This window comes from Gossypium arboreum, chromosome 8 (genome assembly GCF_025698485.1).
Source record: "Gossypium arboreum isolate Shixiya-1 chromosome 8, ASM2569848v2, whole genome shotgun sequence".
NCBI classification, from domain to species: Eukaryota; Viridiplantae; Streptophyta; class Magnoliopsida; order Malvales; family Malvaceae; genus Gossypium; species Gossypium arboreum.
This window is the reverse complement of record NC_069077.1, coordinates 8,729,337-8,858,413: the sequence shown is the minus strand read 5'-3', so window position 1 is coordinate 8,858,413 and position 129,077 is coordinate 8,729,337. Positions and strand designations below refer to the sequence as shown.

Genomic DNA, 129,077 nt, shown 5'->3' with positions numbered 1-129,077 from the left:
ACTCTCAAGGGTGTGTACTGAGGAATCTGAACTTATTGAACTTTAAGAGGTGAGAGTCATACATGCATTATTGAATGAAATGATCCAACTTTAATGAAATTGTGTTCATAAGTTAGGTAGCTCCTCAAAAATGGGGTTTGTGGAAAAATCCTACAAAAAGTTGAACAAAATTTCACGTGAATTATGGGAAAGGAAGAGACATAGTTTCAATTTCCACAAACTATGGGAGTTTCTTGGTAAGGTATAGCAGTAAATGATTCGAAAATGATGAAGATAAGACATAAAAATCTAGATTTATGTACATTGAATATCATACAACGTCAGTTTATGTTTCATAACTCAAGAAACTGTCATTTTTCAATAAACGGAAAAAGCAGACCCCTCAACATTTTTTCCTCATTTCATAAGTTTAACAAAGTATGAAACAATTGATGTTGGTGTTGTAAAAACATAAGTTTTTCTTTTCTTGTTTTTTCAAGATGTAATGATAGCATTTTCGAATATTCCCTTGACGTCAATGGTCACCTCTTTCAATCAGACTATATACACATTTTTCACAACAAGATCACTATTATTCGCCTTTATTTCATTTTTCTAATAAATTATACGATAAAAGTAGCTCTCACCACCCAACATAGTTCTTTTGGATCGTATTACAACAACATTATTCAAAATTATTAATCATATTTGTAATAATTTTATTGACTTTAAAATAAAATTATAACTTATAGAGTTTGTGTGATTTGAATTTCGTCATTGGTTAAAGAAATCAATATTAGATTGGAGTTGCGATCAGGGGTGGTATAGATCATACCGCACAAGTTGAGTCTGTATAGATCTATATTTCTATTATTTGACTTTGATTAGAATAGAGTTTTTCAACCCTTAAATAGATGTAGTGGAAACTCTTCTTGTATCATTTGTTTTTCGACATTTGTGAATTTCTTCTCATTTGCCCTTGGTTTTTCCCTTAAAGGATTTCTACATAAAATCTGTGTATTCTTATTTTTCTTTTTTGATTACTCTGCAATCGTTCTATTGTCATTATCGACATTTATTATAGCAATAATTTTAATAAAATTCTAAACATTCTCATTACCAATAAATTAATAATTAAGGCTCAAATATTTTTAAATTCTGAATTATTTTTATTTTTTATAAGTAAACTTTTGTACTTTCATATTTACTATAATGTGAATAGAGGTTTAAGTATATAAATAAATATTGATTTTATTTTTATTTATCACTTAATTAATATTAGAATTATATATTAATTAAAATTAAAATTAAAATAAATAAATAACATGTAAAAAACATCGTATCTCGAAAAGAATGAGCAATAAAGTAACATTTTTGGAAGAGGAAATATCAAATAATGTTAGAATCGACAATAGCACAAGAGAAATATATAAGATCTATTTTGATCTTTGTATTATTTCATGATTTTTTTTCTTTTGATAATTTGGAACACAAATAGGTATAATTTTATTTATATTGTTATTTTTACTTATATTAATTTTTTTACTTTGTAAAATATACATTTTTTACTTGATATTTAATTATTAATTTAAATTATAATATCAATTTCTTTCTTTCATAAAATACTATTTACTTTGAATATTTTTAAATTAAATATGTTATATATTTTTATAAATAAAAAATATATGTGTATTCAAATAAAAATAAATATGCCAATTGATTTAAAGAGGTAATTAAGATAAAAGTTTTCTATGTATTGATGGTTTTATAATTATTTATAATATCATCATTGCACTTTCTGATTTGATCTCAGAAAGGAAAAACAAAGATTGTACAATGCAAAACATTTAGCAGCCCCCAAAATTATTTCCATTCCTATCATCTTTGTGAGATACATTATTGGTCAAATTTTGTTATTAGCCCCTGGAGTATGCGTAAAAGTATAAATTTAATTATTTTATTTTTAATTTTAGTAAATTTTGAGTTTATGTATTTTTTGTACTGATCAACTTTATATGTGTTAGAATTAAGTGACCCAAAATCTTATTTAAATAAAATACGATGGAAAATAAAATAAAAGTAAAATCCATATAGAACTAGACTTCTTTTATTTTGTTTTAGAATAAGGTTTTTAAACCTTATTAAACTCCATCTATTTTATATTGATTAGGATAAGGTGTTTCAATCCTACTAGAATATGGCTTTGCAAGCCTATAAATAGACATAGTCTATTCCTCTTGTATTTGATTAAAATTTTTCGACATAGTGAATTTTCTTCTCCTTTGCCTGTGGTTTTTTTCCCGAAAGGGTTTCCACGTAAAATTTGTGTGTTCTTTATTTTATTTTATTTTATTTTATTTTATTTTGTTTTATTTTTCACAAATTGGTATCCGAGCTTCCGGGTTATTCATCTCGATCATGGTAATGGCGTCTTTGAAGTATGAAATTCTGCTGTTGGATTGCAACACCAGATTTGCGTTGTGGCAAATTAAGATGCAAGCAGTTCTTACACAGATGGATCTGGAGGATGCCCTTCTAGGGATAGATAAAATGCCTTCGACATTAACAGATGAAGAGAATAAGCGTAAGGTTCGAAAGGCATTAACATAATTACATCTGCATTTGTCCAACGAAATTTTGCAGGATGTGATGAAAGAGAAAACTGCCGCTGTATTATGGAAGAGGCTAGAACAAATATGTATGTTGAAAACTCTAACAAGCAGCGTCTTTATGCTCATCGTTTGGAGGAAAGTGCGTCTATACACGAACACTTAACAGTGTTTAAAGAAATTCTCTCAACCTTGGAGGCCGTGGAGGTTCAGTATGATAAGGAAGATCTAAGGTTGATTCTACTTTGTTCGTTGCCCCCGTCTTATTCAACCTTTAGATACACGATTTTATATAGCCGCGAGTCTATCACAGTTGATGAGGTTTATGATTCTTTAACCTCGTATGATAAGATGAAGCATCTTGTGGTTAAACCCGACTCTCAGGGAGAGGGTCTCATTGTTCGTGGGAGACAAGATCGAAATGCTGATGATGATCGTGGTAGGACACAGGAACAGAATCCTCGTGTTAAATCTAAGGGTAGATCGAAGTCTTCAAACAGAAGTAATACTTGCAACTTCTTCAATAAGAAAGGGCACATTAAATCTGAGTGTTATAAGCTACAAAATAAGATTAAAAGGGAGGCTACGAATTAAAAGGGAAAACAACCAGAAAATTCCGGTGAAGCTGATGTTATAGAAGACTACAGCGATGGTGAACTTATAGTCGCTTCTGTTAATGATTCTAAAGTAAGCGAGGAGTGAATACTTGATTCAGGCTGCACCTTCCACATGAGTCCCAATCGGGATTGGTTTACAACTTACGAAATAGTATCTGAAAGTGTTGTTTTGATGGGAAATAATGCTTCATGTAAAATCGTAGGTGTTGGAACAATTAAAGTTAAGACGTGTGATGGAGTTGTCAGAACACTTAGTGACGTGCGGCATGTTCCAGAATTGAAAAGAAATTTAATTTCGTTGAGTACTCTTGATTCAAAAGGGTACAGATACACAGCTGAAAGTAGGGTTTTAAAGATTTCCAAAGGGTCCCTTGTTGTGATGAAAGGGCAGAGAAAGATTGCCAAGTTATATGTTTTCTGTGGTTCTATATTCATGGTGATGCAAATTGTCGTTTCCTCTTCCTTGTCGATGATGATATTACTAAACTTTGGCATATGTGCCTAGGGCATATAGTGAGAATGGCATGGTAGAATTAAGCAAAGAGGACTTCTTAATGGGCAAGGAATTTGCAAACTGAATTTCTGTGAGCATTGTGTTTTGGGAAGCAAAGAGAGTTCGATTCACTAGAGGAATCCATAACACGAAGGGAACGTTGGAGTATATTCATTCTGATCTGTGGGGGCCATCCAGAGTGCCTTCGAGAGGTGGAGCTAATTATATGCTAACCTTTATTAATAATTTTCCAGAAAAGTTTGGGCATTTTTCCTGAAGCAGAAAAACGATGTGTTTTCCGCATTTAAGTCTTGAAAAATTATGATTGAAAAACAGAAGGGAAAACAGATAAAATACCTCCGCACAGACAATGGCTTAGAGTTTTGTTCTGATGAGTTTAATAGATTGTGCAAGTCAGAAGGGATCATGAGACACTTGACAGTTCGCCATAGTCCACAGCAAAACGGCGTTGCAGAACGAATGAACAGAACGATCATGGAGAAGGTTCGATGTATGTTGTCAAATGCCAACTTATCGAAGGTATTTTGGGCAGAAGTGGACTCTACTGCATGTTTTTGATAAACCGATCTCCATCCGTTGCCATTGAGAAAAAGACTCCACAAGAGGTATGGTCTGGTAATCCTGCTAATTATTCTGATTTAAAGATTTTTGAGTGTCCTGTATGCTCATGTTCATAATGGAAAATTGGAACCGAGATCTATTAAATGCATTTTTCTTGGGTATAAAGCTGGTGTAAAAGGGTATAAGTTATGGTGTCCTGAAAATAGAAAAGTTGTGATTAGCAGAGATGTTGTTTTTGATAAAACTGCTATGCTACCTAACTTATCTCTTAAAGACTCTTCCAATAAAGAAAATCAAAAGCAGGTGGAGCATCAGATTAATACAGAGTCAACTCCTCAAGTCAGAACAAAAATTGAGAATGGAGTTACTTCTTCACCACAATACTCTATCGCCAAAAACAGAACTAGAAGAGAAATTAAACCTCCAAAAAAGTATGCAAAGGTTGATCTAGTTACTTATGCTTTAAATGTGGCTGAAGATATAGATGCGAATCAAGATCCATCTAATTATTCTGAGGCGGTTAGCTGTGAAGACTCAGAAAAGTGGATGTTTGTTATGCAAGAAGAGATGGAATCACTCCACAAAAACAGAACATGTGACCTTGTGAAACTTCCTAAAGGTAAAAAGGTTGTTCGTTGTAAATGGGTGTTTAAAAAGAAAGAAGGGACTTTAGGAGTTGAATAACCCAGATATAAAGCAAGGCTTGTTGCAAAGGGTTGCAGTCAAATTCCAGGAGTGGACTTCACAGATGTGTTCTCTCCAGTTGTTAAGCATAGTTCGATTCGAGCTTTGCTTGGTATTGTGGCCATGCATGATTTGGAGCTTGAGCAGTTAGATGTAAAAACTGTATTTCTGCATGGAGAACTTGATGAAGATTTTTACATGCAACAACCAGAGGGTTTTATAGTCTCAGAGAAAGAGGACTATGTTTGCTTGCTGAAAAAGTCCCTTTACGGTTTGAAACAGTCACCAAGACAGTGGTACAAGAGGTTTGATTCCTTTATGACTTCTCATGATTTCAAAAGAAGTAGTTTAGACAGTTGTGTTTACTTTAAGAAAAACAGTGATGGTTCTTTTGTGTATCTACTTCTTTATGTTGATGACATATTGATAGCAGCAAAAGATAAATGAGAGATAAGCCCAACTAAGTGAAGAATTTGAGATGAAAGATTTAGGACCAGCAAAGAAGATACTTGGTATGGAGATTCTCAGAGATAGAAAAGCAAGTAAATTGTACCTAAGTCAGAAGGGGTACATTGAGAAAGTTCTTTGCAGAGTTCAATATGCAGAGTGCTAAGCTTTGTTAGTACTCCTTTAGCGACCATTTCGGACTTTCATCGGCCTTGTCTCCTCAATCAGATGATGAGATTGAGTACATGTCACATGTTCCATACTCTAGTGCAGTGGGATCTCTCATGTATGCTATGGTTTGTTCACGTCCAGATTTATCATATGCAGTCAGTGTAGTTAGCAGATATATGGCAAATCCCGGTAAAGAATATTGGAAAGCAGTTCAGTGGATTTTAAGATACTTACGAGGCACTACTGATGTTTGCTTACAGTTTGGAAGAACTAAATATGGAGTTATAGGGTATGTTGATGCTGATTTTGCTGGAGACCTTGATAGAAGAAGATCTCTCAAAGGTTACGTCTTTACAATCGGAGGTTGTGCAATTAGTTGGAAAGCCACTTTGCAAACTACAGTCGCTTTGTCTACCACTAAAGCTGAGTACATGGCGATTACTAAGGCTTGTAAAGAAGCTATTTGATTGAAGGGACTATTTAGTGAACTCAATGAAGACCTTCAAATCAGCACAGTATTTTGTGACAGTCAGAGTGCCATCTTTCTTACAAAAGATCAAATATTTCATGAGAGAACAAAATACATTGATATTCGGTATCATTTTGTTCGTGATATTATTGCTCGTGGTGATATTGTTGTGAGCAAAATTAGTACTCATGAAAATCCTGCAGATATGATGACTAAGTCACTTCCTATAACCAAGTTTGAGCATTGCTTAGACTTGGTTGGTGTTTATTGTTGAAGTTAAACCTTTAAGGGGTTTTATGGAAGAGGTGGAAAACTTGTTTATTGAAAGTTCGCGATGAAGAACTTGTTCATTGAGAATTTGTGTCAAGGTGGAGATTGTTAGAATTAAGTGACCCAAAATCTTATTTAAATAAAATACGATGGAAAATAAAATAAAAGTAAAATCCATATAGAACTAGACTTCTTTTATTTTATTTTAGAATAAGGTTTTTAAACCTTATTAAACTCCATCTATTTTATATTGATTAGGATAAGGTGTTTCAATCCTACTAGAATATGGCTTTGCAAGCCTATAAATAGACATAGTCTATTCCTCTTGTATTTGATTAAAATTTTTCGACATAGTGAATTTTCTTCTCCTCTGCCCGTGGTTTTTTTCCCGAAAGGGTTTCCACGTAAAATTTGTGTGTTCTTTATTTTATTTATTTTATTTTATTTTATTTTTCACAATATGCATTAGACCATTTGTATCTATATGCATTAGAATCCCGATTCACGGATCTCTCAGTCCGAGAAACTAAAATAAGAGGGTCGAACCATTTCTTTTGACTCTTTTTCAAATTCAATAAATGTTGGTTAATCGTATATTTCATTATAGTTCTATGATTTAGAGTATCACTTCCAATTTGATCCCTTTGAATTCCATATTCGAAGTTGCGATCAGATCAATTCTTTTTAATGAATCGATTCAACACATTTCTTATGTACCCACAGATGCTATATTGGATTTGAATCAAATTTCGGATCAATCTATCTTGATTGGCTGCCTCCATTATGTTGCTGCTAGTAAATACTACTATTTTTGGTTTTGGATCTTCCAAATAATTCTCGTAGGAGATCCGGACCCATTTTTTCTGATCCTTTGATAAAAAAATTTATTTTCATCATAAAAATAGGAGGTAGAGCAGATAAAGATTTCATTTCCGATTCATCCCTAAAGTTGAATACCTCATTCAAGAATTATTTTTGATCCAATACGTAGGAATCAAAAGAAAAGGCAAAATCTTCAATTTCAATTTAAATGGTAGTAGTTAAATTAACTTGATAAAATTCTGTCTAGATTTTTCGGTTAGATCATTCTAAGTCTCAATATTTTCTAATTTAGAAATTGTAACTTTGATACAAACGATACTTGTTAAATCTATTAACCGCTTCTTTAGTAATATATAAAAATAATAAGTTGACATGGCCTTATAGATATGATAATATGCTTACTATATCTAAATTTAAAAACAAAAAAATTATAAATTTAATAACTATTGTTCAATTAAAACTAAAATCTTAAATTCCAATAAAAACATTAACTAAAAATATTAAGTTATAATACAGAAATTAAATCTACTATATATATATATATATATATATATTCATAATTTGGACAGTTGATTCAATTATTGCACGTACATATTTTACATGAGATGTGTCTCAATTCGTTTTGTTTGAGAATATTTCTTGTGAAACTTTATTTTGCATTAAAAATATTATCTCATGAATGAAGGTGCTTTTTGTTTCCATATTTATGAAACATATATATTATATAATATTGTTACTTTATGTTTACTATTTCCGTTCTACTAATATAGTAAAACTTAATCATTTGAACTTATATATTAACCCACAACTAGATTAATTGGCAAATTTTAAAATAAAACATTTGAGTTTCAAATGGTGATGATATTGTAGAAGTATGTAAGCTCGACTATGAAGATCAATTCATTCGAAGAAACTTAATTCGAAAATTGAATTAGATTGGATCAAGTAGTTGTATCCATTGAATTGTGGAAGTTGCATTGAAACAAGATTTGAAGACATATCTCCAATAACCCAATTTATATAGGTTATTATTATATTGTATCTTGCTAGTTTAGCTGCTATTAATAAGGGATTGGATTGTAGTTGATCTCTAGTTTGTTAGCAAATCTCGAAACTCTTCTATATTAGAGAGAATTATATAGGTTTTTGCATTGAATATTAAGAGCACTTATCTATTCATCGTAGAAAGTACTTTTTAGAGTGCATTTGAGAAAAGTAAACATGTTTTATTTACTTCCAAGGTTCTCGGGGAAAACTTAGAGGTAAATGAGGTTGCTATGCTAGGGTGTGATAGAACTTAAATCACTTGTTGTATTGAGATTAAATATAATGGATTTATTCAATGAGGTAGCCTCCACAAATATAGGGAAATCGAATTGTATAAACAATTCTGTGTGTCATGTTTTTGTTGTGTTCCTTGTAGTGCCATTTTCAGTGGCTACTGTAGCCATCACATTCGTTCAAGTACTCTATTTTATTTAGCAATTTACAACTAGGCGTTTCTAAAAATTTAAACAATTAATTTATTATTTTTATAAATTTTATTTTAGTAAATTAATATATACTAGATGAAAAATATATTTATAAAATTTTCATAAAATAATTTTTGTTGAAAGGACAAATTAAAACTTTTAAGATTAATGTTTTAGGTTCAAATCCTATCATGTGTGTTTTTTTATTTATAAAATTATTTTAAATTTAAATTATTTTTATGGATTTTATATAAGAAGACAAAAAGTACTCTTATTGTAGTATTTTCTTTTACTTTTTAAAAAAAATAATTTTAAATTTTTTCCCAATTAAATTGATTTTCAATTAATTTGTGGGAGCAACATAATTAAAGATTTAATAATACTATATGTTTTCCTTATTTTTACCAAAAAACAACATTAATTAAAACATAAGCTAAGCAATAAACTTATTCTATTTAAAAATTAAATTAAAACAAAAAAAGTAGCTATAATACAATGAATAAAAGGAGAGTTTCATTTACTCTAATGTAAATTCGTTAATATAATTATACTTGTTATTATAGTCTCTATATTTTGCATAAGTTGTAGATTTAATGTAACAGTCCAGTTTAGACCCTAGTCAGAATAGTGGTTTCGGGACCACAAATTTGAGTCAGAAAAATGTTTAAATATTATTTTCTATGTTTAAAATATGTGAATTGTCATGTGTGAAAGTTTCGTATGAAAATTTGATCAATTTTGTTCTTAATTTGTGAAAAGAACCTAATCGCATAAAATGTAAAAGTTGCCTGCTGATTGTTAAAGTGCCTATTTGATTTCTCTTATTAAAAGAGAGGTCCTTATGATGCAATTAGACTATTGAACATATGAATGGACATTAATGGTCTTGATATTAATGTTTTATATGGTTATAATGCAAGGGCAAAATTGGAAATTGATTAATTTGTTAATATTAATTAAATAAAACATGAAAATAGACCATTATATGTTTTTATATGCCGAAATTGAAGAAAAAAAGAAGAAGAAAAGAAATCTTAGAGTTTGGGCACTTTGATTGTTGATTGAGGTATGTGTTTTAATCTGTTTTTGAAAATTTCTATGTTTTTATGATCGTTGTTTAGTATACTATAAAGCTCATGCCTAAATTTCTGATTTTGATGATGATTTTGAGTTATGCCATTGTTGATTTTGTAAGCTTTGTGAAGTTAGTTTATGGAAAATAAAAGATATGTTTTGGGTTTGTATATTTTGTCTTTGAATTTTTGATGAATTTGAGTAAAATGGGCTAAATTGTGAAATTTGTAAATTAAATGACTAAAATGTGAAATAAATGAAATATGTGGGCTTGTATGAGTTATATGAAAATACATCTAAGCTTGTGTAAAAGGAAATTATGTGTATTTGGTGATTTTGTGAAATAGGGACTAAAGTGTAAAAACGTGAAAATGTGAGGGCTAGTTTCTGAAATGCTCTAAATGTGTGTTTGTGGATTGTTTTGAATGAATATGAGCTTCAATAAGTTAAATTTGAATGTATATAGATCAATAATTAAAGAAAACAAAATTAGATCGGGGAAAGTCGAAAGTCGTCGAATAGTTGATTCTGTCAATCTGAATCTGTACGATGTAAGTCGATATACAAATAAACGTGTTTGAATTTAATTATTATTATTCATATGATATTGAATTGTGATGAATGAATATTCGAGCTAAATATGTGTTATCCGAGAAAGTATCGACAAAGTTTCGACATTCGAAAAGCCCCGTATGTACCTTAAGAATAGTTAGGATACATATGTCATGACATATGATCTGATATGTGTTTTCGTGTAAGACCACGTCTGGGACGTTGGCATTGACTTATGATTTACGTGTAAGACCATGTCTGAGACATTGGCATCGTATTTGATTTCGTGTAAGACCCTGTTTAGGACAGTGGCGTCAATATTTGATTACATGTAAGACCATGTCTGGGACGTTGGCATTGTATGTGCTTTCCGAGCTATCCGCGTATCCTTATGATTCTGAATGGTTCAATGGGCATTTTGAGAAAACGAATGATCATATGAGATGTGTATCCAATTCAGGTACATTTGAACATATACTATGTTTGAGAATGAAAAGTAAGTATATATGTAAAGGATGATATATAATCTAAGCATGTGAATATATGCTATATGTGCAAATGATTTGAGAAAATGTGATATGTATATGAACAAGAGGTTTGTTTTAGTTTTTGGATACTAAGTATATGAAATTTGATGATGTTTATATGTTATAAATGATAAGTTTATTTGTATATGGCTTATTAAGCTTTTGAAAGCTTACTCTGTGTGTTTTTCAACTATTTTTAGATATCGAAGCTACTGGGAGCTCGGGGATCGTCGAATATCGTCACCACACTATCGAACTATATTTTGGTGCCTTTTGAAAATGTATATTTTAAAATATGACATGTATAGGCTGGGAGTATTTGGATATGTTTTGTAATGTCTATATCATGCCATGTGATATGGCTAGTTTGTGGTTGAACTTATGGTTTGATTTTAATACATGATATGTGATGCAAATTATACTTATGCGATGTGTTTGTGGACAGCCAAAAGAGTTGGTCAATTTGGTAAGTTTTGGAATTTGTCTAGTATGAAATTTGGTAAGGTTTAGGCATGAGATTTGATTGTATGTTTAACGATTATGAAACTATATGTTTGGTATGTTTTTGATTTATACAATGACATGAATTAGTGTGTGATATGAACATGAAATTGGTTGTTAATGTTATGACATGAATGATGTATGTTTTGGTTTTGAAATTGGTTGAAATTATAGTGCAAATATGCTTGGTATAATGCTTGTAGGTTTGACCCAAATTGGGTGGCAAATTGGCTTTTCAAATGGCCTATTTTTTTCCACACGAGTAGAGACACGGGCATATGTCTCAGCCGTGTGCGACACACGGTCATGTTGCACGGCCGTATGTCCCCTGGGGTACCCTACAATTGTAAGTCAGTCTTGAGCATGGCCAAGGCACACGGACGTATGGCTAGTCATGTGAATCAAGTCAGTTTCGACCACGGCTAAGGCACACGGCCTGTTCACACGGGCATGTGACCTGTAGAACCTTAAAATATGTTTAAGTTTTGAAAAAAATTTGTATGAGTTTGGTTTAGTCCTGACCCCTTTCTAAAGCATGATTAAGGTCTCGATGACTTATCTAAGAGACTCTATGATAATGTATGACTTGTGATGATATGATGATTGAGATATGAATGCTAAATGTTTTGATTTGTCCGGTAGCGCCTTTAACCCTAGTCCGGCGACGGATACAGCTTAGGGGTGTTACATTTAATCCCAATACTTTAATCTAGTCATTTTTAGTTTCTATATTTTTCAAAATCTGAAATTACTATCCTAGCTAAACGACAAAATTTAATTTCATTAAGTTCAACTATTTTCAAAACCTTATGAGGCAAACATATAGTCACATGTGAAAAGCTTGTTAATGAACTAAGAAACTAAGTAAAGAAACTAAAAATAATTAAATTGCATAATATGAAACTAAATCTACATTCGTTACCATTTGGATTAGGACTGAAAATTTAAAATTTGAAACGTATAAAGACTAAAATTTGCCAAGTTAAAATGTACAAGGACTAAAACTGACCAAATTATAAGGATTAAATTTACAATTTACACATAATGCAGTGAATAAATCCATAACTTATACATAGTAAATAAATTAATATAACATAATTTGACCTAAAATTCTAAATCAATTCGATATATCTAACATATTAGAAAAACTATAATTGTACTGTTTCTTTTATTTCAAACAAATAGACATTTTAATTTATTCAAAATTAGACATAAATAATATTTTAAATTAAAATGAAATATAATGATTAAATTTCTAAAAAGGGTTAATATATATTTTGTTCCTATACTTTATCACTTGAACTTATTTGGTACTTAAATTTTATTCTGAAATTAATTAATATCAAAATTTAGATTTTGTCATGTACTTTGATATCTTTTTTATAATGTCCTACAAATGTAACAATGTGACAAAGACATATGGCAGACATTAATAAAAAATATAAACATCTAAAATCTTTGTAAATATATAAATTTATTAAAAGATTATTAAAAAGATAAATGGATGTCCCAATTCAAATAGACTTAGACATCAATTTATCAATGTTATTTAGATATTATATATATATATATTATGTTTTTAAGATTCTTTAGATATATATATATTTGAAATTAGATTTTATATTTTTTATTTTAAAATAATCATATAATTAACATGATATTTTATAAAAAATTTAAAACATATAAAATTACTAAAGAAATACATTCCAAATGAATTTGGACAAAATGACATTTACATTCATCTAAATTTGGACTTTTGTTTGTCCAGGTTCATTTTGGACATGAAATAATTTTATAATTTTTTATAAATTTATAATTTATATTTTTTATTTATTAATACTTGCCACGTGTCATAATACAATACTACCACGTGTTGTCGTATTATTAGTTACAAATGTCACATCATCATATTCTAACAGTGATAAAAAAAAAGGTACCAAATAGTGTAACAAAATCTAAATTTAGGTACTAATTAGGTAAAAAAAAAGGGGTAAACTACATCTAATGTCACTGAACTATGGTCTTATTTATTCCCAACCTAATGTCATAGTGTCTTTCAACTATGGCCTTATTCATTTTCCGTCATGTTGCCATAGTGTCTTTCAACTATGGTCTTATTCATTTTCTGTCATGTTGTCATAATGTCTTTCAACTATGGTCTTATTCATTTTCAAAATAGTGCTACAGCGTATTTCAACTATGGTGTTACTCATTTGATTCGTGATGTCATAGTGTCTTTCAACTATGGTTTTATTCATTTAATTCGTGATGCCATAGCGTCTTTCAGTTATGGTCTTACTCGTTTTTCAACCAACAAACTCGATCATTATATATGTATAGGCATTAACTAGCAAAATGATATCTAATTAATTTAACTAAATTACGAACTTACCTAAACGAAAACAATTGTAGACATAAGGCAACAATTATTATGCTACTTTAGTTTTTGCATGGTCTTTGTCCGATGGATTTGTTTCTTGATCTAAACAATAAGTTTTTTATGCACAAAAACACTTTTTATTATTACTTTACAAAATTACCCTTTAAATTTATCCAAAACTTACAAATTAACCACATTTAATCAAAATCGATGCTAACTAAATTTCTTAAGGTCTCTATATAGCCTATAATTATCAAATTTTCACAATAATTCCATGTAATTCACTATTTTAACAATTTAATCCTTTAACACTAAAAACATTAAAAAATCACTTTACAAAATAGTCCTATTTGTCAACCAAGCTTAATAATCTACCACAATACTTCACAAACACTTCAAACTCAGCAATGACATAATCTAAAACATTTAACAGTTTCACGAATTAACCCTCGGGTTAGCTAGACTAAGCTAAAACGATCACAAAAATACAAAAATCATTAAAAATAGGCAAAAATTACTTACCATGTATGAGAAAGAAAGCTTGAACGAAATTTAGCTTAAGCTTCTATGGAGGTATCGATTTTCAAAGCAAAACGAAGAAGAAAGATGATGATAATTTTGTCATCTTTTGTTTTAATTTACTATATTATCTAATTACAAGATTAACCTTTAAAAATAATCAATATTTCACTAAAATAAACCACAACCGTCCACTATTTAATGATATGGTATATTTACCATTTAAGTCTATCAATTCACTTTCTTATAGTCATTTAACACCTTTAATTAATAGCAACTAACTTTTATAGCTTTTACGATTTACTCATTTTTATTAAATTAATTACCTAAATGGTAAAATTACCTAGCCAAATTTTAATACGACATTATAATAATTCTATAAATATTAAATAAATAATAAAATACTGACACCATTGATTCCAACACCACTATAAATGGGCTGGTACAAAAGAGGTCCCAACTGTGGAGTAGCACAAAGAGTTGAGCTACAGATTGGTCAATGGAAAGGCAAGGAAGATTTCGATGTAATTCATTTAGATGATTATAATTTTTTTCTTGGCTTGAATTTCCTTGACAAGATTAATGCTTTGTTGGTTCCTTTTTTTGATTGCATATGTATCTTGGATACTCATTAATGACAATGCGTTGCACTAGTGAGCCATGATGAGAAAGGTGGAACCAAGGTATTGTCAGCAATCCAACTAGCCCAGGATGTTCATTGTGGTAAGAATGTTGACTTGGCGAGGTACCACTTATGAGAGAGGTGGGTTATGTATAAAAAATTTGTAGGAAAAATGGTGATGCAAATTGGGTAGTTAAATTGAGTAAATGCACGAGCGAGGTATATTTCAAACACTTTCATAGTGTTTTTTATTATGACTTACCACTAGCTTGGTAAAAACATAAGGGCTCTTTCAGAGTTTTAAAACGAGTAAGTCGAAGGGTTACAAACCATAGTTAGAAACAATATGCAAGGTTAACCCAATGTTCAATGTGGATGTGCCAAAGTCTTTTAATGTGGATCAAGGGGATCCTGATCGAAGCAAGTCATAATGTGGGCAAGTATGAATGATTGCCTCTTATGATTGAGATGTAAAAATGAGAGAAGTAGTTCGAGTTAGACAACAATAAAGACATAAGTTGAGGTAAATGTTTCGAGGGGTGAAACTATGCAATAGAGAAAATGGTTGGGAATCGGCTAAGGCATCAAGGCATTTCTAAGACGAGTAGACCAGTTTCATTATAAGAACGCGATAAAGGCATTGTGAGAATATGTAGAGGAAAATGTTATAGGCCGCGAATCGAAACCTGTGATGAATGCACATAAAATGTCCCATGAAGTGCAACTGATTAAACGGGGCCCATTTTACCAACTTGAGTTGGCCCGATTTGTGGAACATATGGAGAAGTGGATCTACTTGAAATCTCGGTGGCCTAGTGGAACATGTAACACCCTAAAACTCGGCCTAGAAGTTTAGACCAAATCTCAGAGGTTACATTAAACACCGAAGTGATCGTCGAAAAATTTACAAAATAGCTTATCTCAAATTCCGTTTCATTCATACTTATCACTTTACGAACCATGAACATTTAATCTTCTAAGTCCCAATCCGAAAAATTACGGTTAAGTTTAATTTTATGAATAATGTAAGATTTGAGCGAAAAACAAAACAGAACTTGCACCACAGTTTTAGTAAAATATTACAGTTCAAAACAATATAACAAAATGGAAATCAAAAGTAGAACTATTATTTTATATGTAACCATGACTGTCCGAAACCTTCACATACCGCGTCCAGTGTCAGAGTTCAGAAATGTACCTGCAAGGGGAAACACTAAGAGGTGAGCTACATGAGCTTAGTGTGAGTTTAAAACGACTTAAAATAGAGTTACAGAACTTAAATCCAGAGCGCAACAGACTTACAGACACTCAAAGAGTCAGAAAGCATACTTGAAACCAACATGCCAACGGTACGTAACAACTCAAGCACACGAAGTCACACATAGTCAGACAGAATGCAGTCAGATAATCTTTCAAATAGATGTGTATGATATGCAGTCAAGTTATAGAACCCACCATCCAGTTAACACACCTCTCCGTCCCCCGATTACACCTCATAAGAGCTGATTAAGCTCGTCCAACCAAAACATACCACATAGGACCTTGAAATGTATGTGGACGAAGCCACTCAGATATTAATACGCAGCAGGGCTGGCATATATACAGTACAGTGCAATGTGGTAGTATTTTGTACAGTAATGTTGCAGTTTAAACTACCAGATCAAATAATGGTACGCAGCAAAGTTGACGTACGTGTGGTACAGTGCGGTAACCCTCTGTACGAATAAATTATAGTAGAACTGCCAAATCAGATCAGAATCAGTCTCTCTTCTCTTCGCAACCAACCCAAAGATTTAATTTATGCAAATGTACGTATGTATTCAATCTCATAGAAATGGTGAAAACCTCGGCAGACAATTAGACAGAAGCAGATATACACATACACCAATAACCCGGGTTCAGAATCAATCATCTCACACAATAGTCACAAAAAACACATAAGCCGAAGCCCTATTCAGAATTCTAATTATCCCCTTTGAAGATTAGCCAAGGATTGAGACATACAGAAACATTCTCAGAACCAATAATAAATAACTTAGGACCACACGGCTGTGTACTCTGACCGTGTGGACAACCTAGGTCGTGTGGGGGTCAAAACGCCCGTGTGGAAGGAGGCATACGACCGTGTGACAGAGATACACGCCCGTGTGGGCCTAGGACACAACCGTGTGAACAGGCCGTGTAACTTACTATCCAGTTGTGCTAAAATAGAGTTCAGGGCAAACACGCCCGTATGGGAGTCTCACACACTCGTGTGTCCAAAACATACACCCATGTGGGATCCCTAAGTCCCCAAATCAGTCACACGGCCGTGTGGCCAGACCGTGTGGCGCCAAAACACTAAATCCTTAATTCTCAAACACACACACCCGTGTGCCTAGGGGACATGACCGTGTAGAAATCGGCAAAAGTCCCTAAGTCGGCTACACGGTCATGTGACACCAAATTTTACAGAGAAACCCTAATTCCTAAATGTACACGGACGTGTAGACCGCCCGTGTGGTCACAAAACCACCATAAACAAATTTAACATCGAGTTTTTCGATCACTAAATCGACCCCCAATTGATGGAATTTATAAACACACCAACTTATACAAATTTGCATGCCATTGAACAATATTACCGAACATCAACAAATTTCCAAAAAGCACAAAGATTGTCGCATTCCACCAAAATCAAACTTACAATTCACAAATAAAAATAGATAAGTTTCAAAACCCACACCTGACTCGAGTTCATAAACGTTCAGAACCTGACTCGACAAATAGAAAATCAAAGCTCTTCGGAAGCACAATCCACCATTTCCAAAAAGAAAAGAAAGAAAATAATCCAAAGAAAAATAAAAGTGAATGTGGAAAAGAAAAAGAAAAAAAGAAAAAATAAAAAGAATATAAAATAAATAACAAATTATAACTATACTATTTAACAATATATAAAATATATGTCACTAAAAACGCACACACAAGGACTCGAACCCAGAACCCAGAGGCAAATTAACACACAACAAACCACCAGACCAATAGGCCCATTCTGTCACTTAAACACACAACTAAACACAATAGCACAACCTACTCGCTGATCATACCCACAAACCTTAGAACTTCTAGCCCAGAATTCAAGGTGTTACAAAACACTCCAGTAAAACTAGAGTTATCTATTAGATAAGCTTTGATCTCAACTGTCAATTTAATCTAAACTGTACTATTGGATTTGGGGGAGTTCAAGTATATATAGAGGCCTTCCTCATCATTTATAATCATCCCACTCAATTGTAATTCTTCAAAGTAATAAACACACTTTGAGAGCATTTACTCAAACAATTGGTGTGCTTAGTTTTCTTTTGGCTTTTCTGTTTGTTTTTTGCTTCTTCACTCGATAATTTGCTTCCGTTTTATTTTGGTGTCTTAAAGAATTTCTTTTTTGAATTCTCATCTTTTGAGAGTTAATCTGTCTTAGGTGAATTTTAAGCAAAGAAATCACTTAAGGCCGCGTTGTAATACCCCTTGCCCGACCCGGTCATTGGGTCCGAGCTACAGGATGTCACGTCCATTCTCAGAACAACTACCATAAAAAAACTGTAAATTAAACATTCAACTATTCCATACATGCAGCCCTTACAAGCTAAACAAACTTTTTTGAGACTTAATCAAGTTTACAAAAGCTCAATTGCTAATCCGAATATGAAATACGACCAAATTGCAAAGTTTTCAAAGTTTCAGAACATGTATCGAGACGCTTGCTAGATACTGATACCATTTTGAGCTTCGATATTTCAAAAAAATCTATTTAAAACCAAGGGTATCGATACCATTTTAAGGTTCAATGTTTGAAAATTTTGAGAAAACTATACTAAGTATCGATACCTTTACCCAATGTATCGATAGCATAGTTCCAAATATCTCAAAATCTTACATTTCGATACCTATTTCATGCACAAACCAACTCATACTCAAATGGTGCTTAAAAGCACATTAACAACCTGCATAAAAACTAATCTAAACCATATCTAAACATTTCATTTTAATTAATTCATAACATTCAAACCAATATGCCAATATTTGGCACGAAACATACTAGATTAACCTATTCAATTTCAGCCTATTATTCTATACTTTCAAACCATTCAATATCATCATATACCAACCAATTCAATGCTTATTCACACTACCAAATTCCACACACTATATCAACAAGTTACCAAACATACATCTTCAAATTTGAACATTAGATGTCATAAATCAACATATACTAAGTTAAACCAACTATCAATTCAAAGTTAACACATATATAAACTCCTATATACATGCTACATTACCAAGCTAAAATGATTAAAAGTCTACCGAGTCAATAACTGGATAGTATGAGCTTTGAGGCGATTAAATTGAAACGTTTCGCAAGCTGACAACTACAAGGAAAATAAACAACGGTATAAGTATATTGAATGCTTAATAAGTTCAAATGAAATTTACTTAACTTACCTTACCAATTCAAAAATTAAGTAATGATATATATGGGATGTAAGTTTGGCAAACCTTTGGCATCATATTACTTTCATAAACATATCAACAAATTCATTCAAAGGTTAATTCATTTACATGATATGAACTTATAACATAATCTTATACATGTTTAACAATTTAGTTTTTAACATATAATAACCAAACCATAGATCATTTGCAAACATGTATATATATCTATATTTTCATTCATGTACCACCATTTCATCCATTTCATTTTCCTTTTTACTTTCTATTTTCGTGGAGAACCCTAGTAAAATGAACTCGGATACGTGGGACTAATTTGCTCACACGAGCTTCAGACTAGGGTTGCTTACACAAGCTTAGTTCGATGCTGCTCACACGATCTTCAAAAAATCCACAACATATGATGGATCTCAAGCTATCATATTAATGCCTGACCAAACACTGGTTTTCTTTTAGGGACCCTAATAATATGTCATTCGTATCCTAATCGTTTACTAAGTTCACACGTGCACCGTTACTGTTTCCGTATCATTTCAAATATTGTAACATTATCATATACATATCATAAAATCTTATAACATTTCACATCCATTCGATTCCATATATATATTCGTATTTGTCATACATTTCATAATTTACGATTTAATCCTTTCGATACCAAAATCACCAATATTACATTAAATCTAAATTAATAAATATTATAACATAATTCAAACGTGACATGATACAACATAGTAAGTTACATATGAACTTATTTGGAAAAAGTAACAACAAACGAAATGTCGAGGACTAATTTGTAATTTTTGCTTTTTCCTCGATTGTCCTCTAATTAGTACAATTCCTGATCTAAGCGATGATTAATTTCAATTTATTAATTCCAAATACCTTATAACACCCTATTATATGCATATTAAAAGTTTAATTTCATTTTTAAAATTTTCCTAAAATTTCACATTTTATTCAATTTAGCCCTTAAAACCTAAATTACCATAAATTTCAAATTGGAACCTTGATTTCAAAACTGATCTCAAATGAACCCTTTTTAAATCTTTATTATTCATAATTACATAAATTTAATACCAATTTCAAAATTTATGCATTTTAGCTCCTATGTTCAAAACCTAGTAATTAAAATTTACAAACTAGTCATTTTTCACTTTTAAGCTTAAAATCTAAAAATTTAGTACCAAAAGCTTCAAGAAATCAATAATGACATTTGAAAACTTTAATAATTTCACAAATCGGTACATAGACTAGCTAAATCAAGCTCCTGGACCTTAAAAACATATAAATTACAATAAAAAAATTACCATAGAAATTTGAGACCGAATGTTCAAACCCTTGAAAGCTTTGCATCCATGGTGGTTTCGGTGTCAGCACTATTTCAAGTTTCACCAATTGTGGTTTTATCCAATATTTAGGGAAATATGTTGATTTTGGAGAGAGAAATAGAAAATGCGTCCTGCAAGAAGCGTTTTATGCTGAAAACGCGTCATACAGGGCGTGCTTTCTGACTTTTTGATACATCAACTTTTTTGGTCAGATGGTTAAATGTTAGTGGTTTTGTCTTCGAGTCTTGGGTTTGATACTCACATTTGTATTTTTATTTCATGTTGTTTCAAGCTTTACTTTTATTTTTAATTGCTACTATTAACACATTAGCTTTTTTGGTTAGATGGTTAAATAATAGTAATTTTATCCTTGAGTCCCAAGTTTGATTTCTCTTTTGACAACATATGTATTTTTAATTTCATATTCTTTTGAATATAATTTTTTATTTTTAATTCATCTTTTAATTAATAACTATTTTATTTATAAAATCAAATAATTATAACCAAATATCATTTTTTATTAAATATAATTTTTAAATGTGTAATATTTACTTTCAATCCATATCGTGAGTATAGTAACTTTTAGTATTATATATTTTTAAGTGTATTTGAAATATTTCACATATAAAAATATTTGAAATATCAAACCCACAATGTAGATGATATAACAATGATATTTGAAATAATTATTTGATTTTATAATATTAGAAATCACTATTCCCAAAATATAAGTGAAGAAAATAAATATTTGACATATAAATATTATATATAAAGTAAAATATATCAAAAAATAGTTGATGTTTTTAAAAATAATATTATTTAACATAATGATAAATATCAATTTTATCAAAAATATATTTTTATTATATAATTGACTATGATTATTTGATTTTATAAATAAAAGATTTATTAATTAAAAGATGAATTAAAAATAAAAAATTGAAAATAATATATTTATTAATTAAAAACATTAATTAAAAGTAAAAAAATATTGAAATAACATGAAACAAAAAATTACAAATGTGCTTAAAAATAATTGAACCTAAGACTCAAAGATAAAATCCTATTAATTGACCATCCAACTAGAGAAGCTAATATATTAAAAATTATAATTAAAAATAAAAGTAAAGCTTGAAACAACATGAAATAAAAATACAAATGTGAGTAGGAGAGAAATCAAATCCGAAATTGAAAGAGAAAACAACTAACATTTAACCATCTAACTGAGTTGAGGTGTCAAAAAAGTTAGAAAGTGCGCCATGTAGGACACATCCTATGAGGTGTGTTTTTAGCAAAAAAAGGCTTGGACACATTTTTTTTGTTTCTCTCTCCAAAATCGACTTATTTTCTTAAATATCGAAAAAAACGAAATATTTCGCTAAATATTTTTTAAAATAAACATTTTTTTTTCAAATTTAACCATATATATTCTATGTAAAAATAAAAGGGAAACAACACTAAAGGTCACTAAACTATTAGTAAGTTTACAATTTGGTTATTATACTTTAAAAAGTTACAAAATGGTCACAAAACTATTCTAAAGTTTTAATTTGGTCACTGAATTATTCGAAAATTATCATTTTAAGTCATTGGGTTATTAAGTAACTTTTTTTCTAAAAAGTCAAACGAGTAAGCTCTAAGTGACGATTCGATGATCGGAACGGTGGATCAATACCCATTGACGAGTAGAAGAACATACATTAAATACAAGTCGATTCGACAATCCGTTTTGGAGATTGAAGAATAAAGTTGTTTGAATTTTGGTCCACAGATTATTGATGTTCAAAACTATTTCATAAAAAAAATATTGAATTGTAAAAAAAGAAGGGGAATGTAAGCTTTTGATAGGTTTAGGTGATTCGAATAAAGAAGATCGTATAATAACAATTTTAACAGCCCAATAACTTAAATAAAAACTTTCAAATAGTTCATTGATTATTATTTTATAACTTTTTTAAAGTTAAGTGACCAAAACGTAAACTTACTAATAGTTTAATAACCTTGAGAGCAATTTACCCAAAATAAAATTATATCCATCAAAGTGAATGTGCCATTATTGTGGTTAATAATAGAAGTGGTGGTGGTAGATACAGATTCCCCCTATTTTATTACTATGGCGATGAATGTAAATATATATATATAATACCGACGATTCTAAAACAGTTATAATCCCCAACGCCCAGTCTTCGCCACCTAATCAGACCACAACACCCAGTCCCTTTATCTCTGATTCTTGAACAACGAATAACCAAAAAAATAAAATTCAGTTTTTTTTTTGCTTCTCATCGAACTGTCTGGTAGACCGACCAGTCAAAACCATGTTTTTTTTTTTCTTCTTCTTCTTACAACAACGTTTTAACAACTTAAAGAACCCTAGCTACTTTCTGCAAATTTTTGTCTTTGTTTCTTGTTTTTCTTTTTTCTTTTTTTTTTTATTATATATGATCATATATCATCAAATCTCTAAACTTAACGACCCTTCAATTTGCTCTTTCGTTTTTTATTACAAAAAAAAAAAAAAAGTGGGTCTCATTTCTTCTTAAAAAGTCATCTAATTTGTCTTTCTTCTTCTTTTTTCTCTGATATGTAGCTTCTTTTCTTCGGACTTTGCCTGTCAGACCCCTTTTTTTGTTGGTGGGGATTAAAGGGTTTTTTCTTTTTTTAATTTTCAGGTGGAGATCATAAAACCTTAGTATCTCCAAAGGGAAAGTTGTGAATTTTGTTTGTGGTTTTTTTTTTTAACGTAAAAATCCAAGCTTTAAATCTGAAAGTTAATGGCGGCGCCGCCGAGTAGTAGGCTACAAAAAATGTTACAGGCTGCGGTGCAATCGGTTCAATGGACGTATAGTCTTTTCTGGCAAATTTGTCCTCAACAAGGGTATAATCTTTTTTTCTTACATCATGTTCATTTACTGTTCTTTTCCATGAAAAATTGTGCTGTACTAATGGATCCAACTGTGTTTTTTTTCAAGTATCTTAATATGGTCCGATGGATACTACAATGGAGCAATCAAAACAAGAAAAACAGTGCAACCAATGGAAGTTAGTACAGAAGAAGCATCTTTACAAAGAAGCCAACAACTCCGAGAACTTTACGACTCGTTGTCTTCCGGCGACACCAACCAACCGGCTCGACGACCGTCTGCCGCGTTGTCCCCGGAAGATTTAACGGAATCCGAATGGTTCTATCTAATGTGTGTCTCCTTCTCTTTTCCCCCTGGTGTAGGGTAAATTTTCTTTTTCCCTTTCCCCCCATTGACTTTTGCTACATAAATTTACTTATTCCATTCAACATTACTGCTAAAATCTGCAACTAAAACTAGTAATAGAAAAAAACTTGAAAGTAGATAATCTCATTTTGTTCTTACACTATATGTTGCACTATTCCCTTCTGTTTTGTCTTAACAACTCTTTTCCAAGATAGTAGGACATTTATCACCCTTCACCATAAAAATTAATTTCTTTTTTTACCATTTCAAGACAGTTAAATTAGTTATTGTGGTAGTAAATATTAAATCGGGTGTACAATTCTATGCACCATAAGTGAATTATATTTGTATTAAGAATTAGATTTTGTTCTCTTTACTTAAAAAATATACAAATTAATCCTTTTAAGTTAGATTAAAGAACAATTCGATCTTTTCTTTTAGAAATTTCATCCATGTTTGTTATTAATTAAAAACTAGTGTAATTAACGTGCCACCTATATCTCATGTTGACTTATAGGGATCAGTTTTTAGTAATAGAAATAATTGAAAATTTTTAGCAGAAGGATCTATTTACAATGATTAATTTTCTCATTTTTTTAGTGGAGGGGCAAAATGTAATATGACTTTTAGTTCAAGGGCTTCCATGGAATTTAACTATGAAATAGTGTGTATGTAGTGTGGAATTTACGATTTAGGGCATTGATGCAAGGTTGTATTATAAGAAGGTTAGGTGAAAGGGTAATGGTATGGTTGTCTTGTTTATATTTTTGGGGTGGTTTTTGAGATTCCCGTGTGTTTTTTGCAGTTTAATACTGAAAGTTTTGAAATTTCTTCAAAAAAGTTTTGTCTTTTTTGACTAAATTTAAAAAATTAGTAGAGGGGTAATAGGGTTGATATTTGCTAAGGTAGTGGTTGGCTGTCACTGAATTTTTTCTACAATGAGAATACTAGTTGAGCAAAAGAAACCAAAACAAAATATTAGCCATTAAATTTTTTTTTAAAAAACTATGTTAATCATTGTTCTAAAAACTTTCCCATATAAGATTTTACTTTGATATAATCTCTAACATGTATGCATGCATGTATGTGTAATGATTAGATGGTGTTGCGTTCTTATATACATACATGGGTGTGTAGGTTACCTGGAAAGGCATATGCAAGGAGGCAACATGTATGGCTTACAGGTGCAAACGAAGTTGATAGCAAAACATTTTCAAGAGCTATTCTTGCTAAGGTATATGGATTTAATCTAATATACACAAATATATATGTATATATCTTGTTCTTGATTTGCATGTTTTTAACTGCAATATTTCAATGCACTAACTGTATTCATGTCTTCGTGTTTGTCAACATAAAATAATGCCGTACGGTTGCAACAGAGTGCTTGTATACAGGTATATATATACATATGTATGAATGTATGTATGTATGTATCTATCATTTTAACTCATGACGATGAAATTAAACCATTTTTTATTTTTTTTTCTTTTGGTTTTTTGTTGTTTGTAGACTGTGCTTTGCATTCCTATTCTTGATGGTGTTCTTGAACTTGGGTATACTGAAAAGGTAATTATACATATTATTAAGAGAGATAATTATGAATGTGTAAAAAATCGTAACATAGGGAATACCGATTTAATTATATTGTAGGTGCAAGAAGATTTAGGGTTAGTCCAGCACGTTAAAACTTTCTTCAACGATGGACAAGCACCAAACCCTCCGCCACCGAAACCGGCTCTCTCCGAACATTCAACGTCGAACCCGGCCGCTTCATCGGACTACACTCGATTTCATTCCCCTTCCGTTCCTCTCGTTTACGCAGCAGCGGACCCGCCGGTGAACGCAGACCAAGGAGAGTATAACAACGTTGATGAAGAGGAGGAAGAAGAAGAAGATGACGACGATGAAGAGGGAGACGAAGAACCCGAATCGTACTCGGCCGAAACGGGTCGAAACACTCAACAAGTCCCGACAGAAAACACTCTGGCAGTAGTGGCGGCGGAGGAGCCGAGCGAGTTAATGCAATTGGATATGTCGGAAGATATCAAGCTGGGTTCACCTGACGATGCATCGAATAACTTGGACTCGGATTTCAATATGTTGGCGGTGAGTCAAAGCGGGAACCCAACCGTCAATCAACGGCGAGCTGCGTTGTTTAGAGATGAGTCGAATCGGAGGTGGCAAATGCTACAAGAACCCTCGTGCAGTAGTCTTCAACCACTTTCAACAGGTAAAAACGATACTGGTAGTTGGAACTGTTGTTAAATTCTTTTTCAAGTTTTAAATTCCATCCCTCTATTTAACGAAAATTGCAAATTATTTCCTCAATTTTAATTTTTTTTCAAAATTCCATCGTCCCAAAACCAGACATGGTTTAATAATATTATTCAATTGGATTAATTTCCAATTCTCCTAAAAAATAATCAAACTCTTATAAATTAAAATCAAGAGAGTAATTTCTTCATCATTTTTTTTTTGTAAAACATAGGGATAAGACAATATTTAGCCCATGAGGATAAGGCAATATTTAATTCCTGAATTAGATCATTTTTATTAAGAGATAAGACAATATTTAATCCCTAAACTTAATAATTTTTCTCAACTTGATCCCTGAACTTTTTTTTTTGTCCACATTAGTCTTAAAACTTGACACACATTATCATCTAATTTTTTTATAAAAAATTATAACTTTTAAGTAATAATATGACACAATCTTAAAATATAAAATTACATTAACCACACTGGAAAAAAGTTGTCCATTTCCAAAGTCTTAGTTGTGCAATAGATAAAGGACCAAAGGTGATAATAAATGAGTTGTCCCAAAAATAGTAATCTACCTTTATAGGGGGTACTGAAATTAATGTTCATTAGGGTGGTCCCTTAAACCAGTGGGGGACATGGTAGATGATTAGTTGGCTTTTTTTCAGACACCTTCATCTTTCATAGTAGCTTTTCGTAAGAGAGTTGGAACCCTCTTCTTATCCCAGGAATCCAAATATCCAATAGTGTTTCTGTTTTGGAGGAGTTGACCAATTGGCTTACAGACTTACCGTACTGAGAAAAAAGGACAGGCATTTGGGGTCTACTTTAGATTGTCTTAATGGGTCTTACTTATTATCTTTTTGACAAAAGAGAACATGTTTTTTTAAGTTGTCTTCAACTACCCTTCAAAGGATTCAATTCTTCTTTTTAGTTTCAAAACTTCACTTTTAAACGTGTTTCTCACGGTGGATGAGTTGATTTGATTTGAATTAATTCAAGTTTAAATTATTTGAGTTTAGGGTTATTTAAAGTTTAGTTGAAATTTTTTGTGTTTGATTATTTGGGTTGGTAGGAGTAAAGGCAATAGGGGCAAGTATGGTTTTGACCCTCTAAAAATGATGAATTTGTCATTTAATCTCTTAAAATTTTATGAAATTATAATTAGTACGATGATAAAATTATATTTTTGTCCTTTAAAAATTTATGGTTAATCTTGAACTCCTCCTAAAACAATTTTTTTTGTTTCACCCTTGCGAGTTGGGATCAATTTGGATTTTTTTATTAGTTAAAACAATCTTTAGTTTTTCAACTTAACAAGTTTTTCAATTTGTCCCTATTATTTTTAGAATTTAGTTAAAACAAATTTTCTTAATTTTGGTCCATGTGATAGAATGACATTATGATACTGTGTCATATCACCTAAAAAATATATTTTTATTAAAAAAAATTTAAGTGATTAAGTGAGACAATCTTTTATGCCCAAGGACTAATATGGATTAAAATAAAGTTTAGAGTCTAAGTTAGGAAAATTTATCAAATTGAGGGACTAAAATGGTGTCTTTTTATATCTTTTCTATTCATTTGGGTTTTATATTTGAGTTAAGATCATTTTGAATTTTGATCATCGACATTTATAATTTAAGTTAGAAAAGTTCAAATGGCATAGTTTTAAGAACTAAATCAATAATCAAACCGACGAAGTTATCTATACTAGATTCTTAATCCGACTTCAATTAAATCAATTCTACTTTTTTTTTTTATCCTAATTCAATGGATTCAAGTTTATTCGTGGAACCGGTGTAACAAATGAGACCGGTTTGAACAACATTTGGATTTGAAGTGGAAGTCAAAACCGGTGGATTTGATGCATTTTACAGAACTGTTTCCTTCCTATTGGAATAGGTGAAAATACATATTTTTTTTTGAGAATTTTGTAGGGCCGCAGCCCATGGACGAAATGTCACAAGAAGACACGCACTATTCACAGACCGTCTCCACTATCCTCCAAGCTCAACCGGCCCGGTGGACCGAGTCACCGTCAACCGTCAACGCCGCCACCTACTCCACCCAATCAGCATTCGCCAAGTGGACAACCCATTCAGACCCCCACCTCCACTCCGCCGTCGTCGAAGGCACGTCACAATGGCTCCTCAAATACATCCTATTCACCGTACCATTCCTCCACAACAAATACCACGACGAGAACTCCCCCAAATCACGCGACGCCGCCGTCGCCGCCGCACGGTTCCGGAAAGGAACCCCCAACGAAGACCTCAGCGCCAACCACGTCCTGGCGGAGAGACGGAGGCGCGAAAAGCTCAACGAGCGGTTCATAATATTAAGATCCTTGGTCCCCTTCGTCACTAAAATGGACAAAGCTTCCATCCTCGGCGACACCATCGAGTACGTCAAACAGCTCCGTAAAAAGATTCAAGACCTTGAAACCCGAAACAAGCAAATGGAGGCCGATAACGACCGGCCGAGATCGGCCGATTCGATGCAGAGAAATAGCAGCTCTAAGGATCAAAGAAGTGGGTTAACGACACGATCATCGGGTCCTGATAAAAAGAAGATGAGGATAGTGGAAGCGACAAAGCAGAAGACGGTGGAACCTCCACCACAAACGGAGGAAACGTCGGTCGAAGTGTCGATAATCGAAAGCGACGCGTTGCTGGAGTTGCAGTGCGGGTACAGAGAAGGGTTGTTGCTTGATATAATGCAGATGTTAAGGGAAAAGCTACGGATCGAGATAACGGCGGTTCAGTCTTCATTGAACAATGGGTTCTTTACAGCTGAATTAAGAGCCAAGGTAAATAACTAATTAATTTAATTAATCAATTAATTAAAATAGAGAAATTTTTGGAATATCAGTTTCTCGAATACTCAACCAGACACCCAACCACGAAAGGTAATGTCCTCGTTATCTTTCGTGCTCTGCTAAGAGCTGAACGGCCGCTTGAAGGGCTTGATTCACAAAGCTAGAAGCACCTTGATTATACATGGGCACACAGCCACTCATTAAAAGGACGCGAGTGTCTCGCCCTTAGCAGGATTCAAACCCTGACCTATGATATATAGGTCACTTATTGGGGAAGACTTCTTTGAAAGGAAGTCAGCCTTTTTCAACAGCTAAAAATATTGTCTTTGTGTCTGGTTTTTGTCTCTTGTGCTTTGTTGAGACCCAACATGGTAAGTAACTATTTGCAAGGTCTAGTTTACAAAGTTGAGAGTGTTTGGATGGATATACTTAATCCAAAAAGTACCATTTTAGAACACTTCTCTAGAAAGTCATTCCGCTTAAAAGCTATTAGGGATTTAATTCATTTTACGTGTGTCGTTGAATTGCAGGTGAAGGATAATATGAACGGGAAGAAAGTAAGCATAATGGAGGTGAAGAGGGCGATAAATCAAATAATACCATAATTATAATATTTGACTATTAATTAATTGATAATTATTATATAAGAATAATTATATAAATGTTAGACTAGACCCACCTAATTGTGTTACTGACTGTAATTACTTGAACAGTGTAGAATTTTTTTACCTTTTTCATTATTGTTTTTTGTAGTATGGCTATTGTGTGGTTAAGCAATAAGCAGCCATTTCCTTAATTGTTATATAACAATAACAATTTCTTCACGTATAGTTTTGTATGATATTAATATGTTCTGAATTTATTGATGAATTAAAATATTGTTTTATATGTAGTTATATTTATATAAAAGGTAAATTATATTCAATTTAGTAAGTTTACGTTTTAGTTATTTAATTTCAATAAGTTATAAAATGGTTATTGGAATGTTCAAAAATTTTCATTTAAGTTATCGAACTGTTTAAAAAATTTTATTTAAGTCACTGGGTTGTTGAGCTTTCTTCTTCTTTTTGTAAAAAAAAGGTTCAGCTAACAAACTCCAAGCGATAATTTTATGATCGATATGGTGGATTAGTACCCATTGATGAATAGAAGAATATACCTTAGGTCCATATCAATTTGATGGTTAGTGTCATCGAAGAAAAAAGTTGTTTAGATTTTTATTCATAGATTCATGACATTTAAAGTTGTTTCATGAAAAAAAAATTGAACTGTAAATTGGTGCAAGCGATGGGAACATACAATAGCAATTTTAATAGTCCAATGACTTAAATGGAAAATGTCGAACAATTCGGTGACTATTTTTTATAATTTTTTATAATTTTTTAAAGTTAAGTGATCAAAATATAAATTCACTAATAATTTAATGATAGTGAGTGTGTAAATATATGACCATTGTTGGAATGAAAGGGTATTTAAAAAAGAAAGTTTTATCTCCCATCACATAAATTAATCTTTTGAATTTTATTTACAAGCCATAAGAACGAGAATGGAGCTCAATATCTTATTATAGCGCAAATTAATATATTTGCTTAAACTTATTTCTGGTCTTTGTTATCTTGGTCCTCATTTTTATATCAATTACATATAAAACACATATAAATTTTAAATTTATTAATTAAATTGTTGATTGAGTTTTAGCTCGATTAGTATAGATATTATTGTCAATGCAAGAGGACTTGGATTTGAGTGTGTTGAAACGCATTATTCTCTTATTTATGAGTTGAAAAAAGAGTTATGGATAGTTCTAAGTATTGTGTAAAAAAAAAAACAGATATGATCTGTTCCAATTTTCTAATCATAATACATAAGATTATGCAATGAATACATTTTTTTTAGTGACCATAAAAATACAGCTAAGTTTCAAGGCTCAATGCCATGAATTATTTCACTTTCTTTTTAACAAAAAAAAAAGAAGAAGATAAAATCCTTTTAAAATCATGTTCACAATCTAAACTTTACAAATTTAAGGATCGATCCTTCGTCTTGGAGATGAACTCAGTAAATCCATTCATCAGGAAGAAAGATGTTGGTCCCTGAAGGATCTCCATTACCATTTTTCCCATTTTTATTATTCAACAACTTTAACTCTCCACCTCTTCCTGTAGTATTACTATTATTCTTGAGATCTGCATGGAAAAAATAAACATTAATGAATAGTTTTGAATAGAGATAGCAAAAAAATTTAAATCCGTTATATTTTGACTCGATTTGATTTAATCGGATTAAATTTTTTTATTTTAAAATTGAGTGTTAAGGCAGGCTTATTTTTTCAATTAATCAAATCAAGTCGAGTTGAAAAAGAAAACACATGTTGAGCCCAGATAATTATTAAAATATCCTTTATACATATATGTATTTAGTTTAAAATATACGGTAATGAAATTTATATTAGTATTTGGTGTAGTATAATTATACTTAAAAAATAAATAATAGTATCAATATAAAAAATAAAATAAATAAATACTATTAATCTATATTGATAAAAAGATAAATAAATAAATAAATTAAAAAATAAACAATTGTGACATATTAGATCAGAAATAACTTTGATTTTTCGAGTTGAGTTCAAGGCATGTGAGTTAATATTTAATTTTGAGTCTGTCGGGTTATGTAAGGTGTATACTGCAGATTTTTTTTTAAAAGGTCTAATTCTGCATCCAGTACCTATACTCTTAAAAGACTTAAATTTAGTCCTTTGTTAATATCAAAAGATAAAATCCAAACATTATTAACTGACTCTGTTCAATTTGCATATACTTTATCTATTGGTATTCAATTTCGAAACTAAACTCTTACAATGTTAAGTTTTCACGTATTTCAAATTTAATGAAAAACTCGTAAATAGTATTATCAATCTGGACTAAAAATTTTCAAATAAGACAAATAGGAAGACTATTTTTTTTATATATATAGAAATAAAAGTAGAGAATCTAAAATTTCAATAGTTCGAAGAGTAAAAAACCGAAAAAAGGTTAAGAAAATGTGGTAAAAACCTCGACGAGGGGAAATTTGCAAGCCAATTTCATGAACATTGAGGTTGAGAGCTTGAACTACTCGAGAAGGGAGGAGAACGGGAGAGCAAGCTGCATGCATGACGGCGACAACAACGTTAATCACTTATCTATACTATATATAAAGATTTTAAGAAAGTATCATTCGTAACTGACTCCCATGTCTATTATTAAATGACTAAAAAGTCTTCGTTTTAATATAGTAATAAATATTAATTTATAAGTATTTTTGTTTTTTTATATAAAATTCAGGAAAAAAAAAAACAATCATGCCAATGACAGGATTTAAACCCAAAACAACAAACATGCATTCTTTCAACTTTACCATTTCAACTAAAGGAACATTTTATCTGTATTTTTTGTAATAAATATATTCCATAATTGTTTTCATCCCATCTTGGGTATGTCATAATTTTATTGATAATGTCATAGTTGAGTTAGTGTTGTAAGTCAACTCAATATCTATTCAAAAAAAATTATAATGTTATGGTAAACAATTAAAGTGCATTTAATATTCTTAATATGATGTATGTACTTATTTAAAATTTCTTTTACTAGCAATTTAAACTACTTTTTTTATTTTAATTTCATACATATTGCATATATGTTATTTATAAACCCACAAGTGTTTTAAATAGAGGTGAATTTAAGGGGGCAAGTAGGCCTTGGCTCCTTGCACCCCCCCCCCAAATGAAAAATTGACCTGTTAGTCCCTTCATAAATTATTATATGGTAAACTTTCACTTTAGTCCCAAAATAGAAAAAAAAATCATTTTAGTTCTTTCATAATAATGAAATTATAAAATAATAAATGATAAAATTATATTTTGACATCTTAAAATTTATAATTCAATTGTAAACCTCTAAAAGAATTCTTGAATTCACCCATAATTTTAAATATGTGGTTTTCACATGCATGCGTGTGTGATAAAATTTTTAGTATATATAAAATAATTATGCACGTTGTACTTTATGATAGGGATGAGTGTTCAATTGAATCGAGTGAAAATATTTTGAGTTAATCGAGTTGATGAGTTATATTTTATCATCCTAACTTGATTTAAATTTTTTCCAAATCGAGTCCATTGAAATTGTTAGAGTTAAATTTAAAAAAAAAGTAAACATGTTAAATTAAAATCTTATTCAGTATAATTAATTCTATGTTAGAGCACATAAATTTGAAACCATATATATTTGAAAACTTTGTCAAAGCAAAATAATAATAATAAATAAGATATTTTAGTATGATGAACTTGAATCATTAATTAACTTATTTAGGTCCCAAAATTATTATTTTAGAAAAATTTTAAAATTTTATCTTTCTTTATATATTTTTAGAATTTTAAAAAATTATAATTTAAAAATAATAAATTTTAGAATTCAGTATAAATATTTTTGTAATTTTTATTAAGAGAGTCCAATTTGGTCATTTTCAAATTTGACAGGACTAAAAGGATATTTACACCAATCTGTTATTAGAATCATTCGAATTGTAAATTCAACTCGACTTAAACTCGAAACTCGAATTACTTATTTGAGTTGACTCAAATAACTTGGATAACTCAAATAACTAGATTTGATTAACTCAAATAATAGCATGAAAACCTTCATACTAGGAGTCAAATTACATTTTGCCTCCTTTACTCAAAAAATGACAAATTAATCCCTTTACATTAAATCAAAGAGTAAATTGATTCTTCTATTAAAAATTTCATCTATTTATACCGTTAAAAATTGGTCAATATATATCAATATAAGGTACACATAACACGCTATATGTAATTGTTTGGTTATTTTGTCAACTATACTAGTTTTTAATAGTAGAAATGGATAAATTTTTTAACAGAAATGATCAGTTTGCTATTTGATCTAACGTACAAGAACTATTTTATCAATTTTTAAAGTAAAAGGAAGGCAAAATGCAATATGAATCCTAATACAGAGGTTTTCATAATAATTTTACCATATATACGTATAAGATACCTGGTCGTGTAGTTGAGTGAAAATAATTATTGTTGGGGCCAGGGCTTTGAGTTAGGGGAAGGAAAACGCCGGTGCCACTTGACTTTTTACCAGTATCTAGGAAAAATGCCTGCATTCCACCACCTCTTGTTGCCCAACATCTTGGTTTCTGATCATGCCCTCTCCACCTACTCTTTGACTGTTACATGTTTGTAAATCAAAATGATGAAAGTGTTAGAAGGAGAAATGCTAAATAATGTTTACAACTAGCTAGATTCTCGTAAAGATGAAGTAAGAAATTTTATTTAGGAATCGATATAAAATTTTAAAATTTTAAAGGATTAAAATTAAAAAATATATTTTAAAAATTAAATTATATACTTAATTTTAAGAAGGGTCAAATTTTAGATAATATAAAATTATATTACTATGATTAGCATCATAATTATATGAAAAATTATAAATACATATAATAGTGTATATTATCTAAATTTATTTTGTAAAATTTAGTCATAATAATTAAAAAATACAACCAATAGTATGATTAGCATTTCCTTATGTGGAGAATTTTATTTTCCAGGGAGGTTACCCTAAAAATGGGAAAATATAATTTTACTAAAATGATTAAATTGTACTTTAATTTCTTCAAAATAATAAAATTTTAATTTAATTATAAAAATAAAATTAATAAAATAATAAAATTACATTTAGTGTTCTTAAAATGGAAAATTTTCCATTCAAGCTCTTTAAATTTTTAAAATTTTAAATTAGTAAAAGTAAAATTATACTTTCACCCTTAAAAATGATTAAAATTTAATTTAATCTTTTAAAAATTATAAATATATAAGTTATTAAAACAATAAAATTCACCACTTTTATTATTGTAAAAATTATAATTTAATTTCAACTGCTTACAAAAATTTCTCCTGAGGTTGAATCAAACAATCAAACACAAATGGACCACAAAAAAAAAAAAAAAAATTGCAGCAAATGCTGATACGTTACCGGTGGGAAGGGCTCAGTAGGTAGCTTTGAACGATAACGATGATACTGATGGTACTTCATAACATCCTATAAATTAACACCAAATCAATAATATATATTTATATATAATATCAGAAGGACAATGAATAAAAAAAGGAGATTAAACAGAGGAGATAATGAAGAAGAGAGCAAAGAAGACCTTCTGATTATTGGTTTCCAATATGGCTTCATTGAGAACATGAGAAGGCAGCCACGACACTGCTTCTTCGAACACAACCTCAGTATCTTCCACGGCGGCGGCGGCCGTCATTGTATGAAACTGAGAGAAACAAAAGAAAAAAAGAGAAACCAGAGAGAGGGAAGGAGGCTTTTGAGCTCCAACTTTTAACCTGCAAGTTAACTAAAAAAAAAAAACCTGGTGTTATTACATTGGGAAAAATATTGAAAGAGATCATCGATATATAAATAGGAGCATTTTGGCGAGTGTTCCTTCACTACCTTGCTAAAGCGCGTGGAATTCTGTTTTTTTCTTCAGAGTTAGAGAGGCACTTACGACGCCGTTTCGAGCCTGTAAATAAACCACGGCTTGCGACTACAGTTACGGATAGAAAAGCCAACGTATTTACTTCTCAATCATTTGTACTTCTTTTGAGTCTTTGTGGTTCCAAATTTACTCTTTTAGCCTTTTCTTATCAAATAAAGATTTTAGATATTTTTAATAGTTAAATTTATTGAGATAGTCAGCATTGTAAATAAAACGTATTTACAAATGTTAAATAATAGGGTTAAAAAAATCTCAAATATAAAATACTTATCATAAATTTTTTTTTATTGAAGTGATAAAGAAAAGATTTTAAAATGATAGTAGCATGTGTTCAAATCTCACCTTTTATAAATTTTAATGAATTACAATAACAAAGCAAGGCCTGAACAATCAACGTGACTAGCGCGACTTGAACCCAAGCCACACTTAAGATAGTGAATACCCTTAACCATCAAGTCATCACATGAGGTTTTATCATTCATAAATTTTAAGTTAAAAAACTCATCAATTATATAAAATATTCTTTAATAAGCTTCGCAAATGTAATCAATATTACGCATATAACTATTCATAATTCAAAAAATTCAAAATAAATAATAAATAATAAATAATTTAAATTTAAAATTATCTTTTGTACAAATAAATAATAAAAATTTAAATTTAAATTTGAAATATCTTTAAAATTATTTATTTTACAAATAAATAATAAAATTTAATTTTGAAATATATTTTAAAATTAATTTTCGTGGTATTGGTCTATATGCCATATTCTGACTGTACAGGTGAAATCAACTGGTACACGCCTATACTATCGATACAGACCAAACTTTATACCAGAATAGAATTTAAAGTTACTTGTTCCGATTTACTACTAAAATGATACTGCCTACCATGAAAATTACACTCAACATTTATCAATTTGGAATATTTTAATCACTCTTCTCAACTCTTAACAAAATAATGGAATGGCTTGCTATATAACTCAAGATATACATAGCTATAACCAATTTGGAGAAAATGAACTAAAACTACAATAGTACACGTAGTATAAGACTAGTAATTGAATTTAACCAAATGAATTTAACTGCTATTGTTCGAGCTGGGACTAAATTTTTAAATTTTGAAAAGGATAGCTAAAATTTACCAATTAGAAAAGTATAAAAGACTAAAATTGATCAAATAAAAGTACAAGAACTAAATCCATAACTTTTACAAAATACAGGACTAATAGAAGAGTTTAACCCAAACATTAAGATATATATATATATATAGATTTCTTTTTTAGAAAAAATTAGGCATTTTTTAAGAAATTTATCTTTTAAGAAAATTGCATAATTGTAATTTAAAGAATATTTTTATTACTTTAGAAAATAATTTATGCTTTGATTTTGTACTTAGGTCCACAATTTAAAGATATGTTTCAAATAATGAAAATGCTTTATTTTAAAAAATATATAGTTTATATATTTAAAATTTTATGGCTTTATCAAAGTTTATTATATCATTTGGTACTCGAGTCCGACACTTTTTTAAATGGTACCTGATATTTTATCTAATGTAATACTTGTATTTTGGCAAAAGCTATTCATTTCGATTTTGAAGGTAATGATATTAACTTTTTAGTGTTTAATTTAAGCTTTAGGGTTGATTTGATGAAAGTTTATAATTAACTACTAATATTAGTAATTAACTTTTTTCAAATCAATCCTAAAGCCTGAAACAAATCTTAGACGTCATATATTATTCAACAAATTAAGTACAAAATTAACATTAAATTTATTCTATTAAAAATCATGAAAACTCAAACGAAATAATATTCAGAATTGACCTTCATCAAACCAACCCTAATACTTTAACTAAAGATAAAAAAAATCAATATAATTACCTTTGCATACCAAAATATATAGTTTCTGTCAAATGCATGTACTAGATTAAACAAAAATAAATAAATAAAAATACTAATTTGAAAAATGTCAAACTCAAGTATAAAATGATATTTTAAACCTTTCAAATAAAATCTTCTGTTTGAACTTGAAAAATTAAAAATATATTTTCATGTCAGTGATAAACAAGAAGTCTAAATTATCAACACCGTTAATTGAATAAAAAAATCCATTATTTCGCCAAATCAAGAGATAAGGATTAAATTATAAATTTAACATAATAGAGGGACCAAAATCACAATTAACCTAATTTTAAATTATTGGTTTTTCGCTGTTTAAACTATTATGAACTGGGGTTGTCAGTCTCAATATTTTTTAAAATTCATGAAAATAATTATATAGTAAAGAAAAATATGAAGGGGTATTTAAGTAATTTGATGTCATAGCCAATAAACAGTTTGAACGTGGTTTGGGTTGAGTTGGGTTCGGTAAACCCCTCTTCCAATATCGTTTGTAGCAGTTCGATTAATTAACACAATTTTCTTTTCCCTAAGACCCATTTATTTAGTTAATTAATGTCTGAAAATATTTATTTATTTTGTATTTATTTTAGTTTAGGTTGAAAGATTATTTTTTATCAACCCGATATGTTATATTGATTGATTCTAATTAAAATTCAAGTATTTTATAAAATATAAATAATATAAAATATAAAAATTAAAATTACATAAAAAAATTACAGAATGATAAAATTAAAGCCTTAAACAAGTAAATTATGAAATCAATTGAATCGTACTAAATTATCTTTCTTTTTTTTTCTCTCTCTTATTTTTTCACGAAAGAGTTTTCAAATATATATATGTGAAAAGATTTTATGAGACAAAGATATTATATTTTTCCAATAGTTTTATGCAACATCAGTAATTTTATCTTGAATTTCAAGATTTTTATTTAAATTTGATTTTTTTTTAAGATGAAAAATACTGAAATTCAGGATGAAAATGCTTATATGGCATAAAACTATGATTGTATAAAACTGTGTGTCATTGTTTCATACAATCCTTTCCCATATATATATATAAAGAAGGGATTGTATAAAACTGTGATTCCACGTCATCTTTATCCCTTTCCAATAGGAGAATAATAAATTAAATTTTTTCTTCTGATTTTCAGCTTTTTTCTTCTAAAAAATTCAAATCCAACTAAAATTACTAAAAAATTGTTTTGTCATCCTCATAGTGAAAAGAAATAGGGATGACGTAGAATCACAGTTTCATATAATCCATTCTCTCTCTATGTATGATCTCTCTCTAACTTGGAATTTAGTGATCATGTCAATAAAATTTCAATTTGATCTATTTTTTTTAATTTAACTCAAATAAATTTATTTAAATTAATCTAAATTTCATTTTACTTGATTTAAAAAATTAAAAACAATTAAGATAATAAAATAAATCTCATCTATTAAACTATCTCGAAATAGGCTTACCACTATCCAAATCAATTTTGTATTAAATGTGTAATTGTTCTTCTAAACCACCACACCAATACTTGAAAAATAATAAATATGTAAGGATTAGGAAAGTAGGTCCACTTTCCACTTAAATCTCAAATTTCTTCATAAATGGCAAAGGGGTAACCTTAAAACAAATATATATCATGATGTTGGTGAACCACTTGAGGAGGTACGTGTAAAACCAGTTATTTTAAGTGTCATTTAGTAACCAAAGACAAATCATCCCCCAATCATTAGTTTCTTTGTTGTCTTAATTTGCAGGATGTTTCTGGTTCTGTCTAAGTGGTGAAGTCAAAGTTACTAAATCTGTCGAGATTAAGATATATAAGTAAACCCAATTATCCAAATCTTGGGCACTTGTCGAGCTGCTGTCAACTTCTTTCGTTTGGGTAGGCAAAGTCAGTTGAGATTTTTTTAACTTCAGGTTTTTATGTAATAAATGTAACTATGCTGATGATTTTACGACAAAATATTCCACCTAAATTTTGGGAAAAAATTCCACCCTTTTTCTAAAAGTATTGAGTCTTAAATATTTTTTTTATTCGAATTCGGCTCGAATTTTTAAAATAAAATTTATTGTTTTTTGTTGTTGTTTTATTACTGTTTTGGTATCGTTTGGCTATTATATTGCTACTATATTTTTGTTATTGTTTTTGGATATTGTATAACCATTGTTTTATTGTTAATTTTACTATTATTTTAGAAGTATATGTTTGTTGAGTTACACTTATCTTAATGTTATTTGAGTATAAATAATTTTTAATATATTTTCAGTTTATTGGAAAACATTTATTTTAATATCTTTAGTGTATTTGATGTATTATATTTTTAAATTTATTTTTATATAAAAATTAATACAGTGGACCGAGCTAAGCTCGAGTTTTAGCATTTTATCCGAGCCAAGCTTGGGAAAATATTAGGCCTCTTTTTGGGCCAAGCCGAGCCTAAAAATGGGCCTAAAATTCTATTAAGTCCCTACTCGGCCCATGATCACCTCTAACTCCACCTACGAGGAAATAATAATTTAATTTTAAGGGTGGAAATAAAATTATAAAATTTTAAGTTAAAATAAAATAATGAAGTTACAGATTTCCAGCGTTCACAATGAAGTTGTAGATTTTATGGCTCAGTATGCTGTTATACAATTCACAAGTATCAAGTGTTTTTCGAACCTTCTCAAGTTGTGCGAGGTTTAGTTCAAAAAGATTTTACGAGTTGTTAATTCTATGCTTGTTATTGTAATCGCCTAGTGCTATTTTCATTTACCAAAAATAAATAATAATTAAAACCAAAATCTCAAGTCCAAAATAAAAAGAAATTAAACACAATACCCAAATACAATTTATAAATGTTAAAGCCCAATTCAAAATCTAATTTTAAAAAATAATAATTTATGCATACATTAAATTTTTAATAATATTTTATGAATATTAAATTTTTAATAATATTTTATGTATTGTTAGTTATAATTTATAAACATGTATTTTAATATACTAAATTACACATAACCATTAATGTTATATCTTTTATTATAAGCTATAATTTAATAATTATTATTATATTAATATTTATTATGTGATGACCTATAGTGGCCCTAGTCGGAAAGCGGTTTCGGGACCGCTAAACCGAGTCACCAAATTATTTGAATGTGATATTTATGGTCTAAAATAAGTGAATTTAGTCTGTGAACCCCTCATGTCCAACTCCGGCAACGGTTTCGGGTACGGGGTGTTACAATTTTATTGGTATCAGAGCTACGGTTTAGTCGATTCTAGGACTACCGTAATGCGTTGGGTTTAGCTATACATGCCATTTTATGTGATTATTTGATAGTGTGGTGATTTCTGACATTTGCAAATGTGTTTATTTATAGTAATGGATCCCGATCCCGACCGAAGCGGTGGTGATAATCTTGAGAGTGTAGCGCTGCTCCAAGACAAGGACAGCACCGGCGGACTCTCAACCTAATGCTAGTAATCCGAATGATGAAGCTAGACAAGCTTTCTATAGCGTGATGAATGATTGGTTCAGCTAATACATTCGAACTAATACGGCTGTTCCACAACCTCCATTCCCGACAAACACAACCCCAAGACCTACCATACCTCCCATGAATCGACCAAATAAGGTCAAATAAGCCCTAGTTGATGAATTCAAAACACGGGCTACTGAATTTAAGGCTACGGATAGTGATGATGCCGAGCAAGCTGAATTTTGGTTGGACAACACTATTCGGGTACTCGATGAGCTATCTTGCACACCCGATGAGTGCCTAAAGTGTACTATCTCCTTGCTACGTGATTCTGCCTACTATTGGTGGAATACGTTGACTTCTGTTGTGCCTAGAGAGCAAGTAACTTGAGAGTTTTTCCAAACCGAGTTTCGAAAGAAGTATATCAGTTAGAGATTCATTGACCAAAAACGAAAGGAATTCCTTGAACTCAAACAAGGTTCCATGTCGGTTACCGACTATGAACGAAAGTTTGTAAGGCTTAGCCGGTACGCACGAGAATGCATTTCCTCAGAAGCCGTAATGTGTAAACGTTTCGAGGATGGATTGAATGATGATATAAAGCTGTATGTTGGCATATTGGAAATCCGAGAATTTGTGGTACTTGTCGAGCGAGCTTGCAAAGCCGAGGAGCTCAGTATGGAGAAAAGAAAAGCTGATATGGGAGTAAAGGAGTTTCGTAAGAGGCCTTCGGGGAGGCCCTTTCAACAGTCATCGAAGAAATTTAGAGATGATTTGGGCCGATCTAGAGATACATTGGATTTTTCTAGACGAGACCGTGATCGACCCCCTGTGAGTGCACGAGTCACTTCGGTCGCCAGTGTTGGAAATGATCGTCGAGACGAGCGGAGTGTCGGTATTATGTAAATGGCACTCGGGAGTGTAGATTCTATGACCGCCTGTTACAAGTGCGGGTCACCGACCACTTTATCAAAGATTGCCCGAGATTGTCTGAACAGAATGTAAATCAGAGTGGGAAACCGGGTGCTTCCACTGCTCGGGGTAGACCATCTAGAAATACGGGCAATGCTAGTGGTGGTCGAGAGGATCTAGAGATGTTGCGACCAGATCCGAGGCTCGTGCTCTGCTAGGGCTTATGCTATCTGCCAGCACGCGAGGATGCTTCCTCGCCAGATGTTATTACGGTACTTTTACTCTCTTTGATACTAATGTGATTGCTTTGATTGACCCTGGTTCTACCCATTCTTATATATGCGAAACCTTAGCATCCAGTAAAACTTTACCTATTGAGTCTACTGAGTTCGTAATTTGGGTGTCAAATCCCTTGGGTCGTTACGTGCTTGTCGATAAAGTGTGTAAGAAATGCCTCCTAGTAATTCAAGGTTCCTATTTTCCGGCGGACTTGATGCTTTTGCCGTTTGATGAATTTGATGTTATTCTTGGTTTGGATTGGTTGACCGTGCATGATGCGGTTGTGAATTGCAAAAACAAGACTATTGATTTGAGGTGCGCAAATAACGAGATAATCCGAGTTGAGTCTACGGACTTAAAGGGTTGCCAAATTGTAATATCGCAATGTTGGCCCGAAATATGTAAGAAAGGGTGCGAAGCATACCTTGCATATGTACTTGATGACAAAGAGTTAGAAAAGAGACCCGAATCTGTGCCGGTGGTTTGTGAATACCCGGATGTTTTTCCTGAAGAATTACTGGGTTTACCACCTGTTCGGGAGGTAGAGTTTGGTATTGAGCTTGTACCTGGGGCTACGCCGATTTCGATAGCTCCGTATCGTATGGCACCAACCGAGTTAAAAGAGTTGAAAGCTCAGTTGCAAGAATTGACGGATAGAGGTTTCGCTCGACCAAGTTTCTCACCTTGGGGTGCACCAGTATTGTTTGTGAAAAAGAAGGACGGAACCATGAGGTTGTGCATTGACTATCGTCAGCTGAATAAAGTGACGATAAAGAATAAATATCCGTTATCGCGTATTGATGATTTGTTTGATCAACTAAAGTGAGCCTCAGTGTTTTCAAAGATAGATTTGAGATCGGGTTATTACCAGTTGCGAATTCGAGATTCGGATATACCCAAAACTGCTTTCAGAATGAGATACGGTCACTACGAATTCTTAGTGATGCCGTTTGGGCTCTCTAATGCCCCTGTGGTATTTATGGATTTGATGAATCGGATCTTTAGACCGTATTTAGATCGGTTTGTAGTTGTGTTTATCGATGATATTTTGGTCTATTCGAGAAATGAAACCGATCATGCTGAACACCAGGATTAGTGTTGCAAATTTTACGGATAAGCGAGTTATATGCTAAGTTCGAGTAAGTGTGAGTTCGGTTAAGAGGTTAGCTTCTTGGGTCATGTGGTATCCGATCGGGTATTCGAGTTGACCGAGCAAAATTTCAGCCATACTTAACTGGAAGCCTCCAGAAATATTCTCGAGGTTCGAGTTGTTTGGGACTTGCGGTTACTACCGACGGTTTGTAAAGGTTTCTCGATGATAGCTACACCCATGACGAAGCTATTTTTTTACAGATGTTAAGTTCAAATAGACGGAAAAATGTCAGAAAAGTTTTGATCAACTGAAAACTTATTTGACTGAAGCTCCAATTCTAGTGCAACCCGAATCAGGCAAAGAGTTTGTCATCTATAGTGATGCCTCCCTACTTGGGTTGGGTTGCGTATTGATGCAAGAAGGTCGAGTTGTGGCCTATGCGTCGAGACAATTAAAGCCACATGAGAAAAATTATCCGACCCATGATCTCGAATTAGCTGCCATCGTATTCGCCTTGAAAATATGGCGACATTACTTATTTGGTGAGAAGTGCCATGTATTTTCGGATCAGAAGTGTCTCAAATATTTGATGACTCAAAGAGACTTGAATCTGCGACAAAGGCGATGGCTTGAGTTGTTGAAAGATTATGAGCTTGTCATTGATTATTACCCGGGAAAGGCTAATGTGGTTGCGGACGCCTTAAGCCGGAAATCACTGTTTGCTTTTCTGACGATGAATGTACACTTGTCCGTTTCTACCCGACAATGTGTTCGTAGCTGAATTAAAGGCCAAGCCATTATTGATTCATCAAATTCGTGAAGCTCAGAAAGTCGACGATGAATTGGTTGCAAAACGGGCTGAATGTGTTCCGAATATGGAATCCGAATTTCAAATTGATGATGACGATTGTTTGAGGTTCAGGAGTCGGTTGTGTGTTCCAAGAAATTCAGAACTCATTTCGATGATTCTAAATGAAGCTCATTGTAGTCGAATGTCAATTTACCCGGGGAGTACAAAAATGTACAACGATCTGAGAAGCAAGTTTTGGTGGCATGGTATGAAACGAGACATTTCCGATTTTGTTTCGAAGTGCTTAGTATGTCAGCAAGTGAAGGCGGAACATCAAGTGCCTACGGGTTTGCTTCAGCCGATCATGATACCTGAATGGAAATGGGAACGAGTCACGATGGATTTTGTATCTGGGTTGCCAATGTCGGCAAATAAGAAAGATGCGATTTGGGTCGTTGTTGATAGACTGACTAAGTCGGCTCACTTTATCCTCGTACGTACGGATTTTTCATTGGATAAACTAGCTGAATTGTATGTTTCTCAGATTGTGAGATTACACGGGGTACCGATTTCTATTGTGTCGGATAGAGATCCGAGATTCACCTCGCGATTTTGGAAGAAATTGCAAGAAGCTTTGGGTACCAAGCTGCATTTTAGCACCGCTTTTCATCCACAAACCGATGGTCAATCCGAGCGGATAATTCAAATACTTGAGGATATGTTGAGATGTTGCATCCTCGAGTTCGATGGTTCATGGGAGCGGTATTTACCTTTGATTGAATTCGCACAACAATAGTTTTCAATCAAGTATTAAGATGGCACCTTACGAGGCCTTGTGCGGGCGTAAATGCCGTACACCATTGTTTTGGACCGAGCTCGGTGAAAGCAAAATTTTGAGTGGATTTGATTAAAGATCTTTGAATGAAAGTAAAAATAATTCGTGAAAGTCTGAAGGCGACATCGATCGTCGAAGTCGTCGCGGATTTGAAACGAAAGGACATTGAGTATCGTGGGAGATAAAGTGTTTCTTAAAGTTTCACCTTGGAAAAAGATACTCAGATTTGGGCGTAAGGGCAAATTGAGTCCGAGGTTAATCGGGCCATATGAAATATCCGAACAAGTCGGTCCAGTTGCGTATAGATTGATTTTACCCCCTGAACTTGAAAGGATCCACAATGTTTTTCATGTTTTGATGCTTCGACGCTACAGATCTGATCCTTCGCACATAATAAGTCTCTCCGAGGTTGAAATTCAAGCCGATATGAGTTATGAAGAAGAACCAATTCATATCCTAGCTCGTGAAGTGAAAGAGTTACGAAACAAAAAGGTTCCTTTAGTAAAAGTGTTATGGCTCAAACACGGGATAGAAGAAGCTACTTGGGAACCCGAGAACTCTATGAGAGAGCGATACCCAAACCTATTTACGGTAAGATTTTCGGGGACGAAAATTTCTTAAGTGGGGAGAGTTGTGACCTATAGTGACCCTAGTCGGAAGCGGTTTCGGGACCGCTAAACCGAAGTCACCAAATTATTTGAATGTGATATTTATGGTCTAAAATAAGTGAATTTAGTCATGAACCCTCGTGTCGACTCAAACAGCGGTCTCGCAGTGCAGGTGTTATATATTAAATATATTTTTCAGTAATACTATATCACATATTATAATAGTAGAATAATACATAATATATTAATTATTATCATATATTATTATTTATTATACTAGTTGAAATATGCTCTAAGTCCCTAAACTTTTCTTAAATTTGAAAGTTAGCTCTCCTACTATATTATATAATGCTATAGCATATCGTGCAATATATAATATATTAATAGTTTTATATATCCATCGATGATTAAACATTATAATATCATGTACTATATTTTTATTACGATCTATATTATAATAATAGTTATATATATTAATAGTTTTAGTAATAGTTATATATTATAATATTATTTTATGTATTAATAATATACTAATTTAGCGTATCGTTCAAGGTCGGGTTAGATAATCGATTTAGTTTTGTAATAGTTATATAATATATTATTATATTGTCACTAAAGTTTAATTTTATATATTTATTATACAGTATTAAAGATATTCTATATTAAATTAATGTTTTCAAAATTTATTTCACTTTATAATTTAACATAAAAATTATTATTAATTACTTCTCCTATTAATAAAATTTTAATATAAATATGAATACATTTATTTATATTTTAAGTAATATCATAAAAGTATATTAATTATTAATGTCTATTATGGTTGTTCAATTATAAAATAGGGATTTTTTTTTTTAGGTTTTGAGTCGGATTTATCTCAATGTTACAAGCTCAAGCTTTCTTAGGCTTGGGTTCTGTCGGACTTGGATTTATTACGGGCTCGAGCTTTCTCAAACTTGGACTGTTCTGGGCTTAGATTGGCATAAACGGACTTTTGAGCTTAGGCCTATTTTGCCAACTCTAGAGCTACCCAAATAAAAGTCTACTACTTACTCCTTTGGAGGCTTGGAAAGCCTGAATGGATTCAATAGGTGGACAACCCCTAACCACCATACCAGTCATTGGAATTAGAAATTTTCTTTCATATAGAGATGCCTATATATGTTGATATATATATACATATATGTTCCACAAACATATCTAAACCTTATGTACTGCATGAAATAAATGTTTGGAACTCAACAAACAGACTCGCACTCATTAATCCCCAATTTTAAGAACTTTGGGAAGTATCATTCATTGAAAATCAACGGCTCTCAATAGGATGGTATTGTTTCCAATAGATTATCTCTTGATTTTATCAAGAACTCGGACATTTGAAGAGGCAACGAGTTCAACATATTGAAAACACTTCAATGGATGTTCGAAAAAACGGATTATGCATATGCATGTAATCACTCATCAAAAAAATATCAACATTTACTCTTGACATATAAACCTTAGGTTATGAATTCCACTGGTTTTAGATGATTAATATCATGTCCATAATATAGCCCATAATGTTTGCTTATTCAAGGCATGTAAGAGGGCAAAATGACATTTTAAAACCCATTTATCACATTAGAGGACAAATGGCATTACGTATTAATGGTGTGGTAACCAAACAAAATTTTGTTGCAAGAACCCTGCATGTCCCCAACTCCCACTATATTATTTCTTTTCCTTGCTGCTGGTCTAGAGGGAATGTGAATGTATGGAGTAGATAAGTAAATTCAACGAGTTGGTTTAGTTTTGAATCCAGTCAATATGAATTAAATTAATTTAGATTTTAAAATTTTCGGATTATTTTAGGTTTATATTAATTTTGAGTTTAAATCATTTTAGGGCTTATGTTGCTTTGGATTTTTAATATCTGGTCGTTATAAGTTCAGATCACTTTAGCTTAAAATCGTTTCAAGTTTCAAGCTAGATTTGTGTTTAGGTCAACTTGGGTTTAGGTCCATTCATATTCAAGTTGAACAAGTTCAAACTATTGGTTCTTTTCAAAGGCGAAGATAAGAGAGCAAACAATAGCTTTGCCCCCCTCCCAATAGTGAAATTGCATTTTAACACCATAAAAATATTATTATTCATTTTTGACTCTTAAAGCAATTTTCTAATTTTACCCTTTAAGTTGATTTTTTTTATATAATCAAATTGAGTTTAACTGAGTTAAAATTGTTCTAATCAAATAAAAGGTGGTATTGCCATTTAAATTTTGGGTTCAAACCCTAAACCCATCTTGAATTGAAAACTAAACAGAGAATGGCCCAACATATAATAATATCCATACCCAAAGATTTTCACAATTAAGCCCTCTTTTTAATGGTAAAATTCTTACAAGAAATAACACATAATTCAGATCTAGACAAAAGAAACATGGAAGAGAGAATCTTGCAAATTGCAATGCCAGTTTTATTATATACATATATACAACAGTAAGAGTATAAGTATAGGGACTAGAGTAACAGTGGCACAAAGAGCTATGCAGGAAACACAGATAAGTTGTCGGCTACATAAACAAGTAATAAAACCAGGCATTATGTAAATAAGAACCTTCCCGTGCCGTGCAGTCTTTTAGGTTAAATTATGCTATTAGTACTAGTATTTTAATTTGATCCATTTTAGTTTTTATATTTTTAAAATTTTAAAATTTTAGTCTTGACTTAAATAGAATAGTTAAATTCGCTTAGTTAAATTCAATTACTAGTCTTGTATTATACATATAATTGTAAATTTAGTTTATATTCTCTAATTGTATCATTCTAAGCCCCTATACTTTTTGAATTTTGAAATTTCAATCTTGATATAAATGACCATCGCTAATCGATTAACTGGATTTGTAGCGAGTAATATGTGAAAATTAATAAGCTGACATGACATTAAACATATGATAATATGTTTGGCGTATCAGATTTTAGAAACACCAGAACTTAATTATTTAATAGTTATCGTTTCGTGAGGACTGAAATTTTAAAATTAAAAAAAGTAGAACGACTGAAATTGTTGATACTAAATTCACAACTTCGATAAGTACAGGGACTAGTAGCAGATTTTAACCTTCCTTTTAAGACATGACATTGGCCCCGCTTTTCAGATTCTCCCCATCACCACCTCCGCATTTGCTGCCATTATTAGCTGCTCAACTCAACACTCTTTGTCCTTTCTCTCCCCTAATATGCTAAACTTCTTCTCAGCAACATCCTTCTGTGATTAGTACAAATGCAATGCAGTCCCCAGTTTTCTTTTACTTTTTTTTTTCCACTAACGAAAATGACAAAAAAGTCAATCACGTTCAGACCAGTTGCCTACTTCTTGTCTTGAAAATGATGATAATGAAAGGGGGTTTTACGTTGACGTTAAATCTTCACGGTACTTAATTAAAAATTTCAAAAGAAATTGAGGGTTTAATTAAAAATATTACAAGTTTTAAGGGTTTCCACAACCTTCGCGCTTTCATCTCTACTGCACAAAAACTATATAATAATTATTTCTAGGGTTAATTGCAACATTCTAAACTATGACTTTAATTTTAATTAAGTCCTTAAAATATTATATCAATCAAATTTTCTATCAACGTAACTTTCAAATTGGATGATAAATGCTAACTTAGATCTAATGTGAAACATATATAACACTCGCATGAACAATTTAGGTCTAATGAGATAAAAAAACTCTTTTACTTTTAATTATATTTTTCTATCTAAATTGTCTATAGATTAAGCACGGGCATGTCTATATCTTGATCCATATATTTTAAATATATATTACGTTAGTATTTAAAGCTTAAATTGACATTAAATTAATAAAAAATCTAATTTATACTAATATTTTAAAAATTCAATAACTAATTTAAAATCTAGACCATAGTATGAAGACATATGATAGAAATCTCTATGTTTCAACATGTAATATATTATATATACACATATATAGTTCATCTAGTTGCCATGTGACTAGTACTGTCCAGTATCACCTGCAGGAGCTAAAAAACAAAGAACTTGAAAAGCCAATAGTTAAGATCCAATCAAATCAGCTTAATTTTGGCTTTTTGGGGGTGGATTTGTATAAATAAACCGGTGTTAGTTGTGGTCTATGCTGCATTAATTAATTGTTTTAAGGGACAAAGCATCATTTAATCCTTGAATTCGACAGTTTTTTTCTAATTTGGTCCCTAAACATTTTTTGATCCACCCAATGTTAGTTTCGAAACTTGACAATTTTTCTCAATTTAACCCCTGAACTTGAATTTTACTAATATATGATAATAGGGCACTCTAAGAAGATTGTATCACATCATCATCAAAATATATACAATCTAAAAAATTGGAATTTTCTTTTTAAAAATTTAAAGTGTTGACATGGTACATTCTCAGAGTGTATACATTGACGGAACCTAAGTTCATGGACCAAATTGAGAAAATTTGCTAAATATTCAGGGACCCAAAGTGAATTGTTATCAAATTCAGGGACTAAATGTTACTTTGTCCATTGTTTTAACATATTGACACCCCAGATACTCCCTATAGTTTGACTTGATGCCAGTTGGGTGAAGACCCAGATTGAAGATCTTGTTAATCAAACTCCAGCCTGTTCACATGATTTTTTTTTTCCTTTCTACTTTTTAATGCAAGCTTTAACAAACAAAAATTAATTAATTAATTAATCCGATTGAATGATATTATAATTATAGTCTTGAAGGGTGCAAATTTGATGAAATCTAGTACCCATGCATGGCTGATTGCCCGCACGAGGGTGTATCGAACCACGACCCGCCGCCGCCGCATGGGTGTCAAGTGCTGCCGCGTGGGTGAAACTTAGATTACCGTACATAAAACTAAGGGTTGAGCCAGTGAATATATATATATATAGTACATGATATTCAGAGATGGAGGGTCAGTGATTTTGTTCTTGTTAGGGTTCTCGCAGTTCGTACATCAATGGCGTTTGTTTTCAACTATCTCAAAGATTCCATGAACGAAATAACAGGTTGGGGAGGCATTACATTTATTACCCTAATTTCCTTACATTTAACTACTCGGGAATGTCGATCAAGTTTTATCTTAGTTGATATCATTATTGTTGTAATAATCAAGAGGATGTGAGTTTCAACATTTTTAAATGCACATTATCTTTCGATTTAAAAATTTGGAGGTTATAAATAATAGCAGATCTTGTATAAAAAGAACGAACTTGATAATTTAAAAACTTTGAGATCTTAAATTCAAGTTATACATTATATAAATATATGGGTTCTCTTCGATGATATAGTTGTAACTTTACAAAAATAGAGTTGAAACTTGAAAGCATACGAGTTTTTACTTTTTTCTTTTCCACATTGGCCTAATGTTGGTTTTTTGTCCTTATGATATACTTAGATTTAAGATTTAATCTCTTTACTTTAATTTGATAAAATTTGATCCTTTATACTACATTTGATAGGAGTATTACTTATTCACCAGGTTTAAACATATGAGTTAGCAATAAATTAATTTTAATTGGTAATTTTAGTCAATCACATGACTTATTTTTGGAAAAAAGAAGGAAAATTCTTTTACTTATTTTGAAGATGTCTTATTTTTTACAAAAGTTCTTATTGTCTTTCTAGTTTCAAGTTTATGTATAATTATTGTAATACATATGTAATAAATAAGTATTTTTTTGTGTTATTACACTAGTAATAAAAAAAAGAGTCAATTTTATAATGCTATTTATAGGTCCAAATCGATAACACCATTAGTTTCCATCAACAAAGTGAGGACATCATATAGTTAGAGCCATGTAAAAGTTCAATCAGTTATGTTAATCGATAATAAATTTACTTGTCAGTTAAAATATTTCATGCTGTCACTTGGACAATAGCAATTAATGATATTATCAATTTAAACCTACTAATAAAATTATAAAAATAGAAATATCAAATTATGTCAAATAAAAGTGTAGAAATCAATCTATGAATTTCAATAATAAAAGGACTAAAATCATGATTAAAATTTTCCATCATTATACTTATACCATTATATCCCTTTTACTTTCTTTCAACTAGAGTTGGTTTAATTGTGAATTTCATCTCTCTACTTTATAAAAATGAATAGGAATTATGATAAGAAATTAAGAAGCAAGAAAAGGGGAATTATGTAACAATAGAAGGAACCAAAAAGATGTGGTTTTCTATGAGGTTCTTGTTTTACATTTTGTTCTACATATCGAAGTTTTTTGAGGCATCTCGTGACGCTTCAAACAAATATTGGTAGCCTTTTTACATAACTTGGGGCTTCCATTTTCCACCTTTTCTTTCCACACACATAAACATAAGAAAGAGCCCCCACCCTCCCCCAAAACTAGATTCCCACACCAATTTTTTTCGGTTAAAATAGGTCTAAATTTAAACGTACTCTTTATAAATTTAGAATATAATATTTCTACTTTTCAGATTTTAAAATTTAATTTCAATTGTTAATATTTGCTAAAATAATTTATAACTTTATAAATGTTAACAGGTATACCTGAATTTTAAAATTTTAAAAATTAGAGAAGCTAAATTCTTAAAAATAAATGTATAAAAACTTATAACAATGTAACCTTTCTTCAAGGATCCAACAAACATGATATGATGAGAAAATATATTTATGATTTAGGGTAAGTTTGGATGGACGGTGGGGTGTGGTGCAGTGCGGTGCGTTTAGCTTACTTTTGTCTCACATTACAGTATCATTACAATATTTTATCTCACCGCCACTGCTATTTTTACACTAATCGTAAAAAAACGTACAACCCGTCCAAACTCACCCTTAAATGTAAAATGAAAATTATGTACGATCTTTGCTAAAAAAAAAAAGAAAATTATGTACGATCTGCATCAAAAGTGTTGCCAAAGGTTGGCGAAGCTTTTGGTCTCTAAATGTCGTAATGTATGCAAGGGCAACATTGAGGATGATATTCTAAAAAGAAAATTTTAATTTTTGATCTTTCATAATTTAACCCCTAAAAAATAATAAAATTTTATTTTAATTTTTAAAAAAATTAAAAAATATGAACTATTAAAATAATTAAAATTACATTTTAACTCCAAGCCCTAGAAGTTGTTTTTTAGATTTGCCCTTAATTGTATGTACGAGGTATAGAGATTTTAATAAGTTGATGGTTAAAGTGTAGAGGGGCAAAAGTGAGATTGAAAAGAGGAAGTTAAAACCAAGGAGACAAGATCTCATCATCATATCTGATGTTTTATTTTTTAATTATTTTGTATAATTTGTTGGCTTATGTTTTAGACTCTTTTATCAAAGAGACGAGTTTACTCGAGCTAGCCAGCTGATCGTCTTAATTCCTGACTGGCTTGTAGGTTCTTTTAGGGATAAAGTAATATTTCCTCCTTGAATTTGATAAAATTTTCAATTTGGTCCTTGAACTTTTTTTTGTTTATATTAGTTTTAGAATTTGGTAGCCTTTTCTGAATTTGGTCTGTAAATGTGATGACATAACACTCTGATATTGTACCACTTGAAAATTTTTTAAATTTTTTTTTTATAATTTCTTATTGAGTAATTTTTTGTGTATCTCATTAAAGAGAACATTCGGGTATTTATACATACTATCACTGTTCATAATTTGACTCCATTGTTCATGGGCTTGACCTCACTATTAATAGAATTGACATTCTGAGCAGGCCTCAGCATGCTAAACACGTGCACCGTTTTGGGCCGCCTGCTAGACCTTACACCCCCCACATGCAAACTCCTTGGATATATACAAACTAAGATTGCGAACTCTCCTTGACTCATGCGAACTGATATCGAAAGGTCCCTTAAATATCCTCTTGCTGTACATCTTGCACACATCCATTTGATGAGGCCTGGCCGAATCGCGGGTTGGCGACCTGAATCTTATCTAGGTTTCAACAACGGTGTATAACATTTCTTTATATTTTTTATATTTTTTAAAAATTTTCATTAATGACATATCAATTTAGACTTCAATTTGATCTTTTAGATATTAACTCAAGTTACAAATTGAAGATGAAAAATAACACCAAAAGGATTGGAATCCTGTTTTTTTTTTTTTAATAATTAATGTAAAAATAATACTAAAATGTGATAATCTACCAACAATCGTGTTTAGAAAGCAAATATTAAGAGACATAAAAACCTTAATGATTCAAGTGGTTAGCGAATAAGCCGCCAACCCACTTTAACTTTTGACCCGTTAGTTGGACTATTGATGACAATACCACAAATCCCCGTCTTGGAATCGGATCGAATTAATTGAACAAAAAATTAATCAATCTAAATAAAAAAATTAATTTTTAAAAAATTTACTTGAAATTGATAGAAAATCGAAATAAAAAAATGACGGTTGACACGCTTGAACCGTCTTTATAAATATTCTAATTATTTTTTTATGAATTATTAATAAACTATTTCATTTATTGCTGGATTCACGATTGAATTAAAAACTGATGGTATGACCGGTTTAATATCAGTTTTTTTAATTCTTATTTCTATATGTTTCAAAAAGATTATATTTCGTATATTTGGGAGGATCCACTTACACCTATGTAAAACTATAATAATTTTACACCCTTCGTATATTTTTGTGCAATTAATATTTTAATGATCCAACTATTGAATTTATCGATATAATTGTACTTGTCATGCATGTAAATTTTCTAACTGATTCAATATCTCTAACATATCAATCTAAAATATTGTATATTAATATTTATTAAAATTTTAAATTTACTTCAAAATTTAGATGCATGATCTATATGAGTGGGATATAGAATATGAAGGTTAGATCGTTAAAATATTAATCACACAAAAATATACAAATAATTTTATATCGATATAAGTGATCCTCCCGTATTACCTAAATTTTTTATAAAATTTGAATTATCGAACAAGATTAAACAATTAATATAAATAAAAATCAGCTAAGTTTGATTAACCACTTTGTTTATTTGTATATTGTTTTCATTTCATTGAAGTAGAGCACCAACTTTTGGTTTAACAATGAGGTAACAATAAAATATTCATCTCCTTTTTAGGTTTGTGTTTATTTCAAGTATAACTCAAACAATTTGTAAGGTTAAGTTAATTAAACAACACATAAAATAAATTAAAGGGTTAATATTTATATACATTATGAAAAATATTTTATAATATTTTAATTTCTTTTTCTTACACCTTAAAAGGGTACGTATCACCTGGAGATAAAGCCATACATTTTGTATTAAGGGGTTGAGATGAAAGTTATTAAAATTTTATTTTTTGAGAAGGGTCAAATATGCATGCTTCTACCTATAAATTTTTTTTAACCTTTAATTTAGATATAAAAACGAGTTTAAGCATATTTGGATTCACATTCTTCTTATTATTACAATAGCAATGATTTCAACTAACCTACTCGACTTTATCTTTTAAACCTTGCTTGTTAACGCGGAGTCTAAAATTTTTATTGACAATTTATAATTTTTTTTTCATGTATATATTAAGAGATGGGAAACCGTTGGAGTCGTTAATGTTAAAACTCCCACTGAAAAGAGCTTGCTGTGGTCCTAACTCCCAAGTTAACCAAGCTATAAGTAAGAGAATTTATGGTGTTTGAAACAGCTTTATTGGCCAATTCCATAATTAATCAAAACGATAAGACTATATAGTATCACCTAATTAACCCAATAAATGTAGCTGCCTAAGTTGAAGTATTTCCCAAGCATTTGTAATTGTGAAGAAGGATCGGTTTTTGTAAATCGAAAATTAATGAACATGAAAGTGGTTGATTGAGTCTTCAATCACTTGGAAATGACATTGTTATCAGTATAAGAAGACGTATGTTCAAGTGTGTTGAAACAAATTATATTCTTCTATTGAGAAGTAATTAAAAAATAATAATAATTTAAATAACTTTATTTTTAATAATATGTTATCATCCCATAAAATTACATACTATAATACATCAGATAAGATTTTTCATTTGATAGTATGTGTCTTGACTTTGGATGGGCTGTAGGATGCGGCGCGGTGTGTTTAGCTTACTTTTTATCTCATGCTATAGTATCGCTATATTATTTAATCTCACCGCCACCACTATTTTTATAGTAATAGAAAATGAACTCACTGTTCATCCAAATTCATCCTTAATCTTAGATTACATGGTCTTCATCAATTGGATATGGTTAGGATTGGTCACCAACCTGTCAATAAAGCTCAAGCTCACTTTTTGTCTCAATTTTTTTTCCAATTTAATAATTTGGGTTTAGGTATGAGATTTATTATAGGTATAATAATAAATTTAGTCCCTAAAACTTTTTTTTATACTTTTGTCTTATTCTTTTAAATTAATTTAACCTTTAACTTTTCAAATTTAGTCAAATTATTTTTCTTTATTATTAAAGTTTACTATTAGTCTCTCTACTATGCATAAATTGTGGATTTAATCTTTGTACTTTGATTTTGTTATTTTTAATCTTGTACTTTTTGAATTTTGAAATTTCAATTTTAACCAAATGGTACCTGTTAAATTTATTAAGTTTAGTTTTATTATTTTCAAAATCTTACGAGACAAACATTTTATCATATGTATATGCCATGCCGTATTGCTATTTCCTCATATTACTCATAAAAAATTCAGTTAATGGATTTAATTGCTAGCGCTTTATGCCAAGATTAAATTTTCAAATTTTGAAAAATATAAGGATTAAGAAGAATCAAATTGGAGAACATAAACTAAATCTACAATTTTACGCATAGTATAAAACTAATAGCAAAATTTAGCCAAATAGATTTAACTGCTACCGTTTAGGTCAAAATTGAAACTTTAAATACTTTTAAAAAAATTGAAACTTTAAATTTTGAAAAATACATGAAAAAATAATAGACAAATTCAAAAAGTACAAGGACTAAAATTGATCAAATTAAAGTATAAAGATTAAACCCACAACTTATACATAATGCATAAACAAATAACCAAAATTGACCTTCTTTTATAGAAAAGCTAACTGAACTAATGAAATTTTATTAACATTGACTTGGCAATTCACGTCTACTTCATAAAATATTTTAAAAGAAAAACATAAAAAGTTTAAACGAAAAGTTCATTAAAACTCTCTTATAAAATTATCAATGTCAGTAATGAAGTCTACGAGGACTATCATGCGAGCTACCAAGTCAGCATATAGTTATAATTTTGATAGTTGGATAAGTTTTTCATCAAAAACAATAATTTAACTAAATTTAAAAGACTGAAGACTAAAATGATCAAAAAAATTTATGACTCAAGTGACAGAAAGAATAAACATCAGGGGCTAAATTTGTTATTATGATTGTATTATATAATAATTTAATGTAGCTAAGGTGTATATATATATATATACACACACATGCACCTAAACAATTGATTCCATTATCCTAATTTTCATGATAATGTTGGAGAACTCAAATCAAATAGAGGGGATATAATTAATTTCTTTTAATTGCTTTCCTAAGCTTAGCTTTATGAACAAATGGTAGTGCTCGAATCTACTTTAGGAATAAAAAAATCACAACAAATTCCCTTTAAAACAAGCACCCATAATTAGATGATGCAAAAAGCCTACTAACCCTAAAAAGACACTAATTTTAATTATTTTTTGACCCCTATAGCCATAACCATGTACGCATGACCACTTTTTGAGCAATCGAGAATTTAGAGATAAATTAACATTTAATTTTTAAAATTTGTAAATTTTTTATTTTGAATTTTGAATTTTTTTATCTATATTACTCTCGAAATTTAGTAGATTTTTTCAATTTAGTCCTTAAATTTAGAGTCCGTTAAGATATGATGATATGGGATTTTGAGATTGTGCCACTTCATCACTTGAAAATTCTTATTTTTTTATAAATTCTTTGGTACCTTTTAGATTTTATTATTTTAAAAAATTTAAGTGATGATATGACATAATCTCAAAATGTAATATCATCACACTCTAACGGAATTCAAATTTAGGCCAAGAAAAAGATTAGGGTCCAAGTTAGAGAAAAGTTGCTTCAAGGAATAAAAGTTGGTTTATCTCTAGAATCTATATATGAATTTTGTTTGTACCATAGCTTTTTCCGTTTTGTCACTTACATATATTTAAGGGTGAAGCTAGAAGTGGCCAAAATTAAATTGTAAAATTTTTAGGGGTTAAAAAATTTTCATCCTTTTTATTAATTATAAAATTACAAATGTTAAGGGCCTAAAAGATAATTTCACCAAATCAAGAGGGAAAATTGGATTATAAAATTTTTAGAGGGACTAAAATAAAAATTCTACCATTTTATTATTATAAAATTATAAATGTTAAAGGCTTGGAAGATAATTCGACCAAACCAATGGGGCCAAGTTTCATGGTGTCATCCTTGTATATATTTGATGCACAGTTGGTAAATAGTTGCATGACATATTATCACGAGTAAAACAAAAAAAAGTGAAAAACTTATAAATAAATATTAATAATTTATTTAAAGCATAATTAAAGGCTAAATATAATTATTAAATTGATGAAACCGTGAAAGTAATTCAATGATGAATTCAATTATTATACAATAATCCAACCTAAACTAGATATTAACAGTTTTTTATATAATACTTAAAATTATTTATAGTTGTTTTTCAATCTATAAATTTCAATCTATAAATTAGAAAATAATGTGTTTTAATATACTCAAACTTATATTTTCTTACATTAATAATAATTTTATATCAATTAAATTAAAATTCAATTGATGATAATAATTGAAATTTTAAATACAAGCATTTTGTCACTTTTTCTTACATTAAAATGAATGTCTTGATCTATTTTCAGAAAACAACATCGTTTTTCGAGAAAAGAAAACAGAAATGGAATCGGAGCACTGAATTTAATAAAAAAATAGAATTATTATGTATCCAATGTCGGGTCCAAAAAACCGACTCCTCTGTAGTGGTTTTTCAATTTCCACCAACTCAGTGATCATAATTCAAGCAATAAGCATAAAAATAATGTTGAAACTAATTATATTTGGAGGGCTGGATTTTTTTGGAAGAAGATTTTAAAATTTCGTCTATCGAGTATTTAAATAAATCTCTCCTGATTATATTGGAATTTTATTTTCTACATTTATTTAGAACACATCAAGATAATGGGTCATACATAGCTCAAATAATACTATGATTGTAGATAAGTGGTTAATAATAAACTTTAAGTTGATGGTTCGAATTTTTTCATGCACAATTAATTTCTATAACTATATCACGCACTAAAGTGACACCTCTCCTTTATGCTTTATAAGTCAAATCTTCACTAATTGAGGTGCTCTCAAAATATGTGAACCCACTCCCACAACTAGCCTCATAAGGCACTTGAGCTCTCTACCATGTTGAGGAACAAAACCCCCCCGCCAAGGACAATACCTTGACATTGTTTGAGGTTTATTTTTTATTTTTTTACCGTCTACCCATTAGTCAATATTTTTAAAACTTCTCCACAAAGAGTCACTCCAACTAATATATAAAACAAGATAAAGGGAAGATTAATTTTAGGAATTCAAGGTCATATTTCATGTTTTATCATATTGTAATAAATTAAAATTTAAATTAATATAGAATGTATTTTAAATTGATATGACAGAAATATTAAATAAATTTAAAATTTATATGTATAACAAGTATAGTTATATTGATAAACCATGAATAGTAAAAAATTGTCGCGATAACTTAATTTAACGAAATTCTTTTTTGGTTCTATCAATTAGACTTCAAGTATTAAATCAAAAGAGTAAAGAAGCTAAATTTTAAATGTACAAAAAGCACAGTAATCGAATTAGTGTCACGAGTCAACCAGATATCAACTCAGTTGAGTAATTACTAAAATATCATTGCTTTAAAAAATAAATTACATTATTTTGACTGTATTTTTTTATTTTTATATAAAAATTATACAAATAATAAAATTTGAATTTAGAATTAACATTTCTATTTTACCATTTCAATTGAAATTTTATTTTAATTTTTATAAATGTAAATTTTTTATTCATATTTGATAATCAAGAATATTATAACACGAGAGCAAGGAGAGTCGACATCAAACAGGTTGGCCAACCGAATAGGGTAGGGCATAAGGGTTCCACCATTATATCGTCCAGAATATTATAGTTAAAGTTAGTCAATTTCCCCCCTCCCATTTTGCAAAATTCATTTCAAACCCCAACTTACATATTTCACATTTACGAATTAAACTTTTACATAATGGGTAAAAATACCATAAAGGTCCTTGTATTAAGAGTTATATTGCATTTCATTCCTCTATTAAAAAAAAATGTGTAACTTAGTCCTTGTAGGTTAGATTAAAGTAGAAAATGATCTTTCTGTTTAAAATTTCATCCGTTTTTATTATTAAAAACTGGTCATTGTACATCAGCATAATGTACACATGGCATACCACATGTAACTATGAAGTTATTTCGTTAACTACGCCAATTTTTAACAATAATAATAATAGATAAAAATTTTAAAAAATGATCAATTTACTCTTTAATGTAATGTATAAAATTAATTTACCCATTTTTAAATAAAAAGAAAAAATATAATTTAATTTTTAATACAAAAATCTTTATAATACTTTTACCTTACATAAAAATAGGTATAGTATTGAAAGTATAAATCCCTATTACCATTTGAAAAATGAAATTTCGTGAACCAAAAAGGGAAGGCACCACAAGGCAACAAAATGAGGGGACCATTGTTTTTAATGTAAAAGGAACAGTGGGATTGTGTCATTTGTCAACGCAGGGAGTGAAAGCGAGAGAAACTTCAATCCTCCACCAAACTTACCTACTAAAGAGAGGAGTTGAGTTGAGTCGGATTTAAAATTGGAAATAAGTTTTTTATTAATTTTTAAACATATATTTATATTAAATAATTTCAAGTAAAATCAATCATTATAAGTATTGAATTGAATGATAAACTTAACAAGTAATTAATTATAATCGGAATAAATTTGAGTAGAGAACCTCTCATATTTTCATAGGGTGAGACGCGAATATAAAATTTTATAATTTTCAAATTCTTAATCTTGCGATCAAGCTAAGACTTCATTAAACTCGTAATTTTATTCTCTTCATCTACAATACTCACATTCGAGACTATACTTAAGGAGCATTGAACTCTTTAATATTCGATCCAACACAAATTGATGATACAATTATAAGTAATAACTAAAAAAAAAAATGAAGTAATTAAGGAAGAAAATTTTCATAGTTCAGTAGAGTCTAACCCATAAATAGAGGTAAGATCTCACTATATTTTGAACAATTCTAATCAAAATCATAATAAATTTAAAACGAAAATCTTTCACAATTTTCGATAAATTAGGATTCAAATACGAGATCTCAAAATTCCCAATGCCTTGATATATTTATTGATTTATTTTAACATTTAAACTCATTAAAAGATGGATGGATGATATAATTATAAGAGAAAGCTAAAAAAAGTGAAGTGAAATGAAATGATTGAGGAGAAAATTTAATAAATAAATGGGTTACTTTTTTTCTTTTTTACTTTATTTACTATGCAGGTTGATGTGTAGGATATCCCTTGTAACTACTACTGAAGTAATGTTCCCCACTTTCCTCCCCTATCAACTCAGTCATCTTACACTCTGGTGTACTGTGTACCACTTGTTACACCAAAATAGTATTAGATTTTTATTTTATTTTTCATTTCAGTTCCCAGCCATATAGGAAAAAAGCTGTATCTATCAGGGTGGTACTACTACTTTTTTACTTTTGGGAAAACTGAGCGGTATTTCTTCAATTTCCTACAAACTCCCAAAATGCAACTTGGTTGGTTTGGAGATTAATTTGCATTAAGTTAATTTAAGTTTTTGAAAGTTTTAGGTTTGTTACGGTGTTTGTCATTACTGATTTATTATGGTCGACCCGATCCTCTTTACTTCAATAGTGGTAGCATGTATAGTTCACTTATATGAGTTCGCACATGGTGGATTTGTATCGACATACAAGCAAACCCACACTTAAGGAACATGTGTTGGCCTTAGAATATGGTATGTGTTGGCATACATGAGGACCTATCTAGTATGTAACATCCAGGAACTGTATCATATAAATAGGAGAATTAGCCTTTATGAGAAATAGATTTACAAAAACACTCAACAAGATTATTTTTGAGTTTGAGTGATATGCTTGGGTTATTTGTTTTTCGAAATTTTTATGTTTGAGTCATTCAAGTTAATTATTTATCTAATTTGGAATTAAATCATTTTAGGGTTTGAAACATTTCAAGTTGAATTGTTGGTTTATAATCTAATGATAACTATGAGTCTTTATTGCTTTGAGGACCACTTATTTAGATTTAATAATTTTAAAATATTATATGAAAAGTTTATTATAGGTATAATATATTTAAATATATTATTTTAATTGATTGAATTTTAACTCGATTGACATCAACATTGTTACTAAAACGTCACATATATAATATATTTTTGCCAAATACATAAATATTTAATGATATCATTATATATTGTAAGCAGTATATTTTCAAAATAGTAATTACTAATATAAAAAATTATTATTCAAGTTACACTTAAATTACAATAGAAGTTTTTAAATTAAGAGTTAGATTGCATTTTGTTCTATTTACACGAAACATAGATAAATTAGTCTATATATATTAGATTATATATATTAGATTAAAGAGTATGTTAGTTCTTTTGATACAAATTTCATCTATTTTTATTATTTGAAAGCACCTAACACGTCATGGGTAAATTTTCTTGTTATTTCGTTAGCTACACTATTTTTATGATAGAAATAATAAAATTTTAATAAAAAAATCAGTTTATTTTTAATATAATGTATATGGATTAATAGTTTATTTTTGAGTAAAAAAATAAAATACGATCTGATTTTTAGTACAAATATCTTATTAAAAAAGATAAATTATTAATTTAATTGTTTAGAATAAATTAAAAAGCTTTTTAAAATTTTAAAACAACAATTTTCGCTTAATTTGGCTTAAAAGCATAATAATACTTAGAAGTGATGATAACAAAATTATTGATTAATAATGGCATTTTGTTGGTCTACCGGACTAAAGTTAAAAAATAATCATAAAAGAGATTTTTACTTAATGTTGTTAATAATAATGACGTGTCATTTAATTTATCATTAACGTGACGATGTTAGTTAATTAGTTCTCCCGCAACGGAGACATTGATTTGACTAAATTACTAATTAATTAGAAGCTTTTTTTTTTTTCACTTTAAAGTAGGGAACAGTTAAAGAGTAAAAAAAAAAAAAGTTGAGGAGGTTGATTACAAGCGGTTAAAAGAGTGAAAAAAAAGGACAAAAAAGTAATTTTGAAGAAAAGAGTGGCTAACGACCGGTGGCAAGTGGGCTAACGGCTGATTCCTTGCAAGGACTTGGAGGAAGGCTGGATTTGCCGGTAGCAACAAGGCGTTGCACAAAGCACTCGATTCTCTCTCCGTTAGTCTCCGTTAGTAACCGTTTCCCGCCAAACGGTAACGATTCAACCCCTCTTTCCTTCAGTATCGCCTCCGTTTTCGGCCCAACCGTATTTTCAGTCTCCACTCCGTTTGCCTGTGGAAGTTACATTCACGATTAAAAATCTGTTTGGCTATCGCGAAAGTCGAGGAAAATTATAATTTTCTAAGGAACCAAACAGAGCATCGATTGGAGTGAAAGGGGAAAAAATGTAATGTATATCCAGCATACCTGAATTCTAACGTAGTCTGTACGGTTCCAACAGAAAGAGTTCGCCAACATCTGGTCCACCGTCTCCGAGACACCGTCAAGCGCAATGTCGACGACGGAAGAAGTTGAACATTCATTGTTGTTACGGACCTTTGACCTTCCGCACGACGGACCGTTGCCTAAAGATAAAACCAGCAGATCCTCCACGCCGTTAACCGACGGGAAATCTCTCTTGTTATGGAGAACATGCGTGACCGCCGCGGCGGTAGGGTTGTTCATGACCAAACCACCGTCAACGGTGGAGCATGAGGTCTTGCCATCTATAGATGTAAACGGGAAAGGTTTGAAGAGGCTAGGAGTGGCTGACGTGGCGCGGCACACTTTCCAAAGCTCGAAGTTGAAGCTCGGTGACTCAGAAGCGTCGGCGCGTGAGAAAACGAAAGGAGCAGAACTCTTAAGGTCAAAACAAGGAACAAGTAGAGGCTTACACGTGTCCTTGAGTGTCAAAACCGTTCCGTCTTCTCTCTTAAACATTTCCTTCAGTGCCTTATCCATGCTCTTACCACTGAACTTTTCCCGACGACGAAGAACTCCGGCGAGCTTATTAACTTTAAAAAGCTCAGAGTTATTTTGAGTAATAAACTCAACAGCATCCCTAGCACTGAAAAGAGGATGACCGGTTCCATCGTCGGCAGAGATCATGGCAGCAAGAACAGCACCGACGCCAGTGCCAGCGATCAAATCGAAGAAATCAGCAATTTGAGCATGTGCGTCACTGGTTTTGAGACGGATCTGGTCTTCTAAGTGGATAAGAGCAGCACCAGCTACAATGCCGGTGGTTCCACCACCGTCAATGCTCAAGATTCGAATCTTCTTAACACTTTTCTCACAGTGCGATAGCCATTTCTGCTCCAGTTTCGTGAAGATCTCCAAAGTCACCTTACTCAGCTCCATTTTCAGGTACTTCTTCTCCGCGCGAAAACAACAAAGGGAAAAAAAAAACTTTAGAAAGCGACAACGAGAAAGCTTGATTTTCTGTTCACGCTTTGCTGCCGGAAAGCATTACCGGCAGTGATAAGGAAAACTATAAACCTTTTTACGCTTTGCTACAATTGGACTCTCTGAGTCGAGAGTGAGTTAAAAATCGGTAGTGAGTGAGCAAAGCGAGTTGGGTCTTTCGCGGAGCTTCTATATATACACGCAGAGTGTTGTTTCAGTTGTTCTTTGTCGTGTGTGTGAATTTCTTTTTTTAAATTTTTAAAAAATAATAACGTTTTTTTACTGAGAATTTATTTATTTTTCTGTTTGGCAGTGAGATTCTTACGTGTATAGGGCTGTCCTTGCACGTGTTCTTCTCGGTTTACGGGAAGTGTCAACCTCGGTTTCCAGTTCGGCTTGGCTTGGCTTCGGCTTTCTTTTTCTTTAATGCCCTTGTTGAGGGAAATTTTTATCCTAGTCCTCCTCACCTTTATAAATGTTAGATGTGGCCAACATACCAGACAAGTCCCTGTAGATTCACAGGGTATCCAAAGAAATATTTTAATGGCTCATTGTAAATCTTAGTGTCATTCTCACAAATTCAATAAATAAATAAAATTTTCAAATTTACTCATCCTATCTATTGATACAAAGGTAAAAAAAAAAAAAAAAAATAACGATTCACATAATAGTTTCGAGAGTCGTTATCAATGGTTTAAAAATTTTAAAAAAGTTAGAAGTTTCTATAAAAATCATGGGTTCAAAATGCGGGAGACACCCCTTTTTCAAAACGGAGAGCAAAACTTCAACCACAAGTGAAGCCCCAAAAGAAATTTTTTAGGCGACAAAATTAAGTTATAAATTTTGATAAAAGTTAAAACCAATTTCACCATTATACTATTTAATTGAAAATCTTATCATTCGTGAATTTAAAATACGATTTTACCTTTATTAATTTATAATTTTATATATTTTAAAAATAAAAATATAATTTTCTAATTTTCAAGGTGCAGAGCCCTATCTCCCCTCTCCCATTGCCCTTGACTTCAATGACATCTAAAAAAGAACAATACATTTACATAAATAGAGTCTAAAATTTCGGATAGATTGGTTCAATTAGTTAACTATTTATTAATATTTTGACAAAGAACCAATGTTCGAGTCTCACCACCAATTTTTTTAGTAATTAATCCATAAGTAGTACTTTCAATTTTCTATGAAATCAGTCACATACCCTAGACGAAGATATCCTCCTCTTACTTAATTTTTTTAAAAAAAAATATGATAATATTTAGTATGTATGGGACATGATCTTTCACCTGGCATGATTTGCAGGGCAATAAATGTGAAACCATACTTGACAAGATGTATTCTTGCATTGCATGATGGATGCTGAATGAATATCATTCTCTGCAAAGTTGTAAAATATATGCATCAAAATGGGGCCATATCGGCCATTGTCCAATTTTCTTCGTACGGAAGGCCAAAATGCTATGATTTTGTTGCCTACTTATATATTCTAAACCCTAAATATAAAAATAAATAAGGTTAAAGGTGAATTTGAATAGACGATTAAATATGGTGCAGTATGTTTAACTTATTTTTTATGTAAGTAAACGTATTACTCATCTAAATTCACCGTATAAGTTTATATGACTATATATGCCTTTTCTTTGCCTGGTACAACTTTAATGGCATGGGTTAGTTCTTAAGTGAAAACAAGGTGAAATAAAGGTTGGCCAGTGACACTACCATGGGTTGAATTCGAAGAGCACTAGTCGAAGCAGCAGACAAAATAAGGTATGTGTGAGTAAAATTGTTTCAAATTGACTTAATTAATATCAATAAGTGTTAAATGTATTAGTGAGGTATATTGTATTTTTAAGGAGAGAACGGAAATTTGAATAATAAAAACTACATCGTTAGAAATAATCATGAACTTCGAACATGAATTACAAAATATATTAAAGATACAAAAAAATCGACTTAATCAATGGTTTTTAGTCAAATAAATTCGGTTGAGTCGATTATGATGATTAATTTTTATAATTGATCTGCTCGCTTAATTAACTTTTAATATAAATACTTTTTTATTTTTAAAATATATTTATAATATAAGCATATGTAATATACAATTTTTTAAACCAAAAGCTGAACAAATAAGAGGCAAAGACAATGTAAGCATCAGCTTTGATCCCTAAAATTAGAAAATTCTACTTTAAATCCTCAAAATATATAAAACTATAAGTTAATACAAGGTAAAATTATAGTTTGGCTCTCTAAAAATGATAATGTTTTGATTTAATCTTTCTGAAAAACTATAAAGATAAAAACCAATACAATGGTGAAATTGTATTTTGCTCTTATATAAATATATAATTTAATCTCGACCCCTAAAAAATTTCTAGTTTCGTTCCTACAATCAAATTCGATGTAATCGACTTGATCAATCAAACCAACCTATGTTAAATTGGTTCAATTAAATTAATTAATACATAAGTTGATTGGTTATTAACTAAACCGACTACTCTTCCTTATCCCATTTATTTCAAAAGTGACTATTGTCTTCTTCTTTTTTTGTCAAAACAAGGATATCCTCATCAGTAGCAATGACTGATTCTTTTACCGTGGGAGCTCTTCAAAGAGGTAAATGGCTAGCTACGAAACGTGTTCCATTCTTATTAGCAAAAATTAAATCCCTAACCACATGGTTGCGAGATTCAAGCCACTTTTGCCTTTGTTGCATACTTGGTTATTTTTGTTTCTTTTCACCTTGTGGGAAGATTTAGCGTCATATTCAAAACCTGCAAAGTTAATTAGTTAATGCATTTATTAAAGGCTGTATTTTTCTTTTTGTTGGAAACCTAAAGAATGCAATGTTGTGGGGTTGAATGATAATCTTCAATTCATCAAAAGAGTAGATTGACATATATGTGAATAAAAGTTGGAGGATTTGTTTTTGCAAACAACATCATTCATTTACACAACTGTGCGTTTTGGTCTATTAGGGTGAGGATGAATGATATTCATATATTGGTAATTTGGGCTAATGGATTCAATCACTATATCGAAGAAAGGAGGAGGCCTAAAAGAGTTAGAAAGAGGTTGGGGGGTTTTAGCCCAAATTGGGAAATTTACACCAAGTGTCTTTATCCGTTCAACAATTTGAATCTAGTCCTATTCGAGTTGAGAGTGATATTCAGGTAAACTCTTTCTAACAGTATAACTCCAAAATTCGATATTGGTCTAAATATATATAATTAATTTTCATTTTAAAAAGAACAAAAATATACTATTAAATTTAACCTTAATATTTACAAATTTTTTTGTAAATTTATCATTTATTATTTTAGTTAAATTTAACTCTCAAACTTTTAAAAAGATTCAAATTTGATCATCTAACCTTTCAAAAAAAGTCAAACTTATTTTTTAACAGAAAACTAACGTAAAAGTTAAATATTAAAACATTTCAACTTGCATAACAATTCATATGTACTGCACTAATTTTTATGAATTTTTATAACTTTTGGACTACCTTTAAAAGATAAATGTTTTAGCCAACATTTCTATTAAAAAAATAATTTGACTCTTTTTTAAAGATTAATAGCAAAAAACATCGAAGTCAAATTAAAAAAAATGTAAATGATTATAGCTATTCAAAAAAGGGAGGAACTTTTTATGTTTGACAATGTAACGATATAATCAAGTTAAAGCCTTGAAAACTTTGAATTCTCATATTTGAATTTGTTGTAATATATATGATGAAGGTAACAGAAACTGGAAATAATGGTGGAGGTATATAGAATACTATCATTAGCTCACATTGTATCCCATAAAACCTCTCTTTTGTTTCAAAAGAAACAAGAATAAAAACAAAAGCAATACTTAACTAATATGTTATGTCTAAACCAATTGAGTCTTAACTCGACTGGCACGGACATTATTGCCAACACAGGAGGACCTGAATGCACTGAAACGCATTATACACCTATTTATGGATTAGGGAGAGACTATGAGTAATTCTAGACTTTGTATCAAAAAGAACAAATATGATAATAACCTATAATAAAATTGTTCAAAAGAAAATCATGTCTAAACTGTTTTGGGAGTGAGGGATATAAATAACTCTACCAAATGTTTCAAATCTCTCAAGAGTAACATTTAACATGGAGCAATGCTGCCCCCCCACCACACAAAAAAAAAAAAAAGGGTAAAACATAAGAACCAACAAAAGGGTGAAAGGAGGAGGATTTTAGTGTTTTTTTTTTTATGAACCCTCCATCATCAATGTCATAATGTATCTACTTTTGTTGTAACAAAGAAGCAACATTGAGATCAACATCATCCTTGGCTCGTCTATCAAATGGATCTTCACCAATGTACAAATCCAATATTGATCTACATAGGAGTTTGCTCTCTATACTTCCCATTTCTTTTCCATCAACTACACCATTTTTCAAATCGAAAAAAATAAAATTAGGGGTATAATAATAAAATGTAAAACAAATTATTGAGTCAAGAAAAACATAGTAGTTTCTAATCATGCTGTGAATGTTCGAGTGTTATATACAAGTATGTGTTCAAGCAAGGGTATATTAAGTTTTTTTCAAATTCTTTCATATTTAGGGTCATAAACCCATAAATGCATCGGACACCGGTACTTTAAGAAAAATGAGAAATCGAAGATTCATAACAGTTGTGTAAAAGAAAACAGAGGAAATGGGTTAAAAAGGCCCGGGTATGAGTGTTGAATACAAGTACAGGTCTGACATAAGCATGTTCAATTTTTTCCCCAAGTTTTTTCGTGGGCTATATCCCCACTTCCACACCATAAATGTGTGAGGCGCAGTATTTCAACAAAAATGAAGAAATGGAGATTCATAGGCATTGTGTAAGGAAAATCAGAGGGAATAATGGACACTTGATGCAAATACCAGATGAATTAATCTCAGCTGAATGCAAGAAAATTGGAAAAAGATTGCTTCTTATGTCTAATTTAAAGATAAAATATGCAAAGAACAACTTACTTATTGTCTTAAGTACATAGCCTGGCTCCTTTGAGAGCTCTACCAAAGATCCCCTTGGTAGTTTATATTCATCTTTGAATTGAGAAGTGAACCTGCAATCGAACCATACAAGACATCGAACTAACATTATTGAAACAGAAACTAGGACAAGGAACAAGATTCGAAACAGAAGGAAAACAAAAATTTAGAAGAAATGCGATGATGTTAGTGCAATGCTGTGGTGTTCAACTTCAGAAATTTAACAAAGCTGTTAAATTAACGTATGAATTTCAGGTTATGAACCAAAACCGAAATATCGCAATCACTAGGTAGATGTTGATAGTTGAATTTTCCCCTTCTTTGTGTAAATCCAAGATATCTCAAGCCACATTAGATTCGAGACTAATCTCTTTCAAGTTGGAAGTGAATAAGGTAAAGCCCTCTCAACCAACAAGTGCACTTCTCGAGGTTTGAACTTATTTTCTTACTCCTATGGAATGGCGGTGAGGTGGCTACCACCTCAACCAATTGGTAAAATGTTGATAGTTAAAAGCATAGTTTACCTTTGAAGTAGTTCTTTATTATCTGATCCACTAAACTTTTGGAGTCTGCTTCCAACTGATTCTTCGTAAGCGCTTCGTATGGATTTGATACTCAATTTGCTGTAGACGATTTGAAGTCTAACAGTCATGGATATATCAGCTTCCATAAGATCATTATTAAAATCTTTACTGTTTTTAAGTTCAAAAGCAGATAAATTCCCATATTTCTCACTCAAAAACTTCTTTACATCATCCCCATTAGCATAAACACCTGCAAAAGAACACCAAATTACCCACATGTAGAAACTGCATTTTCCACGCTTAAAAAGTGTTCTGCTTTGGTAGCTCAATCTATATTCTACATTTAGTTTTTTTTTTTTTCGTATAAGACCCTCTACCCGTATTGAATTCCGATAAAATCCAAAGTAGAGCCAGACAGGACCTCTAAAACGGGAGACAAAGCTCTCCTAGAACTGTTTTCTCCATGCACAAGACTTGGACCCAAAGCATTCAAGCCATACCCAGATTGAATTTGTAGCTCATCATTCAATTACCAAAAAAAATACCATTTAAATTCTATAAATTATTGCATGCAAGCTTGGGATTTCAGGATAATCCTAAACTAAAGTGTCTAAGTGGATCCAAATATGCATTACCAGAAACGAAGAATCAAATAAAGAAAAAAAAAAGCAGATACTTTCAAAGAAGGTGAAAGAGAAATTTATATGTTACCAAATGCATAGACATCGATGTTCGTCAATCCCAGGATGCTCTTTTTCCTCAACCCAACACCAAGGAGTGTAAGGGAACTTCCCAGAACCGCCGGGAAAGAAACCCCACTCTTTGGTTCAACGACGGGAGCCGATCCATCGGCGAGAGAGACCGAGGCCCAAAGGAGAGAAGAACTATTCGGCAAGAGCAGATTCGCTGCGTGTTGGAAGAACGGGTGGTTCGGATTCTGCGAGACGACAGCCACGCCGGCGGCAGCTGCAGCTCCTATCGATGCGGCGGTGGCGGCAGCAAATGTGGCAGAGAACCGTGGGCGAGGGGTGGTCCGGTGATTGTTCTGAGAGGAACTGCCACTGCCAGGCAGGTTAGTTGGCTGAGAAAACAAGAAAGGAAACCTCAGTGACATCATCATATTAAATTTAAGCACTTTTTTTCCATTTATTTTTTTAATAAATGACTATTTGTAGGATAGAAGGTATCACGTGATGTGCACGTGGACCTGGTATTGAGACTATAGGCTTTTGGACCGTTCAGTTTGATCCAACGGTCTCAGTGAAACTTGAATTTTCAATTTTATATTACCATTTAAAAATTAAAATATATTATTTTAATTGTGTTTTTTTACTTTCAGTTATAGAAAAAATAACTATTTATTCTTAAATTCTTTTTGGCTCAACATTACATGAATTGAAGATATTTTAACAAATTTCTCCTAAAATCGTATTTATATTTTAATATTTTTAAATAAAAATATTCGAATCTAAAATTATTTTTCGTTGTTGGGTATAACAATAATAATTTCAATTGTGTAAAAATCCATTGTCAGAAATTGGACCACCAAAACCATTCCTTTGGATAAATATAGGATATCTATTTTACCTTAGTGTTATCCTTAAGGATAACATTATATAAAAACCCATAATTTTTATGTATTAAAAGAAAATTGGTTATCTAACAGTTCGGTTTATTTAAATGCATTGAAGCACGTTATATTCTTATTTTAAGAGTTGATATGTGATTATGCATAATTCTAAACATGATATAAAAAATAGATATAATAATAACATATAATAAGATTAATATTTTAAAAAAATGGTTACAATGTAGTCTATGATCATAGATTAAAACGATAAAATTGACTATTTATATTATAAAGTAAAAAAATAGTACTCTTATCATGTATAGAGATGGCAATGGAGTAAGGGTGTGAATATTGCTAAAATAATTCGCACGTTTTGCTTCGCCACCCACTCTGCTCAACTATGGTTATATAATCTTTAAAATTATTATCACTTTCATGGATATTGGATGTATTCATCTTCACCCCACATTGCTCTCCTTCAATGTAATTTTTTTCTACTCATCTTTAATATTTTCAATCTTTTTAAATTCAAATAAATATTTAATATAATTCTTCAAAAATGTTTAAACATAAAATATATGTTTTTCTATATTACTTTATTACATTTTTACCTTTTCAATAGTTTATATATATAAAGATAAAATGATAATTTTATATAGTGAAGCGGGTTGAGATGGAACAAATAATTATCATAGCCATTCGATACCCACCATCTAAAAGAGAAATCCACCCCATCCTGCATCTACTTTTCAAATAAAAAAATTTGTTCCATTTAAAGCTAATTGATTCAAAATCTATGAAGCAGTTCGAGTTTAACCATTTCTAATCATGAAAGGAGGGCTTAGGAAACAAGACCTTCCTTCTATATATAGTTTATAGATTGAAAATAATTCGGGGTAAACTGTAGACGTGTGCCCTTTTTTTTTAGATAAAGCAATTAAACTTAAACTTTTTCTCATCTTGATTCCCACATTAGCCCTGAAATTTAACAATTTTTTTTATTTAGTCCTTAGACTTGGATTCCATTAAAATGCGATTACATGGCACACTAAGGTTGTACCAAATCATCACTTGGAAATTTTATAAATAAATTAAGATAGTATTTGAAAAGCCACTTAGTAGTTAGATTTGAGTGTAATGGTATGATTTGGTAACTATTGTAATCGGTGAGTCTCACCGAATTAGGTGTAATTGGAATACCTCAAGTATACTTTTCAATTCTTAGGGGAGGGTGAGAATTGAAGTAATTACGTAGATAATTACATCCAAATCCAATTTTAAAAATTATTTTTATATATGTTATAAAAATTATACTATAAGCAAGGACACGCGTGAGTGTTTAGGATGATTATAACCAAAAAATTATTATATTATAAATCTTAAAAACTTAAAATTTTAAAATATTTTTTTACATTTTATAAAGTTATAATAAAAATTATTTAAATATTTAAAATTTCTAAAATTATGATAAAATATTTATTATATTATAAAAAGTTAAAAAGGCGAATTTAGCATCCATGCTACGTATTATAAAAATAATATACTTAAGGATTATAATTTTTCCCATAACTTATTTATAAAAAACAAAAAATATATATTATTTATAAGAAGTGTTACGAAATTTTTGGACAATTTACAAAACTTTTTTTATAAAGGTTATATATTATAAATTTTATATGAATTTTGACTTTTAAATATTATAAAAGAAATTTAACCTAGTATAAATATTTCTCTAAAATAAGTTTATATAAATTTTATAATTAAAATTACAAATTATTTAGAATGTGAGTTCAGATAGTGGGGTATGATACCATTTAAGAAAATAGTGACAAACACAAGAACAATAGACAGCTCATGAACTTTTTAATTTGAGACATTCAAGACTTCGAAACGTAGTTGAAAAAACATTTGTTCTAAAAATATATTTACCATATTAACATCACATTAATATAGCATATAAAAATGTTAGATCACATATTCCATAACTTCAATCATAAGTGAAATTAAGATGATACATACTTAGTAGAATACATGGAAAAAAGAGATATTGATAATATTAATAATGCATATTCAAATTCAAATGAAGAACTCGATTAAGGACAAAAGATGATGGTAATGAACATATACTAAATATTGAAGAGGGATAACCCAACAAATAAACACTAGAACAATTAAATAAAATTGTATATGATTTTATTTTTCTTGCTATTTTATTACTAATCATGATATCAACTACTTTTTAGACTAACATGATAAATATGATGATTTAATTTTAATTTTACTACTTGTTGAGAAATTATTTTTATCATACTAATAAAATTTTAAAATAATTATTCTAAAATATATATATATATATATAAATTATTTAACCATGTAATTACAGTTTGTACTATCAAATGTGATATAGAGAATTATAATATAATTACTCATTAGCCAAACAAGTCTGGATTCCAAACAAACCCTAAATAAAATACAAAATGTACAAAAAAAATTATAAAAAATTTTCAAATGATAATGTAGTGCAATCTCTCAATACCGCACTATTATACTTTAATGGAATCTAAGTTTTCAGATCAAATTGAGAAAAACTACCACGGTACCAATCTAATGTGGGCAAAAAAAAAGTTCAAGGACCAAGATGAGAAATTTACCAAGTTTAAGGACTAAATGTTACTTTACTCTTCTTCTCTTTTCTAATATATCATGACAAGAAAGATGCATGCTTTTAATAGTTACAATGAATACAAGGTAACGTGACAGATAATGCTATCTACCACATATAGAAACAACCCACTTACTTTTCCCTTCCAAGTTAAAAACATGAGCATAGTAAACAGTTAGAGAAAGTGGATCTAAATCGAATCATACTCCAATTCATCAGGTCTAACCGGCCGTTTTAGGGGGATCATTGATTTCTTTTCGACATCTCTCGATAATGCTTTCCTCATATCTTGAAAAAAAAAAAACACAAAATCGAATAAGACACAGTATGTGTGTGGGAACGAGAAAGGATAATACAACATTCCACTTACCTAACCCATCTTCCTCCCCGGAATAATAACGTAGTACCCTTCTGTATATAACGTATCCGAGCTGTAAAAAAGGAAATACGAAACATGCAGAATTACATTTTACAAGGGAAAGCTGTGTTTTGAGAAAAGAAGAAAAAGAATCCGGATAACTGCGAAGGGAAAGCAAGAACGGTGTAATGCGACACTATTACCTTTTCATACATCTTTATAGCTGGTGTATTAGAAGCCCTCACAAAAAGATCCACAAAATATGCCTTGTCACTGCCAAAGAGACTTCTTTATTGATGACTGAAGAAAGAACAAGAGTAAAGACACCAGGAGACGTTTTTACTTGGAACGCAACTTAAATATGATGACTGATGCTTTGGTTGCATTAGAGGTAAAAGATTATTCAATTTAAAAAGCACTAGAATGTACTAATCAATGTCACAATGTCATCAAAACCGAATGAAAAGAAAATAGGTAAAATACAATAAAGGCCCTTGTACTAGGTGTCAAATTGAATTTTGCCCTCTCTACTAAAAAAATGGGCAATTTAGTCTCTACACATTAGATCAAAGAGTAAACTAATCCTTTCTATTAAAATTTTGGCGTGGTTGACAATATAACCAAACAATGACACATGGCGTGCCACGTGTACCTCATGCTGACGTACAGGGACCAGTTTTTAACAATGAAAATGGATAAAATTTTAATAGAAAGGCCAATTTACTCTTTGACCAAACGTATAAGGACTAATTTGCCCATATTTTAGTAGAGGGGCAAAATGTAATCCAGCTCCTAGTACAAGAGCCTCTATAGTACTTTTACCAAAGAAAGTACTTATCAAGAGAAAATTATCAAGCATCACTTAATCGAAGTCAGCTCGACGCTAGAAATGCACGGCGTGTAAACACTTTGCTCTAATAAACCCCAAATATACATGAAATACATAGTTTCAAAGGAAGATTTTCTAGTTCTACACAAAAGTACCAAATGAAGCTTATGATTATGCTTGTGTCAGTACTTGCTCTTCACAATTTCAACAAAAAACTTAAAGCTTGTTTGGAAAGTTGTATTATTTTCATCAAAGACAACGAGCAAAGCATGGTGCAAACTTATATCTCACAGGTCCTTAAAATGCTATTAAAAAACATAATACTTTGGTGATTTCGAATCTTGTAATGCCCTCTAAATTCATGATAAAGCAAAGAATAAATTGCACACCAATCTTACATCTTATCACTGATTTCTTCAAGAAGGTTCATCAGTTTCTTAGCAAGCTGCTGCCTGCGATATTCGGGTGCAATGGTGACTGCTGTTACGTGGCCGTGCCAAGACTCACCTTGCCCCTCAACTTTTCCCATAACTGCAACAATTTCAAAGGTACTAAATTTAGATACAGTACCAAAACAGCATAGCTGATAAGAAGCATATCCCACTTCAAATTTAAATCTTCAACATGGCAAACTTCTAAAAATCTGTAATGAACATGATAATTAGAAACCGATTATGAGAGTTCTAGTTTCAGATTAACAATCTAATTCGAATAAAGATAGGTGAAAATATGCTTTTAAGTCCATGTACTCTTTGTAAATTTAGAATTTAGACCCTCTACAAATTTCAAAATTTTTAGTCTGATTATCAACTTCGTTAAAATCCTTTTGTTAAATTCGCTAGTGTGATCATTTTGAAATAAAAAATATTCATTTGGTAGCCCAACAAAAATAACTGATATTATAAAGAACATCAATTTCACAGAAGAACTGTAACCGTGTTGACAATAAGACTTGCATTTTTAAATTTAAAAAAAAAACAAAATTCCTTGAAATTGAAATAAAAGTATGAGGATTAAATTGCAAATGTAGGAAGAGTAGAGGGACTTAGAGCATATTTTAACCAAAAAGATAAAAGGAAAGAGGTGGACGGAGAGCTTACTGTAACCCATCACTCGATTGCCAGGGCCTTCAGCTACTTGAAAATAATCGGGCCATCGAGCTAAATACGTCTTGTAGAATGACATATTAAACTACAATAATCAACCAATTACCATTACTAGAAACAAATTAAAAAAACTCGTCCTAGCATTTGCTTTTGAGATTCATAAAATTAAGAAAAAAAACGAGTTTCAAGAGCTTACGGTTTCTGTTAAATGGTCGAGATTGACGGAAGCAAAACGAAGAAGGTCGTTGCAGCAAAACCGGCGTATCGTCGTCATCTCTCTGTCACGGATCGCCGGTCAGAAAATTGAAGCTTAATGAAACGCAGGGCTGGGAGAGTGGCGGTACAAAATTGAATCCTTGAAATCTCTATTACACTGCAAAGTCAAGAAGGTTTTTTGGATCTAATCACGGGCCTTAGTGGACTAGATTGGGACATTTAGGCCCATGATATATGGTTTAGACTTGAAAAATCCAAATTATTTGACAATTGGAGCCTAGTCGGGTCCGGTTTTAATATGGTCAAATTCTTATTTTAGAATTTAATTTTTATCCTTATACTTTAAAATCACATAATTTGATCCTCCTAATTTTATAAAATATGGTTAATTATTCAGATTAAATTGTTAATACAAAATTATTTTAGAATATTCGAATTACATATAAATATTTTATTAAAATCTATAAATTTACTTAAATTCCAAAACAATTTATTATCTGTAAATTATTCAAGAATTACTATCTAAACTCGAATCAAAATGAAATGCCATTATAAAATATATATAATAAGAATTATAAACATTCTGTAACTAGTGAATTTTGATATCTTAATTTGAATATGCATATGCTATTTGAATAAGCCATAAATATTCGAATAATGGATATCTAGAATATCTATATGCATCACCCCGAATCCATAATGGATTGTAATTTGATTAAAATGTGGACTAAATTCTAAACTCTAATATAATAGAGACCAAAACTAGAATTTGACCTTTAAATATTCACCGGGTGGTCAACAATCGAAAGATAGCGGTCGCCCGTCGTGTTCTTTATATTTGACGAAACTCAAAATCAAGCTTCGGCGATAGCCGTAACTTGAAACCCTAAATGGATCTTCTCAAAGAAGAGCTTCTCAAGAAGCGGCAAAGCTTAGCTCAGGAGACCGGCGGCAGGCGTGTATTTAAACGCTCCGAGATTGAGCAGAAGCAAATCCAGAAGCTTCGCGAGCAAGAAAAACGAGAACTCGAAGCTAAATCTCGCCGTCAATCGAACGCCTCTTCCTCCGCTGCGAACGACGCTTCGGCTAAATCCAATCCTTCCGCTTCCAGTACTGTCTCCGCGACTGCGACTTCCGCCGCCGGTTCTTCCAAATCCCTCACCGATGAACGAAATATCGATGACCTCGACCTTCCGAAGCAAGAAGTCATTCGCCGGCTTCGGTTCCTCAAACAGCCTGTCACTCTTTTTGGGGAAGACGACGCGGCTCGTCTCGACAGGTTGAAATACGTCTTAAAAGCTGGACTTTTCGAAGTCGATAGCGATATGACCGAGGGTCAAACTAATGATTTCTTGAGAGACATAGCGGAGTTGCGGAAGCGGCAGAAGACGGGGATCGTGAGCGAGAGGAAGAGGAAGGATAGGGAGGAAGGTGGTGGAGGAGAGGACGGGGACGGAGGCGGCGGAGAAGAAGAGCTGAGTGGTGATGGTGGATCAAGCGGAGTTGATATGGACAAGGACTTGAAAAGAATGAAGGCGAATTTCGATGAGTTGTGTGGTGAAGATAAGATTCTGGTGTTTTTCAAGAGATTGTTGGATGAGTGGAATCAAGAGCTGGATGAGATGGGTGAGGCTGAGAAAAGGACGGCGAAAGGCAAGTCCATGGTCGCCACGTTTAAGCAGTGCGCTCGTTATTTGAATCCCTTGTTCAAGTTTTGTAGGAAGAAGGTAAATGCCATTTTATGCTGTGACTTGAATGATTACATTGTTTTCAATTCTGATATTTCGTTTTTAGTAATAGGGTTTCTAACTAAAAGATCTAAGCTTTTACTTGAAATGAAAATGGAATCAATAAGAATTAGACTAATTATTACATCAAGATTAGAGGTTCATGACTGGATCTGGGGCTGCTCTTTGCTTATATTCATTGTATTTTGTACCTTCTAGTTGGTATTCTTGTTTGTTGTGATCAAAGTGGTAAAGGGTTATTGAATTCATCATCGTTTTGCCCTTTAAGATCTTCAAAGTATTTCATTGATATACATTTTCAGTTCAAGTTTCCCTGCTGGCATTCCTTAACACTAGTCACCCTATCCATTATTTCGAGATTTTTGCCATTTCAACATTCAACATAGCCGCTAGGGGTAGGTACTTGGAAGAAAAAAATATGAAAATGGAATCTAGCAACACCAAATCATGTTGATAATCTGTGATGTGCGCGTGTTTTTTTTTGTTTTCTGAATATGGGTCAAGGCTCTACTTATGAGAGTTATGAACCTTTTTAACAATAGACGAATTCGGATAAGTAATAATGAAGAATTGTTCACGGGATCTTTGTTAAATAGCAGTCAAGTGTAAACTTGTTTAACTCAAATAGGAGCTTCATCTTATATCAAGGTATTCTATTTCATATGTAACAGCCGCATCTTTTTATTTCTGACTGGCTGCTTTCTAGTTTTGATTTAAAGCCAAAGCACGCCCGGTAGCTTTTGTCTTGATAGATTGCTCTGCAGTGACTAAGTAAACTTGCATCTTCTCTTCAATAATCGAAGCTCTGTTTACATACTGCTTCAGTATGATGCCACGAGTTTGTCTCTGATACTGTGCTAGATGTTATGAAGTTACTCTAAATCCCCCATTTCTTGTTTGAAGTCGTTTTACTCAAAAGCATTAGAGTTCCTTGTGGTTTAATACTTTGTTAATGGTCGGGAAGTTTATTTATTTCATCACCCTTAGATAATTTTACTTACAACAGTTCACAATAGTAAAAACGGGAGCCTCTTTTTCCATGTCGTCTCCACTCTAGGCATTAAAAATAGGGAAGATCCACCTTAGTTAACTTGGTAACCGATATAGTGATCTGCTATTCCTGTATTTTTAGTTGACAACCTTTAAATGGCCTTTAACTCGGGACAAAGTGAGACATCGAAGCATATCTGTGGGTATCCTCTCTTTGTGTGTGTGTGCCTATGTTTAAATTCATTTGGTTAAGGCTTCACTTGAAAAACTTTGCATTTATGAAACTCAGTATTTGCTTGTTATGTTCTAATTACAGGTTCTTCCCGATGATATCCGTCAAGCATTATTGGTGGTGGTTGAGTGTTGCATGAAGCGGGACTACCTAGCCGCAATGGACCAGTACATTAAATTGGCTATCGGTAATGCACCCTGGCCAATTGGTGTCACTATGGTTGGTATCCACGAACGTTCAGCTCGTGAGAAGATCTACACCAACAGTGTTGCACACATAATGAATGACGAGACAACTCGGAAATACTTGCAATCAATCAAAAGATTGATGACCTTTTGTCAACGCCGTTACCCCACACTCCCATCTAAAGCGGTCGAGTTCAACAGCTTGGCCAACGGTAGTGACTTACAGTCACTGCTCGCAGAAGAGAAGTTTTCTGGGGGTAATTCTTCAGAGGAAAGGCTTAGGCTAATGCCAGCTCCAAAGGAAAACTAGTTATCAATTTACATAATGTTTGATGTTATATGTAACATTATATTATATACTTCAATGTTTTAACTGACATTGATATGAACTTAAATTCTATATTATTGCGCTCTCATCTCTGTTGTTTGAAACTCCGCTAGAACTTGTTGGGTTACGAACTTTTCGGGATATTGGCTCGAAGAAAAGCATTAAGGTTAAAAAATGTTGAATGGAATTTTAATATTTTTATGAATATTTAATGTTTTATTTAATTAAACCAAATGAACGGATTAGATTAACAAATTGAATTGATAATCGATTCAATTAAAAATATGCTAAGTTTTTAACACAAAATTTTTGTTCATTCCCAACTAAAAATTATTGATTGTATCCTGGCCCTCGAGTAAAATGACTAGTATGTAAAAATGAATTTTTAATAATAATAAAAAAATCATCTATGAAAGATGTGGCAACGAATTGAAATAAAATTATATAAAATTAGAAAAGAATAATTAAAGAGGACAGATTCTTTTAATATCCAAATCATTCAAATAATTGATATTCACCAATAAATCAAAATATCTGAATTAAAAATAAATAAATAAATACAATCAAAGTGTCCCGTGACTGATGCAAACAGCCACTCTTCTGCTCTTTATTTTATATATATATATATATATATTCACAATTTCTATATTCAAGCTTTCAATCAATACAAATGCACCCTCCCAACAATAATTCCCTCTCTTCATTTCTTTTTCTAATTTAAGAGAGAAAATTGATAATATCTAAATGAATTATAATAAAATGACTTAATATAAAATTTACACACTTTTATAATGTGATATTTATATTGTTGTTTGTCAAAAGTGGCATTTATATTTGACAAAATATTTGAAAATAACGATGTTAATTTTTAGTATTTAATTCGAGTTTTAAAGTTTATTTGATGAAAGTTAATTGCTAATATTATTAGATTTGAGTTTTCATTATTTTGTTAATAAAATAATTTTAGTGTTAATTTTGAATTTATTTAGGGTAAACTATCTGATAATTACCCAATTATAAAAATTTTCATTTTAGCCACCCAAAATAAAAATTTTGCAATTTAAACACATATGTTACATATTTCGGTCATTTTGGTCACTCCCGCTAAAATCACAAACGACAAGCTGACGTGGTAGTTAAAAAATTGGTATAATAATAAATTTAGCACTTAATTTTTACATATCATGTCGATGTGGTCATAATTTAAAAATTCACCCTCAAAATTTACAAATGTTCTCAATTTGATCCTAGAATGAAAATTTAATATTATTATAATTATAATTATTAATATAAATATAAATATAAAATTTAAATTTAAATTTATTATTATATTTTTTGAAAAGATTTATGTATTCTTATATATTTCTTTGAATTTTTAGAATTAGGATCAAATTGAGAATATTTGTAAATTTTGAGGGTTAGTTTTTAAAATTATGACTAAATCGATATAATATGTAAAAGTTAATGGCTAAATTTGTTATTATACCAATTTTTTAATTACCACATCAGCTTGTAGTTTGTGATTTTAACGGGAGTGACCAAAATGACTGAACTATGTAACGTGAATGCTTAAATTGTAAACTTTTTATTTTGAGTGCCTAAAATAAAAATTTTCTATAGTTAGGTGACTATCTGTGTAGTTTACCCATTTATTTAATTATGTGTTTAATTTGTGGGAAGAATGTGAATTAATTAGGGGTTTAGAGTTGATTTGATGAAAGATAATTGTTAATATTATTAGCTAATTAGGATTTTTCATTAAATTAGCTCCTAAAATCGAGTTAAACACTAAAAAGTTAACAACACTAGCTTCAAGTATCAAAATGTATAACTTTTGTTAAATATAGGTACTCCATGGGGACAAAATATAATACAAGTAGGAGTGTTCAATTGGTTAACCGACCCAAACTATTGTTAACCGAACCGAATTTTTTTCAAAAAAATTAACCGAACCGAACTTTTTTCAGTTAAGTCGGTCGATTAACGGAAATTTTTATGTTTTTATATTTTTTGGTTAAAACATATAAAAAATTAACCGAATATAATATATATAAAATGTATATAAAAATATAAATTTTCGGTTAATTAACTAATTTCGAACCAAATTAACTATTAACCGAACTTCCAGAAAATTATTAACCAATCATCGACTGAATTAATTTAGTTAACTGACCGATTAACCGAATTCGGTCGATTAACCAAATTAATTTGGTTTTACTTGAAATTTGTACGCCCCTAAACATGAGTAGAGAAAAAAAAAATTAAACTCATATCTAATATAATCTTTAATTTTTATTAATTTCATCATATATCTTTAATCTATGGTTAGATTCTAAATTGATCCTTATACTATTTGTATGTTTAAAATTTGGTCCTTTTATTTTAAGAAAAGTAATCATTTTACTTTTCAGGTTAAAAAAAGCAAGTCCAATTATTATCCCAGCTCAGATTTTTTCTATTAAATTCAACGATATGACGTTAAGAGAGTACGATAGACTGAATCTTAAATGCGTTAAAATACAGGGACTTAATGTACATTTTAACCTTAATATAAATTTTTGTATTTAAACATAATAAAAATATTAAGCAATCATTAAAATTCCGCCTAATAAAGACACAACACAATAATACATCACGTCATCATCGACCTTGATAATAAAAAAACGTTAAAACCCAGAAATCCTTCCACGTGCATGCCACGTTTCATCAATTTACATTCCGTACAAAAAAACACAAAATAAAATAAAATTTCACCAACGCTACTCTCTCTATCTATCTCTCTCGTCTACCACAACCACCGGCTATGGATACCCTCCATCACCACCACCACCACCACCACCCCACTCCTCCGCCGATTAGTTCCTCAACTTCCATGGCCAAACGCCCTTGCTCTTCTTCTTCATCTCAAAACCCTAGGCTTCCTCCTCACTTCTCTCAAATGGACCATCTCCTCCACTCTTTCCTTTCTTTCCCCGATTCATCTCCTCCTATTTCCCTTGACCTTTCCTTGGACCGCCTCCTCGATTCCTCCCCTTCCGACGCCGATCAATCTATCCTCATCGATCGTGCTCACCGGCTAGGTTGCCTCCTCCTACGTGCTGCCAATCGTTCCGCTCGGAAACGTGCTTCGATTCATAACTCCGTTGCTTGGGTCCTCCCGCCTGATCTCACTATCAAGGTAAATGTTTCAAGCCTTCAACTCTGTTTTTTGATCTACGGCTGTGATTTTGTTCTTTCTTTCTGATATTTTAAAAATTATTATTGCAGGTGTTTTCGATGCTGGATTCGCAGAGTCTTTGCTACGCCGCGGCGACGTGTTCGATGTTTAACAAGTGTGCTATGGATCCTTTGTGCTATGCCAATATCGACCTTACTACTGTCGTGCCTAAGGTTAATAATGCCGTTGTTTCCACCATGATCCAACGAGCTGGCAAATCACTCCAGTAAGATTCGCCTTCTTTTTTTCCTTTTTCTATCACAGTTCAGCATTTAATTTTATTAACATTAGCCCAATCCGAACTTTTTTCGGTGCTTGATTTGTCTTTCGCGTGATATAACTATCGGTAACAAGCTCTCTTGACACACACACACACACATATTTAGGTGGTTTTAGCCGGTTCGTTTAAATTACTATATCTTTTAGAGAAAAGATTAGTGTGATTTAGTATTGAATTATATTTGCATATGGGTTTTTTTTTTTTTCTTGTTCTAATTTGTAGTTTCTTGTTAATTACTATCTTTTGAATGGTTATTTAGATCTCTTAAGCTTGGTATAGTACCTGGCCCGACCGGGTCTCCTGGTTCCTGTCAACCATTGGTGTATACCATCAGGAACTCTGGAGATGTATCGAACTTTTCGTGGAACGAGAAAAGGACGAGGCAAGGAAAGGAATCATCCATTCTTACAAGGTCCTGCTTATATCCATTAAGTGGGGACAATGGTGCCACTGGGTATGGTTCAATGCAATAGCTTCTTTTTTTAGAATCAATGATGTGGAACAAGTTCTTTTTGTTCTTATTAGTTGTCTTTTTTTCTATTGTAAGAACTCTTCTGAGGAGGTTGCATCTATACAATATCGAAAGAATGGACAATGCATCACTTTGTGTGGCATTAGCAGCATGCCCTTCTTTACTTGATTTGGAGATTGTTGGCCTGTGAGTTTCCTCATTCAAGCTGGTTTTCAGTACTTATCTTTTTGTCTTTTGTTTCTGTCTGCTCAAACTTGCCTTAAGCTTATAGCAGCTGGATGATAATAAGTGCTAAAAGCTCAAAAATTTGAAGTTGTTTATAAGCATGGAATGATTAATCATATAACAAAAATTCACAGAGAGATTGATTTGTTAATGCATGGTCAATAATCAGTAGACTCATAAAGGGTTGAGCTGAGGGTATAGTAAATATATCATCATGACATCAATTAAAGAAGCACTTTGCTGTTGTCCGAACCATTCAATTTTGTTAGTTCTTAACCCAGCCTAATGTGCAATTTGATGATGATACTGATATAGATAGTAATTGCTTTAGCAGAGTAGCTGATTTTTTTCTGTTCAACCTTCTAAGTTGTTTGTTCACTCTCTTTTTTGATGCAGTCATGTTGAGCTGAGGCAAACTTTGATGTCAGTGAGCTCTCATTGTCGCTTCATAGAGCGATTATTCTTTGAGTCTTCCAAAACTGGTATGGAGTCACTTCATGAGTATGTCTTTTCTAAATACTCAAAATATATTCTTAAAGCTGTTATGATAATGCAGGGAGGGATGACAGCTTGAAATCGCCAACTTGTTTTGAGTTAGTGAACAATTGTCCTAATCTTTCATCTTTGTCGCTGAGAGGTTTTAAACTGCATGATTATAAAGTTCGCATACTTGTTAAGGTGTGCACTCATTTAATGTTTGTTTAAAATAGCCTCTGATTGGTTTGCACTTCAAGTTCATGCTTAATGGATTGAAATCTTGTCAAACATTTAAAATCTCATGAATAAATTGATAGTGTATGAACTGCGTTTCATATTACTATATATTCATGGTCTTTGCTGCTAACATTTTTTTCTTGAAAATATCTAATTCTTGAAATTTTCTACTTGCATTCAATTAATATCGCAAATTTTTTGTAGTTTTTGACAGACAAATTCAGCCTCTCCTAATAAAATCAGAATTCTGAATTGGTTACTTGATAAGGTTCAATGGTTGAAACATAGTAATATTAGGAAGGGTGGATTTGCGTAAATATTTTGTTATATGCTGGAAGAATGGTGATTCTCTTTAATACACTGCACTGAGTGGTGGTCTGATCACTTGCAGGGATTCCGTAAACTGAAATATGCTGATTTTTCAACGTCATACTCGATCACTGGAACCTTTTTGAGGTCCATGAAGCCCTTGTCAACCATGCCTACGAGAATCCTTCAAAGTTGTGTTTTTTTCCAACGCTTTTATGCATTACTCAGTAGTTTCTCTCTCTTTGATCAGGAATTTGGGAAATGGCGGTGGTGGGAGTCTACTAGAGGATTTAATATTAAGGGATTGCATGCATCTCAAAGAGGTGAGGTCTAAACCAGCTCTTCCTCCTAGAGAAAGCCTTCTCTGTCTCTCTCTCACTCCGGTCTGACTTCTCATTTCTCATGCAGATGGAAGTTGCTCGGTTCTTGACAGCTGTTATTGCAGGAGATTTTAAGTTCCTTAAACATCTTGTGAGTCAAGTTGATATGTTAATATCATTTCATAGTCCTTGATTTTTTTCTGAATCCTCTTTTGATTGACTATTTCCATTATTCATAGGACATATCTAATAGGGAAGGTTTAGCTTCAGAAGGTGACTGGTATCAGAGATCTTACAACTCCAGGTAAATAATCCTTCGTGAGATTCTGCTATACTGCCGGGATTGCTTTAATTTTTACAACCGTCTAACGTGTATATTGTGCAGTTTGATTCCTTTACAGCAGGTTTTGGAAGTAAGACCTGATATTTGTCTGCTAGCTGAGTTTCCATCGGAAGGATGGTACAGTTTACTCTTAAACCTAATTAGTTGGTAGTCGCATCATTGTTGTTAGTGTTTCCTTTTTTCCCCTCCTCACATAAGCATTCTAAGATCAGAAATTGGAAGTTCCTGGGAAATGAATATCGCATTTTGACTTGTTTTTCTTGGCTTTGCAGCTTCCTTGACATAGACCACATGATTGATAGTGATTTTAACAGTGAGCTCAGCCTGCCATTCCAGCAGAGCGGCGAAACTTCTGACGGTGCATTGGTTACGAGTTCATTAGAGAGCAGTTATAATAGTGATCAAGGTAGCGGTAATGAGGAGTATCAAGATTCAGGTTTTGTAATTTACGAGGAAAGCTCAGATGAGGTGGATTTTCTGGTCGTCTAAAAAAAGCTACCAGAGCTGACGAGTTCTGAAACTTGCAGCCACTAAGTGATCGGGTATTGTTATCTCATCCTTCTAATTTTTATTTTGGGATTGGCCAAGTATTTTCTTAGCATTGAGAAGGGTGCTTGATGCTTCTATGTTCATAAATACCCGAATCCATAGCTGTATATATACACAACCAAGGGAAGGTTATAATCCGAAACTGCCACACTTGACAAGTAATTAATTCAGTTATCTCCAAGTGTAGTGGCTTTTATATTTGCCAAATGCCTCTAGTTTCCTTCTGTTGATCTCGGATTCTCGGGTAGAATTTCCGGGGTACTAATGGAAATAGTGATGTGATATTCGCAAATTGTATGTTTTGTTTTTACACGGTGTGGAGTTTCTGACTAAGCAATTCACAACACAGATAACCGGGAAGGAGGCTTTCTTCCTCATAACTGAAGCTGATAATTCGTTGCAGATGCAGCCGTGGGGCCTTTACGGAGCTCTGTAATCATAAAAAGAAAAGCTTCTCTGGGGAACACCTTTTTTTTTTGTTTCCCTCATTCTCTCATTACTCTTAGAAGCTAATATGTTTTCAGATCATGGAAGTGGCAGCCAAATGGTTCAAGAGTTTATTGCTATTTGTAATTTTGTAGTGAAAATGGTGTTTGCTGATTATATTAGGTTTTTGGCAAAATAGCCAGTAGCAATTGTAAGGCTTGTATAATCTGCAGGCAGGCAGGCACGATTGACTTTGGTGAAACCAAAGCAGTAAAAATTTACATGTTCTGGGGGGTGGGGGTTATTCGTTAACTCCGACGATAATAAACGTATACAGATTTAACATTTACCTTGGGTGGGTGTACTTTGATAAGTCAATCTTCTGTTGAGTTCAATATTGGACACCAACGTTTGATGGGTGTAGTAAGGAGATCAGTATTATTTTTTTATTCCAAGTAAAGTTTCGAGTTTGATGCTGCTAAAATAAGATTTTTAAACCCAGAACACTTAAATTTACTTTTGAAGTTTATTTAAAAGTTTGAAAACTGGGCCACTTGGATAGGAGTTGAATTGATTTATTTTATATTTTTAAATATATATTAAAACTTTTAATAATTTAATTCATAAAATCCGATGAAGCGGGGAAAAAGTAATTTCATCGATTTTAGTTTGGTGCTGAAAACATTACCAAAGTTTTCAGTTTTGTTGGTATAGGAGAATAAGTATGTTGAGATATGTATTAAACAGAATAATTATCATAAAAATATGGAATGAATTTAATGTTAAAAAAATGATATTGTGTTTTGATTTTGTGTATTTCTATTATATATAACATTAAATCAGAATGAATTTAATATTATATGTGATTATTAAAAATTCAAGTTATTGTGAAAATTTAAAATTATTACATTATCATTGCATGATTATCGTCAGCAAAATTGGATAAAAAGGCGGAGAATGCTTATAATAGAAGCAAAAACTAGAACATAAATAAGTGTCTTATAATGTAATTCACCTAAAATATTGATATGAAATCACATTTTAATATTTTATTACTTTCATAATAATGAAGTGAGCTAACCGGATACATTGAAATGGGACGGATCTGAAATTTTGTTAAAACACTCCATAAGTCCTTATATTTTTGGTAAATTTAAAATTTAGTCTTTATATTTTATTCTTAAAAATTTAGTGGTTTCATTTTTAGATCTCAAATTTCAAACTAACTATTAATACTATCAAAGTTGATTTGTTAAACTGAGGCTCATTACCTATTTTTAAGTGAACATTTTATTTTTCATTTCAAGATGTAACATCAACAAATCTAACAATATCAACAACTGAATTTAAATTTTGAAATTAGAAAATGAATTAGACTAAATTTATAAAAAATAAAAACATAAGGAGTAAATTTCAAAATTTCAAAAATGTAAAGACTTGCGGAAAATTTTACCCTAATTTATGCCAGTAGTATATTATAAGGTTAGAGTGACGTGCGTGGGATCCCACCAGCATGTGCAAAGCAATGATAAATGATGATTTCTATTTTCTATTCCAATTCAAAGCCAACACACTCAAAATATATAGGGTTTGCAAATTTTCACTAAAATCGAATTAATTAGGTTAATCCATGGTTAATCAGTTAATTAATAGAATTAATTCGGTCAGAAGTCAGTTAATAATTTTTTAGAAGTTTAGTTAATTGAATTAATCGAAAATTTATATTTTTATATACATTTTACATTATTTAATTTGGTTAATTTTTATATGTTTTATACTTATTTTAACAAAAATATATATAAATTTCTGTTAATTCGATTAACCGACCGAATTAACAGAAAAAATTTAGTTCAGTTAATTTTTTGAAAAAATTCAATTTGATTAACAATTAAAGATTTAAAAGATCAATGAATTTGATTAATAGTAGTTTAGGTCGATTAACTGATTTAATATTCCTGAAAATATATATTTTTGGTGAAATATGTAATTTTCTTCATCGCAATCTACCTCTATTTGGATCCATATAAAATTTTTTTCCCTAATCCAAATAATAATAATAATAATTTTCTATTAAACCAGACATTTATGGAATAACTTCTATCCTCAATTATTCCAATCTTTAAGTATATGTTTGGGTTTGATAATTGAGTTTAATTTCAATATTTATTTTGGTATTTAAGTTTTTTCTTTGTTCCGTTTAGATGCTCGAGGTTAGTTTTAATGTATAACTCAATGAATGTTTAACATGCATTTTCTAATAACAAAATACAAGTATGAAATTGAATATTAATTCTATTTTAATTCTAATAATAGCATTATCATTAGATAAGTTTCCTCTAATTATTGGAAATTCTTTGTTTACTATATTTTGTATACTTTTGATTTTAATTTATATTAGCTCAAACATATATTTATTCTTGTAAATGCCAAATGAGTAAATAGTTGTTTAGTTGCTTCAGGTTTCACATTAATTTTGATCTGTCGTACTGTTTTAGTAATAAATCGGTATAATTTTTTTTGCACCGATTAAAATTTTAGTTCGTACTAATTGCGCTTAATCATTCTATTCAATTCAGTCACATTTGCCGAAATATTGTGCATCAACAACTATCGATTGGTACATGAATAATATTAAAAAGCTTATAAAATTTCTATTTTTTACCGTACAATAACAAATAATAAAAACTTTTACTGGAGCATTATACACCAGGGTGCATGAATGTTTTATATTTAAAAATTCATTTACTATCATACACTATATATTTATTAATATTAAATATTTTTTAAAATATCAACAAATCTGAAACGGAACACGCAACATATCAATACTAAACTTACTTTAAAAAAAAGCTTAATTCACAATTTAGTTTCTGAAGTATACTAATTTTCTCACTTCGGTACATAATTTTTTTGTCCCAATTTGATACTTAAAAGTATCAATTTCCTCTACATTTGGTTCATTTTATGATGGATGTTACAAAACAACTGTTAAGCAACTTTGGTTAATGAAAAAGCAACCGATGGCATGCTTTGACCATTTAAAAAATATTACGTGATAATTAGGTTATTTAAAATAAAAATATTAAATTTAATTTTAAAAAACTGAAAATTATAAGATTAAATATTTAAAAATACTTTTAACTTTGACCAATCGTTGACTGGCATTGACTGAGCGTTGACCAACCACATGGCATTATTAAAACATTCGACGTGCTCTTTTTAAAATTTTTTGTATGATATATATTATATTGATTAAAACAGTTAAAAACATATATAATATATAAAATATTATTTTAAGTTCAAAATTAATTTCTTATCAATCCTGTAATATATAATTTATAAATTTAAAAAATGAAATTAATTGCAAAAAAAAACTTGAAATTTTAATATATTTTTATAATTTTATAATTATATATTTTAGAATTTTATAAAAATATTTTTAAACAATTTTACAAATTTTTAAAATTTTTACAAAACTTTACATTTCTTGTAATGATATTATTAATTTCAAATAATTTCTTCTTCAATTATCATATTTTTGTGAATTTTATTTTTATAATTTTTTTATAATTTATGTGTTTTTTAGATTATATATATTTTTCTAAATTTTTATATATTTATTTCTATTATTTTATATTTTTTAATGTGTATATATATTTAATAAAAATATTTATTTTTTACATAACGAGACCAAGTGACACTTTGTGATTGGTTATAATTTTTTTAAATTTCAGTTAAAAATGGACTAAAAAATATAAGGAAGAAATACTTTAGGTACCAAATTGAGGAAAAAAAAATTAGATACCAAAATAGGAAAACGGATATACTTTAGGGGTCGAATCGAAAATTAAACCTAAAAAATCACAGTAAACGAATTACGTAAAGAAACAATATAAAAATACAACTGTGAGGATGTCACATCAAAACCGTGGGATTCTGTTTCCTTTTCCTTTCTCTCTGTTTTTATCTCTTTTACACCCGCTTGAAGGTCTCATTTTCATGGCGGAACCCAAAAATTAAACCCAAAAATTTCCCCCCAAAAGAATTCCATAAATCCAAAATCGAAAGAAAAAAAAGAACCAAGTAGAAGAACTCTCAGTCTTCAGATCCTAACGAATATCATATCACTTCATTCTTACTATTTCTCAAAGTGCATACTTTTTCCTCTTTTCCCCAGGTAGTTTCCTCACTTCCCCAAGTTCCTTAATTTAGGGTTCACTTTTTTTTCCTTTTGGTTTTGGGTACTGTTTGATGATTTTGATTTAAGAAGAGTAATGGTTTTTTTCTATTATTAACCTGATTATTTTTTTTCCTTTGAATCTTGTTGGATCTACGATGGCGAAGGTCTAGGATTTACACGGCGTCGTTTCGGGTATGATCTTTGGTCGTCTCAAAGTTGTCACCTTTAGGGTTTAGTGGATTTAGAAGTTGGGTTATCGTAAGACTGAGTTGAATCGTTGAATCATTGAATCATTGAATCAGTGGAAAGGGGGTTAATATGGAGACTCCTGTTGTAGTGGTGGACCATAGGAACCAGTACTGTAATAGGGTGAAATCACATGGGCTAGCTAGGTTTGGGTCTTCTTCACCATCTACAAATTTCAATGGGATTAATTGTAGGGCTTTTGAATCTGGAGCAGGATTACTCCCAACCCCATTTAAGTATAGTTCTATCCCTATAACCAAACAGCCATCAAAAACTACCCGGAAAAGCTCTGCCATTCCTATCAATAACAACAACAGAACCCCTAGAAATTATAAGTCTTTTAATGAGATCTCTGGTGATGGTTTTATGTACTCGGAGCTTTGGGCCGGACCTGCCTATTCTAATTCGCCACCACCGAGCTCTTTGCCTATACCCAAATTCTCACTTCGCTCGAAGAGGTCCATGTCCCTTGATTTGCCTGCCGCTGACCCTGTCGTCGATGTTCACCTGACTGCTAAGTCCGCACCTTCATCTCCTACTAGGGAACTTGACCCTTCCGTTATGGAACTTTTTCATAGTGTAGATTCCGCGACTAAAACTTTACGTCGCATTCTCAATCTCGACAATACCGATGAATGAAAAAGAGCAAAGAGTAGTTGTAAATAAGTTGTTGGCAAATTTGGAGTTAGTTTTAGATTGTATATATAGATTGAATAATATGGTTGGTGATATGGGTCAAAGATGGCAAAATTGGCAATGGTAGGTCGATAATCTCCAGGTTTTGCTTTATGAACCAATCCTTTGCGAGAATATAGTGCTGGTTATAACTTTTCATTAACAAGATGCCTTCAAGGTATATGTATTTTGTGACTTTTGTAAGCTTGGGTGGAATGGAAGATGACTCGAGCCATATGGGAAGCTGTAAGAAGCTTTCCACTAGAATCAAAGTTTCTTCTTTTAGCAGCAGATACCATGTATATATATACTGTTTGCAGAATGTCTACTAAATTGCTTTCTCTTAGGCTTTTCTCCTTGTGTTCCTTGATCCCCAATCAGTGTCCTTTGTTTCTAAGACCAAACTTTGATTTAGCCTCACTTAGTTTGCCTATATGGTCTTTGTTTGTAAACTCTTTTTCCTTTGTCCGTCATTGCCTGAATTGGCTGCTTAACAATCAAATATCCTCAAAAAATACACTTTTTTTCTTTCATTTAGTAATGATTTCTCTCCTCGCCATCTTTTTCTGTTTTTTAAAAAGAAAAAGTGGGAAGGGGGGAAGTAAAGCCAGTTATATTTCTGTATTGGAAGCTTGTATCAATGTCGCCATGCCGATGCTGGTCTCGTTTGTCCCAATGGGTGTTAGAGTTCTGTAGTGTTCATAAAGTCCTTTCTTGGAGATTGTTGACAATGCCAAGCTACTTACAAGGTATTTCTTTTATAAGAAATTTAGTTTTTTAGGTTATTTATGTTAGTTTAAAAAAAAACTTTGTTAACTTTTGCTAACTATATGATTTATATATTTTTTCAGGGGTAAGTATTACAGGAGGCATTTGTTAAAGTGGATCTCTTCCTGCTAGCTATGTATAATCTTTTAAGGCAAGTCTTTGTAGGAACCGTATCAGTGTGTTTTCGATTCAATGAATTTTCTGTAAGCAGTGGCTTTATGTTGACACCATGTTGATGATGAAGGTGCAAATATATGTTCATTTGTTTACTGGTAATATTGGGGGTATCAATTACTGGAATGTTAAATGTCCAGGGTGCAAATACATGTTCTTTTTGGCCCTGAAACAAGTGGCATTCTTTTTGATGATCTAATTGTTCAAGCATGTACCATTTTTACATTGTTCAAGTACCCAAAATTTATCTAAAGCACAAGCAATTTTGAAAAACATTGCAGCCATGATCTTTACATTCAAAACGCAGCAGGGAAACATGGCACGACACGTTGAGTTCATCGATGTATTATAGATTTATATATGACCAGATGAGTTCAGTTGTAAAACTCGCCATCATCATTACTCCCTTGCTTTTACACCGGTTGGGAATAGGCCGAAATGGGCGAGGAAAAGACAGAAAGAATTAACTGAAGTGTCACCTTAGAGGATAATAAATCTGGCATAGAGGTAAAGATCAAAGGGGTATGTGCATACACAAGTCCCTCTGCTGAGCCAACCTGAGCCTCGACAGCGGAATGAGAAACAAGTTCCAGGCTTCCAAGGGCAACAGCATCTGTAAGACCTTCAGCTTAACCAAAGGCTATTGGAACCCCTATGAACTAAAAGGGTTCACATCCAAAGCGAAGGCAACTCATCAGCTTCTCTGGAGTAAAAGTATGAAGAGTTACTGTTTGTTAAACCATAAAGTCATGCTTTCACAATAAAATTTCATCTTTGAATTCCAAAGCAAACTAGAAAAAGGAAACCCATATAAGATCAGAAATAATACTAATAGAAGCTATGAGTAATATATTTATACTAATGCCAAAACTTTTAAAGATATAAACATACCATCTTTAACAAAAAAAAAAAAAAACAAGCAATTTCAAAGAAGAGTGCAACCATGTTAGAACACCATCCACACCAATAACATGGATATTTTTTTTAGTACATTCTCATAAATAACAAGCAAAAGAAACACTTCACATCAAGAGAACCCCAAATGTTCAACCGTATGGAGGAGAAAATTCCTATTAAAAAGATGGCTAATAGCCTGATACCCAACATTGCTTCAGCTTCGGATACAACTCATATTTAAGCCGGCAAAAGGAAAGGCGTTTCATAAATTTCGAAATTAAATCCAAATTCTAAGCAATTTGCCAGTAAGTGCCTGTTAAAAGAATGGTTTAGACGTTTAGTAAAGAAAATATATAAAAAGGCTCCAATTCTAAAGCTTAGGAAAAAAAAGGACTACCTGAAAGTGAAAGCCAAGAGAAGAAGACTAAACGACAGCGTTCAATTTGCCTGATAAGAGAAGAATTATGCGACTGAAAGGGATTGTCCCAGCTGGCTGTTTCGGGCCCTGACACGGGCTCACCTCGCCACCGACTCTTCCCCCCAAAACCGCTGAAACCGCCGTGTCAAGTGGCTGTTTCAGACCAAGACACGGGCGCACCTCCCAACCAACACGAACACCCACCGACACTTCCTGCCAAAACCCCTTCTTCTACTGCTGCAGCCGCCTAGTAATATGGCGGTTTCAGACCCCAACACGGGCGCACCTCCCAACCACCACAAACACCCATTGACTCTTCCCGCCAAAACCCAACACTCCCCTCTATGTAAACCAAAAGACCCAAATGCCATCTTCATTTGTTTTTCATCGAAATTTTAGTTTCTCATTAAAAAGAAGAAGAAAAAAAAAAACTGATATAATTTTTTATCAACAATTTTGGATTCTTTTTCTGGTAAGTCATTTTATTTTAGTTTAAATTTTATTTACGGTATTTTTGTTATTAAATTTTATCTATTTATGAAATATGATCTAATATTTTATTTTATTTTATTTTATTTTGTAAAATAATTTAAGTTACCCGTAAATTTCTTTGTTTTCAATATATAATACAAATTATTGTTATTATTTTTAGATAATTATGCATTTGGATTTATTTTATTTTATTTATTTAGATGATTATGCATGTTTATTGTATTTCTTATTAATATTATTGTTGAATTACTTAATTATTTTTAGGTTTTAAATTATAATTTTATTATTAATATCTAATTATGATTACTTATTATTAATTAAATGACATAAATTTTGTTAATTTATAATTTTTCATTTGCAATAACTGGAATACTTTGTTCCAATATTTTTTCCACAATAACATTGCTTGTCAATTATATAAAGATTATGTCATCTAATGTGGCGGTTTTCATGTGAATTATATAAAATTTGTTTCTTTCTATGTATAAATTCTATCATTGAGATTAATTGTCGTGTTGTCTAAATTAATTCCATAAAAATAAATTTAAGATTTTAAATTTACTCTAATACACCATATACTTTTATTTATGAAAAATGGCTCTAAAATATGAAGAAAAATAAAGGAAAAAAACCAATATAATATCCCCAAAAATGCTCCCAATAATTTAATAATCACATTGACAATCAACAACAAAAATAAAAATAAAAAAACCTGTAATCCGTATGTATCTATTTTAATGGCAGCAGATAGAGTTGCTTAGATGTCGGCGACAAAGCTCGAAGCCCTCCACAACGAGATGAAAAGCACGGAAAACAGAAGCGGAACCGACAGCTTGGCGGAGTTCGCGGCGGATGTGCCGTCGTCGGTCGTGGGAACCGTCTTAGAACCACTGCCTGGTATATAAAGAATAATCAAGTAGCTAACAATGATAAAAACTCGGTATAATTCTGGTTTTAGTCCCTTTTATTATATTCAACTTTGATTCCAAAAAGCTCATGCCTAGTTCGCCCAAATATTATGCTTTATTGTTCAAAATAATAATAAAATTTATTTAAATTTAATTAAAAATATTAATATTAATATAAAATTATTTATTTAAATTTAATTATAAAAATATTAATATTAATATAATTTTATATTTATATTTTAAATTATTTCTAAAGAGTAAAATAGGCTAAGTTGGGTCAGTCCCAAATTAAAAAAACATAAACTTAAATCTAACTTAAAACAGATCGAGTTACCCAACCCACAAACATTTTTACTTAAAATTTTTTTTAAATTTCACTTTAAAAGCAAAAATATAAATTTGGACATATTAATAACATTATAAAAATAAAAAATTAAATATCAAAATTTAGCATAATAAAAGGATTAAAACCAAAATTAAACCTAAAAGAACTCTCTTATAAGTTCTAAGTTGTACTTGAAACGAGAATTTGAATCTGGTCATTTCCCAATATTCGCATAAATGTTAGACATCAGAACATAGTACCCAACATTCTCGGAATCCACTTCAAACCAGCGTTCGGATGCAAAAGCGCCTAAATCGATGTTTCCATGTGTTCTACAAGCACCAAGAAGGGCACCCCAAACAGATGCACCGGGTTTTACTGGCATGTCTTTTATAAAATTATATGCCTTCTCTAGATGCCCAGCTCGACCAAACATATCTACCATGCAACCATAATGCTTCAAAATAGGCTCAATCCCGTATTCCTCCCGCATCACATTTGTTAAATATGACTCTTATTTTCAGTCAAATTTGAAAAATAGTCTTTCAGTTAAACTCTGTTTACTTGTTTCAATCAAATACTGATTAGTTTAGATTATTTTATTATTATTTGATCTATGAATTTAGTCTATAAATAGGCTCTTTTACAACCTTAAAAAATATACCCATTAGAGATTAGAACTCATAACACATTTAGAGAATATTGTGTTTACGTTTTGTGGGTTCTTTGTTTTCGAGTTTTCGGGGTTTAGTTTTATCTCCATCTTTTGTACTCTTCGTTCTTTTGCCATTATAGTAAAATTATCTTTGCCCGTAGTTTTTTATCCTCTTTGGAGAATTTTTTCACGTTAAATTTGTGTGTTCAATTTCTCAATTTATTCCGCTATTTTTTTGTTTGTTGCTTAATCGGGTTGAAATCCTAACAAGTGGTATCAGAGCTAGTTCAATTTTCATAGATCAGCCCGTTCAGAGATGGCAACAACAACGTTTGAAATTGAGAAGTTCGATGGTGAGACAAATTTCAATCTGTAGCAAGTTCGGATGTTGGCAATTCTAGTTCAATCAGGCTTGAAAAAGGTTGTTATCGGAAAAAAGCTTAAGAATCTAAATAAAACAAAATGGGAAGAGCTTGATGAAAAGGCTTTATCTGCAATCCAGTTGTGCCTCATGAATACGATATTGCAGGAGGTATTGATGGAGAAGACCTCATCTGCCTTGTGGAAAAGGTTAGAAACTCTTTATGCGACTAAATCTTTAGCTAATCGTTTAGTGTTGAAACAACGTCTATTTACGTTTCGCATGAACGAAGGTGAGCTTCTTAGAGATCACATCAGTCAATTCATTACTCTTTTAAATGATTTAAAGAATGTCGAGGTTCATATTGACGATGAAGATCAGGCTATGCTATTACTGTGCTCTTTACCCCCTTCATACAAGTCTTTCAGGGAGACCCTGATTTATGGCAGAGACAAACTCTCGTTCGAAGATGTGAAGGGTCATTTGTTGAGTAAAGACAAACTCGACAATAAGCTTCATTTGGATAGCAAGACAGATAGGCAAGCTTCCGTTTTGGTAGCATCAAAGAAACAAGATAAAAGGTGTCGCTATTGTAAAAAGTTAAGTCACGTCAAAGCAAATTGTTATAAACTGCGAAATAAAAAAAGCTGCTGAGAGTAACAAAGAAGATGTAGCTGGTGCTAATTTGGCCGATGAAAATGGGGATGATTTCTTGTTAGTGTCAACAAGTGATAACACCAAGCTCACGTCCGAGTGGATCCTAGATTCAGGATGTTCTTTCCACATGTGTCCCAATAGAGAATGGTTCTCCACATACAGTTCGATTGAAGGTGGAGTTGTGCGTATGGGAAACGATTTATCTAGTAAGGTAATTGGTATTGGTACTGTTAAAATTAAGATGCACGATGGGACGATTAGGATACTCTCAGATGTCAGGTATGTACCTGATTTATGAAAGAATCTCATCTCCTTAAGTATTTTAGACTTGAAAGGATGCAAAATCAACATCGACTCGAGCGGCATTAAAGTATCTCGTGGAGCTCTCGTTTTGTTAAAAGGTAAAAGAACCGACAGTCTTTATATTCTGGAAGGTTATACAGTGACCGGTGAAATCAGACGTCCCTCGTCCGTTACGGAGTTGAAGTCAACTTGTTTGGAGCGAAGGCAACTTGGTCATAGGAGGGAAAAATGTATGACTGTTTCGTTGAAGAGAGGTTCTCTTTTAGATGCAAGTTTTGAAAAGTTAGGGCATTGTGTTCGTGAAAATCAGACCCGGGTTAGTTTTGATTTGGCAGTGTACAAGTCAAAGGTTAGAAGTCTTCCAGTTTCTAAGCACAAATTCGACTTATTTAATTCCCTGCATAGTTCAAGATAGGCTCGTGGCGGGCTTTAGCAAAGATGGCGTTGTGGAAATATGAGTCAAGGTGGAGATTTGTTAAATATGACTCCTATTTTCAGTTAAATTTGAAAAATAGTTTTTCAGTTAAACTCTGTTTACTTGTTTCAATCAAACGCTGATTAGTTTAGATTATTTTATTATTATTTGATCTATAAATTTAGCCTATAAATAGGCTCTTTTACAACCTTAGAAAATATACCTATTAGAGATTATAACTCATAACACATTTAGAGAATTTTGTGTTTACGTTTTGTGGGTTCTTTGTTTTCGGGTTTTCGGGGTTTAGTTTTATCTCCATCTTTTGTACTCTTCGTTCTTTTGTTATTATAGTAAAATTATCTTTGCCCGTGGTTTTTTATCCTCTTTGAAGGGGTTTTTCCACGTTAAATTTGTGTGTTCAATTTCTCAATTTATTCCGCTATTTTCTTGTTCGTTACTTAATCGGGTTGAAATCCTAACAACATTAAAGCACCACTGACCCTCTTCAACTAAACCCGAATGGCTACAAGTTGAGAGCAGGGATACAAAAGTTATGTGGTCCGGCTTCACTCCCTCTTCTCGCATTTCTCTAAATAATTTTAGAGCTTTCTCAGCATGCCCGTGAATTCCGTGACAAGATATTATGGAATTCCAGGGGACAGATGTCATTTTCGGTACTTCATAGAACAAGGACATAGTATCATCGAATTTCCCACATTTCCCATACATGTCGATGAGGCAGGTTCCGACAAAAATATCCAAATAGAGCGATGACTTAACCAACAGTCCGTGAACCCACATCCCTTGTCGCAAGGCGCCTATATTGGAATAAGCGGGTAAAATGCTGACCCAAGTCGCTTGATTCGGTGCTACTTCCTTTTGCATCATGTCGAATACTTCGATTGCCTCGCTTGCCAAACCATTTTGAGTGTAACCGGTGATTAAAGTGTTCCAAGATACCACGTCTTTTAACCGGAAGGGCTTCAAAAACTGCACGTGCAGAACTCATATCACCAAGTTTACTGTACATGTCCACCACTGAATTTCTGGAGATGACAATCTTTCAGAATCCAACCTCTCCTCGTGACAAATCATAGACGGACTTACCACTCCGAGAATCACCTAATTGAGCAACGATAGATGAGACTCACCAGTGTCAGGTAATCAGGACTAATTCCAGTTTGTTGCAAGTCGTAGAATAAAGCTAGCGCCCTGTTTGGATCATCATTCTGCTCGGCAATTATCGAGTTCCAAGATACCACATCCCTTATTACCATGTTATCAAAAACCTTCTGCGCATTTGCAAACTTACCAAATTTCGCGTACATGTTAATCAAAGCATTAGATACGAACAAATCATACTCCAACCCACGTTTTATAGAATATACATGAATCGACATTCCATTTAAAATATCGTTTAACGGTGCACAAATAGGAAGAACGCTAACTATAGTAACCGGATCCATCAGTACCCCTTCCGATCTCATCTCATTCAAAACATCTAATGCCTCCGCAGCATTGCTGTTTTGACAGTATCCGGAAATCATTGCATTCCAAGAACCCATATCTCGTACTAGCATATCATCAAATAATTTACGAGCGTTGCCTAAAGCTATGAATCGGGTATACATGTGAACCAAGAAAGCGGTGACAAAGACATCCCACTCAAAGCTCAGTTTTAGTACCAAGCTATGTATCCTCATCCCATCGAGTGGATTTTTACAAGCTTTTAGCACGGAAGCAAAAGTGTAGAAATCAGGTCGAAGACCAGAGGTCAAGAAAAACTTATAGAAACAATCTACGGCTTCCCGAAAATGACCCGTGCGAACATAAGCAGAAACATTGAATTCCAGGTATAAACATCTTTGTTGGGTATCTGATCAAATGTGCGGCGCGAGAACGAGACATCGCCAAGGTAGGCATAAACGTTAACAAATTTGGCAGAAAAAAAGATGCTTCGAGCTTTCCCCGCAGCAACAACAAGGGCATGGAGGAGCTTGGCAAGGTGCAACCGGTTGCAGGATTTGAATAGACGATCGAAATCGATCCCCTTGTCACCATCTTCATCTGATGTGCGTTGAAGAGCATTCACGGATGTCGAAAACAAGGTGCAACGAGCTTGAAACAACGGCAAACTTTCGGATATATGCCTACTTCTATAGGCGGACACCAATCTGAGTAAAATAGATACTGCATACTGCAAATAAGGGAGATGGTAACTAACTCCCAGAAGCGGTGATAGCGGTGATAGTGGCTGCTCTCCATACTTCCTATTTCTTTTCCATCAACTACACCATTTTTCAAAATGAAAAAAGAAATAAAAAATTAGGGGTATAATAATATAATGTAAAACAAATTATTGAGTCAAGCAAAACATAGTAGTTTCTAATCATGCTGTGAATGTTCGAGTGTCATATACAAGTATGCGTTCAAGCAAGGGTATGTTTAATTTTTTTCAAATTCTTCACATTTAGAGTCATAAACCCATAAATGCATCGGACACCGGTACTTTAAGAAAAATGAAAAATCAAAGATTCATAACAGTTGTGTAAAAGAGAACAGAGGGAATGGGTTAAAAAGGCCCAGTGTGTGTGAGACTGAGTGTTGAATACAAGTAAATGTCAGACATAAGCATGTTCAATTTTTTCCCCAAGTATTTTCGTGGGCTATATCCCCACTTCCACACCATAAATGTGTGAGGCGCAGTATTTCAACAAAAATGAATAAATGGAGATTCATAGGCATTGTGTAAGGAAAAACAGGAGGGAGAATGGACACTTGATGCAAATACCAGATGAATTAATCTCCAGTGAATGCAAGAAAATTGGAAAAAGATTGCTTCTTATGTCTAATTTAAAGATAAAATATGCAAAGAACAACTTACTTATTGTCTTAAGTACATAGCCTGGCTCCTTTGAGAGCTCTACCAAAGATCCCCTTGGTAGTTTATATTCATCTTTGAATTGAGAAGTGAACCTGCAATCGAACCATACAAGACATCGAACTAACATTATTGAAACAGAAACTAGGACAAGGAACAAGATTCGAAACAGAAGGAAAACAAAAATTTAGAAGAAATGCGATGATGTTAGTGCAATGCTGTGGTGTTCAACTTCAGAAATTTAACAAAGCAGTTAAATTAACATATGAATTTCAGGTTATGAACCAAAACCGAAATATCCCAATCACTAGGTAGATGTTGATAGTTGAATTTTCCCCTTCTTTGTGTAAATCCAAGATATCTCAAGCCACATTAGATTCGAGACTAATCTCTTTCAAGTTGGAAGTGAATAAGGTAAAGCCCTCTCAACCAACAAGTGCACTTCTCGAGGTTTGAACTTATTTTCTTACTCCTATGGAATGGCGGTGAGGCGGCTACAACCTCAACCAATTGGTTGATAGTAGTTCTTTATTATCTGATCCACTAAACTTTTGGAGTCTGCTTCCGACTGATTCTTCATAAGCGCTTTTTATGGATTTGATACTCAATTTTCTGTAGACGATTTGAAGTCTAACAGTCATGGATATATCAGCTTCCATAAGATCATTATTAAAATCTTTACTGTTTTTAAGTTCAAAAGCAGATAAATTCCCATATTTCTCACTCAAAAACTTCTTTACATCATCCCCATTAGCATAAACACCTGCAAAAGAACACCAAATTACCCACATGTAGAAACTGCATTTTCCACCCTTAAAAAGTGTTTTGCTTTGGTAGCTCAATCTATATTCTACATTTAGTTTTTTTTTTCTTTCGTATAAGACCCTCTACCCGTATTGAATTCCGATAAAATCCAAAGTAGAGCCAGACCGGACCTCTAAAACGGGAGACAAAGCTCTCCTAGAACTGTTTTCATCATATTAAATTTAAGCACTTTTTTTTTCATTTATTTTTTTTAATAAATGACTATTTGTAGGATAGAAGGTATCACGTGATGTGCACGTGGACCTGGTATTTAGACTGTAGGCTCACATTTCTATTCTATATATAAAAAATATAATATAGTTCTTTAAATATAGAATAAAAATTTTAAAAAAAATACCTTCAAAAAAAATTTTCTATAAAAACTTAAACATGTCCACGTAATATATTTAAGTATACAAGAATAGGTTTGCACTTGACTTCCCCTACAGATTTTTCGCACAAATACTGGTGTGAGTGGGCAGGTTTTGCAGTACCCCACGTATAGGTTTTGCCGTAGAGATGAGGACAAAAATTAGACTCACGTGAGTGGTAGGGTAAGCATGAGTACAACTTTGTACCTGCTGTAGCTAATAGGGGAGGCATGAGTATGAATTTTTACCCACTCATCCCCATTCGTCCCGCATAATATAATAGGTATATTTAAAAATTTAATTTTGATAATAGTACACAACTCACATTCATTACTATTTAACTTTACTCAATATGTGATACAAAAAATTAGGAGTGACATGTATTGATTGATTTTTGAAATTTTGCACTTGAAGATATTTATAATGTATTTGAGACATTATTTGTATTTGAATAATAAATAAAGACTTTATTTTCTGAATTTTTAAGCTCGTGTTGAAGTTAAATTTCATTTATCAATTAATAAATTGCGACAATTTTTTTTTTTTAAATGATGACAATTAGAATAATATCACATATGTGGTAGTAGTCCAAAGGTGAGATATTTCATACTTCTTTCATAAAAAGTTTTGGTTTATATTTATTTATCTGATACTTATAAATATATTATATTAAGTGAGTCACGAGATGGATATGGTAAGAATTAGATGAGTCTGCGGACCCACGTGGGTGGTGAGGCAGGAATGGTTTTAACCTTGTGAGTTGCAGGGCAGGGATAGGGATGAAAATTCTTGACGAGATGGGTGCGGGGAGCACAAACAACACAAAATTTGTTGAACAAAACAGCAACCCAAAGCATAAAAACAACAATTAAATTAAAAAACTATAGAACTCCGACCTCTCATTAATATAAAAAAAAATACGAATACGATACACAAAATTACATGTATAGACATAATCACAGAAAATTCTCATACCAATAAAAAGGAACAGTACTTTTTTATTGGCAAAATACATATATTGTAGCTGTTTAGAAGTAGTCGAAATGAACGCTTACATACATCTAGATTTCGGAACCGATTTAGTAAACTAAAGATCTGCAAATGATGGATAAAATGCAACAAAAAGAACTCTGACAAACCTGTTTTGATGTACCTAAAAACCTAAAATTTTGGCCAAAAGAACCATCTGTTTCGAGTTCAAATGTCGGCTGCAAGAAAGTTACCTGATAGAGATACCTGGAAAAAGAGTTCATTTCTATTATCATATTTGTTCAAAGATATAATGCTAAAAGATGTGGTGATGAACTACAAAAGAGTATGGTGTCCCAAACGTTACTGAAAGTGATAGGGTCTACATACAAGAATTCATACCCGAAGCAGAGGGAAAAGAAATGAGGAAACATACCTTCTCGCCAAGCTTGAATGGTGGAAGACCCTTATACGGGCATGTACTGCAACGAAATGCGTCACCTAGTCCACACTGTTCATGATACCTCGAAATGTAAAAAAGAATTAGTCCACACTCTGTTGTTTCAAAGTGTGAGGAAAAGCATAGGAGTATAACAATATATACATTGCCACAAGCTGATTGAGGGTTGTTTATTTGATCCATAGTCAGTTCCAGCTTCTGCACTTTCTCCTCCTGTTCGGCCCTTCCACACGTGCAGTTCTTGCAGGCTTTCCTTGTGCTTTCTACTTCACAATCACCAACTGAAGAAACAATCGCTTTAAATTATGTTATATATAGTAGCCTAAAACTTTCCACACAAAAGATGAAAAACCAATAATCATGTATCTTGTCAAGTCTAGCCATCATACCAGGTGGTAATTGCGGTTTCTTCAAATCCTCTTCAGTTAAGAGGGAATCTTCATCAATGAGATCTGAATCGTCATCCATCTGAATTTTCAACGGGTTTTTCACGGTCTTCTTTTTAATAGCAAAAGAAGATCCAAGCTTCCAAGATGGCTTCTTAGCCTTAACCTAAATGGGGCAATGATTTCTGTAGTTATCTTTATAAAATCTTCAGCAAAAGGAATACAAGGCTTAACTGGACATGAACGATAGAATTAATATCAAGCCTTATTTCAATAGCATAATGCATGATACACCACCCCCAAAAAATAAAAAAAATAAAAAAAAAAGAAAAAACTGTGCTCTCAGGCCCTGAAAATTTATAAAACTTTAAGAAAATAAATGCTAAAATTATAATTTGGCCCCCCAAAAAATGACAATTTTGATTTAATCCTTCTATAAACTATAAAGATATATGTTTCGTTCCTGGCAAGATATGATGACCTAACACAGCATCCCTCCACGCATGTCAAAAGTAGGGAGAAGAACAAACATAGTAATATAATACTACAACGAATTAATTAGAATTCAGCAGAATTTCTTTTATGATGAAGTAGGGATTTTAACCCAGCTCAAGAACGCTAGGCAATACATGCACCAATTGGAAGGGTTAAGCTTAATGAACTTTGCAGCCATCTACAACAGTAGATGCTTATTCGTTATATTATTTAAGATAAAAGCCAGTCAAACCAAAAATAAATTTACCAGGGTAAACAGAAATATTCAACAAAAGCAGTACAAAATGAAACTCACCCCAAAAGACTGAGCAACTGATTTCAGGTGAAAACGCTTTCCTTCTAAAAATCCTGCCAATAGTAACTTGTGCTCGATAGCAGACATTGCCTGCAAGAAACACTAGTAAGTTGTTGTCTTATTGCAACTTAAGCCCATCAAAGTCACAAACCACGAATTTTACCGTATCAGCCTCCTTTGCACCGGACTGCAACCCATAAACCACCAACGATCCACCAGGTACCAAAACTCTCAAGATTTCAGCATACAGCTCACCAAAAGGAAATTCAACTGACCTAGAGATGTAAATGACCAAGTCTACATTGAATGATTCGAGCGGCAACCGAGCTGAGCAAACCCCCAATAACAAAACATACATCCGAACATCAGTAATTACTAATGGAGTTATCAAATAAAGGGGGTTAAAAAACAAATTAAACAAACAAACATATTGTAGTAAAAACAATTCAATCGAAAACAATGGAAATATGATTGTTGATTTTGTTACTTAATTCTCCCTTCATAGTAGTATCATAGATTCTATCTAATCATAATACATAAATAAAGTCAAAATATTTACTAAATTCATATCATATTTTAGCACATTTTAACCATATCATATCAAATTCAAAATTTACAAAATTATTAGTAAAGAAATACCTAAAGAAGAAGCTTGCAAGATAATTAGAGGGTCGAAGCGTTTGGGGTTTTCATTCTCAAACTCCCAATATGCATTTAAAGCAGTAACAGCGTAACTTGTATCATCCGTAATCGCCAATACAGCGCTCCGCTCCGATTTCGAATCCTATAAAGAGGGGGAAATAGCTCAAATTAAGCGGAAAAAAAATTACAGCAAAAAAATCGTCAAAAAAATGTTACGCAGTCCACAACTTCGATCTTAAAAAGAAAAGAACAGTTCCGAACAAGGAAGACAAGCAATTAACAAATTAAATAACGTAACTTTTCACGAACGAAGAGACTTCAAGCGAAAAAAGTAAGGATGGAAATTTTAAAACACACACACACACACACACACAAAAAAAAAAGCAGATCAATCATTAAGCAAAATCGAAGAAACAAAAAATGATACTCACCATGTCGATCAAGGTTCAAAATTTTTAAAAATAATTAATAGAAATCCTAGAGAATTTGCTTATAGAATTTTCGGCGGCTATTTTGGCTTAATTTTACTTTTTATATTTGCAAGGCGGAAAATAAGAGGAAAAAGGCCGACGGCTGGTTGGTTTTTGAATTGAGCCTTTATCTAAATGTATACTTAGTTCCCAAAAGCCCACACTAGCACAGCCCATTTTAATTTGGGTAAACTACCTAGTTGGTCACTCAACTTTTCAGGAACTTTCATTTTGGCTACCAAAAATGAAATCCTTGCAATTTCATCACCCAATTTTTAGGATGATTTCATTTTAGTCACCTAATTATTATATTTCTAATGGCGGTTAGTTGTACACAACACATTATGTTTATACTTTCATTCTATCACCCAACTTCAACGTCTCGTTCATTTTGGCCACCCAAATATATATATATATATATATATATATATATATATATATATATATATATATATTTAATTGTTGATTGGGTGACTAAAATGAAAGTGTAAACATAAGGTAGCATGTACAGTCAACCGCACTTAGAGAATTAATGCTTGGGCGACTAAATTGAAAACACTTTAAAGTTGGGTGACAAAATTGCAAGGATTTCATTTTGGTCATCCAAAATGAAAGCGCCCTAAAAGTTGGGTGAGTAACTAAGTAGTTTACCCTTTTAAATTTTTAGAAAGGGGTAAAATAATTCTTGACCCTTGAACTTGGCAACTAGATCTACTTTGGTAAATGTACTTTTTTTTGTCCACTTTGGTCCTTAAACTTGGTAACTAGATCCATTTTGGTTATTGAACTCAAATTTTGTCAACATGTGATGATGTGACTAGTGTTATTGGAACAGAACTAGATTGAACAAATCGAGACTAAATCAATATAATGGTTCAAAAAAAAGGGTGGAACTGGTTGACTAGAAAATTGTTTGAAATTGATCAAAATTGAAAATTGAGAAAAAAGTGACAATTGAACAAGTTGAATTGGTTTAATATTTTTATTTTTTAGGTTTTTATGAATTTTTAATTATTCATTTAATAATTATTGGTCTGATGATCGAACTAGTTGAATTGAGAACTAGTTAGTCGACATGTTTAACCACAAAAGGAGTTCATGGGTCGGGTCAGGTCGGGTTTCGGTTAAGCCTAAACATGATATTAGCACACTTTATACTTACCCAAGCACAGCCGGACCTGAAATACAAGCCTAAAAAATTTTGTGCAAACTTACCTATATTTGTAAATGGTCAATCTAAGCTTATTTTAGACTCGTCCATATTATTTTAAAAAATAAAATATATTCTATTATCTTAATTTAATACTTAATAATTTTATATATTTTTATTTATTACATATTTTATGTAGTCATCTTAATATTTTTAATGGTTACAGATGTAGGAGTATTATATATTTAATATAGATTTATTTTTTATGGGTTACAAATTACATAGTATATACAAATAACATAATACAAAGCATTACAAACTTAAAAAATAGGTCAAGCTTGAGCCTTCAATGTTCAAGCCCACTCCCAATCATATTTTAAATTGGCCTAATTTTTAGCCCAAACCCATTTTTCGAGCTTAATATTTTTACCCAAACTCTCTCAAATTTCGAGCGAGCCTTCGAGCCTGAGTCGGTCGTTTGATCTATGAATAGATCTATCAACCACCTGTTTGACTATTAAAACACTGAAAATGACATTTTGAGGTTGTACCATATCATCACTTGGAAATTAAAAAAATATCTCAGAGTGCTACATCATCAGCTTCTATATTTTTCAAGTTTAGGGACCAAAATGGACTTAAGTGTCAAGTTCAAATGTCAAAGTGGACCAAAAAAATACAAATGCCAAAATGAACCTAGTTGCCAAGTTTCGGGGCAAAAAATTATATTTTCCCTTTTAAAAATAAGTAATTACTTTATTAATAAATAAAAATATATCTATTGAATTTTTATAAATTGCTAACACCGTTATTAATGTAACACTATTTTACATTTCCTAATTATATACATGAACAATTATATTTATCAAATATAAAATGCTAATGAGGCATTGGTTGTGTTAGCGAGTTTGAGGCTCTAAAACTTTGAGTGTTTTTTTTCACTCTATATAAATCACGTGTAAGCTTCATTTATATTTATTATGACTTAAATCCCAACTTGTATAGATCTTGTCTAGAATTATTTTGATCTAAGTTATGTTCAATGTCATTATTTGCAATGATTATTTTTATTTGTAATCAATTGGATGTATTGTATCTATAACTTTCAATCGGTATTGCTGATACCGACAACTGACGTGGATGAGATAGCTATAGATATGAGTGGTCGATTTACCTTAAAGAGTGGAAAGTCGTCTATAAAGGAAGAAGGAGAACAAAGAGAGTGAAAAGGTTGGTTAGTAAGGAGGGAGATAGATGAAATCTAATGTTGTTAATTACTCGTTTTTCAAGAATGAGGAGGGTTTTATATGGGTAGCCTTATGGAGCCCGTCGTGATCCCTTAGTGGTTGGCGATCCTTTCATAAGCCTTAGATAGGGGACAATGTGATATTATAATGTGTGTAAGCAATGGGTAATAACTATCCTGTTAATATGATGACTTTTTTATAAATGTGCAACTTTTTAATCCCTAGGTCCTGAGTGAATAGTGCTTTCAATAGGAGTGTGTTGTCAGGGCCCTTATTGTTCGACGAAGGTGATTAGTGGCGAATGTGCCATGTGTAATAGGTATGGTTGTACATATACTCTTTCTCAAATAAAAAAAAAAACATAAAAACAAATTGATGAAATGTAATTAATTAAATCAAAGTCAAAATTTTACTTATATAATTACAATAATCAAAATTCAAATATCACATTTTACATATTTAACTTTACTGTCTAAGTAGGGTAGCATTTTTAAATTAATTGTGATTTAATATTTGATTACAAAGAGAGAAAATTAGGAGGGGAGTTAACCGTCATAGAAGCGAGCGTAAGCATCTTTGCCGGTGCCATTAACCGCCTTTTACTTATAATTCTTTTACGCGTTTTCCAATGAAGAATATGTTCCTTCTGTATTTGTTTTTAGGTTTTCATGAACTTTTCATTCATGGAAATAACGTTTCTCCATTAAAGTTTTCTTACGACAATTTTTTCTACTTTTATGGAATGGTTATGTATGCTTCTATAGCACGGTAGTTTGTGTGATATCCCGAATTAGGGCCTAAACGGAATAGTGGTTTCGAAACCAAAATTCTGAAGTAGAAAAATTTATTCCGATTAATTTTTATAATTTATTGAGTGATTAGATGCATGTGTTAGAATATCGATAGAAAATTTCATGAATTGCATGTCTAATTTGCCTATTAGGACTTAATTGCAAAAGTTGATAAATATGAGTTTTAGATGTTAAAGGATTTAATTGAAGAGCATAATTGAAGTAGAGGTCCTTTAATGGAATTATACCATTAGATTTTCATGGACAAAAGTGGACATACATAGGTAGAAATAACCAAAGTTTTTAATGAAGGGTATTTTAGTCATTTGATAATTAAAAGATTAAAAAAGAGGAAAAATATGGAAAAATATGTCCATCTTCTTCATTAGGATGAAATTTCAAGGGTTCTCCATAGCTAGGGTTTTTTTCAAACTTCCAAGCTCCATAGTAAGTGATTCCAAGCCCCGTTTTTAATGTTCTTTACGTTTTTGGAGTCCCGGTAACTTGATTTAGCTTATTCTAGCAATAATTTAACCTAGGGTTTATATTTGGAAAAATACCTATAGGTGAATTGTGTTTATTTTGATGTTTTATGATAGAATATGAAGCTTTAAATTGTGTTAAACATCTTTTGCTAAACGATTTTACGTGAAAACGAGTAAAATGACATAATCGGTAAAAGTACCTAATATTTATAAATACATGTTAGAGTGAGAATTTGATGTTTCCATAGAAGGGAAAAATGATCAGCGTGTCATAAAACATAATAATTTTGGAAAAAAAATTTAATTTTTGAGCTTTGGGGAAAAAGTGTAAATATGCAAAAGTTTAGGGGCAAAATCGTAATTTTTCTAAAGTTAGATTTAAGGACTATTTTGATAAATGTGAGTATTAAATCAGCTAAATGTGTTATTTTAGACCAAGAAAGACGTGGAATCGACCTTGATCGGGGAAAAGAAAAGATTGTGGACTAAATTGCAAAATTTCTTTATTTTGTACCGAGGTAAGTTCAAGTGTAAATGTAGTAACATAATTTTCATTTTAAGTAATTTAATGTTATTTATATGATATGATGAATAATATCATGAAATATTATGCTTTGTGGTTATTATTGAGTAATATGCAAATTATGTGAGCTACTTGATAAATATGAAATGGTACCAAGATCGGTTCCGACATTACGTGGAAGACAACAAAGATGTGTGATTGAGGAAAATCCCGTTTAAACCTTGGGAATAGATTAGGATACAAGTGACATGTCACTAAGATATTTGAGTTCCGAGCTCGTTGAGTTGAGTCCGAATTCGTGAGATGTAACTAGGCATCCGAACTCGTTGAGTTGAGTCCGAGTTCACTTATGGATGCGAACGCCCGAGCTCGTTGAGTTGAGTCCGAGTTCACTTATGGGCGGGTTACATGGTAGCTTAGCTACATAATTTCCGTAGGCTATTGAGTTTGTCTAGCTGCGGGTATGACACTTATGTGCATGAAATCCGTGTATTCGAATCATATTCCGATGTGTTCAACGGGTAAATCTTAAGTGGATAAGGTGAGCACCTAAAACGAAGGTGACATGTTGGTAAGTGTAGTGAATGAGAAAATTTGTACAAGTATGTACTTAACCCTCGGGTTGAGACTTCAATATAACAATAATATGGTAGGATCATGAATGAGAAATATGATATGAATGCTTTTGTGATATTATGCAAATGTGGATTTCGTATTATTGCATGGTTTTGTTACTTGCTATTTACATGTGAATTTACTAAGCAATTATGCTCACTCCCTCCTCTTTATTCTTTGTAGTTTTGTCAAGTCGACAAGGAGATCGGGAATGGTCGGAGGCGCGCTCACACTATCAACAAACTATTTCGATATAATGACTTGTATATTTTGGGAATATGGCATGATAGCATTATAATCATTTTGTGTATATAATCTTATGATATGGCTCATGGATGGCATGGAAATGTTTGAGAATGATTAGCTATTGGAGTGGCTAATCAATATTATATTTGATAACACGTATGCTTTATATGCTAACTAATCTATGGAAATCCATAAAATGGTGAAATTGGCTATAAAACAGAATCACACAGCAGCACTGATGTGAGTTTGAAAAATCACTACAAATAGTAAAGATAGAATTAGATGATGAATAAAATATTAAATTTAAGCTTAATGAATCTATTTTCATGTGGAAGAAACAAAATAGGTAAAAGAGTTTTACTTTATGAGATATTTATGTTTTGGTGAAATAGGGTCAGAGCAATTTCTGGATTCCCTGTTCTGACTTTAGAAATTCATCATAAATTGTGTAAAAATAATTAGGACTCACACTTTATATTTATGGATTCCTTATTGAGTATATTTTTAATAGAAACAAACGACATGGTCATTGGATCTCTGTACAAGAAGAAATTTGATTCGTAGTGCACAGGGGTCAGAGTAGCTGAACCCTGAAACAGGGGAGACTTTAACTAATAAACTGTACTAATTGGCCCTACCAAAAATTTTAGAAAAACATCATTAAGTAGATATATGAGTCTAGTTTTAGGGAAAATTTACAGAATTTGATTTCGAGTTTCGTAACTAAAGATATGATTTTTTTAGCGACTGTGACGCAGATAGACAGTTTACTACGAGAATTGTTTGAACTTGTTTAAATGCTAAAATAAGTTTAGTAATGTCTCATACTCGACTCCAGCGATGGTATCGGGTAAGGGGGCGTTACAGTTTGGGTTTCTGTTTGGTTTTTTTGATTTTTTGAGCGTTTGGGAAAAAGAGGGTAAAGTCATAGTTTGACGATTTTTTTAGTGGTTACGGTGTCGGTTTTGGCGGCGCTATCTATAGAGGATGGGGAATTTAACATCTGGCATATCAATTCCGATGAGGGGGAGGAGAAAATCAGACGATGGATTATAAGAGTAGCCTTGTCATTAAGCGCTATGGTAGGTTGAATGGACTTTAAATCGCCGAGGATGTTGCCACTGGATCAAGGAATGTATATGGGCTAGATGCTATCATATTGGAGTGGAACGAGGGCAGATTGAGGGTGAAGAGATAGTGGTGGACCTTGCTAGAGTTGGGGTCTCTCATCACTCATTTGTCTCGGGAGACGTATGGTATCAAGAGAACTTTGTACGTATCAATGTGAAAATGTCGATTAGCACGAACGGCAGCTCAAACAACGATTGGATGCGCATGGATCTTTCCTTTGGCAGGATGCTAGTTAGCGAAGGGGACCCCAATCGTCCTCTTATTGTAGAAGATAAACAAAAAAAGATATACACGGAGGTGATGTGGTAGATGGGTCAGGCCTGAGGGCGATGGTGGTGGGAGATGGAATATTAGAATGGATCTCAACGGTCAGGGTGTTTACTATTGGTCTGTTTACTGCCAGATGCTTCTACCACAATCTGCAACTAGCAAGGGGTATGGACAGAGGTGGTGAATTTAGGAGCTTTTCAGTTTCTTAGTATTCTGGTTTTTAGATGAGCAAAGTTCAAGTGTGGCTAGAATCTATGCTTTTCTTTTGATGTTTTCTTTTTAAGTCCTAAGTTTTGTATTTTATTTGGCTGTTTTTATTTTTAATTCTCATTTGTAAAACGTTGTCGTATTGCTTCAAAATAGATGTCCAGCCTTTGTTAAAAAAAATATTTGATTATATGTATTCTTTTATAACTTCAATGAGAAACTGATTAAATAATATTAAATTATTTATTCATACACATAAATTAAAATTAAATGAAGTCATACGAGGTACATACTAAATAATAAAATATTTACAATAATCATTTAAAAATATAATGAACACGAATCCTACTTGGTAGTTTAGGGAAGTTCACCTCTAGATGATAGAACTTATCTGGGTTTGAGCTTTTAGGGGTGAATGTTCAATCAAATCGATTCGAATCGAGTGGAAAAATTTCAAGTTGATGAATCTTATTATATTATCTATTTAAAAAATTCTCGAATCAAGTTGAGTGAAATGAAATTGAGATAAATCGAATTAAGTGAAATTATTCAATTTAAATTTTAAAAATTAAACATGTCAAATTAAAATATTGTTAAAATATAGCGAATGTCATGTTAGAGCACATAAATTTGAAATTACATATATTTAAAATCTCTTTCAAAACAAGATAAGATACTTTAGTATGACAAATATAAATTAGTACTTTACTTGTTTAGGTCCTTAAAATTATTGTTTTAGATTTTTAAATTTTAACTTTTTATATATTCTTTAAAATTTTTATTTTGTATTTTATAAAAAGTTTATGAAATTTTGGATTTTTATAAATATTTTGAATTGTGAAAATTATTTTAAAATTATTTTGATTTTTGTTCGATTTAGGACCAATTTACTTATTTTCAAATTAACAAAGTGACTAAATATGTTATTTGAGTTAATCGAATTATTCAAGTTATTTGAATTCTAAAATTCAACTTGACTCGAACTCGAAAAATCATATTAATTATTTGAGTTGACTCGAGAAACCAAATAATTCTATTCGATTAATTGAAAATTCTTTTTTTTTTCGATTTTTTCAAATTGAATTGAGTTTTACTCACCCTTACTTTTATTGAGGCAACTCCACTTGCACACTTTGACACTCTTTTAATTAAGCATTTTTGGGGAAATTATCTTTAATGTAGAGTGAGAATATTGAGAGAATGAATAAATGTAACAACTGAAGACAACAATGAAGTTGCAAAAGTAGATTGTGTAATGCCCATAAAATTATGATGCTTTAGCATGCTACTATTTCAAGTATTTTTTTTAAACATTAATTTTATTATAGGTCCTTATTATATTTACTCTCTTTTATACAATATTTAGTACTACTAATAATACATCTTCAACCTTTAAATAGGAGAATAATGCGCTTTAACGCTTTCAAATTCACGTCTTCCTATACTAACAACAATGCCAATATTAATCTTTAATTTATTAGTATTTAGCATCTAAAAAAATTAGTGGTTGAAGACAGATAAGTGTTATTAACAGATGAAATAAAGCATGTAATTTATATATAATCACAATTTTTGACACATCGTTTATTTCTATAAGCAAAAACATATAATAATATATGGTACTCCTTTATAAATTATACCAACTAAAATGTCACATTTTTGCAATAATTTATAACAACATTTTCATAATTGTGAATTACATATACGAAATAATTCTAAATCACATTAAATAATTCAATTAATATTAAATTTCATTAATTAATATATTACCTTTACATATTATTTCAATTAACATTCCATGTTTCAACAACTAATTCCATTTATCTCATTTAATTTATTTAAATTATATTTAATAAAAAATTCTTGGTTATAATGGTATATGTTACTCTTTTTATCAACTAAAATGTATATTTTTGTAATAATGCATCATGGTTTGTTTACAATTAGATTCGTTCATGGGTCTGGTCGGTCTACTCGAAAAGTGGGAGGGTTTGGGTAAAAATATAGATTCATAGGCAAAAAAAAAAGGTCCACTTAGAAAACGAGTCAGGCCTCGGGTAAGACTTTTTTTGCTCGAGCTTGGTTTGGCTCAACCCGCATATGAAAAAAAACTAAAGCTTTTTTTCTATTCTTTTTACTGTTTTTTATTATTTTGTAGCTATTTTCTTATTTTTTCCACTATTTTGCTACCATTTCATAATTATGTTGCTACTATTTTGTTGTTATTATTTAGATATTATATAACTCTTATTTTATTGTTAATTTTGTTACTATTTTAGAGGTATTTGCTTGTTAAATTGTACCTATATTAGTGTTATTTAAGTATATATATTTTTTAAAAATTTATTTTCAATTTGTTAGGAAATATTTATTTTAATGTTTGTAGTATTTTTATGTATTATATTTTTAAAAAAATTATATAAAAAAAAGTAATACGGGCGGGCTCGGGCTTTAGCCATTTTTATCTGGGCTAGGCTTTGACAAAATTTTAGGCCCATCTTTTGGGTTCGGCCTAAAATTTTGTTTGGGCCTAGTCCAGCCATAGACACCTTTATTTGCAATCAAATCAAGTCAAATAAATCCATTTATAACAGCATTTTTCTTGGTTATTAATAAAGAAAACAAAACAAAATTTGTAGTATCAAAAATAATCACAACTTTGTGATCCTTGTTTAATTTTCTAACATTGGCAACAAATATAAAGCTTAAGTTAATCTATTTTTTAGGTTTCAGTTTCAACTTGATTTTCTCAACTTCACTGTTATTAATTTGGAACGCTTTGCTCAATACATCATTAAGAATGGTTGGCGAGGCTGCAAATAGAGTGGCAGCAATAGATTGTGTTCCTGGGAATTGGCTATTGAAGGCAGTAACAACAGCAGCAGGCGTCCACCCAATGTTTTTTTGGAAATGCACCAATCCTTTAGGGAACACAAATATTTCACCCTTTTTAATCACCTTTGATATCAACTTGTTGGATGTAGTTAAGAAGCCAACTTCTAGTTCACCTTCCAAAACAAACACTATCTCTGTTGCTCGTGGGTGGGTGTGGGGAGGGTTGACCCCACCAGGGGCATAATCAATGCGAGACATGGAGACGCCAAGAGTGTTGAGACCTGGAATTTTTTCCACATTAGCCGCTGTGACAAGCGACCCCACAGTGTTGTTTGGGATGCTTGGTTGGGCGAATCCAGCAAAGAAGAAGTCATCTGCTCTTATAGTTGAGGGGTTCTTGCAAGGGAACCCATTCATTTTCACTCCTATTTTCATTGACACATTAAATAATTATGTATACAAGTATTTAACAAAAACACATAGCTAATGTCGCATCTAAAAGCATACTGCCTATATGGTTTTTAGATTATAAATAAATAATAAGCTAATTATCATAGTAAGTGTCTAAAAGCAATTATATATATACAAGAGTATATCAGCGCATAGTTGACAATACCTGAAGAAAGATTGGCAACACATATATCTTGAAGCAAGTCTGGATCAGCATGGGAGGATCCAAACACTAAAGCAAAAGTTACGAGAAAAAGATATCGAAAAGTCTCCATTTTAAATGTTATTGTTGTTACTGTTATTGTTGTTGCCGCTAATGTAATAAAACAAATGAATAAATAAGAGAATGGAAGAGACAATGAATTAGAAAGTGTTAATGTTGAATGTAGTCGTTTTTGTTGTTGTTGTTGTTGTTATTGTTATTGTTATTTTTGTTGTGGTTGTGGTTAATGTAATAAAACAAAGGGATAAATAAGAGAATAGAAAGGACAATGAATTAGAAAGAGTCAAGGAAGGAGATAATTAGAATACTAATGGGTGAAGGAGAGAAAGAAGTGGAAATCAAATTTTTAATGAATGGTTTTTGAATACTTTGAGTTTGAATACCTGTCTGTAGCATTATTTTTAGGCATGCCATAATTGCTTTAAACAAACAGTATGAAACATTCCTATTTTAGTCTTTGTGTTGTCAATTTGAACCTAACCATATAAATATATAATAGATAACTGAAAATTAAGTAATCATTGCATACATTTAGGTAAGGATGATCAGGAGAGTTAGTTGAGATGACAATAATTTTTTTCCCCTTAACTAGTAGTTGAGGGTTTGATTCTTATCTTGGGTATGGAACAACTGTAAAATTTATTATCAGCATCTATCCCCTTAATGGGCCTACAGAATGTGAATGATTAATTACTAGACTTGCTCCAATAGATACCTTAAGAAATTTAAAAAAAATGATAATTATAGTTTTTTTTTCTTGATTTTTGTTCTTTGGCCTCTTTAATATCTTTTATTACCCTTCTTTCTATTTATCACACACAACATGTCACATGTTAGAAGTCTGTACATTTAATTAATAATTAATGTTTCACTTTAAATTAGGGTTATAATACTAATAGTCCTAATGATGATATCGTTATTACTATTTTTAAAAAGTAATTTCATATTTTAACTCTTTTCTCTTTACTTTGAGTTCAAAAATCTTGAAAATATTTTTATATTTATTTTTACTTTTTTATAATTTTTACAATTAGGGCTGAAATAATCAAATTTATAAATATTGAGGGTTAAATTTGTTGATTTTTTAGATTTAAGACCAAATTGATATAATATGTAAATATTAGAGGGTCAATTTTGTTATTAGGCCATTAAAACAAAGCCCACATTAGATTTTCGTTAAGCAAGTAATGGAACAGTGACTAAAATGTTTAATTTTGAAAAGTTGAATAACTTAAATGAAAAACATTTATAATTAAGTGACCAAAATAAAATAAACTGAATAATTGAGTGACTATTCTTTTACATTACCCTACTTTTACTTATAATAAAAAATTGAAAGATATATGGTTTGCTTAAGGAGAAATTTAACTTTTGAGTTGTAATTGTCTAAACTAATACTTTTAAGGCCTCTATTATAGTTTGAGGACCTATAATTGGTTAAAAATACTTCGTGTTGAGTTAATTATTTGTTTATGTCAAAGTATAGAGTAAAAATTTGAAGATTAAAATATACTCTAAGTTACTATGCACTCGTACATTTAGAATTTAATTGCATTACTTTTACTTTCAAGAATGTAACCCTTCTACTTTTTGAATTTAAAACGGCTTTTAAATTATATAATCACGTAACATTTTAATCGAAAAGTTAATTGTATTAACTATTTAAAGTAATTAATAATATTATAAAAATATAAAGATTATATTGTATTAAAAACTAAAATATGAAAGTTAAATCTATAAAAATATAAACATCAAAATGTAAAATGAAAACTTAGCAATAGTGGGTTTCCACATGTCAACAAAAGGAAGTACATTCCATTTATATAGAGTTATACAGATTCAATGTTGAATGACTCTTTCCATTTATAGTTTAAAACCATTTTAATTTGGGACAAAAATAAGTTCACCCTTTAATGTAACTTCCTTGATCTGACCCCGACGTTATGACCAAATTTTAAAGGTTATATCGGTCACTAAAATGACATAGTAAAATCAATCAAATTTGAAATATTATTTTTTAGCAACTTTTAGAAAACTTAATGGAACTGTCTTAGATTTATCAAAATGTCAAATTATTAAGTTAAGTTAATTTAAGAATCCAATTTAATAAGTGTTGTGACATTTGAGAAAAACTTAGTCGATTTCGTTAATTTCTCTTTTTAAAACTCCAATTTCATTATTACGTGATGGAAAAAGTGATGCCTCTTAATTTTAAACTTGAACATGCCAAAGTTAGACCTATTGTTCATTTGACCAATTTATACATTATTTAGTGAAATGCAAATAAAATCTCAAAATCAAACTCATGCCAAAACTCATGCCACAGTTCAAAATTAACAAAATTACTGCCCCAAAAACCATAATAAAATTAAGTTAAATTTAAAAATAATTTATTAAATAAAAACTGAGACAAGACCTCAGAATGCTATGTCCGATCCTAACCTCAAAGATTATCTGTAATGATAAAAATATAGGGGTGAGCTTTAAAAAAACTCAGTATGAGTCTTAATCAGAATAATCAAAACATTAGTGAAGCACACAAGCTATCAATCATTCGACAAAGCATAACATTACAGTACACAATATTCTCAATAATTGTGCATAGGCATGCTCATATGAAAACAGTGCAGAATTCTTACCTATCCATTTGCTACACACCATGAGTTCCTTAGAACTCATCATTTGTACACCAAAACAATAGGAGTCATAGCTCAATGTGGATAAACCACTGGTAACAATTTTGCAGTTAGACTGCTAATATATAATTGCAAATAAACCACCAGTACTCCACAGAACTCCTCTGTGACCAGTCAATTCCCACCCCATGCAATGCAATATGTGTAGCTTACCATGCTTGTTAATAACAATTCCAATAAAAGTGACATGTTTTACATGCAATCAGTATGCATGGTAACAATCAGTGGCATGCTTACATGCAATCAATATATAGTATCAATCAACATGCTTAACGCTACAAGACATGTAATAACATGCACTCCGTCAATCCATCAATATCAATAGATATACAAATGGTTAATCCTTAAGGCACTTACACACTTGGTTATTTACACTTTAAGGCCCTAGAACATTCACCCAATGCAAATTAGGCCACTTAGTGCATTCGGCCAATACAATAAAGTACATACATGCTTTCAGCATTCACCAAATATACAAAATTAAGACTCACACATGAAAAACGCAAATCCAAAGCACTAGACTTAAATCCACAACTCCTATATTCAGATCTGACTAAATCTTGATTAGATTTGTAACTTCTACTGCTTCAAAACGAAGATGCAAACAATATTTGATGTCACTGATGATCCGAGATGTTCATATCTAGACCTTCCATAAAAAACACACACAAAAATCAGACATAAGGTTCGGCCAAGAACATTTGTAACATTCGACCATAACAGAGGAAATAGAAAAGAAATACGAGATCAGATATTATTTGAATTCAACTTACACTTCCCGAATTCAGATATGTGATAACGAGTCAACACGAAAAAATGAATGATCACTTGCAGAAAACCAAGGGATATTCGACCGATAGAGAAGAGAGAGACAAAAATAAAATAAAAGAGAATAGAAGGAAGAGGGAGGAGAAAGAAGGGTGGCACAACAATGGTCAAAACTAGGGTTTTAGGGGGCGGCATAATGAAGAGGGTAGAGAAAAAAATTAAGAAAATGAGAGAAGAAGAAAAGGCAGGATGGCAAAGAGACGAGCAAGTAAGGCTAAAAAGAAAAGAAATGTACAATAAATACTCAGGTTAAAAGCAAAATTAGAAAAGATAAAAATGATCCGAGGGAAGAAAATTGAACTCAAATTTCAAGAATAAATTCATTAATCCTTAACCATTAAACTAAAACTCATTTATTAATTAATGTGCAAAGATAACAATAAAATCAGGGCATGACACTTAATGTTTTATATTTCTTTTACCAATTCTTTTTTGTTAAATTTATCATTTATTCTTTTAAAAAATTTTGATCATCAACCTTTCAAAAGAGTCAAATTACTATTTCTTTTAACAAAAATACTTACTAAAATGTTAAACATGTTTCTACATCAAATCCAGTGTACTTTCATGCTAATTTTAATGAATTTTTTTATATATATGTAATTTTTGAATTTTATTTTTTGAATATTTTATAAATTTTAATTAGTGCAATATCAACATGAAGTACATATGGATTGTTACACGAGTTATCATGCAAATATTACTAAAAATAATGTTTTAGTTGACATTTTATTAAGAAAAAGTGATTTGAACTTTTAAAAGGTTAATGGTCAAATTTAAGTTGAAAAGAATAATGACAAAATTGATAAAAATGTAAATGTCGAGAGTTAAATTTAGGAATATGCTTTTTAATTTTGTTTTTATTTTTTGAATAGTACTAACAAGTAAAATAAATATATATCAAATTAACTACAAGCATCAAACTATTATAAACGAACTATTTGAATAACCATGAAGTAGGATCAAACTAGTACAACAAAAACAAATAAAAATTACCACAATCCAGATTAAAGCTAATAAATTAGACTAAAACCTACACATGATATCTGCATATTATAAATGGTTAATTTTTTAAATCATTAGTTAATTATTAAAATATTTTTATAACTTAATTATTAGCTTTGATGTACAATAAATACTAAATAGTAAACTTTTGTTAAAAATTGATTGTGTCATTATTTAAATAAAAGTATTGGATTTGTTTAAAATTTAATTATTTTTAATGTGGTATTATGAAATAAATAAATATAAATTAAAATTTTAAATTATGAATAGTATAGGGACTTGTGTATATTTTAACAATATATATATATATAAAATTTCTGGTTGGGCCGTTAACTGGGACCACAGTACCCTATATAAACCCACCCATCGCCAAATAGCAAACAGTCTCAGCTAGCTTCTGCTGCGAATTAACCCTAAAACTCCCTTAATAAAAAAATAAAAATAAAAATCGAAGATCAAACATGAAGCGATCACGCTCCAGTAGCTTTGGCAACATCCGAGTACTTAAATCTCCGCCACCCACTGCTTTTGGCTTTCAATGGAATACACGCGCCAACGCTACCGTAATCTCCGTCCACGCGCCGCCCAAGGCCCGGGAAATGACAAAGGTGGGGATTCTGGCCGTTGCGGCGCCAAAATTGGCTGTTTGGCAGGAGAGTTACTTTTTGGATAATTGCTTCCTTTGCAAGAAGGGGCTACGCCAAAATGATATAAGATTTATGTACGGGTATGTTCGTTTATGGCTCTTCGCTTTTTATTTTTAATTATTGTTACTAATAATCTTTTTATGTTACTAATAATCTTTTTAGTTTCATAATCAGTTAATTGTTGCGTGTCGTTGACTGATACTTGTTTGGCTGCTAGGAAAATAAAAGGCTGGAAATTGAATCTTTTCTCCTTTTTGCTTTTATTATCTGAGAATCAATCATTTTCATGAAGGTTCTTTGGTTAATTCTTTAATTCTTAATTGCAGAAAGTTCCTTCTTATACCTGTGTTTGTTAATCCTTTAATTGCGGCATTTTAAACAGATAGTTAATGAAGGCTTATATTTTTCTTTTAATTTTTTATTATAATGAAGAATTAAAGTTTAGGTTAATATACTAATAAGTCCTTCAAGTTTTTCACTTTATTTAAACAAGCCATTATACTTTGATTACGTCCTAAAGCCTTTTAAAGTTTAATTGGTATTCAAAAGTGTAAGGGCTTATTTGAATAAATTGACAAAGTTCAAAGGTTTATTTTGTATATTAACCTAAAATTTATTATTTTACTCATCTCTATAGAGGTGTAATTGAGATACTGATACTAGCAAACTACTCTAGTTTGACTAAAAAAAATTGAACTTGATTTAGTAGTTATTGAGTCGAGCTCGAGTTTAAGTAGTTCAAGCTATCGATCGAGCCGAATTCATATTTAATAATACTCAGCTCAAATAACTCGCAAGCCTTATCCAATATTCATTTTTAATATATATATTATTATTGCCTTTAATATATATTATTAACTTTAAGGTTAATTATCGAGTCGAGCTCAAATTTGAATACATGCATTACATGTGAGCTGAATTGAACTCAATTTTGATGTTGTGTACAAAAACTAATAAATAAATTTAATCTAGCTCAAGCTTAGATAACTCAATTATATCTATTTGATTGAGCTTGACAAGGGTGGAATCCCCTCCCAAAAAAATAACAAAAAAATTGTCTATTAATCCCAAATTTTACTTTTTAACTTAAATTTTTTATTTATTTCTGACTCCAAGTTTCTAAGTAAATTATTATTGGCATTTATAAACACACCATTGTGATGGATTGAATTTTGTTTTATATAATAAATGCAGTGACTTTCGTGCGTTTTGCTCCATTGAATGCCGCCATAAGCAAATCACTGAAGATGCAGAAAAGGAGAAAGCTTCAAAAGAAATTATCTGAAACAAAGCAAAAACCCGATCTAAACTTGCCACCTGGTACTTAACTTGAAAAAGAAAACATGTATTTTCGTCATTTTGTTGGTTTCACTAACTTTTTCTTTTTTGGTGGTGCATATAGCTTGTCAAATTTTCAAGATAGGCATATGCATTTTTTATGAAAATGGTTGGTTGACCTATAAAATCTGCCTTTGTACAGTTTTGCATTAGATGAATTAAAAAAAAAAAAAAATCTAGGTGATTGAGGATTGGACATCTTGTTTCAACTTTTATGATAATTATTTTAACTTTTTCAAAATTATTTGGGTTAACATTTTTATATTAAGAAAGTGTTTGATCTATGTATATATAAAAGTTTAAGAAAGTGTATTTTATGTGAAAAAAAAGTTTAATACTCCTTTCATTCATCTATGGAGCTTTCAGTATTTGAATTAGATTTTTATATTAATGAAATATTTTAGTTATCAAGTTTAGATTTAATATTTGATTTTTTTCATTTAACATGAATTTTTTTTAAAAAATTTCAAAAAGCTCACCATACAAATATTTATTAGGCTTACAATGCCATTTGGTCTAAGTATCAAGTTGAAAATCGAAGTTAAATTTTATGTACCAAATTGAAAAAAAAAAAAAAGAAAACCTTACATACCAAACAATAAATTAAATTGTTTACTTATTTACACCAAAAATGAATTAACAAACTCTTTTTTATATCTTTTTAAGATGTTTGCCTGCTTTGCTTTTTATTTCATATTATGCTATATCAACAAGAATTCTAGTGTGCTGAACTGAACCTTAACTCATTACAACATTTTCATTTTCATAGTTTGAAGCTACCACTTGCCTTATATTTTTAGGTTAGCCCCTCGTATATTTGCTTTGTTCAGTTCAAATTAAATTCTAAAAATGTAGTCAATAAGAATGGACTTAACAATCCAAAATCATGCTCATCAAATAGATCGTGTCCATTTATTAATGAAAAGAAGATTTAGCTGTAAACTGAGCTGAGTGGTTTGCATTTCCCAGTCAGCTTAGTCCATTTTATATTAGTTTCGAGTTTATATTTTTTATTTTGAGTCGATCTAGTCCATTTATTGTTTAGAAATAATAAAAAAATATTATATTAATTTTTATAATTAAAATTATTGTAAAGGGAGGGCAGGTGTTACGAGCTTAAAGCTTAAGTAACCGTGCAGCATTAGGCTCGGAAATTCGATCTATCGTTAGAAAGTTTTAAGAGAATGAGAGAGTTCTTATTATTAAAATGAGGGTCATAGGTCTCGCCCTAATACATCAACGGTTGATATTCAATTACAAAATCTATTATGAATGGTGGAGATTTTCCCAAATACTCCTAACCCAATACCAACGGCTGATGGACGGTGGAGATCTAATCTTTAAATCTTCCCAATTACTCCTAATAAATGCTATACATGAGAGTATTAGAGAAATCGAATCAATCGTTTTCATGAAGGATTTTTTTTTCTTTCTATTTTGTTAATTCTTTAGTTCTTAATTGCAGAAATTTCCTTCTTATGCCTGTGCTTGTTAATGTATTTGAAAAATACTTCGGTTATGTTAACAGTTAAAGATTTTTGTAACGCCCCAATTTTCGGGAATTCTATGAATGTTGGCAAAACTTCATGCTTTAATTTTGTCATTTGTGAGTGAAATTATGAAATAGGACCTATGTGAAAATGTTTGAAAATGCTATAGGCTAAATTGAAGTGGCCAAATAAATAGGAGTGCAAAATAGGAGGATTTGCATGACAAACCTCCCATTTTACATGAAGTGGCCAGCCATCATGTTGTTGTAGACAAAATGTGCACTTGATATCCATAATTTATAGTACAAATTGATAGAAATTGATAATGGGTTAGGTAAATATTCCATGATAATGAGTTAGGTAAATGTTTCATGATAATGGGTTAGGTAAATGTTCCATGATAATGGGTTAGGTAAATGTTCCATGATTGGAATTTCATGTCTTTTGTATTAAAGAATTAAATGGATGAAATATGAAATTTTATTAAAAGAAAAAGGAGTGAAAAGAACAAAGTTTTGTCCATCTTTGTTCGTCATAGCCTAAAGTTAGAGAAGAGAAAGGAGAGGAGAAAGCTCTTGAATGTTCGGTCACTTGGGGAAGAAAATTGAAGGTAAGTTCATGGTAGTTTGCTTCTATCTTGATGTTCATGAGTTCTTATTGATTCTACCTTAACTCTTGAAACATATTTTGGTTTTTGGTTGTGTTGTGAGCATTTGGTCATGAATTAAAATGAAGGAAATGGTTGTTGTTCCATGTTCTTTAGATGAAAAATGGAAGATATGTGAAGTTGAGCCAAACAAATGAGCATGCATGTGCTTAGATGCTAAGGGGAAAAATCGGCTAATATGTTGTGCTTTAAAATGATGAAATGGAGATTATACTTAAGTAAAATCATAGATATGTGATGATTGATTGGTGATATACATGTTTAAAAAAAAACATGCATGCAAGTTATGTGTGAAAGAGTGATTTGGTAATAAATCTGATTGGGACAGCAGCAGTAACGTGACTTTGGAAAATCACCATAAATTGTGGGAGATGAGTTAGAAGCTGCATAAATTATGTAATTAAAGCTTAATGAGTCTAGTTTCAAATGGAATAAACGAGAACATATTTTGAATTCTGTACAATGAGAAATTTGATTCGTAATGAAGAGTGGTCAGATTAGTCAAACAGTGAAACATGCGAAACTTTGAGAAAAATCTGGTATTGATTGGCCAAACCAAAAATTCTGAAAATTTTATGGATATAAGATATATGAGTCTATTTTCAGGAAAATTAACGGCACTTGATTTGGAGTTTCGTAGCTCCAGTTATAAATGATTTAGTGACTGTTGCTCAGGAAGACAGCTTGCAGTGAAATTATGATTATGTGGTAAACATTGACAAAAATTTGTTAATGAGTTGCTTATTGATTTCTTATAAGCTTACTATGATCTGTAGGTGTGGTTGGCCGAATATTGTAAGGGGTTAATCGTAGTTTGTATTTGAATAGTTAGATTAACACGTTAGTAATCCAATTGTAGGCGGTTCGTGTGTGGATCTCGTCAAGATATAAATCATAAGCAGGTGTGTAACTAACACCCTCTTTCTTAGTGCGGATCGGCAAAAGTCGAAAAGCCGAAATGCCGAAAACCGGTATTTTGTAGATTTGCGAGTGTGCGAATGCTCGTGAGTAAATCGATTAATGTTTTTGGTAAACTGCAAAATTTGGATTGCAAAGTGTATGATTTCTGTGACCTCGATATTTTTGGGCTTAATGGGCCAAAATTGGAATGATGGGCCAACGGGCCCAATTCGATAAGAACACTCGGTACGTGATTCTGTTAGTACGTAAAAAGTAGGAATATGTATGAAAAACCCTAAAATAGATAAATTACTGAAATACCTTTAAAAGTGGAAAATTTACAGTTTTACCCCTAGGAGATAAATTACCGAAATACCCCTAGGGTTAAATTGACCTAAATGCATGTTTGATTGTTGTTAATTAATGCATGCCATGTTGTTATTATCTGATGCATGGGATTGGGATATTGACGGAGGAAGTACTAAAAGTGGCTTGTCCACGTACTGGAGGCTTTGCCTCAATTTATGATAAGCGAGCGACAAAGGGCAAGCTGTGGAGTGTTGGGTTGGGTGGGTTGAGCTATTCCCCACATGGAGTGTAGGGCTGGTGCGGGTGGAGTGTAGTGGTTGGTGGGTTGAGTAGTCTCCCAAATGGGCTTGCATATGTTATTGATGTTGCATGTATTTTGAAATGGGCCTATGGGCCATCATTATCTGAATAAGGGCTAAGGCCCGGTTTATTTTAATCTGAAAAGGCCTTGGTCCATTACCCTTTGTTACTGAATAGGCTTAGGCCCAATAGGCTTGAGCTGACTTAGGCTTTGAATGGGTTTTCCTTACACCGAGTTTCCTCAAACTCACCCTTTTATTTTCATCCACGCAAGTAATCCCCAACCATAGTGGGCTTGGGTCGTGAGGGAATTGAGTGGCCACCCGTTCGAAAGTTTGATTTTCTTCCGTGAACTGGACATCCTTTTTTTTACGTTTGAAGTTTTGGGTTTTTAAATGTAATAAGGCCGCTTAATTATTTTTGATGGTGTTAATATGTGTTACTAAGATAAGTATTACTTATTTTAACTGTTGAAGTTGGAAAGCTTTTAGGCGGCGTTTTCAAAAACAATAATTGATTTCAAAATACCACGATGACAAGCAAAGCTTCCGCAATGAAAGTATTTTCCAAAATTAATCACTTTTCCTAAAAAAGACTTAATCAAATCGGTTTCCTAGAAATATATATGACGTTAAGGTGTGGCAATGGCGGTGTGCATGTCTAGGATTGGATCTGAAGGGAGCTTGGTACGTAAGCAGTCCGATGGACTCACCTCCTCTTTTCCGATTTCCTACCTAGTGCACAGCTTCCATCCACTTTAACCTATAATCATCTTTTAAAACACTAAGTAAGTTTTTCTGGATCAACAATATAAAATGTTTTGAATGCTTCGATGTGGCATGTCGGATCCGACCATAAAGTCTGAGCCGGGTTTGGGGTGCTACAATTTTTTACATTTTAAATAATTTGATTAATATTAATTCGGTTCAGGTATTAACCAAACCGACCGTTTAAACAACCTTAGTTATAGTCCCCATACGGTGTCATTTTTTTTGTTCAGTTCGAACTAGTTTCTAACAATATGGTCCATTAGAAAGGGACTAACAGCCCAAATTCATCCCCATCTAATACATCATGTCCATTTATTGATGAAATACTAGACATCTTAATAGGCTGGGTTGCCCGCATGGCCTGGTGAGCCTATCTTATTTTATATCGGATTTGAGTTTATATTTTTCAGTTTTGAGTTGATCTAACTTGGTCTACCTGATTTACTGTTTAGACATAACATTATATTATTTTTATAATTAAAATTATATAAACATTATTTTATTGTTTTTAACAGTAAAATAAGTTATGTAGGTAAACTTGGGTTTGAGCTCGAGAATATAATTATTATTTTTAAATTGGACCTTGACCTAATTCGATTCGTGAACACTTTTACTGCATATAAGCTAACGAATAAAATTATCTTAATGAAACTTTTTAAAATATAATTGTTATACAACAATTTATATTTTATAATAATTGTTATACAACAATTTATATTTTTATAATAATTGTTGAACTTAATGAAACTTTTTAAAATATAATTGTTATACAAACTTTTTAACTTAATGAAACTTAAATACAAATATTATTATTATTTTAAAATGATAATAAGTAAAATATTTTCGTATATTATTTTTATATTATTTTAGTAAAAATGTTTCAAATGTATTATGTAAGTATTTTTTATATTAATTTAATAAATAACCCTGATTTTGACATTTTCTTCAGTATTTTTTTAGTATCTTATTTTTTAAAATATATTATTTTCGTATTTTATTTCTTCATATTATTTTAGTACATAATGTTTCAAATGTATTATTTAAGTATTTTATATTTTTCAATAAATAACCCGATTTTAGCACTTTATTTGTATTTTTTCAGTATCTTATTTTTTAAAATATATTATTTTTGTATTTTATTTCTTTATATTATTTTAGTACATAATGGTTCAAATGTATTATTTAAGTGTTTTTTATATTTTTAATAAATAACCTGATTTTAGCACTTTATTCGTATTTTTTCTTATATTATTTTTTAAAATATATTATTTTCGTATTTTATTTTTTATATTATTTTAGCAAAAATGTTTCAAATGTATTATGTAAGTGTTTTTATATTAATTTAATAAATAACCCTAATTTTGACACTTTCTTCATATTTTTTCGTATCTTATTTTTTAAAATATATTATTTTCGTATTTTATTTCTTCATATTATTTTAGTACATAATGTTTCAAATGTATTATTTAAGTATTTTTATATTTTTCAATAAATAACCCTGATTTTAGCACTTTATTCGTATTTTTGTTTCTTATTTTTAAAATATATTATTTTCGTATTTTATTTCTTTATATTATTTTAGTACATAATATTTCAAATGTATTATTTAAGTGTTTTTTATATTTTTTAATAAATAACCTTGATTTTAGCACTTTATTCATATTTTTATTTTCAGTATATTATTTTATTAAATTAATATAATAAAACACTTACATAATACATTTAAAACATTTTTTCCTAAAATAATATAAAAATAATATCTGAAAATATTTTACTTATTATCATTTTAAAATAATAATAATATTTGTATTTAAGTTGGATGTATTTAAGCGTGTGGGACCCACACAACTGGTACCACCTCTGGCACCAACATGACCCATTTTTTTATTTTTTTCCGTTTTCAGTTTTTTTTAGTTTTTTTTTACTGTTGCGGGTCACTGTTCACCGTCACATCAGGGTG

At 31.2% G+C, this 129,077-nt stretch overlaps 10 protein-coding genes, 1 long non-coding RNA gene and 1 pseudogene across 13 annotated transcripts; 4 read left to right on the top strand and 8 right to left on the bottom strand.

Moving 5' to 3' along the window:
• Positions 1 to 22,906: 22,906 nt before the first annotated feature.
• LOC108467406 (transcription factor BHLH42) lies at positions 22,907 to 29,774 on the top strand. Its single transcript, XM_017768006.2, has 8 exons — positions 22,907 to 23,484; positions 23,579 to 23,833; positions 24,953 to 25,049; positions 25,198 to 25,212; positions 25,328 to 25,384; positions 25,469 to 26,048; positions 28,018 to 28,889; positions 29,429 to 29,774. Exons 1-8 carry the CDS (start codon positions 23,381 to 23,383, stop codon positions 29,501 to 29,503), a joined length of 2,055 nt encoding a protein of 684 aa, XP_017623495.2. The 5' UTR covers positions 22,907 to 23,380; the 3' UTR covers positions 29,504 to 29,774.
• A 935-nt stretch (positions 29,775 to 30,709) lies between these two features.
• LOC108468528 (uncharacterized) lies at positions 30,710 to 35,343 on the bottom strand. Of its 2 annotated transcripts, XM_017769406.2 has the most exons (5): positions 35,115 to 35,343; positions 34,937 to 35,002; positions 33,953 to 34,130; positions 31,952 to 32,041; positions 30,710 to 31,084 (listed from the first exon to the last, which is right to left on the bottom strand). In XM_017769406.2, the coding sequence occupies exons 1-5, from the start codon at positions 35,223 to 35,225 to the stop codon at positions 30,954 to 30,956; spliced, it is 576 nt and encodes a 191-aa protein (XP_017624895.1). In that variant the 5' UTR covers positions 35,226 to 35,343; the 3' UTR covers positions 30,710 to 30,953. The 2 variants fall into 2 exon arrangements, with proteins under 2 accessions (XP_017624895.1, XP_052874436.1); XM_053018476.1 differs by lacking the exon at positions 31,952 to 32,041.
• Positions 35,344 to 62,638: 27,295 nt separating this feature from the next.
• Positions 62,639 to 64,373, bottom strand: LOC108467509 (probable inactive patatin-like protein 9). Its single transcript, XM_017768142.2, has 2 exons — positions 63,140 to 64,373; positions 62,639 to 63,004 (listed from the first exon to the last, which is right to left on the bottom strand). Exons 1-2 carry the CDS (start codon positions 64,070 to 64,072, stop codon positions 62,780 to 62,782), a joined length of 1,158 nt encoding a protein of 385 aa, XP_017623631.1. The 5' UTR covers positions 64,073 to 64,373; the 3' UTR covers positions 62,639 to 62,779.
• A 3,751-nt stretch (positions 64,374 to 68,124) lies between these two features.
• Positions 68,125 to 70,812, bottom strand: LOC108467881 (fatty-acid-binding protein 1). Its single transcript, XM_017768695.2, has 4 exons — positions 70,377 to 70,812; positions 69,666 to 69,915; positions 69,124 to 69,215; positions 68,125 to 68,540 (listed from the first exon to the last, which is right to left on the bottom strand). The coding sequence occupies exons 1-4, from the start codon at positions 70,783 to 70,785 to the stop codon at positions 68,398 to 68,400; spliced, it is 894 nt and encodes a 297-aa protein (XP_017624184.1). The 5' UTR covers positions 70,786 to 70,812; the 3' UTR covers positions 68,125 to 68,397.
• A 3,069-nt stretch (positions 70,813 to 73,881) lies between these two features.
• LOC108469149 (N-terminal acetyltransferase B complex catalytic subunit NAA20-like) lies at positions 73,882 to 76,592 on the bottom strand. The gene is made up of 6 exons (XM_017770038.2): positions 76,387 to 76,592; positions 76,185 to 76,275; positions 75,483 to 75,615; positions 74,459 to 74,528; positions 74,268 to 74,328; positions 73,882 to 74,185 (listed from the first exon to the last, which is right to left on the bottom strand). Exons 1-6 carry the CDS (start codon positions 76,462 to 76,464, stop codon positions 74,088 to 74,090), a joined length of 531 nt encoding a protein of 176 aa, XP_017625527.1. The 5' UTR covers positions 76,465 to 76,592; the 3' UTR covers positions 73,882 to 74,087.
• A 604-nt stretch (positions 76,593 to 77,196) lies between these two features.
• LOC108467436 (uncharacterized) lies at positions 77,197 to 80,094 on the top strand. Its single transcript, XM_017768046.2, has 2 exons — positions 77,197 to 78,133; positions 79,461 to 80,094. Exons 1-2 carry the CDS (start codon positions 77,297 to 77,299, stop codon positions 79,869 to 79,871), a joined length of 1,248 nt encoding a protein of 415 aa, XP_017623535.1. The 5' UTR covers positions 77,197 to 77,296; the 3' UTR covers positions 79,872 to 80,094.
• A 2,458-nt stretch (positions 80,095 to 82,552) lies between these two features.
• On the top strand, positions 82,553 to 87,231 carry LOC108467607 (F-box protein SKIP17-like). The gene is made up of 13 exons (XM_017768313.2): positions 82,553 to 83,067; positions 83,157 to 83,332; positions 83,646 to 83,840; positions 83,934 to 84,044; positions 84,480 to 84,565; positions 84,640 to 84,761; positions 85,189 to 85,253; positions 85,357 to 85,429; positions 85,515 to 85,577; positions 85,666 to 85,730; positions 85,812 to 85,886; positions 86,042 to 86,311; positions 86,668 to 87,231. Exons 1-12 carry the CDS (start codon positions 82,693 to 82,695, stop codon positions 86,256 to 86,258), a joined length of 1,623 nt encoding a protein of 540 aa, XP_017623802.2. The 5' UTR covers positions 82,553 to 82,692; the 3' UTR covers positions 86,259 to 86,311; positions 86,668 to 87,231.
• A 3,425-nt stretch (positions 87,232 to 90,656) lies between these two features.
• On the top strand, positions 90,657 to 93,060 carry LOC108470023 (uncharacterized). 2 transcript variants are annotated; one of them, XM_053031762.1, is made up of 3 exons: positions 90,657 to 90,921; positions 91,089 to 92,594; positions 92,697 to 93,060. In XM_053031762.1, the coding sequence occupies exon 2, from the start codon at positions 91,243 to 91,245 to the stop codon at positions 91,807 to 91,809; it is 567 nt and encodes a 188-aa protein (XP_052887722.1). In that variant the 5' UTR covers positions 90,657 to 90,921; positions 91,089 to 91,242; the 3' UTR covers positions 91,810 to 92,594; positions 92,697 to 93,060. The 2 variants fall into 2 exon arrangements, with proteins under 2 accessions (XP_052887722.1, XP_017626690.1); XM_017771201.2 differs by having other exon boundaries at positions 90,657 to 92,594.
• A 686-nt stretch (positions 93,061 to 93,746) lies between these two features.
• LOC108470024 (uncharacterized) lies at positions 93,747 to 94,610 on the bottom strand. The gene is made up of 2 exons (XR_001869260.2): positions 94,082 to 94,610; positions 93,747 to 93,997 (listed from the first exon to the last, which is right to left on the bottom strand). It is a non-coding gene; the product is annotated as an uncharacterized LOC108470024 (long non-coding RNA).
• A 1,431-nt stretch (positions 94,611 to 96,041) lies between these two features.
• LOC108468527 (pentatricopeptide repeat-containing protein At4g33990-like) lies at positions 96,042 to 102,509 on the bottom strand (annotated as a pseudogene).
• A 734-nt stretch (positions 102,510 to 103,243) lies between these two features.
• LOC108468097 (anamorsin homolog) lies at positions 103,244 to 106,097 on the bottom strand. The gene is made up of 8 exons (XM_017768955.2): positions 105,956 to 106,097; positions 105,522 to 105,666; positions 105,046 to 105,209; positions 104,883 to 104,972; positions 104,096 to 104,258; positions 103,851 to 103,987; positions 103,683 to 103,757; positions 103,244 to 103,513 (listed from the first exon to the last, which is right to left on the bottom strand). The coding sequence occupies exons 1-8, from the start codon at positions 105,956 to 105,958 to the stop codon at positions 103,475 to 103,477; spliced, it is 816 nt and encodes a 271-aa protein (XP_017624444.1). The 5' UTR covers positions 105,959 to 106,097; the 3' UTR covers positions 103,244 to 103,474.
• A 9,146-nt stretch (positions 106,098 to 115,243) lies between these two features.
• LOC108469462 (germin-like protein subfamily 2 member 1) lies at positions 115,244 to 116,387 on the bottom strand. The gene is made up of 2 exons (XM_017770343.2): positions 116,111 to 116,387; positions 115,244 to 115,919 (listed from the first exon to the last, which is right to left on the bottom strand). The coding sequence occupies exons 1-2, from the start codon at positions 116,217 to 116,219 to the stop codon at positions 115,375 to 115,377; spliced, it is 654 nt and encodes a 217-aa protein (XP_017625832.1). The 5' UTR covers positions 116,220 to 116,387; the 3' UTR covers positions 115,244 to 115,374.
• Positions 116,388 to 129,077: the final 12,690 nt, after the last annotated feature.

What these genes read in the sequence shown, in the direction of transcription:
- LOC108469149 (XM_017770038.2), bottom strand. Translation starts at nt 76,464, where the DNA reads ATGACGACGATACGCCGGTTTTGCTGCAACGACCTTCTTCGTTTTGCT. An exon ending in TCGACCATTTAACAGAAACC is followed by an intron (nt 76,276 to 76,386) that starts GTAAGCTCTTGA and finishes TGATTATTGTAG; the next exon opens with TTTAATATGTCATTCTACAA. An exon ending in CGGGGAGGAAGATGGGTTAG is followed by an intron (nt 74,186 to 74,267) that starts GTAAGTGGAATG and finishes TTTTTTTTCAAG; the next exon opens with ATATGAGGAAAGCATTATCG.
- LOC108470023 (XM_053031762.1), top strand. Translation starts at nt 91,243, where the DNA reads ATGGAGACTCCTGTTGTAGTGGTGGACCATAGGAACCAGTACTGTAAT.
- LOC108467607 (XM_017768313.2), top strand. Translation starts at nt 82,693, where the DNA reads ATGGATACCCTCCATCACCACCACCACCACCACCACCCCACTCCTCCG. An exon ending in GATTTGGAGATTGTTGGCCT is followed by an intron (nt 84,045 to 84,479) that starts GTGAGTTTCCTC and finishes TTTTTGATGCAG; the next exon opens with TCATGTTGAGCTGAGGCAAA. An exon ending in AAGTTCGCATACTTGTTAAG is followed by an intron (nt 84,762 to 85,188) that starts GTGTGCACTCAT and finishes GATCACTTGCAG; the next exon opens with GGATTCCGTAAACTGAAATA.
- LOC108469462 (XM_017770343.2), bottom strand. Translation starts at nt 116,219, where the DNA reads ATGGAGACTTTTCGATATCTTTTTCTCGTAACTTTTGCTTTAGTGTTT. An exon ending in TGTTGCCAATCTTTCTTCAG is followed by an intron (nt 115,920 to 116,110) that starts GTATTGTCAACT and finishes CAATGAAAATAG; the next exon opens with GAGTGAAAATGAATGGGTTC.
- LOC108467509 (XM_017768142.2), bottom strand. Translation starts at nt 64,072, where the DNA reads ATGGAGCTGAGTAAGGTGACTTTGGAGATCTTCACGAAACTGGAGCAG. An exon ending in CAGACTACGTTAGAATTCAG is followed by an intron (nt 63,005 to 63,139) that starts GTATGCTGGATA and finishes TAACTTCCACAG; the next exon opens with GCAAACGGAGTGGAGACTGA.
- LOC108467436 (XM_017768046.2), top strand. Translation starts at nt 77,297, where the DNA reads ATGGATCTTCTCAAAGAAGAGCTTCTCAAGAAGCGGCAAAGCTTAGCT. An exon ending in TCAAGTTTTGTAGGAAGAAG is followed by an intron (nt 78,134 to 79,460) that starts GTAAATGCCATT and finishes TTCTAATTACAG; the next exon opens with GTTCTTCCCGATGATATCCG.
- LOC108467881 (XM_017768695.2), bottom strand. Translation starts at nt 70,785, where the DNA reads ATGATGATGTCACTGAGGTTTCCTTTCTTGTTTTCTCAGCCAACTAAC. An exon ending in AATAAAGAACTACTTCAAAG is followed by an intron (nt 69,216 to 69,665) that starts GTAAACTATGCT and finishes GTTCGATTGCAG; the next exon opens with GTTCACTTCTCAATTCAAAG. An exon ending in CTATGTACTTAAGACAATAA is followed by an intron (nt 68,541 to 69,123) that starts GTAAGTTGTTCT and finishes AAAATGGTGTAG; the next exon opens with TTGATGGAAAAGAAATGGGA.
- LOC108467406 (XM_017768006.2), top strand. Translation starts at nt 23,381, where the DNA reads ATGGCGGCGCCGCCGAGTAGTAGGCTACAAAAAATGTTACAGGCTGCG. An exon ending in TCTTTTCCCCCTGGTGTAGG is followed by an intron (nt 23,834 to 24,952) that starts GTAAATTTTCTT and finishes ATGGGTGTGTAG; the next exon opens with GTTACCTGGAAAGGCATATG. An exon ending in AACTTGGGTATACTGAAAAG is followed by an intron (nt 25,385 to 25,468) that starts GTAATTATACAT and finishes ATTATATTGTAG; the next exon opens with GTGCAAGAAGATTTAGGGTT.
- LOC108468528 (XM_017769406.2), bottom strand. Translation starts at nt 35,225, where the DNA reads ATGACGGCCGCCGCCGCCGTGGAAGATACTGAGGTTGTGTTCGAAGAA. An exon ending in TGGAAACCAATAATCAGAAG is followed by an intron (nt 35,003 to 35,114) that starts GTCTTCTTTGCT and finishes GTTAATTTATAG; the next exon opens with GATGTTATGAAGTACCATCA. An exon ending in TCACTCAACTACACGACCAG is followed by an intron (nt 32,042 to 33,952) that starts GTATCTTATACG and finishes TCATGCATGCAG; the next exon opens with CTTGCTCTCCCGTTCTCCTC.
- LOC108468097 (XM_017768955.2), bottom strand. An exon ending in CTCAATCAGCTTGTGGCAAT is followed by an intron (nt 103,758 to 103,850) that starts GTATATATTGTT and finishes TATCATGAACAG; the next exon opens with TGTGGACTAGGTGACGCATT. An exon ending in CATTCAAGCTTGGCGAGAAG is followed by an intron (nt 103,514 to 103,682) that starts GTATGTTTCCTC and finishes CTCTTTTTCCAG; the next exon opens with GTATCTCTATCAGGTAACTT.